This window comes from Marmota flaviventris, chromosome 17, assembly GCF_047511675.1.
Source record: "Marmota flaviventris isolate mMarFla1 chromosome 17, mMarFla1.hap1, whole genome shotgun sequence".
NCBI lineage: Eukaryota > Metazoa > Chordata > Mammalia > Rodentia > Sciuridae > Marmota > Marmota flaviventris.
Window position 1 is genome coordinate 58976062 of NC_092514.1, and position 140228 is coordinate 59116289.

The following is a 140228-nucleotide window of genomic DNA, read 5'->3' on the forward strand; positions in this document are numbered from 1 at the left end:
AAACAGGCAGAACTTGTGCAACTTTTATAGTTTAAGAGTTTCTTCAAATGTAAAATGAGGATGTTGATTCCTAACTTTAAGCGTTGTTAGATGCTTAATAAGTAATACTTATATATCAATGAATAAAATAATCAGGTTTAGTAATTTGTTCAAGGTCACATAATTTGATAAATGGCAGATTTGAGATTGACTCCAGTTTAACTCTATAGCCAATGATCTGTTCATAACCTTTTTGTAATTAGTTAAAATCATCTTGAGCGAGTCTCCTTAAGTCCTCAGGGCCTTTGATTCCTCATATGTAAAAATGGGATAATATATATTATAGAGTCCATTCATTACATTCTTGTGTGCAAGGTGTGCAAGCAAATGGGCTGGAGCTCTTTCCTTTCTCTATTCCACTGAGGTAATTTGTTCTTAACTTCTAAAATGGTCCTTACATACACTTAAAGCATGCGGGAGAAGCTGCATAAATATGATTACTGTACTCGGATTTTCTTTTATTTTCTCTTCTTTGCTCTTCCACCTAGGCTCCCGCCCCACCCAGCACAAGACCACGCCCCGGCGTTCGACGTCATCACGTCTCGTACGTCGCGGCGCGGCGCTTACTGGGGGCCCGGCTTTCGCCCGCTGCTGCCGCCGCCGCCGCCGGCCGCGGCTGCTCTCCCAAGATGGCGGCTCCTCCGGGTGAGTACTTCAGCGTTGGGAGCCAGGTGTCGTGCCGGACGTGCCAGGAGCAGCGGCTGCAGGGCGAGGTGGTAGCCTTCGACTACCAGTCCAAAATGCTGGCTTTAAGTATCCTTCCCTGCGTGGAGCCCGAGGCCGGGCCAGCGTGTAGGTGCGGTGGGGGGGGGGGTGGGGGACGACGGTGGCGGCTAGGGCCCTCTCCGGGCCTAGGGGCGACCGGCTACCGCGGCGCCCGGGGCGCATGCGCACGGTCTTGAGCTCCCCTCCCCCTCCCGCTGGCCCTTTGGTCCGCTTGGGGTCCCTGTCTCCCATCCCTTGTGGGAGCTGGCCCCAACCGAGGGTCAGTGGGTGGAGGGGTGCTTGACACGCGGGCGGCTTTTCGGGGAAAACGCCATGAGAGGGGACACAGTGATTTGGAGAGAGGGTAGTGGTGGGAGGGGGCTGGTGGATTGGAGCCCGGATGGAATGGGGGGCGGGTAAAATCATACGGGGAGGGGGTGTGTAGGGTAAGGGACTGTTTGTAGGGCAAGGGTACGGAATTTGGGAGCTGGTGTCTGCTGATGGGATTTACTCCAAGAAAGGGCGGTGGGATGGTGACCAAATGGGCCTTGCCTGGTTGTGAGGAGAGTAACTGTAGGACAGAGTTTGTATCTGAACTGGAGGCTGGTTTTGCTGGTGCCTGTGTTTGCGTGGTGCCGTTATGGGGGGGGAGTGCTGATTTTTAGGTTTCTCAGTCATTTGGAATTTTGCTGTTTGGGGGATGTTTGCATTGGAAGCCTGGTCCAAAGGGGGCTTGCCACGTTTTTCAGGAGCTCATGTCTGGTGTTTGGGTTACAGGTGACAGTAAGGTCTCATTTTTTTCTTACTTAATCCAACACTTCCATGGAAGTGTTGGATTAAGTCTTGACTTTTCCATAGTAGTGCCCTCCTTTTTGAAAGTAGCAGTGTTAAACTGAATGGAAAAGCTTGCCTGCACCTTTGGGGTGGAAATGCTTTCTGAATTACCCTAGGAAACTCTGTCTTGGGAACAAAACACTTCCTGGTTGGAATAAATTTGCCAGGGCTTCCCCTTTTATTGGAGCTACAGGTGGGTTTCTTGGATTTTTTTTTTTTTTTTTAAGGAATAGTCCTTTATGGTGTATTTCAAAAGGAAGTTTCCTACTGAGTCTGCTGCCTTTGAGTGGCATACATTTTAATTCATTTAACTACTGGCTATAGATTTCTAGTTTAAGAAGGTGTCTTCTTAAACTAATTACAACAAGAATAGTTGCATTTTCTTTCTTTTTTTTTTTTTTTTTTTTAAATATTTATTTACTTTATTTTTCCGGCAGACACAACATCTTTGTTAGTATGTGGTGCTGAGGGTCGAACCCGGGCCGCACGCATGCCAGGCGAGCGCGCTACCGCTTGAGCTACATCCCCAGCCCCATTTTCTTTCTTTTTTAAACAAGAGGTCACACTTGGACCAAGATCTTTTACTTCATTGGTTTAGTTGGAAGGATCTTAGGAGGAGGATTTACTCTACTTTTAATTGGTATACAGCAGGCTCTTAGTAAATGGTTAAATGAATGGATGGATGAATGAATTAACTAGTTGGGTCACTTTGGGTGAGTTTCCTTTCCAGTGTTGTAGTTTTCTTCTCTGCAAAATGGGAAATCTCAAACCCGAGAAAATAAAGAGAGCATCATATTGTATTATACCAAGAATAAAAAGTACTGGCTCTTCTTTGTGGTTCATAGGTTCTAGGCAAATAGTACTAGGCTCTAAAACTGCTTTATGCCTCTCCATAAAACTCATAGAAAGTGACAGTCCCTTTGAGGCTTCCAGTTTTGGGTTGTGTATGGATTTAATTCTTTGAAATATTTTGGTTGTGGGTTTGGGCAAGAGGAAGGTTAACAAATTCCTGAGAGCGCTATGAATCTTGTGAGACCCTTTTGCTTGTGGCATGCCTATTACACAAGCCTTGTGTGAATTGTTTTCTATGTTCCTTTGGGTTGTGCCTCTGCTTGCCCTGTTTTCCTTAACTTTATTTTCTCACCAGAATGTCCCTCTTCCAGTGGAAAGCCTAATCACGCAGATATCTTGCTCATAAACTTACAGTATGTTTCAGAAGTGGAAATAATTAATGACCGAACAGAAACCCCTCCTCCCCTAGCTTCACTCAATGTTAGTAAGGTAAGGACTGAAGGGTTGGTCTGGCTCTCCAAAATGGTGGGAAAGATGAGTCTCATTGACTCTTTTATATACTGTTTTTCATTGACACGATTGCTTGTTATCTTTTTAAAAAAATGTTTACTTTTTTTCTTTATTCTTGAATATCTGCAGACCTTAAGAAATATGTTGAGCTGGGGGTGTGACTCAGTGATAGGATGCTTGCTTAGCATGTGAGAGACCTTGGTGTTTGATCCCTAGCAAGCACAACAACAACAACAACAACAAAACCCAGAAAGAAACAATACCCTGCTTTTACTCCTTTGTAAAAGAGGGCTTATTTTAAAAACTGGAGTTGCATGAACTTGTGGTGGTAGGTTTGGATGAGGGATAATGCCTGACAACCTTCTGAAATTGTGTAATATGGATATGTGCACACATGAATGTATTTCTTGCGTAAAGAACTGGACAGCATTTTTCAGATTCAGAAGTTTGAAAGCCACTGCCTTAAGAGTTTCATTTTTGTATTTATGTTTGAATTTTGAGGTCTAACATTTCTTCAGATGTTTAGGAGATATATTAATCTTCCATGTGCAGATTGATTTCTGGGAACTCAAGTCACTGTTTTGACTCTTCAATTCATTTAGCCAAAGTTCATGTTGATTAATAATAAAATGCCCCAATCCCTATCCATAGCCTGTACTGCCTCCTATAGTTGGAACACACTTTCTTCTAGAATGATTGAAGCCTTGTCCATTTTAGTAGCTATTAGACCTCAGTTAAATGGTACCTCTTCCAAGAAGTCTTCTTTGATTATCAGCCTAATGTAATTTGCCCCCATCATTCTCTTTCATCATCTCTGTCCCTCATAGTTATCATTTGTAATTAACCTGGGGCTTTTCTTTTCTTTTTTTGATGGTGGTACTTGTACTAGAGATTAAACCCAAGGGTACTTTACCACTGAGCTATGTTGTCCAATCCTTTTTTATTTTGAAATGGAGTCTCTCTAAGTTGCTTAGGGCCTTGCTGAGCCTGACCTCAAACTTTCCATCCTCCTGCCTCAGCCTCCCAGGTTGTTGGGATTATAGGTATGCATCACTGTGCCCAGCTTTGGGGCATTTTTATTTGTTTCGTACCAGGAATTGAACAGAGACACCCTACTCCTGCCTCAGCCTCTTTGAGCAGGAGGGATTACAGGTGTGTGCTACCATGCCCAGCTTGAGGGCAGTTTTAGAGTAAAAGCGGGATGCTTCTATTTTATACTGGAACAACAGTTACAGATTGGTGTGTCCTGGGAAAATTGGGATTTAAGGTTATCTTATGTATAAACTTTTTGTAATTATATACCATATACTTGTCTAATGTTTGTCTTACCAAACTATCCTGCAAGGATGGGAACCGTGCCTGTTTTTGCTGCTGAAAATATAGAGCCTTGTACTGAGTAGTTGTTTAATACTTTTGGGTGAGTAAGTTATGATTTTAGTAGCAGCTGCCTTTTTTTAATCTTGAATTATTAGTAAGGTGAAAGGTTTTTTTTTTTTTTTGCCTCTTGAGGACTCTTGTAATAATATATATTCACTTGTCTCTCTTGGCAGGAAATAGGTAGATGGAACAATATTGAGTAACTGAGGCTAGTGAGTTTTTAATTTTCTCAAATATGGAGCGCATTGTCAGATTCAGAGAAATGCTACACTTTTTTTAGTGATAGCCAAGGACAGATTTGGAAGGGTCTTGAATTTTATGTTGAAGACTGTTGCATTCAGGATGTCCCATTCTTTGAAACCTTTAGATTTTTAAAACACTGGCTTGTCACATGCCTCCTACAAGAGTAGAGTTCTTTGGATGGGCTTTTTTTTTTTTTTCTCCTGATACCAAGAATTGAACCTAAGGGTGCTTAACCACTGAGCAGCATCCCCAGCCCTTTTTTAAGATACTTTTTTAGAAACAGGGTCTCCATTGTCATTTGTAATCCCAGCGGCTTGGAAGGCTGAGGCAGAAGGAGTTCAGAGCTGGCCTCAGCAGCTTAGCGAAACTCTTTCTAAAAACACAAAATTAAAAGGGCTGGGGATGTGGCTCCGTGGTTAAGTATCCCTGGGTTCAGTCTGTAGTATCAAAAGGAATTGGAGTGTGTGGCACTGTTAAATGGGAGCAATTAAGAAGCAATTCTCATCATATATTTGTCCTCAAAGAGCAATAGCTCTTGGTTATTTATTTTGTGGATTGTGTTTGCTTTTTTTTTTTTAATATTTATTTTTTAGTTGTAGTTGGACACCATACCTTTATTCTATTTATTATTTTTATGTGGTGCTGAGGATTGAACCCAGGGCCTCGCATGTGCTAGGCAAGTAGTCTACCGCTGAGCCACAACCCCAGCCCCTTATGTTTGCTTTTAGTGTTTTTGCTTTATATTGATTAGTTTTAGTTGTTGACCAGTGTTATTATAAACTAATTGTTTATCCACTTTTTCAGGAAAGCAGCAAGATGTTAATAGCTTGGGGACTACCAGAAATCTTTTCTTACAGTACGGCTTGCTTGCCAAGTCTTGAAAAAGGTTTGCTGGAAAAAGGAGTCAGAAACTAAACACTAAAATTAGGTTGGAGGGTTATCTTTGGATTTCATTTATTCCTTCTTGCATTTGCAGAGATGTTTATGAGTAAGCTATGTCTTCTTTCCCTTGAAACCAACCTTTCAGGATGCTTTGTAATTCCTTCTTGGAGATTCACTTACAGAGTATCTGCTGGGCTGTTACTGAAAACAGCTGAACTGGGCAGCTATTTACGTATTGGTTAAATGACATTTTTCCACCTCCCTGTTTTGTTTGTTTGATTTTGATGATGGTGTTGGGGATTGAACCCAGGGACTTGTGAATGCTAGGCAAGCACTCTACCAACTAAGCTATATCCCCAGCCCCTAAATGACATTTTTAAGAGCATGGACTTGGGATTTTCTTAGTTTGGAGGATTGTTTAAGCATGTGGAAGAGAAGTAAAGTGTTCTGAGATGCCTGGAAGAAAACTGTTGTAGTGTAGTACTTCAGGCGCTTGCAGTCTGAAGGAGCACAATTCCTATACTCATAGTGTCCAGTGGAAGATGCCAGCATGTGTTAGTTATCTTGATGATATAGTGAGTGTTCTAATTAATCTGTTGATATAAACTGGATATTTGTTTACTGGATATCTATTCCAGCAGGAAATGAAAAGAAGGACTTAAAGTCTTTAATGTCTATCCCAATAATGAGATGTAAGAGAAAGCTTGGGAGAGGACTGGTCTTGAATATCTCTGTTTTTTGGCAGTGCTGGGGATTGAACTCAGGTCCTTGAGCATGCTAGGCAAGTCCTTTATTGCTGATCTACATTCCCAGCTTCTTGAATATCATCTTATCTTCTGCTTAGTAACATTGTACCCTGTTAAATTGTTCTGACTTTCCTAACTCTAAGGCAGAAGCATTCAAATAAAAGTACAAGATTATATAGTCATAAGTTGAGGTCAGTTTTTTTTACCATTTTGGCTCATTGTGAAGTCCAGGTTATATTCACCATTGTGGCTCATTCTTCTTTTTGATGGAGGAAGATTTTAATCATTGCTTGGTGAGGAAGCCACAGGAGCCTCCTGGTAGAGTGAAAAATATTTTTTTTTTTTTTTTGAAACAGGGTTTTGAACCCAGCTGTGCTATTTCCCGAGCACCCTCCACATTTTTTTTTTTTTAGAAACAGGATCTTGCTAAGGCTGTCTTTGAACTTGCATTCCTCTTGCCTCCTGAGTCACTGGGATTTCAGGTGTGCTCTGCTGTGTCTGGTGAAATAAAATTAACATTTTTTTTTTGTACTGGGCATTGAACTCAGGGGCACGTGACCCCGAGCCACATCCCCAGCCCTGTTTTTTTGAATTTTATTTAGATACAGGGTCTCACTGAGTTGTTTAAAACCCTGCTTTTGCTGAGGCAGGGTTTGAACTTTTTTTCCTCTCTCAGCTTCCCGAGCCGTTGGGATTACAGGCATGCCACTGTGCCTGGCACAAGTTTCTTTGAATTGACTCTGCATCTTAAACTCTGGGGATAAAGATTACCCATGGGTTAGTAGTGTTCTCAGGAGATTTGGGACATGCAACATTAATCAGGTATTCTTATGTGTAGCATTTATCACACATTTTTAAAAATTAGGCTGGGGCTAGATAGCTCTAGTGATAGAGTGCATGCTCAAGGGCTTGGGTTTGATTCCCCATTACTAAAAAGGAAACCACCACATTTGCTGAAAATGTATTTTGTTTTAAGTTCTTCTGGGGATCATGTCTCCCTTACCTTTTCTTAGTGCTCTACAGTTTACAAAGAGCTTTGACACAGTTCATTTCATTCTTGCAATCATCCTATGTGTTTCTTTTTCTTCCTGTGGTAGAACTCAGGGTGTTCTACTACTGAGATGTATCTTTAGCCTTGTTATTTTGAGAAAGGGTCTTGCTCCCTTGCCCAGGATGAACTTGAATTGGGGATCCTTCTGCCTCAGACTCCCAAATAGCTAGGATTACAGGCATGAGCCACTGTGCATGGCCTTATGCGATCTTTACAGTACCCTTTTTTCTTTTTCAGTTTAACAGATGAGAAAACAGGCTTATCAGTTTTAATTGATTCCTTCAAGGTTAAATAGCTAGTAGCCTGGGAATTATTATTTATTTATACTATGTTCCTCTGAACTAGCAGTAGGTAGTTTAATCCTAATATCAGTTCTTACAGAAGAGTAAGCAAAGAGAGAATGAATCATGAATTTAAGATCATGTGTCTAGTGAGTGATAGAGCTAGGATTTGAACTTGGATCTTAAATTTTTACTGCAAATTCTTGTGATTTTCCTTCCCTTTCTTCCCCTTTTTTAAATTGGTGTATTATAGTTTACATAATAATGGAATTTGTTGTTAAATATTTATTTGTGCACATAGTATAATAATATGATTTGGTTGTATAATTCCCAGTATTTTTCCTTTCCCTCCCTCCCATCTTTTTTGTTTTTGGTACCAGGGATTGAACTCAGGGCACTCAACCACTGAGTCGCATCCCCAGCTCTATTTTGTATTTTATTTAGAGACAGGATCTCACTTAGCGCCTGGCCTTTGCTGAGGCTGGCTTTGAACTCTCGATCCTCCTGTCTTGGCCTCCCGAACTACTGGGATTACAGATGTGTTCCGCTGCGCCTGGCTTCCCTTCCATCTTTTCTCCTTCTTACCTCTTCATGCTTATTCCATGTAGCTCATAGAGCAGTTTGGCAAAATGAAGTGAGTACCCAAACTAAGTAATGTTTCTAAGTAAAGAGAAATGTTTTTGTTATGTGATCATGGTCAGAGTGGTACATTGTGAAGAAGGTGAACCTAAAAATGAACCAAGTCACTTCTCTACCCTTTTTCTTCCCCACAGTTCCAGGGTCTTGCATATGCTAGGCAAGTGTTCTAACCACTGAGCTGTATCCCCACCCTTTTTATTTTTTATTTTAAAACAGAATCTCACTAACTTGCTCAGGCTGGCCTCTGCCTTGTGATCTTCTTGCCTCTACCTCTTGAGTTACTAGGATTACAGGCATGTGCTACTGTGTCTAAAGATATTTTTAAGAGACCTCTTACTGGTAACCAGAATTAACATGAATTTCTAGAGCAGTGGTATCAGGTGGCATAATTAATTGAACACTTGCCTGAATACTGGAGGTCAGAGCGAGTTGTCACAAAGCTTAGGAAACTGTGCTTTCAGCCTCTGAGACTCTTAGGAAGGAACTTACTGACTGAGCCAAGGCCAGTGTGTATGTTTTATTTATTTAGAAGCATTTATTCAGTGCATTGAATGAGATATGTCTTTTTTTGTTACTTTCCTGTGTTAGAGAATACTTTTCCTACAAGAGATGTTTTGGGTAGGGGGCATAGGGTAAAGAGACAAAGCACAGAAACTTGAAATCCACAGGTAATACAGTTTAGGTATTCACCTCCCTTACCTAACCACCGATTGGTTTGTCAGCCTCTGTGTGTGGTGTGTTGGTGTGTGTGTGTGTGTGTGAGAGAGAGAGAGAGAGAGAGAGAGTCTCGATATTGAACCTAGGGGCTTATGCAGCATACTGGGCGAGCACTTTACCCTGTCAGCCTTTTGTTTTTCTGTTTTTTGTTGTTTTTTTTACTGGAAATTGAACCCAGGGCACTTTACTACTGACTTGCCACCCTGGCTGGTTTTTTTTCTTTTTTCTTTTTTTTTTTTTTTACATTATGCTGGGAATCAAGGGCCTCACCTATGATAGGCAAGTTCTTGATCACTGAGCTACTTCCTCACACTCTCCCTAGTCCTTTTTTATTTTGAGACAGAGTCTTGCTAAGTTACTGAGGCTGGCCTTAAACTTGCAATTCTCCTGCCTCAGCCTCCTGAGTTGCTGAGATTATAGGCATAAGTACCACTAGGCCTGGCCTGTCAGCTTTTTTCTGACCTATTTTCCATTAATAACAAGCAGTAAGTGACCAAATGGAACCAGAAAGAAGAGATTCATAGAGCTTATCATCAATCCCTGGTAATGAGGAATGAGTTGGCTGCTACTGAATAAAAGTGGAATCTGGAGATAAGTCTCGTGGTGGAGGGGTCTGGTAAGGCTGAGAATATGGAAAAGTCACACAAAGTTCCTTTTTTTAGAGCCTTTTGATTTTTATCACTTAAAGAAGCTTTATTTTTCTATTTATCTTTATGATTCTTTGTGCACCTACAAAACTTTAAAACAACCTGGGCGAAGTGGTGCAGCTTGTGATCCCAGCAATCTGGGAGGCTGAGGCAGGAGGATCAGGAGTTCAAAGCCAGCCTTAGCAACTTCGCAAAGCCCTAAGTAACTCAGTGAGACCATATCTGTAAATAAAAAACACAAGAGGGTCTAGGGTTATAGGTCAGTGGTAAAGTGCTTGCCTAGCATGTGTGAAGTACTGGGTTCGATTCTCAACACCACATATAAATAAATAAAATAAAGATTCACTGATAATTTAAAAAAAAATGTTAAAAAATATCAGAAAGGGCTTGAGGGCTGTAGCTGTAGCTCAGTGGCAGAGTGTTTGCCTAGCAAGTGTGAGGCTGGGTTTCATCCTTAGCACCACATAAAAATCAATAACAAGAGAAAAACAAAACCCTGGGTGTGAGGGTGCACTCCTGTAATCCCAGTTGCTCTGGAGGCTGAGGCAGAAGGATTGAGGGTTCAAAATCAGCCTCAGCAATTTAACAAGGCCCTGAGCAACTTAGCAAGTCCTTGTCTCTAACTAAAATATAAAACAGGGCTGGGGATGTGGCTCAGCTGTTAAGTGCCCCTGGGTTCAATCCCTGGTACCAAAAAAACAAAACAGAAAGTTAAGTGGTTTTCTGCTGGGCACACACACCATGTGTAGATTTTTCTGTATTTTCCTAACTTCCTTGGTATAAAGGTAAATAATTCTATTACCGGGGGTTCAGGAAAGCCTAGTTTTGTTAGAGGCTATATTGTAGGAAAGCCTGCAATGGCATGTGAAATGCTGGACCATTCTGAGTGCCTCTAGACATTGTCCCCAGAAAAGAAAAATAATATAATCAAGTTTACAATAAAGTTTGCTTTTTTTTTTTTTTTTGGTGGTATTGGGGATTGAACCCAGGGCTTGTCCATGGTAGGCAAGTGCTCTGCTACTTATCTATACTCCTAGCCCTTTTTATTTTTGTTTTTGAGACATAGTCATTCTAAGCTATCCAAGCTAGCCTTAAACTTGAGATCCCCCTGGCTCAGCCTTCTGAGTACCTAGGATTATAGGCATGTGCTACTGTGCTTTGCCTAAACTTTACATTTATGTGTATGTATATTTGTATATATTTTGATACTGGGGATTGAATCCAGGGGTACTCTATCACTGAGCTACGTTCCCTAGTCCATTTACTTATTTATTTATTTTTGAGACAGGGTCTCACAAAATTGCTGAGTCTATCCTCCAATTTGATCCTCCTGCCTGTCTCACCCTCCCAAGTTGCTACAATTGGAGGCATGTGCCATGGTGCCCATCCCCAAAGTTTACTTTTAAAAGAAACTGACAGTAGTGCTTAACTTTACGTATGATGTTATACTGAGGGAATAATTGACTTTGTTTTTGTTTTTCGTTTTTGGTACCAAGGATGGAATCCCGGGTGCTTAACAACTGAGCTAAATCTCCAACCCTTTTATTTTTTGAAGATGGGGGTCTTACTAAGTTTCTTAGGGCATCACTAAGTTGCTGAGGCTGGCTTTGGACTTGTGATCTTCCTGTCTCAGTCTCTGGCTGGGATTATAGGTATGTACCACCATGCCCAGCCATTTTTGTTTTGAGTTCTACTAGTTTTACAATTAAAATTCAGCATAATTTTAGGACTTACTGGTGATTTGAGGGTTGAATCCTGCATATGAGTAAATTTCTGAGGTAGTTTGATAGCCCTTGTATTATGGCCTGTATTCTTGGAATTAGCCTCTTAACAGGGTCCTTGGCCATATTTTGACCCTAATGTGTTGAGGTATGGAGTTACTACTCAGTGAAGACAGACTGTGTTTAGGTATGTATGTATATATTTTTTCTTTGGTGCTAGGGATTGAAGCCAGGGTCTGGCACATGCTAGGCAAGTTCTCTACCGTGAGCCACACTCCTAGCCCTAGGTATGTATGTTTTGGTAGGAGGTATAAAGCATATAAATGCGGGGAGGGAAGTAACCACTGTGTGTGGCAAGAAATAATTTCTTTTCCTTTGGATGCTGGGTATTAAATCCCAGACCTCATACATGCTAGTAAATGTTGTACCAGTAAGGTATACAGCTAGCTGAGAAAAAAATTTTTTGTTTGAATTACTTTTGCTCCTAGAGACTGTAACCTTTGGTGAGCATATGTTTCCAAGACTATAGTTTCAGGTGCAAGCCCATCAGTAAGATTTGCTCCTAGCTCTTGGTAGATAGTGATTTCCTCATACAGGTATGAAGATGTAGGTGAAAGGTGGAGAGAAAGAATGCATCACTGCTTTGTGTTGGGGCATGTAAAAATAGTGAATGGGGTCAGATGAAGTCTGAGAGGTAGAATGAATGGCTACCATTTTATATTTTTTGGGGGGATTGAATCCAGGGGTGCTTTATCATTGAGCTACATCCATAACCCTTTTTTATCTTTTATTTTGATATAGAGTATTGCTAAGTTGCTGAGGCGGGCCTTGAACTCACAATCCCCTGCCTCAGCCTCCCAAATAGCTGGGATTACAGACTTGTGCCACCTTGCCTAATGATTAACTCCCATTTTAAAAATTACTGGCTTTGGTGGGGGTGCTGGAGATTAAAACTAGGACTACTTTACCACTGAGGTACATTCTCAGCTCTCAGCACCCCCCCCCCTTTTTTTTTCTCTTGAGACAGTGACTCATGAAGTTGCCAGGGCTGATTTCGAACCTGCCATCTTCCTTTCTCAGCTTCCAAAGGAGTTGGGGTTATAGGTGTGTGCAGCTAAGCCCAGTGTATCACTGATTTTTTTTTTTTGAAAGTCAGGTTCAGTGGCATTCAGACTTTGAGGTCAGCTTGACAGCTGTGGTGGAGGATGCAGTGCTTTAAATCAAAGCTCATGACTCAAGTCACGCTACAGTGCATGTCAGCCACCTGACTCAGTGTGACCCTCATTAGGCCTTCTTGGCATCATAGGGGATGAGAGGAAACCACTGTTCACCTGAAAATTTAGATTATTGAGTCCAGGAGGCTGGCACAGTTATACCATAGACAACCTCTGTACTCCACCTCTTTGATGAAGAGAGAGTTCAAAAATAAGGACTTTCTTATTGGGCAGTAGTGGTATCTCCTTCAGGGTAATAGAGGGATGTTCTGATTGGTTCAGTTTTCTGGCAGAAGATAGGTTTTGGGGGAAGAAATCCAAATAAGTGGTCCAGTTGAATTCTAGCACTGAAAATTTTAAATATATTTGTATATATTTTTTAGTTGTAGATGGACACAGTAACTATTTTTGTCTCACTGAGGATCGAACCCAGGGCCTCATACATGCTAGGCAAGTGCTCTACCACTGAACCACAGCCTCAGCCCCCATAGCCCTGAAATTTTAAGGTTAGCTTATGTAAATACCAGAAACTGCTCTAGAGATTGAATCAAAGTATCTGACTGGAAAATTTAAGGATTCATTAGCAGCCCAGTTGTGAAAAGAATGCAGTTCTTCAAACTCCCCACATTCTATACTTTGTCATAGTGTGTAGATTCCTCTATGGACCTGTAATAGTCATCAAGTTTTCTTCTTTCATCTGCTTTTCCTCTTGCACTCTCTTCCAGGTGCTAAGAAAGTCAGAATGATTATGATACTGCCCTCATATTTGTTGAGAGTTGTGAAGGGCAGTAGCTTTTTTATGTTTTTGGTGTGGTCGGGGATTGCTTCTGGGGATACATTTCAGGGCCTTGTACGTGATAAGCACATTCTTTACCACTGAACTGTGACCCATCCTCCAGGATGGTTAACTTAGTGATAACAATATGGTAAAGTCTGTGGTAGTAGGAGTATGAGCAAGGTGCTGTGACAGCATAGAAGAGGCACTGTGGCACATGCCTATAATCCCAGTGACTCTGGGGGCTGAGACAGTAGGATTGAAATTTTAAGGTCAGTCTCAGCAACTTTGCCAAATGCTGTCACAAAATAAAAAGGGCTGGTCATATAGTTAGTGGTACAGAAAAGAAAATCCCAGGTACTGCAAAAGAAAAGTGAGAAGCAGTCTTTTTCTATAGATAGTGCTCGGCGTGGTGGCACATGCCTGTAATCCCAGTGGCTCAGGAAGCTGTGGCAGGAGGATTGCAAGTCCAAAGCCAGCCTCAGCAATTTAACAAGGTCCTAAGCAATTCAACAAGACCGTGTCTCTAAGTAAAATCCAAAAAAAAGTAAATCATGTAGGCTTTGTAAGATTCTCTGGTCTGGTCTTCCTCAAAACTATTCAAATTTGCCTTTGTAGACAGTATATAAACAAATGAGCATGATTGTGTGCCAACTAGTAAAACTTACTAAAACAGGTGGTTGTCTGAGTGAATTTGGTTCATAGATTGTAGTGTGCCAACCCTTGGCATAGAGTAGTGAGTTTTTGGGGAAGGCTTCTGAGATATAAGCATGGAGAATAAACGACATGCTCACTTTGTCCATCTCTGCAGTTTAGAAGCTGCTTTTTCAGTGAACTAAATTGTTAGTTTCAGAATGAAGGGATTTTTCTTTAGTATTGGGGATTTAACCCAGGGACGCTTTACCGCTGAGCTACATACTAAGCCCTTTTTTATTTTAAGACAGGGTCTCCCTGAGTTGCTGATATTTGAACTTGTGATCCTTCTGCCTCAACTTCCCTGGTTGCTGGGATTACAGGCATATGCCACCACGCCTGCTGGGAAGGGACTCATTTTTTTTTTTTTTTGGTTGTCAGTGGACTTATTTATTTATCTATCTATTTATTTATTTATGTATTTATGTGGTGCCAAGAATCCAACCCAGTGCCTCACACATGCTAGGCAAATGCTGTACCACTGAGCTACAACCCAAGCTCTGTGAAGGGACTCTTTTTTTGAGTTGTCAACGAACCTTATTTTATTCATTTATTCACACGTAGTGCTGAGAATCAAACCCAGTGCTTCACACATGTAAGGCAAGTGCTCTATTACTGAGCCGCAACCCCAACTTGGGAAGGGACTCTTAATGGTCAGTTTTTATTTGCTTTCTTTTAGAGTACATGTAGCACTTTATTTGCCAAGTATAATTCATGCATTTAACGTGTATCTCATTTTTAAAAAAATTTGTTCAATTTTCACATATTTAATTAAGCCCCTGCTATGTACTGGGCTCTGTTTTGGGTTTCTTAGAGGACACATTAGTGAACAAAACAAAGGTCCTTGTCCTTGGGGAGCTTATATTCTAGCAAGGTTTGGTCTTTAGGTACAATTTCCAAAGCCAGGGCCACAAAATTGGGCCAACAAAACAGTTGCCCAGTTGGGGTTTTAAACATCAGTCCAGTGGCCTGACAGTATAGCTTGCATGCGCAAGGTCCTGGATTCAACCACCAGTACTGCAGTCAGTCAATTAGTAAGACCAATGCAGGGCTAGGTGTGCTGGCACACACTTGTACACCTTTACACCAATACTCCTGTACTTCTCAGGAGGCTGAGGCACAGGATTGCAAGTTCAAGGCCAGCATGGGGAACTTAAGGGACACCCTGTCTAAAATTTTAAAGGGCTGGAGATGTAGCTCCATGGTAAAGCACTTGGTTCAATCCTTGTGCAAGGCCCTAGGTTCAATCTTTAGTACCACAAAAATAAAGGGAAAAGAGACCCTCACACCACATGACCATTGTCACGGCCAGAAAGCCACTATGATCAGGAAGTGAATGGTGTATTACATTTTAAATATGTGTGTACATTGTGGAATGGCTAAATCAATCTAATTTCGTTACCTTGCATACTTATGTTTTTGGTGGTTTCCGTATTGACACTTGGGGCTCTACATGTATATCTTTATTAAACTCCAACAATAACCCTTCAGGATGGATTTTGTTGTACATACCATGTGTCAGGAGACATTATATATCTTGCCTCTGTTTCATGCACCTAGTAACTAGTAGGGGTTTGAGGTGGAATTTCTCTTTTGAGGGGAAGAGGTTGGCTTTTCCGTTCTACTTTATATTTTTTGCTCTCATTGGAACCTAGAAACAGCAGCACATGGCTCTGTCACTGAATAAAGTGAACTCTAGCTGGGTGCAGTGGCACACGCCTGTAGTTCCATCAATTGGGGAGGCTGAGGTGGGAGGATTACAAATTTGAGACCAGCTTAGGCAATATAGTGAAGCCTATCTCAAAAAAGTAGAAAAGAAGAATTAACCTTTTTTTTTTCCTCCTATAAGTGGAGCCTCTCAATTTGGATTATAGTTAAAGACATTTTCCAAGTAAATATTTCAATTGTGTTTTGGAAAATACTTTCTAGGATTTATAACTTCTTGTTACAGGATTTATAACTTCTTGTTCTAGGATTTATAACTTCTTAGTGTTACTATGTGAGATGATGATGTGTAATTTAACCACTACAGTAGCCACTTTACCATCTGTAGGTGTCTTGTAACATGTTGATTCCTTAAACATACATAATGTATAAGATAAAAGGGGGAAAGCAATCTAAGTTTATTGGGTAAAGGAGGGTTGGATTATATGGATTTTTCTGAAATGACCCACAAGCCCCATTCTCTATGCTAATAGTGTTATAATAAGAGCTAATATTCGCACAGTGCATCATAGCTCACCTACTGCTTTTTAAAATTCCCTCATGGAGCATTAGATGGCTAATTTGAGCCCACATTCTCAGAGATAAATTGTTGAGGTCAAATTTCAGCTTGTATCCCAGCCAGTTTTCTTTCTGGCAGAGCCACATGCAAGTTTGACAGCAGTTTGATTAAAGAATGTTAGGTCTAGGAAATTATTCTAATGTCTTGTGACATAATTACAACTGCTTTTTGTTTGTATACTGAACTCAGGAGCGCTTAACCACTGAACTACATCCCAACCCTTTTTACTTTTTAATTTTTATTTTGAGACAGGGTCTCAAAATAAATTAAGGTCACTAAGTTGCCTAGGGCCTCCCTAAGTTGCTGAAACTGGCTTTGAACTCAGAATCATTCTTTCTCAGCCTCCTGATTTGCTGAAATTTTGGGAGTGTGCCACCATCCCTAGCTTTATTTTACTTTTTTGAATTTTGAGATAGAGTCTCATCAAGTTGCTGAGGGTCTTGCTAAATTACTAGGGCTGGCCTCAAACTTGTGATACTTCTGTCTCAGCCTCCTGAGTCTCTGGGATTACAGGCATGCACCACCAGGCCTAGCTTATGACATAATTACACATAATTTAATTTAAAAAATTGATTTTTCTGACATCTAGTTTGTGTTTTAAACTAAGTTGTCTATAATGTGTATTGACTTTAACTTGAATTTGGTTCTATATCATAGTAGCAATATGGAAATGTTTATGAGTGTTCTGTACAAATCTGGAGATTGATGTGAAAATGTGGGCCCCTGGTTTTTCAGTGTTTTAATTTTTTCATCATACTAAGTAAGCACTTAATATATCTGCATTTATGTGCAGGAAACTTGCTTTGATTTACATTTCTCTAGTCAGAAAATGATGGATTTGGAGAGTATACTTAACCATATTGGCCTGAAATGTTTTGTCACACAGGATGTTTTCTTTGACACGTCCCTGTGAATTACCTTTAACAAGAGAAATAAGGGGTGTTCTTTAGGTTTAGGGTGAGACTGGGGCCCTATTTGGAAAAGAAAGGCCCTTCCCTGAAAGACAGGCAAGCCTGTTCTGTACCAGGAACTTTGTCTGGTGGAAACACCAGAGTGTATTAAGAGGTATGTATGGGACTGGGGATGTAGCTCAGCATTAGAGCCTGGCATGTGTGAGACCCTGGCTTTAATCCATGGCATTGCACAAACAACAACAAAAAGGATGGCAATTGAGTAGGCTCACAGTGTTGTTGTTGTTTTTTTCCCCCCTTTTTCTTTTTTGGTACCTGGAATTGAACCCTGGGGCACTTAACCACTGAGCTATATCCCCAGCCCCTTTTTTGTATTTTATTAGAGACAAGAGTCTCACTGAGTTGCTTAAGTCCTTGCTAAATTGCTAAGGCTGGCTTTGAACTCTTGATCCTCCTGCCTCACCCTCCTGAAGTGCCAATTGCAGGTGTGCGCCACTGCGCCTGGCTTTTTTTTTTTTCTTTGAGACAGGATCACTATGTGCTCAGGCTGACCTCAAACTCCTTGGCTAAACTGATTCTTTTGCCTTAGTCTCCCAAGAAATTGGGAATACAGGCATGTGCCACTGTGTCTGGCTATGTATCCCCCCTCTTTTTTTTTAAGTTGTAGTTGGACACAATACCTTTGGTTTTGTTTGTTTATTTTTATGTGGTGCTGAGGATCGAACCCAGTGCCTCACACTTGCTAAGCAAGTAAGTGCTCTACCACCTAGCTGCAACCCCAGCCTCTATATAATCCCCTTTTAAAAATACTTTTTTCTGCATTCAAATTTGTAACTGTTTTGAATAATAAATTAGTCTTATAGGTGAAACTTAAGTATAGTGTAGTGGTTGGGAATGAAGCTCGGTGGTTGTGCCTTGCCTAGCATGTGTAAGACCCTGGGTTCAATCTCCAGCAAGCACTGCACAAAGAATTAAAAACAAACCAAAAACCCCTGAAATTAGACTGCCTGTGTTCTTCAAATCTGAACTCTTCCACTTGTGCATGGTAAATTTGTGAACCTTTCTTAATAGTTGTGCCTTGGTTCCTCCGTTTACAGATTTTGGTCCCTGTTTCATAGAGAAAAAAAAAAGATTGAAACCAGAGGGGTTTTACCACTGAGCTATATCCCCCAGCCCTTTTTGTTTTTTATTTTGAGACAGGGTCCTACTAAACTGCTGAGGCTGGCCTTGAACTTGCTACTTCAAATCCTCTGCTTCAGCCTCTTGCCTTGCTTGGATTACAGGCATGTGCCACCACGCCTGGCTTAGGATTGTTTAAAGAGTGTTTTCTTTTTCTTCCAGAGCTGGGGATTAAACCCAGGAATTCCATATGTTAGACAAGTGCTCTACCACTGAGCTTTACCCCCAACCTTGATTCAATGTTTTGATTTATCATTATGAATTCTAGAACACCAGTTTAAGTGGTATACTGTATTTTTTGAGTTTACAGTTGTCAAAGGTTGTAAGAAACAGGATACTTTTCTTTTTTTTTTTTTTTTTAAAGATGGAATCTTATCACATTACCAAAATGATCCTCCTGCCTCACTCAGCTTCCCAAGTAGTTAGGACTACATTATAGATGCATGCCACAGTGCCTGGCTCAAAATAGTATTTTATTAGAAACTTTTATTTATTTATTTTTGTATTGGTGATTGGTTGACTTTACCATCAAGCTACACCTCCAGTCCTTATAATTTATTATTTTGAGCAGAACCTAAGTTGCTGAGGCTGGCCTTGAATTTGCGATCCTCCCACCTTAGCCTTCCTGAGTTGCTTGGATTATAGGTATACACCACTGTGACTGGCTATTAGAAAATTTTAAGCAGAAACTTTCAGCTAGAGAACAAGGAGACCTGGGCATATTGATACTTAGAAGAAATATTTTTCAGAGTCTGTTGGTAGCTAAGAATGAGGGCTTTTTCAAGTGCCTGCCTCATATCCGAAGGGGCCAGGAGCAATGTTTCTTAGGATGATAGTTCTTAACCACTCTGGTTTGCCACCCTCTGACCCTCACCTCCCCTGGCTTGAGGACAGCAACCAGTATTTCAGGGTAGCAGCTGCAGTGTCTTTTAACCCCTCTCTGAGGGCAGCTGGTTGGAAGACCCAAACACACAGAGAAGACAAGCTGAGAGTGGCTCATTAGAGTCAGTAGGTCACGCGGAGCAGGTTTGTCTTTGGACTCTGCTTCCCTTGTTATATCAGCTGTCTCAGCCTGTTAAATGCTTGCAGTAGGAATCCCTCTGGATTCCCCACAGCACCTGTGCTTTCCTGGTCTGGAAATAGCTGGTAACTAAATAACAAGATGATGTGCATATTGCCTGGATTTTGTAGTCATTGTGGCTCCTTCCTTTCTCCCTCAATGCACAAAGAGATATTTGTGTGCCCTTGGTGTTCATAAAGTCATTCGCTTAAGGGTTATACAGCAACAGGCAGAACTAGAAGCCTTGTAATATTGATTTGCTTTGGTATCAAGTTCATGCACTTTTCTCCTTTGCCCACATCAAGGTGCTATATATAAAATGGCCCCTGGAGGAAGCACTGGTTAGTAGACAAGGAATGACTTTGTTTTCACTGGGAATCATACAAAATGAAAGGAAAGGCAGGTAAGTGCAGGTTGTCATGTGCAGTCATTTCAGTTAAGCCACGTGCACAATAGTTAACACATACTTGTAGGTTTATGCTTCTTGGTTTGCCTGAACCCAGTGTATCCTAAAACTTGGTGCCTTTTATTCTTTGAGATAACTATCTGGTTAGTGTTTCTTTTTTGTGTGGTTGCAAGGCCAGCAGTTGGCATGTTGTCTTTGAAAATGGTTGTAGAATGGGTGATAGTAATGAAATTTTTTAAAAAAAGTATAATCCTGATGACCCTCTCAAGCTTAAAAGGCACACCCTATACCTTTGCTACTGAGGGCAGTTTTTATTTTTTCTCTCTGGCATTCTGACATTAATCATAACTTGGAATACAGGTATATAGTCTTTTATAAAACACAAAGTGAAAAAATTAGATTTTACAACAATTGAGTGTAAAGTGATAATCATTTGCTCTACAAAAGAAGGTTTATCCACATTCTGAATGAGTTTTTCATGCCTAAAAAATAACAAGGTAATCTTCCTCCCTCTCTTGACCCTCAGTTTTGAAGAGAGGAAACATTTCTAGAACAGTCTCTTCATTCTTAATTGGTGGGGTACTCTGTGAGAGAAATTTACTCCATTTACCTAGCTTCCTCCTGGCGAAAGAAGATTTCTGTAGCTGAACGCCAGGTTCAAGCGTTTTTTTCAGATTGCCGTGCAAAGGCAACCTGTGAACTGATAGCTGAAGGTTTCAGGGTTAGCAGTGAGTCTAGGTCCCTAAAGCCTAATTGCAGGTCTAGATAGAATAGTTGAGGACATTGGGCTGCATATACAGCCAGGGTCTACAGCTCAGTGGTAGAGCTCTTGCCTAGCTTGTGCAAGGTCCTGGGTTCAATCCCATCACTACAAAAAAAGAAAACACACACAAATATACACAGTCAGCTTGTACTCATTTCTGCTGAATTCCAGGTGCTCCCTTACATTATTTAACATTTGAGATCTGTTTGCATAGAGTTCAAAATGGAGAATCACATAGTCCGTTTTCCTTTGCTTTCAACAAGATTATGCAATTGGTATTTGGGAGAAGAGGTTTTGACAAGGGGTGTATTTTGAAACCACTGTTCTATAACTAACGTGTCATTTTACTCTGGCTATCTAAATAATCATTCTGGCTGAGATTTATATCCATTTTATTCTGCCTCTGGCAAAAATTCAAAAGTGACTCCTTTTCCAGCACCTCACTCCCAGCTTAATTTTAAACATTCTGCATAGATGCCTGGTTTCCTGAACAACTCTTCTCTTACTGAATGGGGTGATGTTATGTTTTTGAGCTACTCTGTAGGTGACAAGGACATTTTACTAGCCACCACAAGCTTTATAGAAGCAACTTTGTTTGACCCAACATTGGGAGATAATTTTGGTTTTCCAGTTAAAAAACATTTAAGGTTTGAGACTTCACAGTAAAATCCTGCTGGCTCTTGAAATGAAGCCCTGTCTGACCACTAGCTGCTTTCCAAGAGTTGCACTGCCCTCCAAGTTTTCCCTTTTTCCTTGGAGACTATTTAGGTTTTCTAAGGCATTGTTTAGAAAACAAGACTCAGTGAATCCCTTTCTTGTTACCAGGGTTTTTGGTATCTGAGTAAGTGTTGCTTAGAATACACCATCAGGACTGGGGATATAGCTCAGTGTTAGAACACTTTCCTGGTGTGCATGAGCCCCTAGGTTCAGTTCCCAGCACCATGCAAAAACAACAACAAACACCATCAACAGTTCTTTTTTCATAGAAACTGAATGCTTTCAAGCCATGGGGCTTTCTTCTTATATTTGAAACTGCCACCACTCGGAGTGCTGTCAGCCCAGTGCATTTATTTCTCTAAGCATTAGCATGATGGGGCCAGAATTGTGGCCAAGGCAGAAAGATTATTCATATGCTGCTGATGTATCTGTTCATGTCTTAGAGACCATGTTAGTTCTGGAGTCAAATCATCACAGAGTTTTGCCTTGCTTTCCTCTCTTCCCTGGGGAGGCTGAGATGACAGCATGTATGTGCTAGACTTTCTGCCCTCATATCTCCTCCTCCCCCTCAGACAATTTTTGAAACTCAAGCAGCAGTGAATCTACCCAGTTCCCAATAACCCAGTTGAAGGCTTCCTTTTCTTAATAACAAAGCCAAGCCTTAATAAAACGTGTTTCATTTTACCAACAAAGAATTAAGACACTTGGTTTGCTTTTTTCCCTCTATAGAAATGTTTGGTTGAGGTTTGAAGGGTCTCTTTTAATAAAAAGCAGAATAAAAATGTTTAAGGATTCTAAGCACCTAGGTACTATTGGAACATGTTGATGGTATACTCTGTCTTTGTGTTTAAGGAGCTGATGTTTGGGGAAAGATTGTTTTTGCATGTGTTTAGTATGCTACAGTGTCATTATATTCAGCTATTTAAGTTCATGGGGCTGGAAAATCTTCATATGTTTGCCTTTCAGATACATTGTCTGCCTTTCATTTGTTTTAACCACCTTGTCTAGCACATTTGTTTTATCTTACACAGATGTGTATTCTGAAGTCTGTAGCAGCCAGTTGTGTGGGTTGATAATGATAGATTGATAGGTTACCCATTCATGTTGGGAGAAATTTTCTAGATTTTAATAGAGTACCAGATTTTAGTAGAACTTTCTTTGATCAATTTATAATTGTTCCACCAGAGGGCAGTGAAGGAACTGAGATAGAACCCAGATCATTCCTTTTCCCCAAGAGCTGGCAGAGATGCTGTCAGCTCAAATGAAAGTAGGCAGTATCTGTTGTTAGATTTATTTGAGTCTTGACTTCTCATTTGAGTGCAGATAAGGGTGCTGGACAAGGCAGGGCTTCAGGAGCCTTGAATTCTGGTCTTCGAAGGTGTCCTACACATTAATTTCTAAGCCTGAGGCTCTAGTACAGTAGTGGATAAACATTCTTTGTTTTCTCCTTTTGATAGAAATGTATGCATTACCTTTTATCTTCAGCCATCACCGTCATACTCTATAATGTTACCCTGTTTTATTTCTTTCCTAGCCCTCATCTCTGAGATTGTCTTATTCTTTTATTTATTTGTTTATAGTCCACCTCTTCAACCCCCTCCACTTTCAGGCTCTATCTAATCTAGCATAGTGCATGTCTGGCACATGGGAGGCACTCATGAAAAATAAGAAGGAAGGAAGGGGGTGTTTTCCAGGAATAGCATTTAACTGTTCAGTAGCATTTAACCCACATTTATATTGTGAGTTATTTGTTTCACTTTGAATCCCTGATAAAACTGAATCTATCCAGACTGGTCTTTTCTGACCTCTTCTCAGCTCAGGTCCTGATTTGGGAAGAATAAAGGTGAATGCTTTTCTGAGTTTCTTTCTCTCCCCCATCCTAGCTTGCCAGCAAAGCACGGACAGAGAAGGAGGAGAAGCTGAGCCAGGCCTATGCAATCAGCGCTGGTGTCTCCCTAGAGGGCCAGCAGCTCTTCCAGACCATTCACAAGACGTGAGTTGGGGGAGCATAGGGGTCCCTTGTCCTGGGTGTGATGTTGTCTGGCTGTATTGTCTAGTGGCAGACTTTTGGGTGGTTGACTTTTAAAAGTGTACCAGGGAAGCTGGGAAGTACATTGGCAGCACTCCAGAATCCAGAGATGCAATGCTGTTGCTGCTTTCTAAACAGAGAAGTAGTGTCATCATGGACAAATCATCTTCTCTGGGCTTGAATTTCTTGTCTATAAAACTTGCTTTTAGATTAAATTATCCATAAAGGTACTTCCAAACCTAGTAGCTCATAAGTTAGAATTAGTGATTTCTTTTTCATTTATTTTTGTTGTTGTACATTTCTCTAAAAGGTGATGCAGTCTGATTATGGGAAAGTTACATCTGTATTAATTTTTCCTGTTGTACATAGGGACAAACGGGGAGTTAGGGAGAGCAAAAGGCTATCTTACCACTCCTTAAAGACATTTTGTCACAGCATAAGTCATTTGACTCTAACTGCTGAAAACTAGAACATTTGAGATCCCCCCCACCCCTGCCTTCTGTTACCCTATTTAACCTTGGATCTGGTGCACAGATGGCAGCTGGCACCAGAGCTGTGTGAGGCTGTGGTATATCTGAGCATTTACAGGTATGTGAAGGAACTCTTAGTAGCATCAGCTGCCCTGGGGTTCCCCCAAGTGTGAACTAGAATGGGTTTTCCCAGTCTGGCAAGTGCCCAGCAGCTCCCATGGTGGATAGTAGTGACAGATCTGTAAGATGGGGAGTTTTAGTTGTTTTTTTTGTTTTGTTTTGTTTCTGTTTTTGTTTTCATAACAGGAATTGAACCCAGGGGCACTTTACCACTGAACTGCATCCCTAGCCTTTTTTATTTCTTATTTTGAGACAGGATCTCACTAAGTTATCTAGGGCCTCACTAAATTGCTGAGGCTGGCCTTGAACTTGCAGTCCTCCTGCCTCAGCCTCCTACGTTGCTGGGATTACAGACATTAGTTACTGCACCCAGCTGAGTTTGTTTTTTCTAGAGGTGGTATTTCTCTCTAGGCCAAGGGTGAGCAGACTATACCAGTGGACCAAGTCTTTTCATTGGTATATATATCTCATGTGGCTGCTTTTGTACCACAGTGGCAGAGTTCCATAGTGACAGAACCCAGCTGGCTTGCAGAGCTTAAAGTACATATTATCTGACCCTGGATAGAAAATGTTTACTGTTATCTAAATTGAATCTAGTGGCCTGAGTATAGTTGTTTATTTGTAACTGAATTTGATTTGGATAAATTTTTTATGGTTCTCTAAGTCCCTGATCCTTTAGACTAACAATTCTGGATTCTCCTCAGGATAAATGTACATCAGTTTCATTGCTTTCCTAGCCAGTGATGCCCAGAGACTGTATCCTGGCTCCTCTCTGTGGGATGCCGTCATCTAGCCATTGGCTGAGCTGGGAAATTGGACTCAGCTTTCTGGAGTTAGTTCTTCTTCAGGCAGGAGGTGTGGCATGCCCCTAAGAGGTAACCTTTCACATGTTCTCTTCTAGCATTAAAGACTGTAAATGGCAAGAAAAAAACATCGTAGTCATGGAAGAAGTTGTTATTACACCCCCATATCAAGTGGAAAACTGTAAAGGCAAAGAGGGGAGTGCACTGAGCCATGTACGCAAAATAGTAAGTAAAGGAGCCGTAAGACTAGTGAAAGGTGGTTCCTTGGCCTTAACATTCCAGCATCAGAGCAGGGCATGGTGCTTTTACATCCATAATGCTTCCTCTAGCAGCCCTATCTGACATCTCTGTACGGGGGGGGGGGGGGGCTCTGCATTGGTGACTTAGACACTCCTTTGGGATTGGAACCTCTGGGCATTATGGAATACAATAAGTGGTCAGCCCCATTTCCTTTTCCACACAGCTCTATAGAGTTAGCCAGGGCATTCTGTGTTATTGGGCAGTTTCTCTCATCTCTGATTAGTTTCTGCTTAGCTACAGGTGCCCTTTTTGGAAGGGCTAGTGGTGTAAATCAATTACCGTTGGCATCTCTGACTTTACATATGTCACCTAACTTTCTTGATTGGGGTATAGCATTTGTAAAATTTAAAAATACTCTTTAAAAAATTTTTTTTTTGCTCTTGAGGAACACTGAGATGTGTTGTAGATGTAAAAGGTATGACTAATTCCCCTCACCCAGCTTTCATTCAGCATTTGTGTAAAGAAGAAAGAAGGAAATTGAGTCATAACGATCTCCCTTCGTTTTATTATATTTTGTTAATCAGTTCAAGAATTTCTGACAAGTTTTAGCTAAATTGCCAAAAATGTAGCTGAAATAAAAGGCTCCTGCCTACCTTGGGCTTCACAAGGCTGGTAGACAGCAAGGGCAAAAGTGCTGCATGCGTAGTTCATGGGCCAAACAGCTGGGCTGGGGCTGTTGAAGCCTGGACTGGGTCATTTGGGAGACTTTGCTTGCCCATCCCCTTTTCTGATTTGGCTGCTTGGTCTTTTTCAGGTTGAAAAACATTTTAGAGATGTGGAAAGCCAAAAGATACTGCAGCGTTCACAAGCCCAACAACCACAGAAGGAGGCTGCTCTGTCATCCTGAGTCCACACACATGGAGGACTCTTCCAGCATCCAGCCAAGGAGGCAGTGGTGGTGGCTTCAGCGGAGGCAGGCCGGGGGAGGGAAGGGATCCTATATTTCCTGCTGGCTCTTGTTAACAAAGGGTCAGCATTTCCAAATCTTAGACTTGAACAAACAAAACACCCAACAAAAAAGAACAAGAGAATAATTTAAAAGTTGAATCATTACTTGACTAACAGACTTTGGTCCACCATGTCCTTTTCACAGCCCCCTTCTGGAACAGTCACCTTGTTAATTTTATTTTTGAAAATTCCTTTCCTGTTCTGCCCTTTGACTTCTCTGACTTTCCTTTCCTAGTCTGTTCCTGCCGTTCTGTTTTTATAAGGCTACACTTGCCTTCTGAATGATCGAAAGAAACTTTTACACTTTTTCTTCCAAAATAAAAGTAACAAGCTGACTGTGATTCTTAAGTTGAGACCTGAGCAGCAGACAGTGGTCTCACTTTAAATTTTTCTTTTTTTTTTTCTTTAACTTTTTTTTTTTCTTTTTTGCACAGGGCATGGCTTGAATTAGTTTTATTTTTCTTAACTTTAAATATATATATGAAAATATATATTAAAATGTTCTCTAAATATTTTCTGCTTCTTGCAGGTCTCTTTTTACTAGATCATGGCCGTTCTTCCCACCTCATCCCTCTGGAAAAAAAAAATATGTTGCCCTTTCCACCACCCATAATAGCCAAGACAACTAACTTGACTTAGTTACAGCAAGAATCTTCTGCAACACTTTGTAGAGCCAGTGTATGCAGATGGGTTTTGGCTTTAAGGGTTCCTGATAGCTTTTCAGTCTTTACGTATGTACCAGTCTCACATTTGGCCCCAGCCTCGGGACTCTCCCTCTGCCTTTGTTGTACTTCATGGTACTAGAAGATCCTCCTCACCATTCTCCACATGGGAGAGTCAGTTGCCCTTCTTCCTGTGCCTCTGCAAGCAGAGAACTGCTTGTATGGCACATCTCAGCTCTTCCTCCTTGAGGGGTGATTTTCTTTTCTAAGAAACCTGGAGTCTGTCTGCCCTGACCTCTCTTTAAATCTATATTCAGAACCTCTAGCCCAGGAAAAAGCTTGGGTGACCTCTAATTTCTCTTCTCTTGCATCCTCCTGCTCTTCTGCCCTGCCTCCACCCCCTGCAATTTTACAAGCTATTGATAGTTTGTATGTGCTCAGCCAATGGGCAGAAAACCTGGAAAGAATTTCTGGACTTTAGCCCACCAGTTTGTCTGGTTTGACTAACCTGCTGAGAGCTGAAAGTGGCACTCGTCCCTGGGCCTTCAGGGTGGTCTCAAGGGGTGAGTGCTACCACCTGAATATCAGGCACTGAGTGGGATGTGGGTGATGCTCATGTGACTGGCTAGAGCTTTGGGGGTGGGGTGGGGGTTAACTACTATTTTTTTGGCCATGATCTCTTTCCCCTTCCTTTTTTTTTTTAATTAAATAAATGGATCAAAATTAAATAATTCAAGCCCTGCCTTCAAAATGAAAAAAAACTTTTTTTTAGTATTGTTTAGCAAAAACAATAAAACCCAAATTTTTTTAACCATCACTCATGTCTCAGGTTTGTGCGTACTTTAGAGGCCTCAGAGGAAGGGGTGTCTGTTTGGCGTAACCTTTCCCTCTGGATTCCCTGCTTTTTACTCTTTATCTTTCTGCATCTGAGAACTTACCCAGAAATACAGTGTAAAGTGTGTCATTTAAAAAGGGGATATCCAAGGTTTGGAGTTATGTGCAATTGGATATGGGTAAAAAATATGGGTCCATATGTTCTTCACAGGCTTCTTAAATGCACAGATGATAGAAGAGCTGAGAAGTAAATTTCAAATTCACCTGTTATCGATTTAAAAGAACTGTCTCAATTTAGTCTGCATGGGAATTTAGACTTTTGGAGAAGGTGAAACAGGGGGAGGAGACTTTACCAGATCTTAGAACCTAAGGGATTCAATTAAAGAAAACAGAGTGATTTAGGTAGTGAAAAGCCCAAGCTTGGTAGGAAGCCCTTGTTATATGCTCTGTGCCTTTATTTCCTTACGATTAGTCTCTAGGTCTGTTAATGGGAGAAAGATAGTATGTGCCAGTGGTTTTTTTTTTAAAACAGGGATTGAACTCAGGGGCACTGGATCACATCCCCAGCCCTATTTTGTATTTTATTTAGAGACAGCGTCTCACTGAGTTGCTTAGCACCTCACTTTTGTTGAGTCTGGCTTTGAACTCTCGATCCTCCTGCCTCAGCCTCCGGAGCTGCTGGGACTACAGGTGGGAGCTACCATCCCTGGTGGTGCCAGTGGTTTGGGCAGGAAAATTTAGTAGTTATATTTTCTAAAATGGTGTGGGAAGGTTAATCAGTTCAAGAGATGGAGTTATTATGGCTGGAAAGAGCAGATGGTGAGGCAGAAGAAAACAAGGACTTTGGAGACAAATAATTGGGTTCATATACTTCTATTCATTTTGTGACTGGATAAGTCATTTCACTTGCCTGAGCCTTAGTTTCCTCATCTGTAAACATGGAAATAATGCCCACCATCTAGAATTGATGTGAAGGGTTATAATCCCTAATGTGGGCTGGGATGTGCCTCATTGGTAGAGTGCTTGCTAGCATGTGTGAAGTTTTGGCTTCTATTCCCAGTACTGCAAAAAATAAGTAAAACTTCTAACTCTTAGAAGGTGCTCTGCAAATGTTAATTTAAATGAGGGATTGAATTTAAGTTCCAACTTTGCTTTCGAAACCTTACCTTAGAGGGCATTTGAAGTGAGATTAATAACAATAAAGCATTCAGGCAGGTGGGGTCTCAGATCCCTGCCTCAGTCTCTGATGCATCTCACCCCTTCCCCTTTCCTGAAGTCCCTGAGGAATGTCTGATTACAATTTCCCTTTTCAGAAAGGACAATGAGGTTCACTAAAACCAAGTGACTTGTCCAGAGTGCCACACCTGCCTGTGATGGCAGAACTACAACAAAACCCCCAAGCTTACCATTCATGGGGCTGCTAATGCACTTGACCTTCCAAACTGGTGCCATGTATACTCACTTTTGTTTGCCAAGTATAGGATGGAATATAGAAGAGATTGGTTAGAATAGCAGCAGTGACCCCCAAGATTGAAAGGACATAGAATTGAAGAGTATGCTTCTTTCTTGCCTGCTCTCTTCCATTTTCCTGTAACTTCTAGTTTTATTGAAAAATCTGAAGTGGAACTAAATTCCTTTTTGAACTGGCAGGGTAGAACAATGCTAAGGCACATTCCTAGTGACTTCTTAACTAATTTCCCCTTGTTTACCTCCATTAACCCTTGGGTGCCAACTCCAGACTGGTAGACTAGAACTTGTTATGGGTCTATAGTGGAGACACTGACAAGATGGACTGTCAAATCTGCTCTCCTTTATTCTGGCCTTTCTTAAAGTTGTTGGTTTCGCTTACTAGGGGGTGGGATATGTACCATTCTAAATAGGATACTTATGAATGGCCTCTGAGATAAGATTTAAACTGAAATCTGAACAGGAGTGTTTGGGTAGAGTGAGCAAAAGTGCTAAAGTTGAGGTTGACGAGAGCTTGGGGTGTTTAGGAATTGAAAGAAGACAAGTGGCCGAAGCCTAGTGGGCAAGGTGTTGGAGTAGGAGCTGGATTCAGATGGTACAGGGCCTTGTAGTCATTGTATAGAGATGACTCTGTTCTTGGTATGAGAGGCAGCTGGGAGAAGGTTTTCAACAATCAAGGAATTTGATGTTAAATGGTAGCTCCAGAAGCAGGGAGGCTGTAATGCAAGGAGGCTGCTACACAGGAGGTGGTGGTGGCCGAACAGTGATTTTTGGCACCGGCCAGAATTCATTGATGGACTGGATGTGAGGGCATTTGGTGAGGAGCAGAGGAACTAAGAATGACTGTAAATAGTGGAAGAGTCATAGAATTAACAGGAAAAATCAGTTCTGGTTTGTCACTTTGTGCTATCCTTGAGAGTAGATGGCAAATGAGCAGCTGGATTACAAGCCTGGGACTCAGAAAAAGAGTATGCTGGAGCCAGACTTTTAATAATCTTGACATGACTTCTGAGGAGATAAGGGGATGGAATTCATGACCATTTAGTGACTTTGCTTCTGATAGGAGGTGGCCCTGTCTCCATTATTAGAGGTAAGAAGACAACAGGACAGGGGGCGGGATTGTGGCTCAGTGGTAGAGCACTTGCCTAGTGTGAGGGAGGCACTGAGTTCGATCCTCAGCACCATGTGAAAAAATAAATGAATAAATGTATTGTGTCCATTCACAACTAGGGGAAAAAAAAAAAAAAAAGACGACACTACAGTCAGGACTGCTAAGGTTACCAAAATCTGGATGCTCAAGTCCATTATACAAAATAGTATTTGCATATAAATGTGCACATTCTCTCATTATTTCCCCCCTATTATCAGGGCCTTGTGCACTGAGCTACATCCCTACCTGTCATCGCGCCCCCTGCCGCCTGCTGCTTTTTTGTGTGTGTGTGGTACTGGGGATCCAACCCAGGGGTGCTACATGCCTGGCCCTTTTTATTTGGGGTCAGGGTCTTACTTTGCCAAGAGCAGATCTCAAACTTGAGGTCTCCTGCCTCAGCCTCCTGAGCTGCTGGAATTACAGATGTGCACCACCACACCCAGCACCCGGCTCCTTACGTTTCAAGTCATCTTTAGATTACTTATATAGGTTGAGCACCCCTAATCTGAAAATCTGAAATTCTAAATGCTCTAAAATCTGAAACATTGATGTGATGCCACAGTGGACAATTCCATACCTGACCTCATTAATAGGTTATAGTCAAAACACAGGTGCACTAAAAATATTGTATAAAATTACCTTTAGGCGTTGTGTATGAGCTGTATATGAAGCATGAAAGAATGTCTAGACTGGGGTCCCGTCCCTAATCCCTAATGATTTATGTATACACAAATATTCTAAAATTGATAAAAATTTGAAACACTTCTGGTCCCAAGCATTTTGGATAAGGGATACTCAGTCTGTAATACTTAATACATAGTGATTATACTGTTAAGGGCATAATGACGAGGGGAGAAGTTTTTATTTTCCAGTATAGACAATTTTTTTTTCCCAAATATTTTTGATCCACAGACGGGGAGCTTGCATGGTGAGACTGTAGATTGGCAAGGAGATGAGGGTAAGGGAGTTTCTGTTTGGTGACTCAGTAAACAGGCAAAGGCCATGCAGTAAAATTATTATTGAATGTCCTTAGAGGTGGTGGCTCTAGGATATAGCTAGGCATCAATATGTGACTCTGCCAGTTATTTGAAGTGACTTTCATGCAGCCACAGAAATGGATATTGGTTACAGATGGGGTGGGAAATCAAGTCTGCACAACGGGGGGAAAAGAGCTGAATTGGGGATATTTGCAAGGGAGTGATTATAGTAATGGGACCCCTCACTCCTTTAAATGGATACTCTCATTAAATACATTGCAGTTTTTGTTCAGATAAGCCTTTTCTGAAAGCGTCTGCTGTCTGTTACCCTGTCTATGGCTACAGTCAGTGTGTGGATAGTGTGCCAATACAGGATGCTTCCAGTGCCAGGGATGAAGCAGAGGTAGCATCTGGAAGCTTAGATTTCCCAGTACTTAGAAATAATAAGGATCATGGAGCTCCGTATATGCTATAGCTTAGCCTCCCAGTTTAAAGATCCCCTGTATACACATCCGTGATAAGACTTCCCTTATTTGGATACTTCCATGGAGTTCATAACTTTAGGAGGCAGCATGTAATAATAGCTAGGCTGTGCCCTTTTGTCCTCTAAGCAGCAGCTCATTAGGACTGAGGTTAGAGCCTGGGTCTCTTGAGTGCTAGTCCTTGCTATTTAGGGTTTTTCTTTTTCTTGACAGACCCAGGGTAAGAGGCAGAGGAGTTGCTAAATAGACAAATGTTACTGTAAGCTGTTTTTTCCAGTGAAATGATCCCTGAAGGACCCTTTCTTTATTCTTAAGTGTGGCCTCAGCACAGAGGACATTGGAACTATTTCCTGAAATGCCTGGGACATTATAGAGATGTAATTTCTTTTGGCAGACTCGTTATTTCATTGACACAGGTTGATATGATCAGCAAAATCTGCCCAGATTTTCTCACAGAGGTAACTATTAAGCCAAACCTTCAGTTTGCATAATGTAGCTTTTAAATCCCTAAATGCAGAATTTTACATTTATTCCTATTAAATCTATTTTATTTTTCACAGTACTGGGGATTGAACTCATATGCTAGGCATGCACTCTACCACTGAACTACACTACCAGCCCCAAATATATTTTTAAATTTATTAACGTGTTGGGGTGAAACCCAGCTCCTCTCACATTCTAGGAGAGCACTGTACCGCTGAGTTGTATCCCCAGCCCCCAGATATATGTGCTGGGGATAGAACCCAGGGCCTCATATTTTCTTTTCTGCCACTGAGCTATCTCCAGCCCTTTTTATTTTTTATTATTTTGAGACAGGGCTTTGCTAAGTTGCCCAAACTCGCATCAAACTGGTGTGATCCTCCTGTTGCAAATTCCTGAATAGCTGTTGTTACTGACATGAACCTCTGTGCTTGGCTTGATTGTAATTTTGCTGTACTTGAGGCTCTGGAACCTTTCGATAGTGTTTTCTTCAAGGTCATTGGTGGTTGAGGCTGGGGATATAGCACAGTGGTAGTGTGCTTGCATGAGTATACCAGAGACATTCGGTTTGATTCTCAGCACCACAAAGAAACAAACAAAAAAACAAGATCTTTGACAGTGAATCCTCAAGTTTTTCCAGATTACTTGAATCAGTTTAGAGGCTTTAGGTCAATCAAAGGATGGTAGTGGCCTTAGGTTGGCATAGCTCAACTGCTCTTCTGTTCTGCATAGAATCTGCATTATTCACAACCCTGAGTTTCTGTCTAGTAGACCTTGTTTGTTTTTTTTTTTTCTTTGTAGTACTGGCAGTGAAACGTGGGGACCCTCTACCACTGAGTTATAGCCCAGTCCTTTTTAGTTTTTTGGGTGCCGGGCATTGAAATCAAGGGCACTTGACCACTGAGCCACATCCCCAGCCCTATTTTATATTTTATTTAGAGAAAGGGTCTCACTGAGTTGCTTAGGGTCTTGCCATTACTGGAGGCTGGCTTTGAACTCAAAATCTTCCTGCCTCAGCCTCCTGAGCTGCTGAGGGTATAGGTATGCACCACAGTGCCCAGCCCTTTATATTTTTTGAGAGATGGTGTCACTGAGTTGCTGAAGCTGGTCTTAGATTTGTGATCCTTCTGCCTTAACCTCCCTAGTTGCTGGAATTACAGGTGTGTGTTTTGCCCTGCTAGACCTTGACTTTTTTTTTTTTTTTTGTGGTGCTGGGGATTGAACTCGGGGACACTCACAGAGCTACATTTGAGCCCTATTTTGTATTTTATTTATAGACAGAGTCTCTGAGTTGTTTCGCTTTTGCTGAGGATGGCTTTGAACTGGTGATCCTCCTGCCTCAGCCTCCAGAGCTACTGGGATTACAGGCATGCACCACTGCACCCAGCTTAGACCTTGACTTCTTACAGGGGTTTTTGATTGACATGGGAAACAGTGACCCAGTGTTTGGGGGACAGTGTGGTTAGTAGCAAGGCAAGATTGAGATCTGTCAGGTTTCATCTCTGCCACTAATTAACAATATGACTTGGAAACTTTACTAGCCTTCCAAGCATCAGTCTCCTCATCTGTGCAGTGTGAGTCCCTACTTCCAGGTGAGGATTAAATGAGCCCTTTAATGAGATACTTGGCAATTGTAACTAGCCCTTTCGTGTGTCCATTATTCTCTAAAATTTGCTAGGTTGGGTTAGTGAGCACACCAGGGATCCTAGAAAAGAAGCAACATGTTTGTCTTCTCGGGGAAGACTACTAAAGCTAGGCACAAATACCTTGTTTTAGGAGATGCTGGGCATTCCATGAAGACCAGGGTGGCCTTGTGAGACCTCTGGCCTAGTGATAATAAAGGAAAAAAGTCCCTTTGTACTCAGAGAAGACCTGAACAAAATATGGATGATTCAGTTTTCTTAGGCAGCATAGAAAGAAAAAAGAAAATTCCCAACTCCTTCCCAACCTTTTCGTTCATCCTCCCAGGAAAGACGCCCAGGGACTTCTAGCTTCAGAAGGGAGTGAGGAAAGGGGTTTTTGGGGGACATGTTCTTTGAAAGGCAACGCTGGTACAAGGTCACAAGATTTTGAGGATTTTCTCAACTTGTCTTGTATCCTGACCTTCAGGGCTAAGGCTTCCCTGAGAGAAGAACTGGTCCCCCTGTTGCCCTTGAGGTTGGGGCTTAGGCAAAGGCCAGGTAGGCAGGAAACCAGAGCTGAGATTTTCATTCCACTTCCACTCCTGGACTTGGGCTGCACTCAGCAAGTGTTGCCAAGAATATAGGTGAGTACCCTGCAATTTTGTGGCTTAAGGCCCTTACCTTAGTGGCCAGACCAGACCAGAGTCAAGGCTCTGTCCTCTTGCAGAATAGAAATTTTGCAAACATTGGCTGCCTTTGTTTAACTGAATGTTTAGGGGCAGGAGAAAAGAGTTTCTCCTGGGGCCTTATAGAAAGTGAGGTTGGGTGACAGGTGACATTAAGGAGGGGCCCTGAGGATTAAAGAACCATTTTTCCTGACTGTTTTTCATGCTGGTAGGAATAAGACAATAAGGGGTAGCTAGGGTTGGGAATCAGAATGTTCGGGTCTCAGGCTTAGATGGCTCTTGTGCTTGCGGAAGTAGGGATCCAGTAAACAATGAGACCCTGAATGGTCTCTGCTTATATATTTCTAATATCACTGAACTTCCATGACTCTAGGTGGATGAGTTGAGACATAATTGTGAAATGTTGTCAGCATCTTTTATTTTTTTGTACTGGTGATTGAACCCAGGCATGCTTTACCACTGAGCTACATCCTCAGCCCTTTTCCTTTTGAGACAGGGTCTCACTAAGTTGTTCAGGCTGGGGTTACAGCATCAGCATCCTTGTGTGCCTTATGCCATTCTTAGCCCATCCCCTCATGGGCCACTCCTTGCTCACAATGGCTGTAGCCATAATTGTGTATTGGACTTTTTCTGGAATCTAGCAACAGTGTGCCCAGCACAGTGCACCTACTCAACTGTGGGCCTTGTGGTGGACTCTTGGGCCTCCACTTGATTGGTTTCCCTTCCAGACTTCCTACAGTGTCTGGCCCCTGGAACTGAGCCAAAATAATCTCAGCCACTCCTTATATGGCTCCTTCCATATAAGGTACTGTGGATACTGTTGTTTTCTCACAATGTTCTTTGAGATTTGGCTGGTAGGACTTGGGGGGGCCTGAGTTTCCTGAAACAGCTGGATCTTAGCTGCAACTAGCTGGCCCAACCTGCCTCTGGACTTCTCAGCTGCCCCGGGCTCTAGTCCACCTGGACCTTACAACCTGCTTACCACCTTGGACCCCTACAGCTTTGGAACCTGGAGAGCCTAGAAGAGCCACAACCAGCTGGTACAAGTGGCCTTGGGTACCTCTTCAGCCTATACTAGCTCCAATGACTGGAAACTATTTGCAGCATGTTGAGAGTGCTGCCTTGACCATCATTCCAGTCCTCTCTCTGGCTGGGAACGACATCAGCAAGCTACAGGCCGAAGCCCTTGCAGCCTTGTGGGCACTAGGCCTCTTCTCTCTTGTGGACAACTTACTGCAAACCTAGAGTTCAAGGTAGTGGTTGACAATCAGACAGCAGGCACATGGCTGCTGTTGTCCAACAGTCCCTGGAAGTGCTACTGTGACCCGCAGTGGGCCTTTGGGAAGTTGGCATGTGGCCAACCTGGGCATTTTGACATGTGCTGGGCAGTGTAGAGGCCCAGCTCTGCTTGGCTGAGATGGCCATTGTGCTAGGCATCAGAGAATACCATGCTGGTTACCATGGCTGTGGTTATGGATGAGTGTAAGTGCAGGCAGGGCCCTAGAGGGTCCAGATAGCTGGGGAGCCCTCTGGAGAAGTGAGGAGGGCTACAGAAGGAGGTCAAGGTAGCTAGAGAAGGGAGGTTGGAAAGTTTCTGAAAAGTTCAATTGTCTACCCAGACAGAATTAAAGTATGGGCAGGGGCAAAGCGGCTATGTTGATTTCTCAGGGTCTAAATAGCCCACCCATCCCCTCCTCTGACCTAGTACAGTGGCGGCATCTGTCTCAACTCTAGAAACTAGGATCTGGCTATAGTCCTTTCCTTCTCAATTCTTTGGGAGAGGGTAGTGAAAGAAGAACCTAAACCAGAGAGACTGGCATGGAGTGGGCACCAAGGAAAGCTTTCTTAATCCTTATCTTTCCCCTCTGCACATATCAATAACTTCTGCTGATGGACACTTAATTGAAACACTGCTAATGTTATGGTGGGGGACAGCCTGTGGGGACAGCCCAGCTGGGGCTTCTAGGATGATTTTACGGATATTCGTAATTCCTGTTCTGGTCCTCCTCAACACCTTAGGGCTTAAATCAGGAATGGGTAAAGAGACTGGAAAAATAAAACCCATTGGAAAGTGATTCTGTACTATGTGCCTGTGTTAGGGTGAAGAAAACTTAAGTTTGTCTGGTTGTCATTGATGGGCAGAGGTAGGCAAAATGACTTTTTTTAGAGGGTGGAGAGGGTACTGGGGTTTGAACCCAGGGCCTTGTGAATGCTAGGCAAGTGCTCTACCACCAAACTATGTTCCCCAGTCCCCCCTTAAAGATATTTTGAGATAGGGTTCCACTAAATTGTCCAGTCTGGCCTCAACTCTCAATTTTCCTGCCTCAGTCTCCCAAGTAGCTGAGGTTACAGGCATGGGCCACCATGCCTAGTGAAAAATGACTTTGAATGTGGGCTTTTCCTCATTTCTTCTGCCTAGACATCTCCCCATTCCCACAAGATAGATTTACACAATTACATAATCCCATTCCCTAGTTATTTGCATGGATACATTAACTCATGTTCCTTCTGATATACCCAGATTTTAGCCTAATGACTTTTTAAAAAATATTTTTTAGTTGTAGATGGACACAATAGCTTTATTATATTTATTTATTTTTATATGATGCTGAGGATTGAACCCAGTGCCTCACATGTGCGAGGCAAGACTCTGCCACTGAGCCACAACACCAGCCTTAGCCTAGTGACTTTTAAAAATGAAATGTGAAAAAGAATTTGTTGCTGTTCAGCTGTATTTTAGTTTTTTTGTTGCTGTGACCAAAATACCTGACAAGAGCAACTTGGAAGAGGAAATTTTTATTTTGGGCCCATGGTTTCAAAGGTTCAGTCTATGGTTGGCTGACTCCATTACTCTGGATCCAGTAGAGGAAGAACATCATGGCAGAAGGGTGAGATGGAGGAAATCTGCTCAGCTCATGGCAGCTAGGAAGCAGAGAGAGAGAGAGAAAGGAAGGGACCATGGACAGATACAGTCCAAGGCCACTTCCCCAGTAATCTACCTCCTCCAATCATGGCTCACTTGCCTAGGTACCACCCAGTAGGCAAATTATTAATCCATCAAATGATTAATCCACCGATAAGGTTACAACCCTCACAATCTAATCATTTTCTAAATGCCCACCTCTGAATATTGCTGTATTGGGGACCATGCTTTCAAAACAGGAGCTTTTTCTGGGAGGGGGCATTAAAGATCCAAATCACAATAAGCTGTCATTGGCTACTTCATTTTTTTTTTTAATTGGTTAGAAACGCTGTTTGGACATGAGCCCCTTCCAGGGAATTGGAAGTAGATCTGAATCAAATGACCCACTAGGAGTGCTTGCAGGGTCTTTAGTATTGTGGGGTGAATTCAGTGTTAAAGGGTACAGGTATGGTCAGGAAGATTGGGGGCAGCTTTGTGGTGGTAACCCTAAAATGCCCAGAACTTTTGCCTCTAATAAATATTTATTGAGCATTATGAACTACATATACTGACAACACTTTTTGTTAATATATAGTACATATTTCAGAATATATTTTGTATACTGAGGCTATAAATAGTAAATAGAGGCCTGGAGTGTGGTGGCCCATACCTGTAATCCCAGTGGCTCAGGAGGCTGAGGCAGGAGGATTGCAAGTTCAAAGCCAGCCTCACCAAAAGCGAGGCACTAAGCAACTCAATGAGATCCTTTGTCTAAATAAAATACAAAAATAGGGCTGGGAATGTGGCTCAATGGCTGAGATCCCCAGAGTTCAATCCGCAGTACCCCCCCCCCCCTAAAAAAATACTGTCTTTATCCTCATGAAATTCACAATTTAGTGAGGGAAGATAGTCATAAATAGGAGTCACAAATATGTGATTGCCTTTGTGCTGTGATTCAAAGGAAGGGTAGCTGATGTTAGCATATATAATAGGGGAATTGAGAACAAACTGGAGGAGGCCAAAGGGGAAGTGGGGAAGGCCATTTGGAAGGTTGCTGCAGTTAAACTGATAAAAATGATAGTTTGGGCTAGAGTGTGAGCATTGGAACTGGAAAAATGGAGTGATTTGAGGTGTTCCAAATGGCCACATTAGATTTCCCTGTTCTCTCAGGAGACAGACAGGAGCCAGGAGTACTCCTTACTTTAAACGGAAGCTGAGGGATTTCTTCTGGGATCTCTGTGTGTATGCCTTTTATTGAATTCCTACTATGTTCTAGGACTAATTGTCACAAATTCCCGAAAAACTCTGTGATCATTATCCCCATTCCACAGTTAAGTCTCAGTTTAGGCAATGTGCCCAACATCACAGAGTTAAAGTTCTGCCTGCAAAGATTAGTTTGCTTCCATACACCAAGCTACAATACAGGACTTACAAGGTTCTGACCCCATCGTTCCTTACTGAGGTCTAGTATTCAGTTTTGTAGGTACAAAGTGGGGCCCTGAAGTCTACACCCGCAGAATAGAAGCCTGAACTCCCGTTAAGAGAACGCGTCCTTCCTTTCGGAACTGAAAGCGCGAGCGTCGTTTTCTGTCGGAAGCAATAAGCAAGGGACCGGAAGTTTCGTGGCCCATCCCAGAGCCCGCCTCCCAGACCCGGGTGAGGCTGCCGCGGACTGCCCTTTCCCAAGATGGCATCGAAGATAGGTTCGAGACGATGGATGCTGCAGCTGATCATGCAGTTGGGTTCGGTGCTGCTTACACGCTGCCCCTTTTGGGGCTGCTTTAGTCAGCTCATGCTGTACGCTGAAAGGGCCGAGGCGCGCCGGTGAGCGCGCCCACGCAGCCGCCGAACGCGGTGGGGGGCGATACGGCCTGTCCTGAGAACTGGGTTGCAGTGATGTGGGAAAGAAGTTGGGGCCCAGAAGTTGGGACTCTTGGACTGGGAGGAATTGGTGCCTTGAACTTGGGAGGGGTGCTATGGTCTGGGCATCTGGCCAGATCTGATGCGGTGGTTCTAGCCACGAGAGGGGTCTTCAATTGAGGGAGCAGTGCAGCTTGGGGGAAACTCATGGGGTCTCAAGGCTCTTCCCGGTTTTATTCTGTCCTCATTGCTTCTCGGCTCGCAGGAAGCCCGACATCCCAGTGCCCTACCTGTACTTCGACATGGGGGCAGCCGTGCTGTGTGCTAGCTTCATGTCCTTCGGAGTGAAGCGGCGCTGGTTCGCGCTGGGGGCAGCACTCCAGCTGGCTATTAGCACCTACGCCGCCTACATCGGAGGCTACGTCCACTACGGGGACTGGCTGAAGGTGAGCGTATTGGCCCCAGAAGGGGGAGCTTCAGACCAATTCCCAGGGCACTTAGTGGGCTTGCATGGTGTGCTAGTCAGATGTGAATCCTGGGAGGACGGAGTCCTTAGACTTGTGTTAAAGGGCAGAAATGGAAGATCCTTAAGCGAGCACATAAACCTTCCCTTCAGTGTGTGGAAACTGAGGTCCAGAGATGGGAAAGACTTTTTACTGAGATGACATTACATGATTCTTTGGTAGGATCAGAACCCAGGTGATGTATTCTAAGAATCCTTTAAACTATTAGTTTAGTAATCCCAGATTTATACATCAACAAGGACCTTGGTGAGTATCTGGTTCAACCATCTAATTTTATGAAATGTAATTAATCTTAGTGCAGCATTTAAACCTGTAAATGTCAGAACCTATGTTGAGCACTACAGGCTTAAAGGTAAGGTTGGAAAAGGACTGATTTCGCAGAAGGGACTGTCAGTCCAATAAGGGAGGCAGATATGTGTACAGTTACAAGAGGGTGAGTTCAGCCCTTCTTCCCTCCCTCTCTTCCTTTTTCTGACTCTGTTCTATATACTGTATAGAGGAAAGAACACCGGCTGAGTCTCCAGACCTACCGGATGGGGAAAGGGGCAATGTGTGGTGTCTGAGTTCTGTCACTTACTTTCAGTAGGACTGTGGACAATTTTCTGAACCCCTTTGGGCCTCAGTTTCCACTTCTGTAAAAAGGAAATATCTATCTCTGCTGTATCTGCCAACCACTCTTAGAAATAAGAGGGATTATCAGTTGGAATCATATGTGTAGAGATGGGCAGTTCTATCCTCTGGGCAGCCAGGAAAAATGTGGTGGCTGCAGTTCCTGACTGGAGTCTCCTTGCCCTGGCCTTAGGTTCGTATGTACTCACGTACAGTTGCCATTATCGGTGGCTTTCTGGTGCTAGCCAGTGGTGCTGGGGAGCTATACCGTCGGAAACCCCGCAGCCGCTCTCTTCAGTCTACCGGCCAGGTGTTCCTGGGCATCTACCTCATCTGCGTGGTAGGTTGGGTTTCTAATGTTTGGAGGTGCCTGACTGGGAATGAAATGTGAGCCCAGGCCTGACAGAACCCAGGAAGATAGTCAGAACAAGGGCTTGCTGATGGCGTGGCTGGCAGTGGTTGCCCTGGACAGCTTCTAGGCCTCACCAGCCCTCCAGGCTTCTTAGAACTAGCTGAGAGCCCTTCTTCCAACATTAAACCCACCAGGTAGAGAAGTTGGATTGACCATTCAGTTCCAACCCTGAAAGACAGGAGAACAAGATGGGGTGGTTTTCTCTTATGGGTTCAGCTTCTAGAGGACTGGGAAAGTGGACAGAGGAGAGGTTTGATGGGATTGTAGCTAGGACTCTGCCACCTAGAGCTGATGGAGAGTACCTTGGGTAGTCAGTCATGATTCTCCTTGGTGCTAGGGGAGGCCAGTGTGGAAGAGTACATGAACAGGCCCCAGGTACTTGGCCTCATCTTAGTTGCCAGGTATCAAACCCTTGTGCAGGACTCCATGTGGGATTCCATGGTATATTCAGAGGTGGGACCCCCCAGTGTGACTGGATATATACTTCCTTCCTTCAGAAGCCCCAGGGGGCCAGGCACAGTGCTGCACACTTGTAGTCACAGTTTCTCCGGAGACTAAGACAGGAGAATCACAAGTTTGAGGCCAGCCTTAGCAACTTAGGGAGACACTGTCTCAGAAAATTTAAAAGGGCTAGTGGTGTAGCTCAGTGGCAGACTATTTGCCTAGCATATTCCATTCCCAGCACCGCAAAAAAAAAAAAAAAGAAAGCCCTTGGGGAAGAGGAAATGCAGCTTAACCTGCTGGGGCTCTGTAGTCAGAGAAGGAAACAGGTCCTACTTTCAAAGAGTCCCCATTCTGAGAGAGGACTTAGTGGCCCATTTTGCAGGGCTGATTTGCAGGTGCCATCCCATGGGTGGCCTTCCCCAGATGGGCATTCCAGCCTGTTGGAGAGTCTTAGAGGATGGTGTGTCTCCAGGCCTACTCACTGCAGCACAGCAAGGAAGACCGACTGGCATATCTGAACCATCTCCCAGGAGGGGAGCTGATGATCCAGCTGTTCTTCGTACTGTACGGCATCCTGGCCCTGGCCTTCTTGTCAGGTTACTACGTGACTCTGGCTGCTCAGATCCTGGCTATCCTGCTGCCCCCGGTCATGCTGCTCATTGATGGCAACATTGCCTACTGGCACAACATGCGACGTGTAGAGTTCTGGAACCAGATGAAACTGCTCGGCGAGAGTGTGGGCATCTTTGGGGCTGCTGTCATTCTGGCCACTGATGGCTGAGTTTGACAGCAAGAGGCTGAGTTGGGCACAGGGAGCTACTGCTTCGCTGGCCCTGTTGCTGTTTATTTATGCTTCTTGGTCTGTTTGATTTTTTGCTCCCCCCCATTTTTTTTTTTTTTTTTTTTTTTTGCATAGTTAAGAGACAGGTCTCTTTTTCGGTTCCTGGCTTGTCCTTGGGAAGGTGGGATCCCTGAACTTAATGCCTCATGGGTTTTTTTTTTTTTTTTTTTTTTTCCCTGTTTGTTGAGAGGAGAGCTGAGGCCAGCTGCTTCCTGGGTCCCCAGGAAGGGGAGAATTTTTGAGAAGGGAGTGAGGCAGGATGCAGCTGCTGAGAGTGAGTGACAGAGGAAGGAAGATGGAGACTGGGAAGTACATGAATGGGAAAATTTTTCCTTTTGAACCTGGCAGATGCAGCTAAGCTCTGTGGTGCTTTTCAGACTGTGTTGACACATATGGCTCAGGCCCTGGAGGAGCAGAAGAGTTGGCAATACAGAAGTCACACAGTTCTTAGGGCGTACTGGGGGCAGAAACAGTACCAGCTCTTTGTCATGTACCTTGAGAACCTCTGGGATATGTAGGGGTGGAGCAGGCAGCAGCCAGCTTCCCATCCCTGCTGTCTGTTTCCAGCTGTATGGTTGGCCTGGTGGGAGTAGAGTGCCCTCCCAAACACCAGACCACACAGTCCTCCAAAAATAAACACTTTATATAGACATTTGGCTTCACTTTTCTGTTTTCCTCACGGGGCACTTTGCCATTGGCTGGGATGGATTGTGAGTTTCTTGAAACACCATATCTGGTTAAGCCCAACTTTGATCCTCCCATGGTTTCCCCTGTTCTGAAAGTTCCATAGTCCTTTGACTGTCTTCAAGAATTTCAAAATCTGAGCTGGGGTATAGCTCAGTGGTAGAACACTTCCCTAGCATGTGCAAGTCCCTGAGTTTAGTCTCCAGCTCCATAAAACAGCAAAACCTCAAAATCTTTACTGTTGTTTATACTTTTGATTTCTTTCACTCTTGTAGCTTGTCTTTCCTTCCCCACTTGGGGCCAGCTCTTTTGAAGAAAACTTTAGCAAGGGCAATTAGAGGGAGTGAACTAAGGTTGTGTCCACTTCAACAAGTATTTTACATTTTCACGTGAGGAAATGGGGGCTCAGAGAAGGTAAGCAGCTTATCCCAAGCTGCGGAGCAAGTCCAGCTACAAAGCAGGATTCTAGGTTAGGTGTCTAGTACCCAAGCCCAGTATGTCTTGAGACATGTTTCTTGAGGGAAGACAGGTTTCTTTGAGGGCCTGGGTTTTGTCACCAAGAGGGGCTTTTAATTGACCATCTCCCTATTTTTCTGTGCACTTTTGGACAGAAAATAATCCTAGTATCTAGTAGGGCACCTGACATGTGCTTCAAAAAATGGTGAATGAAATGTCTGGGCTTTGGATTCCTGCCGCTCTGAGGTATGCTGATCTTGCAGAGATGACACAAGCTCCATTGGGGCTGGGGGACATATCCAAGTCTAGACTTTCAAGCCAAACCCACCCTGTGGCTTCTCTGGGCTCTTGTAGATAAAAGATGAGCCATTGATGTTTGGTCTTGCACTAGGCCCAGCCTGGAAAGGGAGCTGGGGGTGGGGGTGGGGCTCCCACAGGGGATGGAGGCTGGGGCTGCTCTTGGCCTGAAATGTCTTCTAACCTAGGGGAAAGCTGGCATCAGGTGAGGAGATGATGGCAGCATTCATCCTTGGGGCCCTCCATCTCATTGTTCCTTTACTCTATAAGTCCCCTGGTTCTCAAGTTCTTGATCCCAGAGGGTCACTGCTAATTTCCTTTCAAGTGTGAACTGACTCACAGAAGTATTTGCATTTTAATCAAGGCCTTCTGAAAAATTGTAAGACCCAAAGGAATTAGAGTGAGTGATAGAATATCAGGTGGTGTCTGTGTGTGTGAGACAGAGATTTTGGGCAAGGGAGCCTCAAAATGACACAGAGGCCTAGAAACTGGCCTATTGTTAAGGTTAGCCCCGAGTAGGGCCCTCCAAGGCACCCATGCCCCAGTCCCCAGGCTGAAAATTGAAAGCCACCTGGTTGTGTCTTCAAAACCTTAGGCTGGCCCCCCCTCCTTGTACTTGTCCCACTTTGGTGTTCCCTCTGCGCAGAGCTGGGGCTGCTTCTTCCTCTGCAAATTACTCAGCCAACAAGCCCCAACCAGCCTGTGGCTGCCTGGGGTCACCCTCAGCAGGAATGGCTTTCCGTTTACCCTGGCTATCCCAGGGCCTACAGGACCTGTGGTAAGGGTCAGCTGCCTGGGTCAGAATCTGGCTTGCAGAAGGAGTCTGGCAGCCCCTTGGCATGGTTGACCAGTTCATAGGAGTCCCGGATATCTGCTAGGCCAAACCAGAAGAAGATCCACTGCTTGTTGGAGAAGCTGCCATCACTGTGCTTGAAATACCTGGGTAGGGGGAAGGAAAAGGGAGCAGCTTTTAGGTCAAGGCTCATGCTCACTACTCACTGCGTCTGTTTTCAGGAGTCTATTAGTTGTATATTATATGCTGGATGCCCAGCTGGGACCCATTGTGTTACTTCATTCTTCCCTCAGTAGCAGCTGAGCCTGACATTTCAGGCTGTACTGTCTTTTCACAGAAAAGCAACTAAGACTCAGGGAAGTGAGCTAACTTGCTAGGGTCACACAGCTAGGAAGGTCAGAATACGAACATCCCTTCCTCTCCCCACTGCCTTGATGGTTGGTTCTTGGTGACTTTATTTACTTATTTATTTGAGACAGGGTCTTGCTAAGTTGCCCAGGCTGGCCTCGAACTTATGATCCTCTTGCTTCAGCCTCCCAAGTAGATGAGACTTGCATATGCCAGCATATCCAACTTCTTGGTCTCTACCAACTGAGCTATATCTCCAGCCCCTTAGTCACTTCTTAGTGTCCACAGAGTAGGGTAGGGAGGGATAGGGGCATAGTTGTGAAGGAAAGAGAGGAGGGGTGTTTCATTGAAGGTACTGTGGACCTGGATTAAGGAGTTTGGCAATGGGGTCTGAAAAGAGCCTCTAGAAGGGTCAGGATTTCTTGGGAGAGACAGGCTGCTGCCTGGGGGTTAGGAGGTATCACTTGCTTCAAGGGAAGCAGAGATGTGGGCCTGAGGAATGTCACTAGGGAACCCCAGGCCAGGCCATTCTCTGTGGAAGGGAAACTAGTAAAAGAAGGAAAGCTTAGTATCTTTTTCTTATGGTGCTAGGGATTGAACCCAGGGCCTTGTGCATCTGCAGCAGGCACTCTACCAACTGAGCTATATCTCCAGCCCTGGGGCGCTCAGCATCTTGATGGTGAAACCCAGTCATGGCTGGCAGAAGCAGCAGAGGGAGAGACAGGGCCTACCAGGGATTGATGGGGTTGGTGACCCTGGAGCGCCAGAACAGCATCTGCAGGTCCCGCCGCAGGCATTCCCACAGCATCTGGCCAGAACCTTGGCCTTGGCGGCTGGAGCTCACTACAAATTTGTCCAGGTACGGGGTGCCCCCAAGTACCGGCTCTAGGGTCAGAATGGCCGCAGCGTTGTACCTGGAGCAGGGGGCGGAGAGCCAGGCTGGGACCTCTCATTGATCTGAAGTTGCCCATCAACGACCCTGGTCCCTTGCCCTCTGAGGCCCGCAGGCTCACCCCTCAGAGACATAGATGGAGTGCAGCCGCGGACGCAGAGAGTCCAAGTAGTCGTCCCGGAGCTTCTTGCCAAAGCTGGCGTTGACCAAGTTCACCAGGCGCCCCTGGTCTAGGCTGTCCAGGTTGCAAACTCGCAGCATCCTCTCGGCATTCTTGAACAGGGTCCCTGAGCCTAGGGTGAGATGAAGGAAGGGGTTAGGTTGACCCAGGGCCAGGCCCACTTCTCAGTGTATGCGGCCTGCTCGGGGCTCCAGGCAGAGAGGGGACTGGTGGCACAATTACTGTCTTCGGGACACCTCCAAAGTCAAATGATTTCTGTGGTTTGCCGATTTGTCTGTTTTTCATTCAAGGAGATGCTCTTCCCAGTTTGTACCCCAAGTTTCGCACATCACTCGTAGTCCCTCCTATTACCTTTAGACCTTCTCTCCCTAAATTTTGTCCTATCCCGCCCCCAGTCCCACCTACCTGCCCAAGTCCAGCCCACCTCTCCTACACTCGGCTATTCCCCCTCGGTCACGCCCCCTCAAAATCCCGCCCATCCGATTTCTCGCATCTTAAGTCCCGCCCATCTCCCTAGTTCTACCCAAGTTCCGTTCCAGCCTGGTCCATCTTCGCCTCCCACACCTCCACCTGGTTTCAGCAGGAGCAGGAACCCATTGGTGTGGCCTCCCGCTACGACTTCCAGGCTGCTGGAGAAGCCGGACTCCTGCACACCTACAGCCAGGCCAGACCGATGCTCAACCTCCCGCCTCAGACCCACCTGCTCACCTGCCCGCCCACCGGGGACCCTCACCCTTGTTGCTGAAGAGCTCCGTGAGCAGCGTGCTGGCGGCGGTGATGACAGCCGAGGAGTGGTGGGGCAGGCGGCTGAGCACGTCCAGAATGAGCCGTATCTGTTGCCGTTCTTTGGTGCTCACCCACTCCGCGTTGGTCACCAGGTCCAGGTCCGCAGGCAGGTTCACATTACTCAGGACCTGAGTCCCCAGCAAGGGGATGAGCCATGCGCCCTTAGCCGACCACAGATGTCTTCCTTAACCCCCAGATTGCGTCATTTCCCCAAGGACCTCTTTTCTCTGACCCCTTTATTAACTTACTTCCGCCAGGGAATGCTCAGATCTGGACGCAGGAGGCCAAACTTGTTTTTTTTTTTTTTTTTTTAATAATTATGCTTTCCTATCTACCGGGCTTGAAAGTGACTGTGGCCGGTCCAGGAGGCGAGCAGGGGCCGCAAGGGTGGGGGCTCAGCTTGTCCTAGAGTCATGGGGTGGGATGGGCGTGCAAAAGGAGGAGCGCACCTTATGACTGCTGTTGCGCAGGCCGCCTGAGTTATTGAGGAAGATGATTTTGGTGGGCTGCAGCGCCTTGGCCAGCGCCGCGGTCACCTCCAGAGAATCGAGAAGCACTGAGCGGCGTGCAGCCGTCTCCCCAATGGGGCACAGGATGGGGATGCTGCTGGATTCCAGGCACCACTGCAACAGGTCCGTCTCCACCGAGACGATGCCACCATAGCTGTGGGCCAGACGTGGTGCTCAAGAGGGCCCCTCCAGCACCATCGGACTGGGGCAGGGTGGGCCAAGTAGCCTGCTCTGACGACGCCGAGGAGGGCAGGGCCGTCACTAACCTGGCATGGGGGGCTGGCTCTGCAGCACTCAGCACTGACCCGCCGCCAAAAAAAGGCACTGCAGTGGCTGCGTTGTGCCTCAGCTCATCCACCAGCACCTTGCAGCTCTGAGCAAGCTGTGCTTTGGCCTCCCAGAATGAAAGACAGCCCGAGGGCGCTGTGGGGGCCGGCAGCCCCAGAACCACCAGTGGCTTCATGTCCATGCGCTGCAGAAAGGCCAGGGCGAAGGCCAGGCTGGATACGCCCCGCGGGCACTTGAGCACCTCCTCATCCACCTGCGGGCACAAATAGGCGGTCAATGCGAGCCACTTTGGCCCTGAACCGCCTGATCTTTACAGCGAGGACCTTAGGTCCTCTCATGACCACCTGCTCAGGAGTTGACAGGCCCCACTTCTGGTCACTGGAGCCCACCTGCTCCGCCCTTTGCCCGTTGGGTCTTGCCGCTCCCTTATCTCACACTGCAGTTCCTCCCACCGCTCCTCCCAGTAACCTTGGACTCTGGGACACCTTGGGGGGAGGGGTGATGCAAGCAACTCCACCCTCTGAACCCCTAACTGCGTCCATGGTGGGGGACCTTCTTCAGGCATCGCATCTGAGGGTTAGGTTCCCCAGGTTTCGACCTCAGGTTGCAAGGGAAGCTTCTGGAGCAGCGCGAGACCTCGCCCATTCCCGGCACCCGTCAGCACTCGCCGTGCCCTTTCTCAGTTCCGCTGTCCAGTCCACAGCTTGTCCTGCTGTGCCTGACAGTCGCTACACCACCCCTATCCCTTCTCGGTGACAAGGCTCCGCTCACCTCGATGACGGCGAAGGGCTTGTCTGTGGAGTAGTGACAGCTCTGGAACTGGGTGAGCCAGTGGCGCGCCTCCCCGGGGCTAGCCCCACACTGGTTCAGGAAGGCCTGGATGTCCCGCTGCACCAGAGAACGGCCAGCCGGGGGCGCGGGGGTTTCGGGCGGCGCCGGAGGCGGCGTCCACAACGGCTCGGTTGTAGTGGGCGACGGGACGCGGTCCTCAGCGCCCTCGGCCTCCTCCGGCTGGGATTGGGCACGTGCCCGCGCGGTGCTGAGCCGGCGTCCCGGGCTGGCACCCCCAGCGGCCCGCCGCCGTGCGCTACCACTCAGTCTCCGTGCGCCCCCAGTGCCCAGAGGGCCGTGCAACTTCCCGCCGGTAGCAGCGGTCCGCAGGGTAGCTGCCACCCGCGCTGTCGCCATGACGAGAACCAACCCCGCTCGTCCCCCACCGGTGTCGATCAGTCCTTAGCGCTCGGCACAGTGGGGAAGGGGAGCTCTTAACTTGTCGCTGGGCGGGGCTGGACCTGGCCGGGGCGGATCCGGACCTGGGCCACAGCTTGAGGAAGGTCAGTTCATGGGTTAGGGGGCGGAGCCGCCAGCATCTCCCGCCCTTAGAGGGGACGGTACTCGCTGGCGAGGTACACCAGGCCCTGATAAAAGGCGGTGGAGCTCTTTAAAGTGCGGCCAAGTTCGGTTCCAGGAAGGGCTTACGGACCCAAGGGTGGCTGTAGGAGTCAGCGGGGTCCTCGATGGTTAAAGGGGACTCTGACTAAAGCGAGAAAGGAGAGCAGGTGGTCATTAGCGCAGAAGGGACTGGAAGGAGGGGTCGGGAAGAGTCGAGGGAGGTGGAGTCAGCCTCGCTCCAGGGTGTGAATGCAATCTCCTGTGGTCTGAGCTCACGTGGGGTTACTAGGGTTTGTGACCTCCAGCCACTAGGAATCACCCTGAGGAAACTGCCCCATCCCCAGAGCACCCCTTCCTAATATTAAGGCTTTTCCTTAAACCATTTAAACTTAAAATCTGTTCATAATAGAACTGTAACTAGAAGGCCAATATTCCTTTCCAGATACAGAAGGAAGCCTTAAGAGTAAAGTCATATCGCGGTGATGCACACCTGGAATCCCAGATATTCTGCAGGTTGACGCAGGAGGATTGTAAATTTGAAGTTAGCCTCAGCAATTTAGGGAGGCCCCCAACAATTTAACAAGAGCTTGTCTTAAACAACAACAAAAACAAAACAAAAACAAAAAAGGACTGTGGGTGTGGTTCTGTAGTTAAGCACCATTGGGTTCAATCCCCATTACCAATAAATAAACAAGCAAACAAATAAATAAAACAAAGAGAGACTAAAACAATGTCATTAAATTCCAGCTGGATAGTGTAGCCTACTGTCTTGGAACATGGAAGGTTAGCAAGTGCCAGGTATTAACCACACCTGGCACCATGTGAGGACTTCACACACAGCAACGGGCACTTCCCAAATTGTAACTCATTTAATCCTCACAATGACTTCAGGACATATATGGTTATTATCCTCACTTTACAGATGAAGAAATTGAGGCATAGAAATAAGTGAGAGCTACGGTCACTCTGCTCACAAGCAGGGTTGTCTTTGAAGCAAAGTTTTTCTATTCAGATCCAGGCTCTTAAGCAAGATTTGGAATGAATTTGAAAGACTTGAACACTGTCAGGGGATATGGTTCTGTGTTACTTAACTGGGTTCATATGCTGCCTGAACACACCTCCCTGCCCTTTAAGTTGTTCGTGTCCTACACGTGTCCTACACTGGGTGGATGCCATCCAGTCTAGTCTTCTGTTACAGAGGAGGAATGAGACTGTCTTTTGTAGAGGGCAAGTTACTTGGCCAAGGTCACCCAGCTTGTCAGCATCCTGGCTAGACTCTAGATATGTTAAGTTCCCATCTCTGCTCTTGTCTTCCTTAGGGTGGTTTTGTGCTCTCTAGGCTGAGACTCAAGACTCTTGGGGCACCACCTAAATTGGGAACGGTGGCCGGGGCTGCTTCCCTCCTGAGTGTTCCGGAGGATGCAGGGCTGGGGATGTAGATCAGTAGTAGTAAAGTCTATGTTGCGCATCTGCAAAGCCCTGGTTCCATCCCCAGCACCCTGCTATCCCCGCAAAAAATAAATAAATAAGTAAAAATAAATGAAATTCAAAGGATGCAGTGTGAGGATACTGACCCTCTTCCTGGAAACTCCCCCCATTAACACAACCACACACACTGTCCCAGGCAGGAGACTAAGTGTGTGGGGGTGAACCTGACTTTCTGACCTCATCATCAACTTTTCCATTTTCCTACTCAGAAATCTGGGTTTCTAGTTAAGGAGTAAAGCAGTGGTTCGGAGGATCTGCACTTATCCCCTGGAGACCACCTTCACAGCTTTCTTTCTCTTCCATCTTTCTGCCACCACCCCCCCCACACCCCTCCCACATACATTCCCAGAGCTTCTCAGAGCAGGTGGGCCTAGCCCCTGGGGCATAATAATTTTCCTCCTCACCCTCAGAGACTCCAATCTCAAATATGCTTCCCCTTCCGTGTTCTCCATCTAAGCTGTTAATCAGAACACCCCTCTCCCTTCAGAATTCTTCCTCCTGTGTCCCTCTGTCTTTTTTGTCATAGATTGAGCTCCCTGGGGTCAGGGGTGCTGTCTGCCTTCTTAGATTGGGGGCTTCCTGTTGAAGCACCCAACTCTAAACAACTCAGAAGTTTCTGGCTGCATTAGCCCCATTTCCCCTGAGTCTGTAGGGCACACATGAGCTAAGAAGCTGCTTTCGGCTCCTTTGGGCTTCATCCCAAAGGGCTGTGTCCCCAGGCAGCCAATGGGACCCAGGTGTACCCCTAGTGAATGATTAACTCCAAGCCCATCGACCCTGGGGCCACTGTGTCCCCATAGCCTCTTCCTGAGGATAGGCCAGCTCTGCCTGGGGGACTGGCCCTGCTTTCTGGAGACAGGTGTGATGCATGGGGTCTGAGCCCACCCCTCCAACCTGAAGACCTAGGGACCATTACTGCTCTGGGGCTCCAGGTTAATATTCTTTTTGCCTTTTTATTTTTATTTTTTTGTGGTGTTGGGGATTGAACCCAGGGCCTTCTGCATGTGAGGCAAACACTTGACCAGCCCCCCGCTTTTTTGCCCTTTTATGACTGGTGGTGTTTCACTTCATAGAGTGGAGCCTGTTGTCAACATGCCCAAATCAGACTCCTAGTTTCTCCTAAGGTCTTGGGTCTTGAGGATTCTGGGAGCAGGGACCCAACCTTGCAACTCTCCAAACACCTCCCCAACAAGCTCTTCTGCCCTGAACACAGGGACTGATTTGAAGGCCCAAGGTCACAATTTGGCATAGGTGGGCATGGAGGTGACAGGAATCTGGGCAGGATGAGGAGCCAGGGCTGACATTGGACAGTTCCACATCACAGCACCCAAAGGAGACACACTGCGGACACGTGGAGACCAGGAATACAGAGCCTCACTCACACCATCTATAGTCACACAGGCACACATTTATATACACTTAGATGCACCTGTAGACACACAGAGATAGTTGAAGACACAGCCTTGTCACCTGGTTGAACTTGAAATGTACCACCACAAACCCTTGATTCTGCCAGGTGAAGCTGCTCATTCTCTTTTCCTTCCTTCTCTCTAACACCTGGCGCCTCCCTCAGCTCTCTGCTTCACTGGGGAAAAAACGGGAAGCTCTTAGAAAAAAACTTGCCCAGTCACCAATGCCTGCACCCACGTCTCTGCACTCCACCTGTGAGTATAGCAGAACAGCCCACCTGACCAGAAAGCCAGCTTCTTGCTGGGCATGGTGGTGCACGCCAGTATCCCAGAGGCTTAGGAGGCTGAAGCAGGAGGATGGTGAGTTCAAAGCCAGCCTCAGCAACTTGGTGAGGACCTAAGCAACTTAGCAAGACCCTGTCTCAAAGTAAAAAATAAAAATGGCTGGGGATATGGCTCAGTGGTTAAGCACCCCTGGGTTCATTCCCCATACAAAAAACCCTGACTTCCTACTCTACTCCCTGGCCAAGTAACTACTCCCTATTTCCTTGTGCCTTTTAGCATTAAAACTCCTGGAAATAGTGAACAAACTTGCCACCTCTAGTTCTTTCTTAGATCTGATCCCCTCAGGATGTCACCTTCTCCCTCTTCTGTTCTCCTCAAGGTCACTGGTGACCACCTTGCCCTTCTCAGCACCTTTGGCTCCCTCCCACCTTCGCTACACTCTTCTCACCTGGCCTCCCTGACCCCTGGCCTCCTACCTGGCAGCTGGGCTGCTTCTCCCCCTGTTCCTTTCCTTACTGATCTCACACTGGCTCGGGGCCTCTCTACTTTTTGTCTCCCAGATCCTACTTAGTCTCCAGACTTAAAGGCCACCTCTGAGTCGATGACTCCTGCCTTTTACATTTCAGCCCACACCTTTTTTTCTGAACTCCATATTTGTGTCTCTAACTACCTATGGATCTGGAACAGACCTGTGATAGACACCTCATGTTCCGTGTCTCTAAAGCAGCTCTCTATCCCCCATCCTGTGGCTGGCTAGGTCTGCTTTACTCATATCTTCCCTGTCTCCCTGTTTGCTCTTAACTCAGGCCCCAGAACGTGTGGTCCTCCATGATTCTTCTCTGTCTTTCCTACCCCACACTCAAATTTGAATATATTTTACCCATAAAATACATCCAGTGCCCAGCTGCTGCCTACCTCCTCCAGGCTGCCACCCTGGAGGAGGAAGCAATGGTCTGCCTGCTCCCATTCCCATTCTTTTTTTTGTTGTTGTTGTTGTTTTTTGTTTTTGGGTACTGGAGATTGAACTCAGGGTGCTTAATCATTGAGCCACAACCCCAGTCCTCGGCCACATTTGTTTCTTTTTAATATTTATTTTTTAGTTATAAGTAGACACAATATTTTTATTTTTATGTGGTGCTAAGGATGGAACCCAGTTCCTCACGCATGCTAGGCGAGTGCTCTACCTCTGAGTCACAACCCCAGCCCCCTTGGCCACATTTCTTGATGGGAGATGCAAGGTCTCCTTGGAGAAGGGCATGTGAGGTGGGAGGTATTGTTACAGCTATCTGTGGAAAGCACAGTTTACCTAGCACGATTGTTTATAGTCTGTCTGTCCTCTCCCTGGATCCCACTAGAATACAGGAGGAATTCATAAGGGCAGACATCTCTGTCCTGCCCATTGGTCTATCCCAAACTTCTAACATTAGTGTCTGGCATGTAAGAGCTGCTCAACAAATATTTATTGAGTGAATTAATAAATGAAGAGAAACAGAAATGAGTGTAACCCGACTACACTTTTCGATCCTCCTGCCTCAGCCTCTCAAGTAGCTGGGATTATAGGTGTGTCCCACTGTGCCCAGCTTGAAATATTTTTATTTATTTTATTTTTGGGGGATATTTTAAAACATAACACAAAGGAAAGAAAGTCTGGCTCTGTGGTTTGTGGGGTGGGTGGAATCTGCACTGGTGGGGTTGACCCTAGGACTTCCCTCTCCATCTGTAATCCCAGCAGTTCAGGAGGGGTCTGGATGTCAGACAGTGGGGACTGTTACACTATCTTTCTACTTTTTTTTTTTTAGATGAATACAATAACTAACTTTGTTTTATTTATTTATTTTTACGTGGTGCTGAGGATCAAACCCAGTGCCTCACATATGGTAGGCAAGTGCTCTACCACTGAGCTACAACTTTAGCCCTATCTTTCTACTTTTACGTATGTTTGAACATTTTCAAAATAAAAAAGATTTAATGAGTTCCTATATGCGCAATAAGTGTTAGTTTTTTTCTTTCAGGTATAACTTTACTCCATGAAATAAGTATGTGAAGTACTAAATACTTCGTAAATACATAGTGCAAAGTCCAGGAAGAAGCTCCTGGGTTTATGGATTTAAAAATTTTAGCCAGGCGCTCTGGCACTCACCTGTAATCCCAGAGGCTCAGGAGGCTGAGATAGAAGGATCGCAAGTTCAAAGCCAGCCTCAGCAACTTAGGCCTTAAGCAACTTAGTGAGACCCTGTCTCTAAATAAAATATTTTAAAAGGGCTGCGGACATGCTCAGTGGTTAAGCACCCTTGGGCTCAATCAATCCCCAGTACCAAAAAAAGAAAAAAGAATTTCAGTTCCAAGTGTCCATGAGCCCCTTGTCCAGCAGGGGGCTCCCTACTCTGCCTTTTCCTCTGGCTGCTGCTCTTGGGTTTGCTGGGAAGAGATTATCAACTGTGTAAGAGAGACCCTTCAGACAGTAGCATCTGAGACAGACCTTCTGTTTGAGATGATTGTGGGGGAGGGGGAGAAGAAGGAAGGGAGAAATAAAAAGATGAAAGGGTAGAGGGGAAGGAGGAGACAATTTGCCCATAACCCAATAATCTGAAAAGTTTCACCTCAGTTTCCAGTCTCTGGGGATTTGGAGTACTTAGGAATATCTGCTATCTAAAACATAATAATTATAAACTCACCCCAGGCACTGTTTTAAGCATGCATTAACTTATTTAATTCCATGAAGTTGGTTTTACTATTATTACAGAGTTTTAGAAGGCTTTTAGAAATATGGAGGTGAGGCTCTTTCAGGGCACAGATGGAGTTTGCAGGCAGACTCCTGGGAAAGGGGCTTGGAGGTCAGGGTAGCTTTGGTAGCTGGAGAGGTCCTGCAGAGGGGATGGACAAAGGTTCCAAGTATACACCCCTAGTGTGTCCTGGCTGTGGTCATGGGGTTCCAGGAGGGGCTATAGAAATAGGAGCCTACAGTGGAAGAGAGGCAGGAGGGAGTCAAAAGAAGGAGGTCTCTTGGGAATCACCCAGAATCTATATGGGTGGGAACATTTTAAGAAGGAAGTGGCAGCCCATAGTATAAATGCCTCTGGGACTGAGAAGAGGCCATTGGCTTCACTCATCTGTGACCTTTTTTTTTTTTTTTTGGTACCAACAATTGAACCCAGGGCGGTTAAATACTGAGCCACATCCCCAGCTTATTTTTATATTTTATTTAGAGACAGGGTCTCACTGAGTTGCTTAGGGCCTTGCTAAATTGCTGAGGCTGGCTTTGAACTAATGATCCTTCCTGCCTCAGCCTCCCACGCTGCTGGGATTACAGGTGTGCACTGCCATGCCCAGCTCATCTGTGACTTTTGATGGAGTGTAGGAGGTAGCATGGGGAAGCTCAATGGCAGGGGGTGTGGTAAGGGCCTGGGATGAGATCACAGAAACTGTAGCTTGAGAAGGAAGCAAAAATCTTGATACTGGGGTCAGGGAGGGGCCATGGCATGGTGTGGGGGCTGATTAGAAATGCAGAATCCAGGGCCCACCTTGGCCTACTGAAGCAGAGATAAGAGCTGATTCCTAGATTCCCGGAGATCTAGGGGATCTAAGCAGAGGTGGCAGGACAGAGGAAGATGAAGATTCTGGGGTGCAGCTGGTGAATGAGTGGCGCTGTGTAAATGCTCATGGCTGTGTGGGGCTGGGGGGATGTGTGGGACTCCTGGTTAAAGTGGTGTAGTGCCCAGGTGTTATATCCATGTCCCATGGCTGAAATCTCCCTGAGAGGTGTCTGGCTCTGTTTTCCAAGGAGAGAAGAGTGTGCAGAGGTGTCTCTTGTCTCTCTCTCTCTCTCTCTCTGTGTGTGTGTGTGTGTGTGTGTGTGTATGTGTATTACTGTCAACTAATGGAAATTTCATAAAATTCATTATAATATGAATGTCCCAAGGTGAAAATAATATGTGAGGAGGGGACTGTAGGGTATCAAGATTCAGGAACATGTCCTTAGGATGAATATTCAGCCTCCTGGACTAGGTTTTTGGCTCAGGTCCACACCGGCAAACTCTCACGCCCTATTGACACGGACTCCAGTTTGCTCCGCAGGTTGTAATTACACATAGTTTCCACGAGGGGCGATGCCGGACGCTATAAATCCCAGACTGGCCGCCTCGCCTCTGGGATCTTCGAAGTAAAGCGACCATGGGGGGACGGGGACAAGTGGGAACCCGGTCCAGGAGGGGGATCTACTGGGGTCGACTCCTGGTTCCCTCGTAGCTTACAACCACTTCACCGGGTCCTGGCTACCCCCGCCCCAGCAAATATCCTCCCCAGGCCACCCGCTCTCGCTGGCCCCAGCCCCCCCAGCCCCTGGTCCTGTCTCTGATCCCCATAGCCCAACCCTCATCCATGAAAACAGCCCAAGGGGGAGTCGGCGGCAAAGGCCTTGGGAGGAGTGGAAAGTTTTATTCGGGGCCAGAAGTCCTCCCCAGGCTCTGAGCCAGCGAGGAGGGGGACAGGCATCCTCTGCTGGGACACGTGGGTGGAAGCCCGCTGTGTGCCATGCAGCGTGCTGGGCGAGTGGGCCCCGGGCCACGGTACGGTCCTTGCCTGGATCTTGGGTTTGAATCCACCTCATTTCCTGGCTCGCACTGTAGGCTCCCGCGGTAGGGATCCCCATTCCCTTCCTCTTAGGAAGAGGGAAGCTTCCCTCTGCATCTTGCCGGGTGCTGCGGGGGTGGGCCAGGGGAAGGAGGAGGGGAACCGCAAAACCCAAGGAGGCCAGTGGTGGGACGGAGGTTAAGGAGACCTTGGGAGCCAAAAGCAAGCATTTGCAGAAGGTGCTGTCTGATTCCATCTGGGTGCTTGAGAGATAAGAACAGATCTTGGGCAGAGAAACCAGGCGCCAGTAGTCGCGGTGGCCCACGCCTGTGGGGAGGCTGGGGATGTGGCTCAGGTGTAGGGCACACGTGGGTTCAATCCCCAATACTGGAAAATTTTTTTTATTTTAATACAATTAAAAACAATACTACAAATAAAGGTCTATTAACAACTAAAAAAAAACCAAAAAACAAAACAATGCTACATAGCCTGGGAGTGTAGCTCTGTGCTCAGTGCTAAAGTTCATGCTTAGCGTGCACAAGGCTCTGCCTTCTGTGTCCAGCACTGAAAAAAAAATGTATATTTATTTATTCATATATATATATTCTTCTAAAAATAGCAATCTTTGTCTTTTCCCACATTTTTATTTGCGCATTATAGTGGTTTATACTGTTGGGATTTGTTGTATATTCGTACATGTGCACAATACACAATATAACAATATAATTTGGCCAATATCACTCCCCAGAGTTTCTCCCCTCCCTCTCCATCTCTCATCCCTTTCCTCTACTGATCTTCCTTTGAGATCCGAGATCCGCCCCCACCTTTCTTTTCCTTTTTCCTCTATAGCTTCTGCATATGAGAGAAAACATGTGATTCTTAACCTTCTGATTTTGACTTATTTTGCTTAACATAATGGTCTCTAGTTTCATCCATTTTCCTACAAATGACATAATTTCATTTTTCTTTATTTCTGAACAAAACTCCATTGTGTATAAAGTTTTGGTTTTTCAATAAATAAAAATACCAGTTTAACCAAAAAAGACAACAGATAGTCACTAAAAAGCAAAAAAAAAAAAAAAAAAAAAAAAGAGCCGGATTCAATCCTAGCTGTAATCCTAGCTGCTCAGGAGGCTGAGACAGGAGGATCTCTACTTCAAAGCCAGCCTCAGCAATGGGGAGGCACTACGCAACTCAGTAAGACTCTGTCTCTAAATAAAATACAAAATAGAGCTGGGGATGTGGCTCAGTGGTTGAGTGTCCCTGAATTCAACCCCCTGGGACCAAAAATAAAATGTTATTGGGTTCTACTTGGTGTAAATATTCTATTGGTTAAATATTTTGTGTGCTGGACATGGAGAGTATAAGAACAATAAAATGTGAGGTTTCCCATGGTCCATGGGGATTGAACTGTTAAACCAACAAACACAGCACAGTTTAATCTCTGCTTTCAAAAGGGACTAAGCAGCTGGTATGCTTGGGAGCACTCAGGGGACAGCCAACCCAGAGTGGATGGCGGAAGGCCGGGTGGTCAGGTGGTCCTTGGGTAGCTAAATCGAGGACTAATTAGGAGAGAGGTGGTCCCATCTGTAACTTCCGCTTCGTTTTTATGATGTGCACGCCCTCTGAACGCTTCTATGGACAAGGTTGTTGACTTCCTCTGTGATTTCTTCCAGGGCTTTTACACTCATAAAGAGCTCTTCCTGCAAGAGGACTAGTAATTCTATTTCTTCCTGCCTTGCCATGGTTCAATTTATTTCCACATTTAACTGTTTGGTTTACCTGGAAACACAGAAACATGGGTTGATTGGTGGGAGGACAAGGGACACCATGGGAGGATGAAGAGGCAGGGACAGGAGGTTGGGCAGCTGGAGGCACTCTGTCCATCTTCATTCTGCAGCCCTCCTTCCTGACAAGTGGCTGTGGGGTTCCCACTGCTCACTCTTTCCCCTGTGATTGTTTTAGGTGGTGGGTGTGTGGGGGGGGTTGAAGTTCTGAGTGATTGGAGGGGATGATCCAGTTAGACCAGGTTGGTGTTAGATAAAGTATGAGGGATGCAGAGCAGACTGCTGTAAGAACTTCCACCATGGGATTTAAATGGGATGGGATGAGGGAAAATGTGCCATGTCCCCGCACCCATTCCCTGCAACCCTAGCTGTTGCTCTATCCCAGATCCCACTTTCTCCCTCTTTATAAATACTTTACTTTATCTGTTCACTTGCTTGCACAGGGCTTTGTCCCAACTAGACTCTAAGCTCTTGGGGGGCACATGTCTGAGCTGTGACTGGCACAGAAGTAAAGGGAAGGAATGGCCTCTTCATGCCAGCTCCCAGGAGTGCCAGCGTATGGGAGTCCATTAGAGGCTGCCATTTTGAGCTGTCTGCCCCAATCCCGCAGGCAGATGACTGGATGGGGGACTGAGGATCTAGAACATCCAATGTGGGCCAAGCCCTTGTGGTCTGTTCTCTGTGCCTACATTCCCTTGGCGACAAGGAAGCTAAGGGATGGTAGTCTCTAAGACACAGATACCCTGTGTAGCTGGAGCCTGGGCCTGGGACTGGGATGGGGACAGGCACAGGGGTTGGGTCTATTGTCTGGGCCTGAGAAACCAGGCCAGGGGAGGTAGGGCCTGAGTCTTGGCGGTGGCTGTTCTGATGAAGTTCCTGTCTCAGGGGCTCAGCAACGTTCATTACAGCCAGGAGGAGAGGTAATTAAGGCAGAAAGGGAGGCAGGGAAGGAGGTGAGCTTTTCTCAAGAGGCCCTGAGTGCAATTAGTCAGGGCAAGGAGGAGACAGCCCTGCCCAGTCTGAGAATAATGGTTATAGAGACATGGCTTCAGGGCATGGTCCCCCACACCTGTGCTGACTTCCAGAGAAGGGGTGGACACAGGGGCTGAGGGATATGCTGGAATCTGGCTTCATTGGGTAGCCCCCCAGCAGCCTGGCTTCATAAGGCCAGGCCTGGACTGGCTTGGGCTTGGGTTCTGGAGCTGCTCTTTATTGTGGGGCCCTCTGAGTCACATTCCTTATCAGAGAAATGGGGCTAATGACAGCAATGTGCCTGGCATGCAGCATACAGGTGTAGAGCTGGGATCCAAAAGATAGTTTGTGGCAGTGGGGCCTGAGAATCCACATGCAAGCAGGTGAATGGGCAGAGAGCAAGGACATGCAGGCCATCCTAACTGTGGCCCCGTTCTGAGTCCTGGAGCAGACATTGCAGCCTCGGGTAAGGGTTAAATAAACTTTTTTTTTTCCCCCTCTATTATCTATGGTCCTTCCAAAGACCTTGCAAGTTTTCCCATTTACAGATGAGGAAACTGAGGCCCAGAGAGGTAACTTGGCCTGCTGAATATCAGTGTGTGGGGGAGCTGGGACTCTGGTTCAGGCCTGTCTGGTGCATGGCAGGCAAATAATTCTTTCCTGTATGCTGTAAGGTCACACAACTTCAGGTGCACAGGGCACAGGAAACTATGGGACCCAGGCCTGGGGTGAACCATGGAGAGGAATGGACACCAGACCCTTCTCTTTGGGTCAAGGGGGTGCCCCTACTCTGTGGCTAACCCTGGAAACTCCTGGATGTCCGCTCTTCCCCTGCCTCCTAGGCTTTGGGCCTGGCTTCTGCACTCTGTCCTTCCTCACCCCTTCATTCATGGCCTGAGAACAGAGGTGGTTAGGAGAGGGCACTGAATGGGCTTTGGCATTGGGATGGGGCCAGGGTGGTGAGAGATACTGAGCGTAGTCCTGATGCCTTACAACAAAGTGCCAAGGGAGGGGGCAGGGCATGGTGGACAGAAGAGAGCCCAGAAGAGAAGGAAGGTGGGAGAGCAGGGGTGGCAGAAGTCTGGACCCCCACAGAGAGCAGGTGGAGTCCCCTACTCTTAAACAAATTTCAAGAACAAGATATTTCTGGGCCTGGGCTTAAGTGCCAATAAGAGAGAGGAAACCATATCTATGGATTACACATTTTGGGTTCTCATTTCTTTTGTTTAATTTTACCTTTTGCATTAAAAATTTTTAATTTATTATTATTATTATTTTCTTACAGTACCAGATATTGAACCCAGAGCCTTGCCCAGACTAGTCAAGTGCTCTAGTACTGAGCTGCACCCACCTGCTGGGAGCCATTAGCCAAGTAGGTATGACAATTTCCTTGCCAGCGTACCCCATGTTGCTTAGTGGAAGGACTCGTGGAAATAGGACATTTTGCAGTGACATTGCAGTTAGGTGACCTTGCTCAAGGACCAGGGCGGATCCGGGATTAGGGTGTTCCCGGTTTAGGGCGTTCCAGGTTTAAGATTATTCCTGCTGGGAATAGGGCGTATCCTGCTGCCTGAGTTCCCCTTGAGTTCTCACGGGATTCAGACAGTATTTTTTGAGAGATAGAAGCCCAGTGGAGGTGGATTTGGGCAGAGAACGTGGATTTCCCCAGAATGTGTTTGTAGACGGCTGGTGTGAGTTCGGGAATAAAGAATTGCTGTTTGAATCTACAAGCTGTGTGGTGGCTCGTGATTTTGTGCCCAGCCAGAGTGCGGCATTTGTGCCCAGCCAGACTGCAGCACCCACCGGCCTGAGAAACAGTTTGGATCATAAAAGTAATAAATGTTCATTGTGAAATGTATAAAAACTAAAGAAAATATAAGGGAAAAAATCTGTAATCTCACACCAAAAGATCATCACTCCTAACATTTCTCTATATAAAATACTTCCTACAGAGTTTCCTATGTGTAGTCATGTAGTTCCTCTATATACACATATAGCTTTTACAAAGTAGAATTTATTCTATACTGTTTTTGTACTCTGCTTTCTCCTCATGTAAACATAGTTTAAATATTTCCATGTCATTTAACATTTTTTAAAATTTTTTAGTTGTTGATGGATCTTTACTTTATTTGTATGTGGTGCTGAGAATCAACCCAGTGCCTCATGCATGCTAGGCAAGCACGCTACCACTGAGCCACAACCCCAGCCCCTCATTTAACATTTTTCTAAAACTTAATTTTTCATGACTCCATTAAAATATTATATTCTTTATATGCATTCTAATTTATTTGTTGAATCTTTTGGAAATTTGTGTTGTTTTCCTGTGTGTGTGTGTGTGTGTGTGTGTGTGTGTGTGAGAGAGAGAGAGAGAGAGGGAGAATTGTTGTAATAGAGGGCTGGGGATATAGCTCAGTTGGTAGAGTGCTTGCCTCACATTCACCAGGCCCAGTAACACACACACACACACACACACACACACACAGAGTTGTGGGGCTGGGGATATGGCTCAGTTGGTAGGGTGCTTGCCTTGCATGAACAAGTCCCTGGGTTCAATCCCCAGCACCACACACACACACACACACACACACACACACACACAAAGTTGTAATTAAAAAATAGTTACTCTTTGTTTTAATTTCTATTTCTTCTCCTTCTGACCGCCCCTCCTCTTCCTCCTCCTTCTTCCTATAGTGCTAAAGATTAAACTCAGAGGTGCTCTGCCACTGAGCTATATCCCCACCTCTCTCTCTCTCTCTCTCTCTCTCTCTCTCTCTCTTTTTGGTACCCAGGGCACTTAACCACTGAACCACATCTCCAGCCCTTTTTATTTTTTTAATTTTGAGATAGGGCCTCACTAGGTTGCTTACAGCCTCACTAAGTTGCTGAGGCTGGCTTGGCTTCAAACCTGTGGTCCTCCTACTTCAGCCTCCTGAGCCACTGGGATTGCAGATGGGTGCCACAGTGCCCAGCTCCCAGCACTTTTTATTTTTTTTATTTTGAGATAGAGTCTTGCTAAGTTGCTGGGGCTGGCCTGGAATTTTTCATCCTCCTGCCTCAGCCTTCTGGGTAGCTGGGATTACAAATGTGCACCACCCGGCTTAGCTTTAATTGGTATTTCTTTGATTAATAGTGATATTGAATAAATACTTTTTACACTAATCATTTGTGTATTGTCCTTGCTCTTTTTTTTTTTAATGGTGGTCTCAAACATTTTCTTTTCTTCTTCTTCTCCTTTTTTTTTTTTTTTTTAATTTTGTGTGTGTGTCTAGTGGGGTCCTGGGTATTGAACCCAGAGACTCACACAGGCTAGGTAAGTACTCCGCCACTGAGCTTCATCTCCCGTCCTTTTAATTTTGAGACACAGTTTCATTAAGTAGTCAGGATGGCCTTGGAACTTTCGATCATCCTTTGGCTTGAATAGCTGAGATTACAGGAAAGCACCAGTTTTTCTATTGGTTTGTTGATACCCTTTATATGTTCAGATTGTAATGTTTCTTTTGGTTTGTTTGCTTGTTTTTCTGGTGCTGGCTGGGGATTGAACCCAGAGCTTTGGGCATGCTAGGCAAGCTCTCTACCAACTGAGCCTCACCCTCATCCTCAACCCTGTTTCTTTAGTTTTCTATGATGTGAAATGTTTATTTGTATTTTTGATTTTGAGACCTGCCTTTTAATTTACTTTTTTATTATACAGAGAAATGTTAGATTTTTAAAAATATTTTATTTTCTATTTTTTCCATATCTTCATTTATTTATTTTTTATGTGGTGCTGAGGGTCAAACCCAGTGCCTCAATGTGCAAGGCAAGCGCTGTACCACTGAGCTATAGCCCCAGCTGCAAAATGTTAGATTTTAATGTAGACAAATTTATAAACATTTTATTTTTTTTGTCTATGTTTAGAAGGGCCTTTTCTTTTTCATTATAAAAGTTATAACCACCTTTCTACAAGTTTGTAAAAGAACAGCCATGGCCCCCACCTCATGCAACCAGATGGGATTTAATTAAGACTAAAATTGAGATTTAATGAGCCGAAGGCCCTGGTCTAGACTTAATCAATTTCAGTAACCTCAGAGCTGGCTGAGTGCCTGATGCCCAGATGCAGTGGGTCGTCAGAGGGCACAGAAATGGCAGGGTGGGGGACGCCCAGGATGGGTATCAGGGACTGCCCCTCCGTATCTCCATCTGTAAAGGGAGGAGGTTGGACCACCAAGCTGGCTCTTGGGACAAGGCGGGGGCAGGCTCCAGGTTCAGACAGCAGCCAGGTTTAAATCCCCACCTGCCTCCCATCAGTCCTCGGGTTTCCAACCTTTAAACAGGCAGTTTCCTCCTGTGTGAAATGGGGCTGGCAGGGCCGCTCGCAGACTCACGGGGGAGATGGAATGGGATGGCGTGGTGCTGCTCACCGGGCCTGTGCCCAGGCAGCCTCAGCCAAGGGGGACCCTGTTACTCTTAGCGGTGGTGGCGCTGGGGTGTGATGGAGGTTAGGAATCCCTGACGGGCCTCTGGCTGCCACCCCTTGAGAATCCACTGCTGTCAGCCTCGAGGGGGAGTGAGGCTGCGGACAGGTGCAAGGCTGCTGGCGGGAGCGGTGCCACCCATGGGCGCAGCAGGGAAGGTGCTGGAAAGCTCCCGCTTGGCTCGACACAGTTGGGGTCACCAGACAGCGACCTCAGCACTTCTCTGCTCCGAGGGTGGCTGGAGCGCGGGGTGCTGGGAAGTGACCTCCTCTCGGCCCCTCGGGTCCTTATCAGCGACAGGCAATGGGATGGGCCGATAAGCGGGAACCGGAGGCTCCGGCGCTAATGGAGGCGGCGAGGCCTCGGTTCCGGCGGATCCCGCGGTGTTTGCGGGAGATAAGCTGTGGCCGCGGCGCCCCGCTAGGTACACAGAGGCCACTTAGCTGCGCAAACAGCCTCCGGCCGCCGCGCCCCGGGCCGCTCTGGGAGGCTGGCACCCGACCCGCGGCGCGCTGCGCGGCTGGGGTGCAGGACGCCCGCGCAGGGGGCATGTGCGGGAGGGCGTCTGGTGTGACGGCCTGTGTGACGGCCAGTCATCCGCCACCCGCCGGGCCCATCGGCCTGTTGGAGTGCGCTCCTGTGCGTCTAAGGCCTTGCGGGTGAGAGTTGGTGGCTGCCTGGCGGGAAGGTGGGCATGAGGGCACCAGGGGGATCCGAGGGACTGTCCCTATGATGTATGCACCTTGGGCTCTCATTCCCGCAGCGTCCCCTCCAGCCAGGATGTTCCCTACCCACAGCTCCATCCCCCAAACTCTCCTTGAGCCCCTGTCCCTTCTAGTGTTAGAACCCCAACTTGTTGCTGGGGCCAACAGACTCAGGGTCACACCCTCCTCTTCTCCTTAGGACAGGACAACCTTTAAAGAAGGTCAGAAGGTCTTTTTATTTTTTTAGTACCAGGGATTGAACTCAGGGGCACTGGACCACTGAGCCACACCTCAGCCCTATTTTGTATTGTATTTAGAGACAGGGTCTCACTGAGTCGCTTAGAACCTTGCCATTGCAGAGGCTGGCTTTGAACCTAACCCTAACCCTATCCTCCTGCCTCAGAAGGTCTTTTGAGGTAAGGACAAAATAAACACCTGTCCCCCAACCCTTCTCACTGAAGCCTGTTCCCAGGCATCAGGTTTAGACACTCAACTAACTGAAGACAGAATCTAGCTTGGCCCAGCAGCAGATATTAACCTTCCTGATATCTCATTAGCTTAGAATTTTTGCTAGTCCCTTCTAGTCCAGTGCAGTCATGCCTATTCCTGCCACAGGTCCAAATCTGCTTTCTTTCTCTGCTACTACCCCTGCTTCCACTGCAACCGTGGCTAAACTTTTTCTCTGATTTTGGCTTGACTCCTGCCTGAAAGGTAGCCTGCCAGGAACAGGTATTTGGGCTGTGTACTGCACAAGTGCATCATATCTCAGGGGCATGTTTCTAGTGTCCATAAATGTGTACCGTTCCTCTGGTCAAATTCTGAATCAGCAGGAGAGCCCCTCTTAAAAAACTCACACAGGTGCTCAGGGTCATGCTTGGGAAAACAGATTCTCTGATTCACAAGGGCAAGGGTCTCACCCCACCTAAGCTGTGCTGCAATCTTCTTAAGTGGCTTCTCGTGCTGGCCTGACACTCTTGGAGATGGGATTCCACTCTGAAGTGGCGGTGCTTGCCCATTCGTTATTGACTTGGTGTCCAGAGTTAAGGGCTGAAGGCTGGGGCTGAGACTTGGTAGAGTACTTGCTTAGCATGCCCAAGGCCTTGGGTTCACTTCCCAGCACCACAAAAAACCGAAAATACACAGTTTAGGGGGGTGATGGGTATGGGTGACAGTATGGCTCCCTGTGTTCAGGGCTCTAGGGAGTTCCCCTGGAAGGGGATGGACAGAGCTTGGAAAGCATTCATGAAGTGGTAATTTCATCTAATTTTTCACACCCTCTGTTTTTGGTGTTAGGAATCAAACCCAGGGCCTCACACCTGCTTAAGTTCATGCTCTGCCACTGAGCCACACCCCCAACCCCCTTTTTTTTCCTTCATAATTTCTAAAAGGATACATACGTGCTGACTGCTGGTTAAAATGGTTTTGGAAATTGATGGATTCAACTGCATTGGGCATGCCATTAGAAGAATAGAAAGGCAAACCACAGAGTGGGAGAAGATATTCATTCGTAAGGGATGCATATCCAAAATGTGTAAAGAACTTCAAAAAAATGCAAATCAGTAAGAAAAAGAAAATTCAGCCAGGTCTGGTGTACACACCTATAATCCCAGCAGCTCAGGAGGCTGAGGCAGGAGGATCTGGGGTTCAAACCCGGCCTCAGACACTTAGGGAGGCCCTAAGCAACTCAGCAAGACCCTGTCTCTAAGAAAATATATAAAAGGGATGGTGATGTGGCTCAGTAGTTAAGCACCCTTGGATTCAATCCTTGGCACTAAAAAAAAAGAAAAGAAAAAAAGAAAGAATGAAAGAAAGAAAATTCAATAGAAAAAAATGGGCAAAACACAAAAGAAGATATTTAAATGGCCATTAAGCATATAAAAGATGTTGAACTTCATCAGTCACCACACAAATGCCAATTAAAACCAGAATGAGATACTGCTGCACACCCACCAATGGCTACAATAAAAAGACAGATCATACCAAGTGTTGGCAAGGATGTGGGAGTGGAAATGTGTACAAACACTCTGGGAAACTGGCCATCGCTACTGAAAACTTAAATGTCTCTTAAACACATCCTATAGCCCATCAGCCCCTAGGTATATATCTAGGTATATATACCCAGCAGAAATGTGTACACGTGGTCACTGGAAGACTCCTCCAGGAATATCCTAGGCACAGTCATCAGAATATCTTTAAACCTGAAATACCCAAGTGCCCATAACAGTAGAATGGGTAAATAAACTGTGATATGTTTATGCAACAGAATATTACATAGTGATGATAATGAACAAATTATAACTATATACAATAGCATGGGTGAATTTCACAAACGTAATGTTAAGTCAAAGAAGCTGGATCTAAAAGAATACTGCCTTTGTTACTCCATTTGTATGTCAGAAATCAGGACTATGGTTCCCAGAGGCAGAGGAGAACTGGGCAGTGGGCCCTGGGGGGGGGGGGGGGGCGGGATTCTAAGGGGTTGTGATGTGATCTGTTTCCTAAGCTGGGTGCTGGTTACACTGGTGTGTTTGGTTTGTGAAAATCCATTGAGCTGAACTCTGTGCACTTTAATGTATGCATACTAGACTACTATAAAAAGTTGAAAATGTGTGTGTGTGAGTATGTATGTGTATTTTTTAACATTTATGGAGCTACCATTTGGATGGATTTAAGCTGTTTGCCACTGATTAAACTCTCTGGGCCCTACCATTTCTCCCTCTTCCACTTCTGTTGCTGGGCCTCATTCCGGTGCCTCCATTCCCATTTCCCTTAGTCTGGCCTGCTTCTGATGCTCAGGTTGTACAAATTATACTCTAACATTTATTAAAAAAAAAAAAATTTTAAAAAAACACTTTTTTTTTTTTTTTTTAAGAGTAAGAAGTACTTTGAATTCTTTTCCCTTACAAAGATGTGTATCAGGGCTGGGGTTGTGGCTCAGTGGAAGATCACTTGCCTAGCATGTGTGAGGCCCTGGGTTCGATTCTCAGCACCATATATAAGTAAATGAATAAAATAAAGGTCCATCAACATCTAAAAAAAATATTTAAAAAAAGATGTGTATCGGAGCCAGGTTTGGTGACCCATGCCTGTAATCCCAGTTCACAAGTTTGAGGCCAGCCGCAGCCATTTAGTAAGAGTATATCTCAAAATAAAATGGAAAAAAAGTGGAGGAGGGACTGGGGATGTAGCTCAGTGGTAGAGCACTTGCTCAGAATGTGCAAGGCCCTGAGTTCCATTCCTAGGACTGAAGGGGATACAATGACTGTATCTGCAGTGCAGCCCTTGTCTGGAGATTGTTCCCCCACTGTTTATTAGTCAGGATTATATTCAGCCTTGAGTAATGAAAAATGCAAATGAACAATGCTCTAAAACCAAGATTCTCACACTTGAGCTTGCATTGGAATCACTCAGCAGGCTTGTGAAAATACAGTTGCTGGGCTCCACCTCCAGAAATTCTGATTCAGCAGGTCCAGGATGGGGTCTGAGAACGTGTGGCTAGTTGCCGGGTATTGTTATTGATCTTGAAACCATACTTTGAGAACAGCTGCTGTAATCACACCAGTGTTTATTGTCTCATGTAAAAATCTTCCAGGTTGATGGGCTCAAGGCTGGTGTGACAGTGAATTGTCAGGGACCCAGTGTTTTTCCAGCTTTCACTCTGGGGTATGGCCTTGGCCTCATGGTCCAAAAGCTCTAGTCATTGGGAACTCATTCCAGCAGATGGGAAGGAAGAAGGGGTGCTTTAATGTACCTATAAGGACCATTCATAGAAATTATAAATACTATTTCCACTTGCCACTTACACAATATGAATGTGTGCGAGCAGACACACAGACACAGATATGCACAATTCATCACAAGGAGGCTGGGAAGTGTGATATATATATATATGTGTGTGTGTGTGTGTGTATATATATATATATATATATATATATATATATATATTTTTTTTTTTTTTTTTTTAATTCAGGATGGCCAGGCGTCAGCTCAGTCAAGGGAAGAAGACATTTTGGGGACAACCAGGAGGAGCTAGAGAGCACATTCACCTACACTGTCTGCCCAGGATCAGGAAGCGAGGACTGTGCTGGGGCCCAGCAAATTAAGATTAGGTAGACGGGTGTGGTGGCTCAGGAGGCTGAGGCAGGAGGCTCCTGAGTTCAAAACCAGACTTAGCAATGGCGAGGCACTAAGCAACTCAGTGAGACCTTGTCTCTAAATAAAATACAAAATAGGGCTGGGGATGTGGCTCAGTGGTTGAGTGCTCTTGAGTTCAATCCCCGTTACCAAATAAATAAATAAATAAATAAAAAATAAATTAGATGACCTCAGGTCAGGTGGGTCCCTTCCTGTCTGTGAAATGAGGACCATTCATATCTTCATCGAACATGTGCTCACCGAGTCCCTTCCCTGCCAGGCATTGAAGCCAGATTTAAAGTTAGGTAGTCAGTGTAGTTAGGTAAATCGGGTCTAATACCGAGTGAAATCTAAAATGGAGGCCATGCTGGCAATGATTCCGGGAAATGCAGGACAACTCATGGAATGTTAATGAAGTCCTGAAAAGGCCCTAGGCCAAAGTCCACCTCAAAGAAATGTCAATGAACAGCCCCCAGCAAAAAGGTGCTGACTCAGAAGTCCTTCCTGACCAGATTACTTCTTTGGCCCACCTGTGTCCCACCCCTCGGGCCTTCCCACCTACATTCCATCACTGAAAGAACTATAAAAAGGGGAGACAACATCCCTTCCACGGATTCCACCTCTTGGGTCCCCTTCTTCCTCCGGGAGAAGTCTTTTCTGCTGTCCTTTAATAAACTTCTAATTTCTACTCTGACCTTGCCTCGGCGTGCTTCTTTGGTGTTATTCTTCAACATTGGGGAAGCAAGAACTCGTCACCGGTCAACAGCGGTATCATATTGGAGGTCCCAGACCGAGATTCTACACCGAGGTAAGTGCACGCACCCCATGTCTGTTTGAGGTGCATCTTTCTCTCTCTTTCTTTCTGGAGGGTAAGGTGGGCACCCGACGGCTACTTAAACGCAATTAGTGCAGCCGCCACTCTTCAAGACTCGGGTGAGAGGTTTCCCGGCCTAGGTAGCTCTCAATCACCTGTTCAATACAGAGCAGGCATGTTGGGTTCTGCCAAAGCTGCTTCCAACTTTTCTGTCTGGGCCCGGAGAGCAATTGGCGTGAGTACACAGTGTCCCGAATCCCGATCTGCCTCGGATGCGTGGAGGTGGAGGAAAGAGTTTGGAACAACTGCGGAATTCCGGTCTGGGCTACACTCAGACGATTCCTAAGGTTCCTTTCTCTTGAGCCCCCTCCCGACAGCCCTCAGGGGTATCTAGGGTGATCGGTAGATGAATGGCACTGAGGGAAAGCCCCAATCACATTTGCCTCTGTATGGGCCATGCAACACTCCCAACCCCGCATCCATTCCTCCTGGATGCTCCCCTTCCTTCGCAGGTCAGAAATGTTAGCAATTCAGGTTGTAGGACTGAGAAAGGCATGAGATAATTAGCAAAATCTGCCCAGGTTCTCTAAGATGCATAGGTAAATTTTCACTAGCCTGTTTTACCGCCCCAATGTTTAAAATGTGTTGTGTTCCCTAAGCTGCTAGAGAGGCATTTTTAGAATCAACTCCTCTGGTAATCTGCTACCTTACAACCAGTAGATATCCCTTAACACTTAGGCGGCTCCTTCAGTCTACAGAGCAAAGGCAACAAAAGAGCACGTTTCTCTTTTGCAATGGGTTTTTAGTGGCAGGGAGGATAAGCAGTAATGCCCTTAAGTCTGAATCCTCCCAGGGTCTCTGGCACAGGGCAAACTGAGACCCTAGCACTTTGCTAAAGGGGACCAGAAACCCCTTGGCAAAGCAAGGTGAGAGACGGTTTTTCTGGACCGTTTAGGAAGCTCAAACTTAGGGAGACGTCCCTAATGAGAACAGTTTTCTCTGGCGCGGCGTGGGCGCCTGAGTCCTGTTCTTCTCACTCAGACGGGAGCTTCTCTCTCTCCAATACGCCAGGTGGACCACTAGCCTGCATATTGAAAAATTGGGATAAATTTGAACCTCAGACGCTCAAGAAAAAGCGCCTCATTTTCTTGGCCTGGCCTCAATACAAACTCTCTGATGGAGAAACCTGGCCACCAGAGGGAAATATCAATTTTAACACAATTTTACAGTTTGATAAAATTTACAAAAAGGAAATGGTGTGAGGTGCTGTATGTTCAGATTTTCTTTGCTCTAAGGGAAAATCCTAAATTATGCCAACAGTGTAAAGTAGACTTAGCTATGATATCTGCCATGAAGAGAAAAAATCTTGGACTCACTGAGGAAAAAGAATCGGGAGAAAAATTTGGGCCGATCAAAGTACATAACCTCAAAGTACATAACCCCTTCCCCCTTCAAGACCTAAGGCAGATAAAAACTGACTCTACTGGAAAGTTAAGAGATATGCCAGATTGCCTGGGATTGGATCTATCCAAAGGAGCTAATCCTGTAAGTAAAAGGGAAACTGAGGGACTCCCAGCAGCTGCCAGAGCCATTTTCGCTTTGGGGAATTTCTTCATTTTTCCCTGCACTGTAAGGATTGCTCCATCTCTGTCCACTTAAAAAGAAGGGACACTGAATGCAGTAAAGTCAGTCACACTGAGACCCTTGATTTTACACCTCTGTGAAAACATCTGGTCCACTCATGAGGAAATCTATGGTGCCACTGATAAGAGTCATAATTAAATGGAAGTTCAAAACCTGGAGAGATTTTTTTCTTATCTGGTCTGTTTTAAAGGTTATTATAGATTGTTTCTTGGGGATGAACTTGGCTGAATGTGTATCTAAAAGATTTTTTTATTGTAACATCTGGTATCTAAATGAGTTTGAAGCATTGCATAATCTTGCAGTTAAAAGTTGGGGTTAGGTAATTGTTTAGTTTGTGATTCCAGATAATTCATGCCGGAGAACTTAAATACTTAGGATAGAAAATTAAAAGAACTCTACTTCCAAGTTGGCAAGTAACTCCCAATCATTTAGTTTTATTTTGAACTGGGTAGCCTGAGAAGATTTCACTAGGTGTACCAGTGCATTAACTTGGGCAAGGATAGTAAATTATGATATGGTATCTGTTCCCCCTCCAGTGTGTAAGATTTAGGAAAAAAATGTTAAATTGGAACGTTGGTCTGGCTTATTGAAATAACATTGAATAGCAACAGTCTTAAATTTTTAAAGCTTAATTTTGGATATACATGGTAGTGTGGTTCTCTTTTAAGATTTTTTCAGGTGATTTAATGTAACTTAATACTACTTTAGGAACTTCAGAACAAAGGAAGTGACTTAATGATCCTAAAGAAATTTCTTCTGATGGTAGAGATCCTATTTTCAGTTTTGTGTGAGCAAGTTTTTCTAGTGTAGGAAAATGTAAAGGTATGAAATTTTGTAAATTGTATCTTAAACTTGTATCATAATTTTCAACATCCAAACCTGAAAATTGTAATTGTGACTTATGGTTAAAATGCCTTAGGCATGAGGTTTCTGCTCAGAATTCCAGTTTTCCCAGTTCCTTCCAGACCTCAGCCAGGACTTAAGTTGATATGCAAATAGAAGAAGCCTAGAGCACTCAGTATGAGACAGATCTGAGGCCCAAGAAAAAAAAAGAGTAAAGTGTCTTTTTATGGGAACTCAAACTAGATTAAACCAAAGAGTAAATTGTATGGCATTTACTAATTACTGGCCGGTCAATTTTTTCTAGGACTTTTGCTTTTTTCTTAGATTCTGTATTTTTTTTGAGCTCGTGATTTTGATCCTACAGAGAAGTTAATGTTTTTCTGATAAGTTCTATTTTTGATCAACTGGAGTTTTGTTTTAAACATTGCAATGAGATTTCACCTGAAAAAGCTACAAGGCCTTTACTATTGTGTTGTGTTACACTTGTGTTAAGTGTTGTATGTCGGTATGTCTGTGTGTATGTCCATATATCGTGCAGTGATATGACAATTGACAGATGAGGAGCGCTCATAAAAAATTAAAAAATGGATCCAAATATCTTTGATTCACGTGATTCAAATGGTTCAATTTAAATTGGGTAAACAGATGAAAGTAAAGATGTCTTTAAAATTAAGCTTATAAGTTTTTCTAGATGTTCAAAAAGGCCCTAATAAAGTGGTAAATCTGCTTAAATTCAAAAATTTACAAGTATTGTTTCAAAATGTGAACAGGAGGAGGTTAACAGATGAAAAAGAAAAATTAGAAGTTTCTAGGTATGGATTTAATAGAGGGAAAATGAGTTTCTGGATAATAGTCTATATGATTAAGTAATTAAGAGGATTTAAGTAAATGATATAAAAGGTCTGTGTAAGTTGCTTATAAGTGTAAGTTTTTGAGCAAGTACTCTTAAAGAAATTAAACAGCTGGTTAAACAAGTACTGTTTTTAGAGAATTGTGCCATATTTCTTTAAAAAGCTAAACTTGATTAATATAAAAACATCAATGTAATTGTGGTGTTAATGTGTCCATATCTTCCAGGTATACAAGTCTGTAAGGTAGAAGCTTTAGAAAGAGCATTATATCAAGCTGGTGTTCTAAAGTTGTATGGTAATTTTAGGCTTAAAAAGAAAAACATGTTGGAGATTTATTTATATCATTTGTGTTCTATAACTTGACTTGCTATCAATAAGATAGAACTTTACACTGAGATACAATTTAAATGTATTTTTAAGTTAATGAGAGCCTAATCTGTGTGAAGGTTTTATTACAAAACACAAAAGTACATTACTACTTTTCTACAAAAGGTTAAAAGCTTTCAGCTTTTCTTTAATTCATGTTTTAGGTGTGATATTATATTGTGTTAGCTAATATTCATGTGAACTTGAGCAACAATTTATGTAGGCTTTGTAAAATGATGTTTGAAAAGCAAAGATCAGTGATCAGTTTCAGTCCATCTCACTACATGTGAAAGTGACTATGAAAGAAGTAGGCCAGATTTCAGTACAGTTAAAGTTGTGTCCAAAAGTTGGTTTTTGTCATGATTACCAGGATCTCAAACAAGGGATTATAACGTATAACCCTGCCAGAATTCAAGGTAGCTATTATATGAGCTAAATATGTTTTTACTCTTGATAATTTTATTTTGTAGTTTGCTTATAGATGGTTTAAGGATTGCCTGTTAATGTTTTAAGGAGGTACTGCTTTAAGAACACACAACCTGAGTCAACATAAGATAAGGAGTTATCACCTACAGGAGAGAGAGATAGACATTAAAGCCCAGTGCTCTTAATATAAGGCTGTTAACTTATTTGCTGGATGTTTAAGATTAAGTTTTAAAATTAAAAATTTGGCTCTTGCCCTCTGAGTCAGTCTGAATCAGGAAATAGGGGACTTCTCCAAAGAGCTTTGCAACTCTAGGCCACATAACCTCCCGATCAGGGAGATTAATGAGACCAGTGGAGGACAGAAAGCCAATCAGTGCATTTGCTGTGAAGAGGAGGGTCATCAGAAAAGGGAGACATCCCTGATGCTTCCAAGGGAAGCCACATGGTCAAGCAAGGCCTGGACCCATCCTAGCGCAATGGCACTAGCAGAACTGAGAAGCTGCTGTGAAGTTCCCCGAGGACTCCCAGGGAAACTCAGCTGACTGTTAACAATAGATAGAAACAAAAGTCAATTTGACTTGCTTCATCTTAAACACTTAGCAAAGACAGTCAAAGCCAAAACACAGCTATCCCTGGGCATTTTAAATAATAATAATAGTTAAATGTAACTTCCAAAAATAAGTAAACTGGAGGCTACAAAAGAGATTCTCAGACAGGAATGCCTGATAACTATCAAAAGGAACTGCCAGAGTAGTTTTTAGTTTAAGGCCTTTATTTCTAACCTACACAGGTAGGCTTAGTGTTTGCAAGTATGGTTATCCAGCCCTAAGTAACAGAATTAAAGATGTCTCTATTAGACACAGAGGTCATACTAGTAAAAGGATTTTACAAGACCAGATGACATTAAATTATTAAACTATATCTTAAAAGAAAAAAACATCTGTAACCCTAAAAGTTAAATGTTGTGTTTACATCCCTGACATTTCTGGCAATGTGACAAATGTCCTTAAAGATTTACATGCTCAGATAGAAGCCATGTCCTCAGCAACTTTGTCATGGAAACAATATCTTAGCTCCTGGTTCTTGGCACTTCCTGGTGGAAAACATTGTTAGTCTTTGTCTTTGCCATCATACTCATTGGCATATTCCTGTGGTATGGCATTTATTGCTGCATCAATATGGTTCCAGTACTAATGAATTCTTGTTTCTCTTATAGACCACCCATCACTCAAATGGCCCTCCAGCCTATTACTTCTCAATCAGACTTCTATCATGGACCACTCGATAGACCTGATTTTTAAAGGGGGACTCCAAACTGCTTGCCCCACATCGTCCCTTTTCAGCCTGAAGAAGCCAGAGAGATTCTCTTCGCCCCCCTTCCTTACAGCAGTAAGGAGTTCCCAACTTAGAGGGGGGAATGAAGCCAGATTTAAAGTTAGGTAGTCAGTGTAGTTAGGTAAATCGGGTCTAATACCGAGTGAAATCTAAAATGGAGGCCATGCTGGCAATGATTCCGGGAAATGCAGGACAACTCATGGAATGTTAATGAAGTCCTGAAAAGGCCCTAGGCCAAAGTCCACCTCAAAGAAATGTCAATGAACAGCCCCCAGCAAAAAGGTGCTGACTCAGAAGTCCTTCCTGACCAGATTACTTCTTTGGCCCACCTGTGTCCCACCCCTCGGGCCTTCCCACCTACATTCCATCACTGAAAGAACTCTAAAAAGGGGAGACAACATCCCTTCCACGGATTCCACCTCTTGGGTCCCCTTCTTCCTCCGGGAGAAGTCTTTTCTGCTGTCCTTTAATAAACTTCTAATTTCTACTCTGACCTTGCCTCGGCGTGCTTCTTTGGTGTTATTCTTCAACATTGGGGAAGCAAGAACTCGTCACCGGTCAACAGCGGTATCAGCATTGTGCTGAGAATTGGGAATGGAGAAGAGTAAGGTGAGGGCACAGGACATCGTGTGGCCACAGGCAGGGCGCATGGACCGTCCCCAGCCCTTGGACAGGTTGTGGAGGGCCATGCCTTAGGGGGGTGCAGACAGGGCCCCTAACCCACAGGGTGGGGGCCAGGTAGGAGGTGACTCCTACAAATAGCAATTCCCACCTGCCCTTGAGTGTCGTGAAGGTGAAGTTAAATTTTGGCTGCGCACGTGATTTACCAGTGGCAAGTCCTCTAGAGAAGATCATTGCTTTTCCCTGTGTGGCACAGATCCAAGTTGGGGTGGGTGTGTGATTCCAATGTCACTGAGCCCTACCTGAAGCAGAAGCGATCTGGCAGGGGGCCGCTGTAGGGCTTTAGATATTGATGGGGGCCGTGGCCACTGCTCCCAGAGGGTGCTTTCTCCCTCCCGGTCCCCCGCTGCAGTGCTGGGGATCAAACCCAGGGCGTCACACACGCTTGGCAAGTGCTCTACCATGGAGCTCCCAAGCCCAGGAAGGTGGACCTTCATGGAAGTTTGGCCCCAAGGGGTTCACGCAGCCCTGGCACCTGCTGAGCTAGAGGTAATCTCCATGTTGGCTGATGGTGGCTTTAAGGAGCCCAGAGCTTTTCCTGAATAGCCACAACCCTGTGGCAGAGACTAAGGAGGAACACCCCTGAGGTGGTGGCAGAGATGGTCCTGAGGCTGGCCCATGTGTTTCAGGGACCCAGAGCTGCCCTGAAGAGACAGAGGACAGCAGGATGAGGGAGTGGGGAAAGAGGTCACCTCCCGCAGATGTGACATGCCAAGGGTCAGTGGTGCTGTGGTTGCTGGGACGGGCTGCAGTGTCCCCGAATGCTAGTTTGCACGTAGCTGGCTCAGCCTCATTGTCCCTGGGAGGCAGCAAGAGGAGGAGAGCTGCGTCATTTTCTTGTTTTCTCTTCTCTCTGCTGTCACCCTCCCCCGCCTCTCTGATGAATGGCACAGAATGAGTCACAGCTAATGGCTTTCCACAGAGGCCTCGCAGCTAATGAAGCTGCTAATGAGGGACCCAGTAAAGGAGTAAATGAGTCGTGGCTTCTTCAGCACCCTCCCTCCCCCTCCCCGCCAGCGAGGGCCGCGGAGCTGGCCGTGATGCAGGATGCAGGGCAGCTGGTGGACACTGGGGACCCAGAATGGGGAGGAAGAGGGATATATGGGGTAGAGTGGAATGAGGGTCCCCTTTGGGACACAAAGATAGGAAGCCTTGTCCTTGCAGAGACTGGAGTTGGAAGGGAAGGGAGATGTGTAGAGATGTAGCTACTGTTTTCATTGTCAAGAGAGGCCTGTGATCCAGGCTTTATTATTCCCTTTTCACAAAGAGGCTCAGCGAGGTCAGGCAACTTTTCCAAAGTCACACAGCTGACACACACATATGGGATTCAAACTCAGAATGGTCTGACTCCAGAATCTATACCCTTTCCACTACCTTTAGGTTTATAAGTATGTGGAAAGAGAAGACATGATCAGAGACAACTAAAGACAAATTACTCTGGGTTGATCTGATTTTCTGAGTTGATGGAATTATCTGGTCTGAGGTGGGTATGCTGTAAGCTCCTGTGTCTGGACTTCAGCAAGGCACTCAGCAAAATCCCTTCTGACACCCTGTGGACACTGAGGGGCGGGGGATGCGTGGGCGAAGTAGCCCCAGGGCTGGAGGAATTTCTAATTGGATAAGGTTCTAAAAACAGTCAATGCCTGGGTTAAGTAGAAGATAGTAGTAACATCAAAGAGCTCTGTCCTTGGCCCTGTGCTGTTTAAATTTTTTCCTTTTCTCCCCTCCCCTTTTTATTTTTAATTCTTCAACTATGTCTGCTGTATAAAAATATAAACTATAGATAAACAAAAATAAATTAAAAATCAGCCAGGTGTAGTGGCGCATGTCTGTTATCCCAGAGGCTCCCAGAGGCTGAGCAGGAGGATGGTAAGTTCGAGGCCATCCTCCGCAATTTAGCAAGACCCTGTGTCAAAAAACAAACAAAACAAATTAAAAAGCTGGAGATACAGCTCAGTGTTAAAGTGCCTCTGAGTTCAATCCCAGAAATAAAAAAAAAAAAAAAAAAAAGAAAGAAAAGAAAAAGAAATAATAAAAAAATCAACCCTCTTGAATCTCAGCAACACCCTTTTTGAACGATCTTTTCAATTTTTTTAACTTTGAAATTTTTCATAATGAAATGCTGGGGCTAAAAATCCCACCCAATGAAAGGCTCACTCACTGGTCACATTTAGGCACATCCTGCCAATGTCTTTATTGCAAACAATAAAATGAGGCGTGTTACCTGGCACTCGCAGTGCATTGGCGACAGTGCTCAGTGCTAACAGGCACTGTCCTCTAGTTGCTGGCTCCCAGCCATGTTCAAGCGCTTTTGCCCTCTACTTTTCACAGACGATAAAATCGAGGCTCAAGATGCGCTAATCTTGCTTAGGACACGGAGCCCTCTGAAGAGCTGCGACAGGGTTTGGATCAGGTTTTCTGGGCTCTGGAAAGGGGCTCTGAGCCCAGATGTGTCACATTCCTTAGGTGCCCAGGCGCCACAGGCTGTTGGCACAGGGTGATGGCGAAACTCGACTTTGCTATCATTTCATTCTGCTTGCATAGGAGCATTGAGGGACACCATCTAGAATATGACCTCAGGGCCTGCCCAGACCCCAGTAAACTTAGAGATCTTAAAGTAGTCAGCACCTGCATTTATCAGGTGTTTTTTGTTCAGATGGCGAATCAAGAGGCCAGGAACTGATTTTATTATTATTGTTGTTGTTATTATTATTTTGTACTCGGGATTGATCCTTGTGGCACTTCACCAATGAGCCCTTTTAATTTTTTTTTTATTTTAAGACAAAGTCTCACTAAGTTGCTGAGGTTGGCCTTGAACTTTTGATGCAATTGCCTTAGCCTCCAGAGTCAGTGTATCACTATACCAGCCCAGAAATGGATCTTTAAGTAAGGAGCAGATTTTTTTTTTTGTATTGGGGATTGAACCCAGGGCCATTTAACCACTGAGCCACATCCCCAGCCTTCTTTTATTTTTTACTTTGAGACTTGTCTTGCTAAGATGCCAAGGTTGGCCTTGAACTTGTGAGCCTCTTGTCTCAGCCTCCCTAATCACTGGGATTACAGGCGTGCCCCACCACACCCAGCAACAAGCACTTTTTGAAATATTATTATTTTCCAGGAGCTATTCTAGGATTTTAGAGACAATAACCTAACATTTTAAAAGTAATAGTAAAATTGGCTTTTTTAGGTGTATTTATTAGTCTATGACTTTTAACAAAGATATACATTTTTATAACTACCACTATAATCAGGACACAGAATAATAGAATATTTCTTCCCCCTCCCCTAATTCTTTTTTCGTTTTGTTTTCTGGTGGTGCTGGGGTTTGAACCTAGGGGTACTTTATCATTCAACTGCAGCCCCAGCTTTTTTAATTTTTTAAAATTTTTATGTTTTTGGATACTAGAGATTGAACTCAGGGGCACTCAACCAATAACCAAACACATCTCCAGCCCTATTTTGTATTTTATTTAGAAAAAGAGTCTCACTGAGTCGCTTAGTGCCTTGCTAAGTTGCTGAGGCTGGCTTTGGACTTGCTATCCTCCTGCCTTAGCCTCCTGAGCTGCTGGAATTATAGGCGAGCTTCACCATGCCCTACTTAGTATTTTTTTAATTTTTAGACAGGGTCTTCCTAAGTTACTTAGGGCATCCCTAAGTTGCTGAAGCTGGCCTTGAACTTGTGAGCCTCCTACCTCAGCCTCCTGAGTGGCTGGGATCATAGGTATGTGCCAGTGTGCTCAAAAGAAAGAGAGCTTTGTCTTCTAGAGTCTGTGTGTGTCTGTGTAGATACATGTTTAAAAATGTGACCGCACGAATACCACGCAGCCATGGAAAGTGAGGCTGTGATCCCTTCATTCGACAAGTATGATTGGAACCCCACGATGTGCCATGTTGTTCTAGGCTCTGGGGATATATCGGGGAAGAAAACAGACAAAACCAACGCCCTGGTAGACTACATTCCATTAGACAATCAACAAACACCCAGATAAGTTAATCATGCGGTGTAACAGAAAGCAGGGAGGGCCAGGGGAAAAGCAGACAGGGCGGGAGGACTGGAGACTGGGCACTGTGGCAACAGCCAGGGTGGGTGTGGAGGCACAGAGGACAGAGGCTGGCAGATTGGAAGGGCATGCAGCAGAACTGGAGCTCGGAGCCAGAGGCAGAGGAGAGGTCCAAAACTGAATCCAAGACAGAGAGACAAAGTGACTGAGAGGCACTATTTTTGCTAGTCAGGCTACATGGATTTTAAGTTTAAGGTGACTGAGAGACAGTCAGACGTCCGGTGACAGTGGATTTCCTGGAGCTCAGTAGAGAAGCAAGTGACAGAGAAGGGTCAAGGTGAGGCCTCTGAGTAGCACAGATGATAGAAAAGGTTCTTGGAGGCTGGTGTTGGTGGGAGGGACATGGGAGCGGCTGCCCTGAGAACAGATCCTCCAAGATCCCGAGTGGACTTGGGGTTGGGCGAGGGCCACAGTCCTCTGGGTAACCGTGGATGAAGATGAGAGTTTCCAGAGTTGTGTGCCTGCTCTCTCTTCTTTTTAAAAATGTACTAAATTAATGTTTTATAGTTTGGGTGCTGATTCTTAGAAACCAATTCTAGTATCAGGAAGACTGACACAAAGCCATCTGCTTGGCAAACTGGGGAATATGGGTACCATCCTTGGATTTCCTACAGCTTTGCTTTCAAAAGGGTCTTGCTGAGTTGCTCAAGGCCTATGTTGCTGAGGCTGGCTTTGAATTTATGATCTTCCTGCCTCAGGCTCCCCATCTTCTGGGATTACAGTCATGTGCCACCATGACCAGGAAGTCACAGTATTGAACTCAGGGACACTGGACCACTGAGCCACATCCCTAGCCTTAATTTGTATTTTGTTTAGAGACAGGGTCTCACTGAGTGCTTAGTGCCTCACTGTTGCTGAGGCTGGCTTTGAACTCGCGATCCTCCTCTCAGCCTCCCAAGCCACTGGGATTACAGGCATGTGCCATGGTGCCTGGCTAAGCCACAGTCTTTTTAAGTAACAGAACATTTATGCTCAGGACAAAGTGAATGTGCTTGCATTGCCATAAGCACTATCACCATAGCCATTATTTCCCTGGGCTGTGGCCAATAATGAAGGTAGGTAGAGAGTTTTCCATGGACCAATAAACAAGGAATCCTCATCTCAATCAGAGAGCAGAGCCACAGCCTAGCTGCTGCTCACACTCCGGGATTTTCTGCTCTTTTCTAGCACACCCCCTCATCCAGAGGAAAGCTACATGTCAGCTCCACATGGTTACAACTGGAAGTTGTTCTTGGATTAAACACGTGTGGGACATTTGCTGCTGTGAGGCGTGTGGGCATGTGTGTGTCCACCACCATCATCTCTTGGCTAGATTATTGCAGTCAGTTTCTAATGGCTTCCCTGCTTCTGACCTTGCCCTCTACCCCCAACCTACTCTGATACAGCAGGCAGAGTGCTTCTTCCAGAATGTAGGTCACACTTTCATCCAAACCCCTCATCTCATTCTGAGAAAAAGCCATAGTCCTTACAGCAGCCTATAAAGCCCATGATCCCACCCTTTTCTGCCTCCCTAGTCTCATCTCCTAACTCTCCCCGCTGCTCACTCCACTCCAGCCATGTGGGCCTCTTGCTACTCCCCCACTGCCACTCAGGGCCTTTGCACTTACAGTTTCCCCTCCCTGCAACACCCTTCTCAAGGTAGACTCATGGTTTGCTACCTCACTTCTTTCAAATCCCACCTTACCAGGGAGCCCTTCAACAACCACCCTGCATAAAATAAGTCTCCCCCACTGGCACTCTCCAGCTCCCTCACCTTCATGTTTTTCTTTAACACTTAGCATCAGACTTACACATGCTCAGTTGTTTATTTTCTGTTTCCTGTCACTCTACAGGCCCATAAGGACAAGGATTTTGCCTGTTTATTCTCTGTTCTATCCCTGTGTCTAGAACAGTTTTAGGTACACAGTAGGAGCCTAAAAAAAAAAAGTGCTTCTTTCTTCCTTTTCTTCTTGTGTTAAGGATCAAACCCAGGTCCTCATACATGCTGGGCAAGCACTCTGCCACTGAGCCACATCCCCAGCCAGTGAGCCTCTTGAATCAGGAGCTGACTCTATTGCTGCACGGCAACCATCTGCTGTCTGAAGGGCCCTGAGCATGAAGGCGTTGCCTGAGGGTTGAATGCAGTGGAGCAGCACTGCTCAGTGCTGAGGCATCTGAGAGGCCTTGTGTGTGGAGGGGTGGCAAAGCGAGTGCAGGTGGCAGGTGGCAGATGGTGGGGTGCAGAATGCCAAGTCTAGCTGGGCATGGTGGCGCATGCCTGTAATCCTAGCCACTTGGGAGGCTGAGACAGGAGGATCGCAAGTTCAAAGACAGCTTCAGCAACTTAGCAAGGCCCTAAGCAACTCAGAGAGACTCTGTCTCTCAATAAAAAATTAAAAGGGCTGGGGATGTGGCTCAGTGGTTAAGTGTCCCTGGGTTCAATGCCTGGTACCAAAACATGTGTGCATATGCGCGTGTGCACACACACACACAAACAAAACAAAACAAAACAAAACAAAACAAAACAAAAAAAACAGAATGCTAAGCCTTTTGACATGAGTGGCATGGGCCATTTGATATTGATGAGTCGTCCTAGTGAATGGTTGTCTGGGGTCCAGGTTCATGGTGTCCCTGACCTGGGTGGACCCAGGTGCTTTGAGGATGGGGACCAAAGGAATCCCAGGGATTCTGCCTCCCTACTCTTCAAGGACAAGTTGGAAGCAGGTCTTGGTCTCAAGTCTACAATAACAATTGTTTCTAAAGTTTCTCTCCTCATAGATATCAGCCCCTCAGCCTGAGACATGTCTCATGGTGACTGAGTCATGCGTCGATGACAGTGGTGGGCATGTGGGTGGTGGGTGGCTGGGCCCATCGATCCAGGGCTGAGACATTCTTTCCATTAGTCAACAGGTTAATAAATTCTCTGATGAGGAGGTGGTGATTAATGAGCCAATCAGCGTGCCCTGTAATTGGGGAGTGGAGCTGGGGTTATGATGGATGGGAAGGGCTTGTGAGGATGTGGGAGGCAGGCTCCTGATCCACACTGAGGGACCACCTCAGGCCCCACTGGTTTTTACTTTTAAGGTACATGGGGAAGTGACTTCTTCAGAAGTTGTGCAATGAATGTGGGCCTTCTCCTGTGTCCTCTACCTTCTCACTCTTCTCCTTTCCTCCCGTTTGTCCTCAGGCCCTGCAGTCCCCAAGGCTTGAGCAGGTTCCAGGGATGTCAGATTTTCTGTGTGCTCCTTACAAGCTCCTTCACCTCTCTCCTCCAGGTTTAGCACCAAAGAAACCTCCTTCACCACCCTGGCTAGTGCTGCGAGGTCAAAGATCACCCCCACCCCCACATATCCTTGCCCCTTCAGCAGGCGGGTCCCTGTCTAGAGCCTGACCCTGGGGTCACAGCTGTCTTTGGATGTATGTGATGCTGGGGATCTGAACCCAGGACTTTGTACTTCACAGCTGTCTTAACCATTCTCCTGGCTTTGGTCATTCCATGAAGAACTAGAATTCTTTTATTTCTTCCATCTCCTCTCCAATCTGGGCACAGGCTTATCCCTGTGTTTGTGCTCTGGGAACTCCTCAGATGGGATTTCGAGGGATAGTTGAGTGCCTTCCCCACCCAGGACTAGGGGTCCACAGTGATCAAACTGTGCCCCTCACCTCAGACTGGGGGAACTCAAAGATAAACCCTTGACTCTTCTCTGACACTAGGGCTGTTGGAGGACAAGGCTGGACTCCCTAAGAATGATTTTTCTCTTCCCTCTGAAGGTAGGTTCCATATCCCCTTGTCCCAGTGTCTCCTTCCATTTCCATGCTTAGCAAGTGCCCTGGTGTTTCTTGGGTTGTACAGGGGCCCTTTGGGCTTGACTAGCTGATAAAGAGCCATTTCCGGAGAGTGCAGGTGACTGAACCCATAAAAAGGCAATTGAGGGATCCCTGGACACTTCCTCTCAGGAGAACTCTAAAAATAGCACCCACAGCCATCTGTCCTGGGGAGTGGAGGGGCTGGCCCAGAATGAGGGGCCTGGACAAAATGACTCCTCTTGCCTCAATGGACTGATGAGAATGGAGTATCTAGAAACAGAAGGCTCTGGCCAGGCCTTGTAGAGGAAGCTGGAAAGAGCTTTATGGGGAGACTCCCTAAGAGACCTTTCTCTTCCTGGGGGTAAGGTGGGTCTGATCGATTGGCAGTCTGGGTGCTTCCCCGACCCAGACCTCTCAAAGTGGGTGGTGGCCCAGACAGCTTCCTATCTCCTGCTCTCATGCCTGACTCCAGAGCTCAAGGTGCAGAACCTGTTTGCCCTCAGGATTGAGGGGACTTCTTCTTGGGGTCTTCCCCACCCTCTTCCTCTATGACCATCACCTCTCAGAGTTTCAGTTTTCTCACCTGGAAAATGCAGATGAACTCAGTTCATGGGTTCATGGTGCTGTTGTACCAGAAATGATGACCTCCCTAGCACACAGGAGGTGCACAGTTAATGGTAGTCCTTTCTTATTTCCTTCAAAGGCTCTGAGTGAGAATATTGACCCCAAACCCCAGTGAAAGCTATAATGGGCTGGGGACAGTGGCATATGCTTGGCAGCTTGACATCACTCAGCCAAAGAAAACACCAGGTATCCTGAATGACATGGAGATGGGGTTGGGGGCTCTGCCTTGGGAGGGGGCTCTATGGAGGGCCCAGCTGGACCAGATTCTGTATGTGCCAAGCTGGATGTAGAGGTGGCTCATTCAGCTGTTTCTGCCTCCTACCTCTGTCCCCAACTCTTAATACAGAATGGATATAATGGAATATCCAGAGAGGCCTCTCCCCAAAAACATCATAAGCAGCAGGTCAGGAGCCAAGGTCATAAGCTCCTACCCTGACTCCAGAAAAGAGACTTTCCCCCCACAGGGTCCTGTCACTCCTGGACCCTTATCAAAGGCATTAGCAAGCAGAAGCTGAAGACAAAGGCCTCCTGGAAGGAGCAGCCACCGGTTCCACAGGCTGGAGGAGGCCTGTCCTCCCTCAGGTTCCCCATTCCCACCTAAGGACAGGCTAGGGAAGATGGACTCACATCCCTGGTCCTAGGGGCTACCCCAGGAGTCTAGATCCGAAGGCCTCACATCTTTAGGGGGCTAGACCTGCCACTGCGGGGCTGTGGGGTAAAAATAGGGTTTAGAAGAGGCAACCAGTCCATTGGGACCCTGAGTCTGAGCACGGCAGCTGCCTCCTTAGCTCCTGCGAGGTGGAGACATCACGTCCTGGCTGGCTGTAAACTCTGCGAGTGGCAGGGGTGGAGGAAAGAAGGAGGAAGGGCCCTCCCCTGCCTGCTCCCCCTCCCCTCGGACTCCCCCTCCCTTTCCAGGCCGGGATATAAGCCCCGCGGGAAAAGCGCTGAGCAGAGGCCGCATCTCCACCTACAGCAGTCGTGTCCTTGGGACTGCCTGTACCTTCCACCTCCTGCTCATCTCGCCTTGGGAGCTATCGCTGTGAGTGGCTGGGGATCAGGAATGGTCTGGTAGTGAGTTATTTTGTGGGGAAACTGAGGCCTGGCTGGTGGCAGCTGGGGCTGAGTGGTTGGAAGGGGGCCAACAGAGGTGGGAAGGAGAGTCTGGGAATCGGGCTGCCAGCAGAGATCTCTTCCTTCCTCTACCACTTGGGCAGCAGCAGAAGTGGGGAGGCAGACAGGACTTATTATGACTCTGGCACAGGAGGAAACTGAGGCCAGAGACAGTGCGGTGCCCGAGAACACAGAGAGGGTGGCTGAGCCCTAGCCCAGTACGAGTCCCAGACAGGCCACCGGAGCGTGGGCCCGACGGCAACCACTGCCGTAGCCTCCCACGGTCGAAGCTCAGGATGCCCCACGCTCCAATGCTCCCTTTCCAGATGGTGACCGTGTGCAGGCCGTCGCCCGCTACGGTCACAGTGCTGCTGGCCCTCCTCGCCTGCTTGGGAGCGCTGGTCGACGCCTACCCCGCCAAACCCGAGGCCCCAGGCGAAGATGCCTCCCCGGAGGAGCTGAGCCGCTACTACGCCTCCCTGCGACACTACCTCAACCTGGTCACCCGGCAGCGGTGAGCGCTCGCGCCGGGCGTGGCCGTGGGCGTGGGGGCAGCGCCTCTGGGACTCCGCCCTTCGCCCCGCCCCACCCGGGACCTAACCACGCCCCTTGTGACCCCGCCCCCAGGTACGGGAAACGCGACAGCCCGGACGCCCTTTTCTCCAAGCTGCTGTTCCCCGACGGCGATGACCGCCCCGTCAGGTCGCGGTAAAAGCGTTCCTCTCACCACACACGGGCCCCTGGAGCATGGCCCGGCCCACGGGACCTCGCCCTGGCACCCTCACTTAAGACTTGCCCCGGCCTCGGCCTCGGCGCTCCAGACGCAATTCCGTCCCATTCCCTCCTGTGGGCCAGAGACGCCTACCCGTGCGGAAGACCCCAAGGCCTCCGGGGAGCTATGCTAACTACACCCACATCAAGTGCATATTTAGTTCTGGGTAGGGCCCTCCGGCCACTTCTCTGTGCCCCCTGGTATCAGGGCCCGAGGGCTATGTGTGGTCCATCCCTTGTCCCCAAATAAAGAGCAGATTTCACAGAAACTGAATGTGTGCGTCTGTTTCCTTTCCCTTCTCCTTCAAGAGGGTGGCCTCGGTAGGAGAAGAGAGTGGAGGTGCAAGATCAGGGAGAAGACTCGGCGCCCCCCCAAAAAAGGCGCCCCAAACTAGGCTGGGGTCGGGTGGGGCTCCCTGTGCTAGTAGCTGAACATAGATAGACACTGCTGCTATTCTGGGGCTGGACAGCGCCCAGACAAGTGACCTCTGTGAAAGGAACTCCAGGCAAGGGGGGTATGGGAGAGGGGTGGATAGGAGCTCCAGAGAAAGGAACAAGAAGAAGAGTCTCTGGAGACGGAGAGGTGGAGAGGAACATGCTAGGCAGCCTAGGAGGGTAACCCGGGACATAGAAACCTCGTAGGGCAAAGATGAAGACTGGTATAGGGCCGGGCAAGATACCAACACTCTAGGATTGTCCCCCTGCTCCCCCCAAAAGCTGTACTACTAGTCTCCGGGGCTGCAAAGTCTGGAGGTTAAGATGGGATCAAGGATGGGGCTGGGGAGGAAAAACCATTTATGGGGTGAGGTGGGTGTGTCGGCTATAGAGGTAGATCAAGAGCTCAAGAGCACGCCTTTAATTCTAGCGGTTCGGGAGGCTGAGGCAGGAGGGTTGTACTTCATGCCAGCCTCAGCAATTTAGCGAGGCCTTAAACAACTTGGAGAAACCCAGTCTCAAAATAAAATTAAAAGGGCTGGGGGTGCTGGGGTTGTGGCTCAGTGGGAGAGTGCTTGCCTAGCATGTGTGAGGCACAGGATTCGATTCTCAGCACAACATATAAATAAATAAATAATACAGGTCCATTGACAACTAAAAAAATATTTTTAAAAAGGCCGGGGTGGGGCAGGGGCTGGGGTTATGGCTCAGCGGTAAAGCACTCTTCTTGCATGTGCAAGGCCCTGGGTTTGATCCTCAGCACCACATAAAAATAAATAAATAAAATAAAGTTATTAAAAAAAAGGCATGGGGGGGCTGCTGAGGATGTAGCTCAGTGGTAAAACACCCCTGAGTTCAATCCCCTGTACTCCCTCCCCCCCAAAAAAAAATCACTTCTAAGGAAACTGTCACCTGAGTAGAAGGAACAATGAGAGTGTGGAGGTCACTTTTTCTCTCAAAACCCTCCTCCCCACTTTGTTGAATGTACATACAGTGCATGAGTCATTAACTGTGCCTTCCTGGTGACAAGACTATAGGGATACCTTCCAGTCCCCTCCACCCCATGGGTGTTTCAACTGGATAACCTGATCTCAGACACCCTTCCTTCTCGTTCATTCTCCCAGGAAGCCTGCCTTGGTTGGCCCTGACCTATACTCTTTCTCTCCTCTCTGGCCACTGAACTTTCATGGCTACTGCTCTGTTCACTAAGAGACCTACCCATGTCTCTGTGTCCTCCCCACACCCTGCCTCTATGGTCTGAGGGCCCCCTAAAGGAAAGGCCTGACTGTGGACTTCCTCCAGTTCAGCAGGACCTGCCTAAGTCCGAGGCAGGTGGCTGGGGGATGAGAGGGAGAATCAGGCTGAAGCTGTGTCCAGACCCAGACAGGGTAAGAAAGGCAGGAAGGCTGGGCGGCATTACGGGGGCGTAAGGGCCATGCAGGCCTGTTTGCAGACAGGTGACCCTGGGAGGTGAGAAGACTCTAGGCCTGGCTCTGCTCTGACACAACCTGCACTAGGGGGCCACCCTCCCTGATGCTGTCCCCCAGCCTTTCTTGAGGTAGGGCCAGCAGTGTGGGACAGAGGACACTGGTCCAGGGGCTGGAATAGGCCCTGGACTGTATGGATTCTGATGCTCTGGGCCTTTGCCCAGGCCACTTGCCCTGCGGGGAAAGCCCTTTTCTTCTCTTTAGCCTAAAATACACCTTTGGGTAGACGTTGCCTCCCAGAAGCCATTCTTGTTTCTCAGGATGGAGTCTGTCTCTCTGGCTTCTCCATTTTGCCATTTCCTGAGGTCCATTCCCATCCTACTTCGTTTCCTGTCTTCTCTCCTCTGTACCAGCTGGGGGAGATGGGCACATGCAGTGGCGCTTGATCATGTGTAGTTGAAGAGCCAGGGGAGTGGGAGGACGTATCTGTGTGTAGGTGTCCATGATCCTCTGTCTGTTGGTCTGTCTGGGAGAGCTGTGGTAAGTTTGAGGCTAATGGAAGAGAACTGATATGAATTATATTCATAGCTGCAGACAGTTTCTGCTCAGATAAGTCGGTTGACCACAGTACCTACACGTGGCCTCTCTAGCATGAGGCTCTCAGAGTAGTCGAACCCGTGTGAGTGCTCCATGATTGCCTTTTCATACAATAGTCCCCTCTGTCTGCAGGGATAGGTATCAAAACTTCCAGTGGATGTCTGAAACCACTGATAGTACTGACCCTATAGTGTGTACACTGTTATTTCCAGTACATACATGCCTATGATAAAGTTTAATTTATAAATTACGCACAACAAGAGATTAAAAACACTAAGATAGAATAATCAAATAGTATTCTATAATAAAAGTTATGTAAATGTGGGTCTCTGTCTCTGAAAATAGCTAATTGGACTGTACTCATTCTGCTTGTGACCATGTGAGATGGTAAGATGCCCATGTAATCAGGTGAAGTGGGTGGATGATGTAGGCACTGTGTGGCAGCTTTAGGCTACTATATAAGGGTTACTTGGACAAAAGTGCTGTGATGCCTCTATAGCCTCTCTGATAACCCAGAGAGCTACTGAGTAACTAACAGGCAGTGTACACTACTTGGATATGCTGCACAATGGGATGATTCACATCCTGGGCAAGATGGAGGTGCACAGTATAAGATTTTGTCAGGCTACTCAGAATGGCATGAAATCTAAGATGGATGAATTGCTTATTTCTGGAAATTTCCTTTTAATATTTTTGGAACTTGATTGACTGCAGATCACAGAAAAAAAAATAAGTAGGGGGTCTACTGTATTAGTTTTATAGAACTGACATAAAAAAACCAAACGTGAGGGTGAGGGAGGTAGTTCAGTAGTAGAGCCCTGGCCTGGCATATGCAAGGTCCTCATTCCATCCCCAGCAAATAAGTCAAACAAAACAAGAGAACTGGGGTGTTTAAAGGACTAGGGGCTAAATGTCTGAAATCAAGCTGTTATGCTAGCAGGATTTATTCCTTTGGTGAAGAAGGGGGCAAGGATCTGTTCCAGGCATCTCTTCTGGGCTAGAAGTTCCTCTATGCATACCTGTTTCTGTGTCCGAATTTCACCCTTTTTAAAAGGACACCAGACATATTGGATTAGGGGCAGATGGAGACTCTAGACTCAGATGGAGGGAAGTGTTGACAGGGTCTAGACTTCAAATTAGTGTCCTGAGCCCCAAATCAGGATAAAGTAGCTCCTGAGGGAGTAGGATGAGAGGTTTAAGGTGTTTGTGTGAATTTCTCAGCTATCCTTAGCCCAAGGGCTTCTCCCGGGGTTAGGGGATCCCATGGGTACTGGAATCTGAGGGCAGTCACACCCCAACCTAAACCCTGCTGCTGCCACACAATTTGGAAATAAGACATTGGCCTAAGAGTTGGACCAGGCTCTGGTCAGCAGAAGTGTCCTGGTAATTGGGATAGAGTGTAGCCCCTGGAACCACGTGGACCTGGGTTTAGTCCTGATCCCTCCTGTGGTCTTAGGCAACCTCAACTGCTTCTCCCAGCCTTGGTTTCCTGCCTCCTTCACCAGGTAATAAAGGAGCCTATTAAGATGACCTGTAAGAAAGGTCTTGGGGGATGGTGCTGGCTCACTGGCACCATTGACATTTCTGACAATGTCCTCATCTTTTAAACAAAACAAAACAAAACAATAGCAACCCAACCCCCACCTACTTTCTTGCCTCTGAGCTCCTTGCAGAAACCTCTCTCCTTCCCTTCCTCCTGCTCTGGACCCAGGAATAGATATACCATAAATGACTGATACTTGGCTGGGTAACTGAGAGCAGCAGAGACTGAGGTTAGAGAGCCCCAAAAAGGGGTGATAGAGGACATGGCCAAATTCCTGCCCTGGGAGCCACAACTATGAGGCCTCTTCCCTTTGTTCCTTCACCTGCCTTCATTCGCCCTGAGATCCCTGAGGTGTTCCTCTCCTGGTCTCATCATCACAGCACTCCCTCCGTCCCCCACACTGCTCCTGGGTTATTCTCCCTGCCCAGAGGACATGGGGTTGGGCAGTGGGAAAGGGGGCCACTGGCGCCTTCATCCTGTCTTTGCAGGGGAGTGTTGGGTGGCTTCCCAAGAGGCTCCATGCAAGCTCTGTGGGAACACACACGAAGACAAGCTTTCTCTGTTCTGGACATGACCATGCTATTACAGCCACTGTCCCTTCCTCCTGGATTGTCACAACATCCCTTAGGGGACCTTGTAATTTTTGTTTGCAAAGGAGAAAAATGAAAGCTTGGTTGACATTTGTGGAGAGCTATTATTTCTAACAAAGCTGGTTACATCTGTGACAGGACAGAATTATGAATGGCCCAGTCACCAGAGTCAATCCCCAGATCCACTGGCTTCTGACATGGTGAGTGGCCAGAACAGGTCCCACCAGACTACTGGCCTGAGGGAGCCCAGACCCTTTCAACCAGGGCTGGGGCCCAGCACCCCCTGGTGGTATTCAGCAGTCTCTACCCTTCAAAGGCAATGTCTGGGACCAGCTACCCATTGACTATCCTTGTTTTGTGAAGTGGAAAACCCAGGCCAGAGGAGGGTCCAGGCTTGCTAAGGTGGAAGGACCTCCATATTTGCCTTGTGAAATGTAGGCTATCTGGTTAGGCATCATTGTTCTTCAGGAATCAGAATTGAGAGGAGCCAGTCAGGACACTGATGGTTACTGAGCTTCTTTTTTCCTTCCTATCTTGAGATGATGGATATGATAAGGCACATTTTACCTAGATGAAAATAGAAGCTCAGAGAGGCTAAAGGAATTTTGCAGCCAGGCTCACCCAGCTAGCCAATGGCATGAGGCAGGATTGTGGTCCAGCTGTTCACCTCTAAGTCTATGATGCCAGATCCCTGGGTTTCACCTCCAGTTTTCCCTGGACCTGAACAACTTCTCCCCTCCCCACTCCACCCTGACATTTTTTGGTGTCCTGATCTGGGACAGCAGAATCTCAGAATCTCCTTCTCAGCCCTCAATGTGGACTCAGCCAGTACTTGTCCTTGGCTTGAGCTGGGGAGGGGTCCAAAGTTGGGAAAAGGACACTGAGCAGGAGAAAGACCCAGTGGGGGGATAGGCATCAAAGGCAGAAACTGAGACCTAGGCAGCAAGGAGATCTTGAGAAAGTGCCTTCACCTCTGTGGGTCCCTCCATTTCTCAGACAAAGCAGGACATGATAGCAATACTCTGACAGTTCCAGTTAGAAAACAGGTCAAATTTTGGAGATGGATTTTTTTTTTTTTCAAACCTTGCTTCTCCTCAGACTTTCTGTGTGGTTTGGGGCCAATTACTTAATATCTCAGAGCAGATTTCAGTTTCTGAGTCTGTAATATAGATTGTTGTAGGGATTCAGTTTGGTGACTGAACTGGGAGCACTTTGGACATTTTGAGACTTTCTAAGTGAGGCTGATTTTTAGCACTGCCCTGGGGTGAAACTCTGAGATGGGAGAGGAGATGGGGCTCCAGAAACTGACACCCCACCCCTCATTTCACATCAGTTCTCATTCTGCGGACTATTTGGAGAAACCAAATGGGTTTCTCCACATCTGGGTCCCCACTCCTGTCCACATTGCCTGAGGAGCCCAGGTTCCTTCCCTGTTCTCACTTCATTCTGGCGGCACACTGGAAAGGAGGCCTGAGTTTCCCTCCTTCTTCCCTGCAATTTGGAGCCGTGGCCTCAACCTTGCACCCTGAGGGAAGCTGTTTGATCACTTGGGTTCACTTTGGGGAGGCTGCAGGCAGTGTTCCAAGACCTGGGACATAATCTTTCAGTTGCGCAAGACCCCAAACCTTGTCTTGCCTGAGTCAAGCCTCCTGTGATACCCAAAAGGAAGGGGACATCGGGAATGGGGGCCCACAGGAGACATCCATCATGACCCAGTTTCATCTGTTATGCTGCTAGTCTGGCTCGCAGAATGTTGCCCTGGCCCCCTCCTGTCCCTGGCTCCCTGCTGGCGTTGCAGGTACCAGGGAGACAGTGAGAGGAGGGGGTGAGGGCTGGGGAGTGAGACTGAAAAGAGGCGGGGACTCTGGGGGGCTGAGGACTATAAAGGGGCACAGCTGAGAGCAGGGGGACCCATCCAGCTTGAGGCAGGTGACTGCTTCCATCCAAGGCCCCTTGCTCAGGACTCAGGGTAAGTGGGCTCAGTCTGGCCTGGGCTCTGGGAGGCTCCTTGGGTCTCTGGTCTTGGAAGGAGTTGGTGTTTTCTAGGTGAGGGGGCCTTGAGAGACCTAAGGTACTCCTTGGGTGTGCTCTACATCTGGATAAACCAGCAGAGGAAGTTTAGACCCTGATTTCTGTCCTTTGCCTCACAAATTCATTTCATGTCCCCTTGACTTGTGTGTAAGTTGGAGTCTACTTTCTATAAGCAACCCCCCTTGAGTTCCTATCCCATTTATGCATCCTAAGAGCCACCAGGCTCTGTATATCATGTGTGTCCTCTCTACCCCATTTACCCTCATATCCCCGGGACCTTGTCTGCTAAATTATTTTGCTTTGTTAAGGCCTCTGAGCTCTAGCTACCAAGTTAATCACAGCTGGGGGGAGCAAGTGTCTTTGCTCTCCAGGGCAGTGTCTAGAAAGAGGTCAGTGGTAGGTGCTGGTGACCCATTGTTCTGTCCCTTGTCTCCAAGATTCGCTTTAAGTAATGGGTGATGGCTGGGCAGGCAGGCCCTTCTTCCCATGCATAGCCAGGTCTGCACACTGGCTTCCATTCTGCCTCCATCTCCCTGACCCTTGCTCTGCAGATGGCTGCTGTACACCGCTGCCTCTCCCTGCTGCTCCTGTCCACCTGTGTGGCTCTGTTGCTGCGGCCGCTGCTGGGTGCCTGGGGAGCGCCACTGGAGCCAGTGTACCCCGGGGACAATGCTACGCCAGAGCAGATGGCCCAGTATGCAGCTGAGCTCCGCAGATATATCAACATGCTGACCAGGCCTAGGTGTGTACTAGAGAAAGGGAGAGAGATCCTGGATCTCAGGGCGCTGGCCATAGCCCTATCCCCATTCCCACCCCTGTCCCCAGCCCCCTCCATGCCTGCTCTTGGGAAACAGCATCTCTGTAGAACAGGTTTGAGCCATGTCCAGGGTAGGGTGGTGCCTGAGGGGACGTCTGAGGCGGGTGAGCTGGCACCTGGCATGGTGCTTGCCCCAGCTGCCCCTTCCCTCCCAGGTATGGGAAAAGAGATAAGGAGGACACTCTGGACTTCTTGGAATGGGACTCCCCCCACGCAGCAGCCTCCAGGTAGGATTTGATCCCCTGCCCATCTACTCAGCTCTCTGGGGTAAGTGGAAGTGGGGTGAAAAGGGGCAGGTGAGGGTGATGGTGGGGAAGACGGGGCCCAGAGCAGTCCTCCTAAGGGCACAAGAACTGGCCCCACACCACCAGTTCTGCCCTCTCTTCACAGGGAGCTGAGCCCGATGGACTTGTAATGCCACCTCCTGCCTTCTACAGTTCCAGGGCAGTGCCGACCCAGCTCTCCTCTGCACCCATGGCTCTGGCCACAGATTGCTCCCTGCTCCTACATAGGCTCAATAAAGCAAGTCAATGTCATAGCTTCTTTCTGTGTCTCTGTGGGCCCCTGATGGGGGCAGGGGACAGGTGGAGAGCGGGGAGAAGGGGGAAAGGGGCTGTTGTAATGTCCAGGCCCACTCAGCTCTCTGCTTCACTTCATAGAGGGACAAATTGTGGCCCAGGGCAGGCAGGGACTCCCCTAAGGTCAGTGGCCGTCTTTTTTATTTTTATTTTTTGTACCAGGGATTGAACTCAGGCGCATTTAACCATGGAACCACACCCCCAGCCCCTTTTCCTTTTTTTTTTTTTAATTATAGGTGGACACAATGTCTTTATTTTAATTTATGTGGTGCTGAGGATGGAACCCAGTGCCTCACGCATACTAGGTGAGCTCTCTGCCACTGAGCCACAACTCCAGCAGCCCCCTTTTCATTTTTTAATATATATTTTTATTTAGAGACATGACCTCACTGAGTTGCTTAGGGCCTCACTGAGTTGCTGAGGCTGGCTTTGAACTCGCGATCCCCCTGCCTTAGGCTCCCAAGCTGCTGGGATTATAGGCATGTGACATTGCACCCAGCTGAAGTGGTGTTCTTGAGTGAATCTTCCCATTGCCACAACTCTAGATCTTCCTGATCATCAGCCTGATTGGGAGTAACCCTACTCCCCAAAATGTCCCCCCACAGTATTTTCCTATGATTGTGATGTAGGTGAAGCATTCATACTAAAGAGTCCTGGGGCCAGGGGCAACAGCCCAGAGAAATGGTGCAGTGTTATGACAATCGCCAATTGTGTTGAGTGGTCTCACATCTGCTCTCTGGAAATATGAGGGAAATGGGCTGTCCTGAAAGGTTGTGAACTCCCAGGCACCCAGAGGTATTTAAGCTGTCGCAGGAAGGGAGACTGCAGGAGGGATGTGGCCTCCCAGGGGGGAGGCTGCATTAGTCAAGAATGCTAGTACCTCCATGAGTCCAATCTGGATTCTAAACTCCAGGCCTGGGGCAGAGATGGGGTGGGGACCTGGCTCCTATGGCAGGAGTTTCAGTAGTCCCTAGTGGCCTGTCCCTTGCCCTTCTCAAGTGCCTTGAATAGGTGGGGATGGGCAAGGTGTGTGTGTGTGTGTGTGTGTGTGTGTGTTTGTATGTAAAAATGGGAGTGAACAAGCTTGTCCCTTTCCTGGGAGCTCCTGTGGATAAGGGACAGTCATGGAGACTGGGGAAGAGTGAGAGGCAGAACTTTTCTGGTTCCCAGAATAGCTTCTCCTGCTTCCTCCACATGCTCAGTCTGAAGGGTGGGAGCCTATGGGTTTGGTGGATGAGTGGTGCACTTTCCTGGGCTTAGCACCTTGCACTGATCCTGTGGCCATGACATAATTGTGTTTCTGTCTAGTTGCATAAGTGACCTAGATGTGGAACTGAGCCCTAAAAGGCAAAGAGCTTTTACAGGATGCAGCTGCTGGGCAAAGGCTTGGCCCAGGCTGATTCTTACATCCAAGGGGTGTTTGGATGGAGGACTGCTGTAGGAGAAGACCCCAGCGCAGGGTCTTGCCCCCTCTCTGAAGCCACCTACCTTCCACCAACCTGCCCACAATGCACCCCTGCCAGGAGGGATGTGACCTCCCAGGGAGGAGGATGAAGAAGGCTGAAGTTCCAGTATTTTCTCTCTTAGCTAAGGTTCTGAGTGGGGAGATGTGTACACATTTCCTAGAGGCATACCTGGGTGTGACAGGTGGATTGGTGGGAGGGGCCTCTGCCCTTGCCCAGGCCTTTCTGATGGACACAGCCCACAGACCCAAGACAACTGGGCCATTCTGACATCCAGGTCTCAGGGACAGGCCCTGGCCAGGCTCCTTTCCTTCCCTGCCCTTCTCACTGCTGGGGCTGAGGGTCCAGGAGGCTCTGCTCTGCTCCCTGAGGGTCAAAGGCATCTATGCTTGTTCTTGTGCCAACACTGTCACCCCAGGTTGCCATTCTAAGCTGTCCAGTTCTGGGCAAAAACAGTGTTGGGTCTTGCTGAAGCCCCTGCTTCCTTCCAGGGCTCTCCCTGGGTTTCACCCTGGCAGTGGTGCATTGTGGGCAGGTTGGTGGAAGGTAGGTGGCTTCAGAGAGGGGGCGAGACCCTGCACTGAGGTCTTCTCCCACAGCAGGAACCCCAGTGACCTGGTTTCCCTTTGAAGGTCTTCCCTGCCAGTGCCCAGAGAAGTCACTGAGGAAATACAGATTGTATTTTTTTATTGCTCTCGCTGAGGAGTTGAGGCCCCTCTCACAATGTAAAGTGGTCGGGTGGGCGGTGACATCTGAGCCAGGTGCCTGGAGGTCAAGGCCCATCCTGGAGAAGGAAGTCCCCTGGGCCCTGCTATCTCCCTCCACCCCTGCCCCCAGGAGCTTCCTCTTGCTCTCACCCAAGCTGCCCTTGGTTCCCAGGTCCCCGACGAAGTGCCAGCAGTGCCCCAGCTCCCCTACCTGGGGCCTGGGGACGTGATCGGTGGTCCTACTACCAGGGTGCTCCGCGGCTGGGACTTCGTAGGGCTAGCCGTAAGGAGTTTCGTGGCGTTCGAAGGGGGAGGTTTCGTGGCTTCTGTGAGCTTCTTCAGGTTTTTAAACTTCCCCAAGCTAGGGAACAAATCTTTGCAGAGATCATGGGGCCGCGATGTGCGTGGGGTGCCAGGTGTCTCCCTCCCACGCCGCTTACCTCCCTCCCGCCTCTTCCTCCCGCGGCTTCCTCTGCCCGCCTACCTGTCGTTGAAGATCTTCCCAACGTACTTGTTGAAATTCGCCAACCAGTTGAACGACCTGGGCTCCGGGAGCTCCTGCGGTGCCTGCTCCTTGCCTAGAGCGCCCTCGGGACGTAGCAGCAGCGACAGTAGGCACACCAGCACTACTGCGCACGCCCAACGCTGAGCCTGCAGACCCGGCGAACAGCACCCGGCAGTCACGTGATGGCCCGGAGGGGTTTTGCCCAAGCGCAAGGACCCGAAATTACAGATGCCAGGCGGGATGGGAAAATAGGGGTGCGGGGGCACCCAGACCAAGGGGTGTGTCTGCCTCTGGGACATACACAGGTGTATGTGCGCTTTAAGGGACATCCGGTTGCCCATGGTGAAAGGTGCACATCTGGACGTGAACAATGATGCACACGAAACACCGAGATCAAAATGGACAGGGAGACCCGACCTGAGATGGACACGTGGCGTAGAGCCATCGGTCCCTCCCTCACCTCATTGAGCTTTCTAGCAAACTCCTTGTTCACCCCCTCTCCAGCCTCTCCTGCTTCCTTGCTGTTCCTCAAAAACACGGGACAGACTGCTGCCTGCCTGATGCCTCTTTAACCAGACATCGGTAGGGCCAATTCGGTTGCCTCCTTCAAGCATCAGCTCAAAATTCACCTTCTGAATGGGTTCCACGCTGACACCCCTATTTATAATTGCAACCCAGCTCCTCTTCTCGCTCTGCTTTTCCCTACTTACTATACTCTGTTTGTTATATTTATTGACTGAGTTCCTTCCCAGCCACACCTTCTGCCTCAATGTTAAATGACTTTATAGCTGGCCTTTTACCTGTTTTATCTTATTGATGTAGCTCAGACACATAGAACAGGGCCTGACACTTAGTAGATGCTCAGTATTGCATGTTAAATGATTATCAGTCCCATACAGCAATGCCAACCTGGGAATTCTGCTCCCTACAACCCCACCATGCCTAGAAAATTCTGCATCTATAACACACAAGCGCATATAAAAATTCAGACTGTGATGCCCATAAATATGATACACACCTACAGAGTCCCTGAGCCTTTCAATGCTCAACCAGGAACTCTTCTCATCCCCACCACCCCAAGCAGGGACAGGAAGCCCTAGCAGCTGTCTTAGTAGCCAGAATGTCTTTCCTCCATCATGCCCTTAGGGGGTCTGGGGAGGGGCCTTTGGTTTTAGCTTCCAGCCCCAATCTCCTGGAGGATACAGTTGACAGGGACCCAGACTTGGCCACCAGACATTACCATGATGCTGGGAAGGTGCAGCGACACAGCAAAGGGTCTCTGGCCAGGACCTATGAGGCCCTTTATAGTCCTTTGGATCCATGACCCCATCCTTCTCAGGCTCCACCTCTGGTTTCGCTTCCTGCTCCAGTGTCATGACCTGGGAATTGGGAACAGAGAGAGGGTGGGGGTGGAAGCACATGGGCTGCCAGCTGTCCTGACCAGGGCATAGTCCCTGCCAGGGACCCAAAAGGGTGGGTGGCAGAGGCGAGGAGGCACTAAGGAGTAGGGTAGCTTTTTGTTCCAAGATCACAGATCCTAGGGAGGAACTGTCTCTGGGTTGCGGGTGGGGTGATTGTCATTTTCCCAGAGGCTATTGGGGTTGGAAGGGAGCTGTGCTGTGAAATGAGATGCCCTTCCCATCCCAAAGGACTCCTTTCCCTGCAGGCCCCCATGTGGGACCCCAGAACCCCCTTGCTCCTTCTGGCATGGCCAGTACTGGGGGCAGGGAGTTGCAGTTTCCACCTGGGAGGTGGCAGCCCCACTGCCCAGTCTGGAGATTTCCTCAGCCTGCTCAGCCACATTGGAACCTCTGCTAATGACCTGCTGAGGCTTCTGGAGGGTGGGGGAATCTTGGCTGCTTCAATGATGAACCAAGGCTTTAGGGTACTCAAGCCACAGAGCCCTAGCTCTGTGGCCTGGAATGCTCCCTGCCTTTTTTTTTTTCTTTTGAGAGAGAGAGAGAATTTTTAAATATTTATTTATTTATTTTTTAGTTTTCGGTGAACACAACATCTTTATTTTTATGTGGTGCTGAGGATCGAACCCAGCACCCCATGCATGCCAGGCGAGCACGCTACCGCCTGAGCCACATCCCCAGCCCTGCTCCCTGCCTTTTTAAAAACATTTTTTTAGTTGTCAATGGACTTTAAAATTTTATTTATTTATTTATATGTGGTGCTGAGAATCGAACCCAAAGCCTCAAATATGCTAGTAAGCCCTCTACCACTGAGCCACAACCCCAGCCCTGGAATATCCCTTTTATCTGCATAATATCGTGGCTTTTCTGAGGCAAGTTTGTGAAACATGGGTTGGTTTGTGTGTGTGTGATGCTGGATTGAACCCAGGGGTCTGTGCATGCGAGGCAAGTACTCTACCAACTGAGTTATATCCCCAGCCCATGGGTTGACTTTTGGGGGCATAGTAGGAAGATCAGGGTCTTCTGGGTGGGAATCCCAACTTCATCATTTCCTGACAGGGGATATTATCTCCCCTGAACCTACATGTTCTCATCAGTGGAATGCAGCCAATTATACCTATAGCATGTGACTGATTTAAAGACCAGCTCTGATGATGTAACTCAGTCCCTGGACAGCTCCTGACATGAAATAGGTTTTTTGTTTGTTTGTTTTAGTACTGGAGATTGAACCCAGCAGCACTTACCCACTGAACCAAATCCCCAGCCATTTTATTTTTTATTTAGAGACAGGGTCTTACTAAATTGCTTAGGACCTTGCTAAGTTGCTGAGGCTGGCTTTGAATTGGTGATCCTCCTGCCTCAGCCTTCCAAACTGCTGGGATTACAAGTGTGTGCCACTGTACCTGGCTTAATAGGTGATTAACATGTGTGAGCCCCTTTATTCCTGGATTCAAACTTCCCCCTCCCCATTCACACTTCTCGCGCCTTCATCCTCTTATTAAAATCTGTTCTCAGGGATTTATGGGATCTCTCAGTAACCCACTGAGACCAGAACTGCATTTTTCTAAGGAGTCAAGAATCTCCAGAAAAAGAAATGAGATCCTCATAATGAAATTCCACAGTTCAGGGTGGAGGAGATATCTGGGAGTCAGTGTACCCTACATACAACAAATAGTCAATTAGTCACAATCCAGTGTGGAAATCTGCACCCAGTCCCCACTACCACTCATTTCAGAACTGTCAAATTCTGGGTGGGTTGGCCCCCACAAAAGAGAAAATGCTCAATGGGCTGAGCAGGTTGGGGGAAGAGGCTCAAGGGACAGACACTCAATATCATGAATAACAATAGCTATATGAGCCAGGTGTGGTGGTGCATGTCCGTAATCCCAGGAAGCTGCAGCAAGAGGATTACAAGTTTGAGGCTGGTCTCAGCAACTTAGTGAGACACTGTCTCAAAATAAAAAAAATAAAAAAGGCTGGGGATGTAGTTCAGTGGTAGAGTGCTCCTCTACCACGGTTCAATCCCCAATACCAGGGGTGTGATGGGGTGTGGACTATGAATACACAGCTATTTGCTAGTAACTGATACTCATTGTAGTTGCTCAGTGCCAGGCCTGGCATTCTGGCAAAACATTCTGTTGCATTATCTCTAGTGTCATTTAAATGACACTTATAGGCATTATTATCATTTTTTCCATTGAAAGATATTATTTTTTCCATTGAAAGGTTTAGAGAAGCTATGATACTTATCCAAGGTCAGTGGATTCCAACTTTGCATGCTTATACATCCCTAGACAAGTCACTTTCCTTTTCTGAGTACAGTGTTCTTAACTGTGGGAGAACCTACAGCTAGATGAGAAGTTACTGGGAGAAGCTCAAGGGATGTCCCTCAAGACATGGGAAATCATGGAGCCCCTAAGTCTCCCTTGCAAAATGCCCCAGGACCTTCAGGAAAATTCCCTCATTTACCTCAGCTGGTTTGAGGTGGATTTTACTCTCTACCCAACCAAACCAAGATGTATAAACAAGTGTCCACTAGTAACCCTCCCAAGATTTCCAGGATGAGGTTCAAACATCTTAGTATGTCATTTAAGGTCCTTCACAATTTGACCTCAGCCTACTTTTAAAAATCAACTTTTCTAAGAGAATAATCTACACACAACAATGCCCCCCATTTTAGCATACAGTTGGATGAGTTTTGACAAATACATAACCATCCATGCAATGAAGACCCAGAACATGTCGGTCACCCCAAGAGGCTGCCTTATGCCCCAGGCAACCACTGATCTGATCTTTCTAAGACCAGTTTTATCTGTTCTAGAACTTCATATAAACCAAGCCAAAGGGTGTATTCTTTTTTTTAACTTGGCATAATATTTTTGAGATTTGCCCCCTATTATTAGGCATAGCAGCCATCTGATCCCTTTTACTGCTGAGGAGAGCCCTTCCCCTGTGAGGAGGCTCCACAAGTTGTCATTCTCTGTTTTGCACATTGCACTTCAACCTGGTCTCTTTAGTCATGTCTCCTGCTGTTCTTCCTTCATCTTATATGTCTGACCCTTAACTTTTTTTGTACTAGGAATTGCACCCCGGGAGCACTCAACCCCTGAGCCACATCCCCAGCCCTTTTTACTTTTTATGTTTATTTTTTAATAGTTGGACCCAATACCTTTATTTCATTTATTTATTTTTATATGGTGCTGAGGATCGAACCCAGGGCCCCACACATGCTAGGCAAGGGCTCTACTGCTGAGCCCCAACCCCAGCCCCCTTTTTATATTTTATTTAGAGACAGGTCTCACTAGATTGCTTAGGGCCTTGCTAAATTGCTGAGGCTGGTTTTGAACTCTTGATCCTCCTGCCTCAGCTTTCCTATCTGCTGGGATTACAGATGTGCACCACTGTGCCTGGCTCTTAACCCTTCACTCTTTAGACCCAGCGGCTTCCTGAACAGCCCTGCACCTTTGCATCCCTTTGCCTTCCTTTCTACTTGGAACGACCCTCTATTCCTCTGCCTGGCAAAATCTCACTGGGGGACCAGTTCTGGAAACTGTCTTTTGTAAAGATTCCCCAGCACCTTCTTGTCCTCCTCTTGACATCCCAGAGCTCTTGTTCTACTCAGGTGTCTGAAATGACACTTCTCAGGGATTCCAATAGTTTATATACATGTTTGGCTTCTGTGCCAAACTGAACTACTGGAGAGGAGTGAACAGCATCATATTTATGGTGTCCCACAGACACTGCCCATGCCGGGAATAAAATAACATTTCTAGTGTTTATTGAGTGATCAAGTCTTGCCTGGAAGTCAAAATAGATACTTCCCTCAGTCTGAGGCCCATCCCAAAGGAGACAGGCCTGGGTTCCATTTCCCATCCCTGGGGTTTCTGTGCGATAGACTCAACCCTTTTGTCCCAAGGAGCCCCTTTGATAATTTGGAATAGCCCTAGGGAGGCTGGAGGGACTGTTTGGAAGCTGGGCTACAGTGAATTAGTCTCTTGGTGTCCCCACCTGACCCACTTTGTCCCACTCTCACTCTAAGGGCAAAGACTAAACTTTTGGCTGAATTCTTCCCAAAGTAGGGTGGATGTGCGGGTATTCTAAAAACAGCTTTCATCTTTGCCAAAGGAAGTAGCCTGGAAATTTTAGACTGGGAGCCCTCAATCCAAATTCAGGAATCATTTGGTATATCTCTATTCCATGGTATTCAGGGAGCATCTGTCCTCCTGGAGGGGATGGACCCTGCTCCAGGCACTGGGGACACGTTAGTAAATATCACAAAGTCCTTTTCTGGGAGCTTCAATTTCATATGCCCTCATTTTTGGTAAAAATTTTATTGAGCTATATTTCACATATTATACAATTCACCCAGCTAGGTGAACAATGCACCGGTTTCTAGTACATTCTGAGAGCTGTGCAACCATAATCACAATCAACTGTAGAATATTCTTGTCACTCAAAAGGAAGCCTCATACCCTTTATCAGTCTCATTTCCCCTAGTCCTGGGCAACCAGCAATCTACTTTCTGTCTCTGGATTTGTGTATTCTGAACCAGCCATATAAATGAAATATACAATATGTGGTGTTCATGACTTTCTTTTTTTCACTTCACACAATGTTTTCAAGGTCCACCCATGTTGCAGTGATGTTATTATGTAATGTTCATCCATGGGAACATAGAGCATATGTTACTATGTGACATTCGAAGGGCCGTTCAGCTGGGCACCATGGGGCATGCCTATAATTCCAGTGACTCCAGAGGCTGAGACCATAGGATTGCAAGTTCAAGTCCAGCCTCAGCAACTTAGTGAGACCCTGTCTCAAAATTAAAAAAAGTGAAAAGGGTTGGGTATGTAGCTCAGTGGTAAAGCACCTCTGGGTTCAATCCCCAGCACCAAAAGTGTGTGTACGGGGGGTGCAGTTCAGAAGATCACCCCTCACCTCTGTCTGATACCAACTGCAAGTTCCAGGAGTCCCCAAGATTACCCTTGATTTTTATAACTTGCTAGAAGGATTCAAAGAACACACAGCAAACTCTTGTACTAATGGTGATGGTTCCTTACAGCTAAAGGATAAAGCTTAAAATCAGCCAAAGGAAAAGGCAGGTGTGTCAGACTCCAGGAAATTTGCAAACGTGGAGATTCCAGTTGTCTTCAAGCCATGGAGTTTTGCACAATATGACTTTCTCAGGAGAGGGAGGGCAACCTGTTTCTGGTGCATTGCATTATATCATGGACTAACACAGGGGGCTCTTTTCCCAGCTCTCTTCCTCCTTCCAGATGGAGGTTCCACAGAAAGGGATATCAACCTCACACCAGACCCCAGAGAAGCAGGAGAGAGTTTGACATTGATAATAAAGATGCCTGATGAAAACCCTTTTTGGTGTGTATGAACATAAACATCTTTCATTATGTGGAAGTTAATCAGCTGTTTTTGATGTCCCTTTGTTAGGGCAGGACAGTCTCTCTCCACTGACTTCTGTTAATGGCATCAGCCTTGCTCCTGCTTTCAGATGCCAGGCCAGGAACAAGGAGGAGCAGAGACCCTTGGCTCCATATGGCTGGGGCCAATCATCCATCTCAGAGCTTCAGTGATCTTAGTACCAAACAGAAGGCTGCTCTGCAGGGTGGCCCTTTTCTTTTCCCTCGGGTCTGAGGGGCTGGTTTACTTCCCTCACTTCTGAAGGGCAGGCCCTCCAGATCCACAGCTGTCTTCTCAGGAAAGAGGCCTGTGGGTCCCCTCTGCAGTGAGCAGCCTGGCAGTCCTCACCTTGCTGTATGCTGCCATCACCTGGCACGTTAGTCAGTTTTCCATTACTCTAATGAAAAAGGTTTATTTTGGCTTATAGTTCTAGAGGTTCCAGGCCAAAACTGTGCAAGCCCAATTGCTTTGTGCATCTGGCAAGAACAGCACAGCATGGCAGGAACTCAAGGTGGAACAAACCCACTTACATCATGAGCCAGGAAGCAAAGATTGAGAGAGAAGCTGAGAATAGGGTCCCACAATGCCTTATGAGGTCCTGCTTCCAATGCCCTAAGGACCTACCACTGTCCCTACTGTCTGAAGGTTCTACCATCTCCTCATAGTGCTACCTGGGGACTAAGCCTTTTTAATACATGAAACTTTAGGGGACACCCACTTAAACTCTAATGCCTAGGGGACTTTACAAACCACTCGTGTATGGCCCTGTCCCCAGAGATTCTGCACCATATTATTATTAATTGAGCACTTACTTGATTGCAGGCACTGCTTTGGGTATTAGAGTGACAGTGCTCAATAATATTTAGTTGCTCTCCTCTTAGAACCTCACTGTCTAGTGGGGATAGGTATTTATTGAATGGAATTGTTAATATTTCAAGAAATGTCTCCCAAGAGGCCACTGTGGGAAATCCCCGTTGGAAAGAAGATTTTTATTTTTTTTATGAGCAGAGTGGAAAGTTGTTGCTTCAGATACACAGATTGATGGAGATGAAGGAGAATTTAGGGAACTAGTCCTTATATCCATATGGCAGATAAGAAAACCAAGCCCAAATGACCAATTTCTGTGCTGGAGGAGGTAAATGCTCTCCAAAAGCCAGAAAGATCTTGCCTTTGGGCATCTCTGCTAAGAGCTGCTAAGTTGTCTTTGAGTCCAGCATCTGATGCCAAGTTAATAAAGGATCCAGGGAAAATTAGTAAAAGTATTTCAATCAAATCTAGATAAATTTAAGTTTGATTAAGTTGTGATGGATACCAAGTAAGCACTAGGAAGAAATTGTTTCTAGGGATTCATTTACTTAAACACTTATATAGTCTTAAATTAAGTCAAATTCAAATATTATTTAAGTTCAGCTGTTTCTATAAGTTATTACATTTTTGTACATTGAAGAATAACTGATGGAAGACTTACTCAACTTCCTAAGCCCTTTTCCACCACTTGCTTACTGTGTGATCCTGGGTAAGTCACTTAATGCTTCTGACTCTCAGCTTCTTCATCTATAATATGAAACTAAGAGGCCGGAAGTAGTGGTGCATGCCTGTAATCTAAGTGGCTTGGGAGGTGGATGCAGGAAGATTGAGAGTTCAAAGCCAGCTTCAGCAAAGGCCAGGCACTAAGCAACTCAGTGAGACCCTGTCTTTTAAGTAAAATACAAAATAGGGCTGGGGATGGCACTCAGTCATTGAGTGCCCCTGAGTTCAATCCCTGGTACCCTCCCCCCCCCCAAAAAAAAATGAAGCAAAGAACCGAACCTGTAAAGATGCTGAGGCCCAGCATCTACAGTGGAGCCCGAGGCAGGCCACCTGGGGTCAAACCCCAGCTCTACCTACCTGCATGATGCCTCTGGACAAATGACTTGATGTCTCTGTACTCTGGTTTCTTTGGCTGAGTCCTGCTGTGCAGTCCTCCTGCACATTGCTGGTCTCCTTCAGGTGATGGCCAACACTCCTCTGTCCTGCCTCCTCCCCAAATGCTCTGGCTCATTTCCTCCTAGACCCCGCTTGTTCCCCACACCAGCACTTCAGGGCAGACAGCTGGAAGAGAAGGTGCCGGGGGCCTCAGAGTCCCTGTAGCATGGCAGGTGGCACAAGAGGCCCCCATTCTGCCCCCAGGCCCATTGGAGAGGAGTGTTGTGCAGGGTTGGCCCAGGTGGTTAACCCCCAATGTAGGGAGTGACAGAAGAGCTTGGTGGGGGGAGGCTAGCACGAAGCAGTTGGTGCCAAGCAGAGCTGGGGCAAAGAGATGTCATGTGGTGAGGCAGGCCAGGGACAGAGAACCCGCTCTGGGACTGGGGCCTCCCTGCTTTCCTGGGAAGGGATACAGCTAGGGCATGACTCATGGCTCACAAAACTCTTTCAGGTGACCATCCCATGCAGTCTTCCCAGAGCCTTTGAGGCAGATATCATCCTGCCCACATGACAGCAGGAAGAGCCCAGGTCAGGTGCAAGTGGCAAACCCAAGGTCGCCCAGGACCTCCTTGGCCCCTGGCCTTCTCCCTCAGTCTCAGCTATGACCCACTCTGGAAGTGCTGCCAGGGCAATCAGGGAGAAAAGCAGCACTTGGGGTGTATGTGTGTGTGTGTGTGTGTGTGTGTGAAGCCTTTCTCTAGTCACCAGTTCAAGTGGTAACATGCCTTTGTCTTTTTTTTTTTTTTTGTCTCTAAATAGCAACTCCAGTACCTCCACGGTCCGGAGGTGTCTAACCTAGGTTGGTTTGCTGCTTCAGTCCCCTCCCTGCTCCTGCTGTCCAGAGGCTCCCTCCGCCTCCTCACCCTGCACCCCTGCCTGTTCAGGGTCTACAGGGCACTCCAAGGCAAAGATGCATTTGTTGGGGGGTTTCTAGCAGTGAACATTGGGTTATTGGGGTGGGTAACAGGACTCCCCTGTAGTGCCAGGGTCTGTGCTGACACTTATAAGCTCTTCCCCACTTTGGTGGTTGAGTAGCTATTTCCTCCCCTCCCCCAGAGTGCCCACATCAAAGCCCTACATACCTCTGTGGAAGCACTGGAGGGAGAAGAGGATAAGAGAAGCTGGTGCCATAGATGGGGCTGGGCGGAGTGCCAGTAAAGGGTATGTGGGCAGCAGGAAAACGACATGCTATCTGTATCAGATACCTGGGGCTCCACAAGCCCTGGGGTGGACTCCCCCTTCCCCAAGAGGACCTGAGATCAGTCAGAGCACATAGATGATCAGAGACAGGGATTATCCGCCTACTACCCAGCTGGCACCTAGCTTGAGGCTGCCCAGACTTACTCCCAGAAAGGAACTGCATTTATGGAGCAACTTCTGTGTGTCTGGTGCTGCATCTGGCGGGTACACTGCATCTGTCTTTCCCCAAGGTGGAAGCTGTTATCCTCATTGTGCAGATGAGGAAACTGAGGCTCAGCAAAGTTATGTAACTAGTCTAAGATACACACAGTTTGAGCCTGGATTTCAACTTCCTGCCCTGAAAGGTGGCAGGGAGGGTAAACCTAGGAGGCAGGGTGAAGTGCAGCAAGTCCTGGGCCAGGGGGTAGGGCAGGGCAAGGAGGGCAGGAGGCTGCTGTAGAGTGAAGTTTGGGGTCTTTGCCCTCTGATAGGCAATCTGATGTGAGTGCAGGGTACCAGATGTGGGTGGTGATGGAGGAGGCTTTAGGCTCTGTCTTGCATACTTGGTCTTCCACGGAGGCCTCTGGTTGGTTCTCCTGGAGAGGAGGCAAAGCTACCTGCATGGATGCTGTGTGGAGACTAGGTTTGGGGAGGGGGACACAGTGTTTCCTTTAGGACAGTCATTTCCAAAGTGGGGTGCACCTGGGAATATGCAAGATAATTCTTCAGGGTATGGGAAGAAAATATTGCAATTTCTACTTACAGTATAAAAGTAATCTTTTAAAGTTTTTGTGTGTCTGGGAATAGTTTCTACATACATAATAGTTCAATAGCTTGGATACAATGATTTTAAGCAAATATTTATATTTATATAGTGTGTATATAGTATCTTATCTATCTTGGCACTGAGGGATTCAAAAAAATTCTTGTAAGTTTTTCTGTAGTTGTATATGGACAGCATGCCTTAATTTATTTATTTATTTTTATGCGCTCTGCCACTGAGCTATAGCCCCAACACCTCCCTTCCATTTTTTTTTTTAAAAACTTAGTTGTATAACCAATAGAAAAGGTTTCCAGAACAAGACTCCAGCAAGTTGTAGGGGTAGGTGCAAGGAAACCCTGAGGTGGGTGTAGACAAACTAGGGTAGCCATTGGCGGCCCCTTCTGGTCCTTGATGGAAGTGCAACATCACTCCACGCAAGGCCAGCTTTGTTAGAAATTCACAATCCCCCTTGAATTTTATTTCTCTCTGTGCCTGGATTCCCAAAGCTCTGGGCTGAACACTCACCAGAGGAAAAAATCTTTTTTTTTTAAAGAGAGAGAGAGAGAATTTTAATATTTATTTTTTAGTTTTCGGTGGACACAACATCTTTGTTTGTATGTGGTGCTGAGGTTATTTATTTTTTAGTTTTCAGTGGACACAACATCTTTGTTTGTGTGTGGTGCTGAGGATGGAACCCGGGCCGCACGCATGCCAGGTGAGCGCGCTACCGCTTGAGCCACATCCCCAGCCCGGAAAAAATCTTAATTTCAGGGGAATCAGAGACACTGCCTGCACGCTATGACCTCTGAAGTTGGGGAAGAGAAGAAGACAGAGCTAATAGAGGGGGAGGATAAACTCTTCCCTAGGGTGGGAAACCCCTAATACCCTGGGTTATATTGTAGACCCCTCAAACCTGCTTCCCTTCCCAGCTATTCCATTTCTCATCAGTAGCACCCCCACTGCTTAGAACTGAACCTTTGGACACCTCTGTTAGAACATTTAACTATACCTCCAGAGGTTTCTTTTGCATCCAGATGAGACCCTTCTCTCCTACCTCCACCCCGAGGAGGTCAGGCCCCTGATCTATCTCAATACCACAGAAACTGGCATCTTGTTTGTGACAAACAGGAACATCCTATTCTGCATCAAGAAATGTTTCTGCCCACTCTGCAACCTCACCAGGCTGTTATGAGAATCAAACAATTGATCAATTTTAAGGTTTGAACAGACAGGAGAGGTTGGTGTTTTGCGGGGCCTTTATTATAATAAGAGATACTTGTGCACTAAGTGGGGAAGGCAACCTGTATAGATAATGAGTAGGGTTCCACCTCCCCAGGTAGACTAGAATCTGGAATCTAGCCCTTCCTGGGGATCCTGAATGGACAGGAGGTTTGCAGTGGATTGCTGTGGGGGTAATAGTTGCCTAATTGAGAAGTAATTATTTTGGAGGGATTCAAGATTTTTCCCTCCCAACCAAATGTAAATAGCTAAGTGATTCCCAACTATGGGTGGACAGGCAAGAGTGTAATGTTGTATTTGTAATGGGAAAAGACCTCTTTTCCTGAATCCAATCAGGAGGATTTTCTGGCTCAAGAGTAGCAACATTGTCCAGAAAGCCTCTTTGGGCTGACAGAAGCTGGCAATTCCAGTTACTGCCATCTGGGGTTGCTTTCTTCTCCTTCCCCAGTAAATGAGGAAGTGGCTTTCTGTGGTCTTTCCCTATATACCCACACCTAAACCTTTATCCTGGGGGCTGAAGGGTCATCTGAGTTTCCTGGATACACATGATCAGTTCCCTGTTTTCAGGATGGATTTTCAAATTTAATCCACCTCTGAGATTTCCAGAATGTAATCCATTTCTGATTTTAGACATCCACTTAGCAAGTGTGGAGGGATAACCCACCACATATTGCAAAGGGCCGTTGGAGGGAGTGAAAAAGAGACAAAGGCTGGAGAAGTACTGCGTCTGGCCCCAAATGCAGGGACACTGAAGAAGGTTGGTCCTAGGACTGGACTTCACCTCTGGTATTCTGAGGCTGTACATTATCTTTTACTAACAGATCTGAGTAGAGCCAGAGGCTGAGCTATGGTAATGGTGAAGGCCAGCTAATGGGTTTAACTTTTTCTTTTCTGTTTGATGCTGAAAAGTTGAAATCCCCATCTCACCCATGCTAAGCAATGTGTGCTCTATCACAGAGCTACACTCTGTTTTTGATGCTGGGAATCAAACCCAGGGCCTCATGTATACCAGGCAAGCAGTCTATCATTAAGCAACATTCCCAGTGGCTCCACCCTCTTTTTTTTTTTTTTAATTTTGAGACAAGGTCTCACTAAGTTGGCTAGGCTGAGGTTGTTCTTGAACTTGCAATTCTCCTGCCTCAGCCTTACAGTCGCTGGGACTACAGGAGTGTGCCACTTGCAGTCTCTCTTTAGTCTTTGAGATGGGACTCAGGAAAGACAGCGGGTTACCTCTTCCTTTATTCCGTGGACAGAAGCTTGGACCAACTGGCCCATCCAGGACTAAAATGGGGTCTTGAACCCCTTCACGAAGACATTTCCTATGCTCATCACCGGTACTGGGGATTGAACCCAGTGACACTCTACCACTGAATACTACATCTCAAGCCTATTTATTTATTTTAGACAGGGTCTCGCTAGCCTCAACTTGCGAGCCTCCTGTCTCGGAGCACCTGGAAATGTTTACTGGCGAATGCCACCGCGGCCGGACTCTTAAGGCGTGTGTTCTCTCTCTCTCTCTCTCTCCAAACTTTCTTTAAAGTCTGAGATCCAGTATCCTTAAAAACTGCTCCTGAGCCCGAAGCAGCTTTTAACTTCCTCCCATTCCTTTTCCAAATTGTGAAGCAGGATAACAAGCAAAGGTGAGTCGTACCTGGAACTGGAATGGATCTAAGCGGTCCCACTGGGTTGTTTTCACCATCGCCCCTTTAAGGGGTTCCCGGGAGCCAAGGGACACTAGTGGGTATAGGCACAATGGGAGTGGGTCCAAAGTCGTAGGTCTGAGCGGTAGCTCCTAACCATCACGTCCCCTCCCACCCACCAGCTGCTGGGAGACTACTTTCCTTGGAGTCATCCCGCCGCATCCTAATCTCCCTCCCTTCTCCTTCCCTTTTTTGTCTCCGCCCCCTCGCGCAGAGGAGGACTTGCCGCTTTAAGAGCTCGGCTAGCGATTGACAAGCAATAAACGCTGAGCGCCCGGCTGCGCTGGAGTCGCCCGGAGCTAGGGGCTCCCCGGGGCGCAGGTAGGTGTCCCCAGGCCCCTGGGCCTGCACCCACCCTTGGACCCCTGTCTCCTTTTAGTTCTGGCTCGGCACTTGAGGCCCTATTTTCTGGGTCCAAACTCCCCGGCCCCTTCCCACAGGCCAGTGCCCTCCCTCTGCAGCCCCTGCCCCCAGGCCCTTTCTGGGACGCCGGCAGGGAGAGCCAAACCCCGCTGTCCAATGACGCTGGCCCTTGTCCCTACGGTAGGGGCTCCGCAGAGACATCTGGCACAGAGGTGGCGAGCTGCGTGGAGCTCAGGTATCCGCGATTCTTCTCCCGGGGCGGTGCGGATTGGGGGGACTTTGAATCCCCGCATTACGTAAGAACCGCGCTGGAAACGCTTCCGGCAGTGGGGGAGCTAGACTGAGGTTGTGCAGAGTCCCCTTGCTACCCCGCCCCCCCAGGAGACCAACATCTCAACCCTCTCTGGGAGGGGGTCCCGGGAAGGGGGCGCACTGCTTTCCCCGCCTCCCAGGCTGTAAAGGGGAGGGAGGTTCGGTGTGTGGGGGGCGGCTAGGGTTAAGGCCTGGGGACTTGCAAGAGAATTAGTGCCAGAAGAGAGGATCCAGGGTCAGAAAGTTAGGTCTATCTAGGGGGGTGGCGGGGAATGAAGACGGGGGTGGGGGGGCAGTCATTCAGTGACCTCATCCCCTGGTCTCCAGCGGGCGCGCAAGCAAAGAGCCTTCTTTGATGGCTCGCAACACGCCCCCCTTTCCCCAGGTCCTAGCGCCCAGCGGGTTAGGACTGGGTTCATGGGGCAGGGGCGCTCTGATTGTAAATGTGGGCACGTCGGCCCGATCTCTCGACCCCATCAACTGGCCCTCAGTTTTGTCCAGCCCTGCCCACGACCTTTCGGTCTCCAAAACGCCTTTGTTAGTCCTTTCTCCTCCACACCTCTTTGTACGCGCGTGGATGGAGGGTGGGCGGGGGGTTGAAGGAAACCTCCCCCTTTCACTGCCCGCCTGCCTCTCCTACGGACACTCTGGGGGAATGTGAATCGCTCAGAGGCAGGGGTGAGAGGGCATCCGGGCCCAGGTTTTTGGAAGCCGAGGTGCGGGTTCCCCGATGTCTGGGCCGCGGATCTTGGCACGGACCCAGGCTGTCTTGCCTGGCACTGCCGTTCTCCTGTGGGCACAGCCGGGCCCCGCCCTCTCCGGGGCTTGGGTGGGGGTGGGGCAGAGAGAGCTGACGCCGTGGGAACCGACTCCCCAGGGAGAAAACCCAGGCAGTCTGGGCCAGACTCCTGGGCTAGAGATTCCATACAGGATCCTTCCTGCCTCTTCCCACCTCCTCATTCTCCCCTCTGATCCTGCATGTACCTCTATCAGGGAGAGAAGTACCAACCAGGAGAGACCTCCCCTTGCTCTCTAGGAATAGGGACAGTGGGCATTGGTACCAGAGGCACTGCTGGCACAGTGGATCCTGAGCTTTTCTCCTAGCCTGAGAAACGGTTTCCTTCCTTTCCCTGAAAGCTTCTCCTACGTCCTCAAGAGCAGGTTCAGGAGGAGGGGGAGCCATCCATTCTCTGTACCTATGCAATTTCTGCCACCTGAGCGCAGGTAACTGTCTCAGGCCTGGGAGAGGAATGGAGCACAGAGGGGTTTTTGAAATCAGGTAGTAGTTCCTCTGAGAAGAATCTTTTTTTTGGGGGGGGAGGGAGGAGGTAAAGTTGTGGCTCCCCAACCCCCAGGCCCCAGTAGGCACTCAGTCCTAAAGTGGGCACTGCCAGCTGCTTCCCCCCACTCCCCCACCCCTGCTGTGAGCCACTGCCTTCTGTTGTCATGGCAACTGGGGAATTAGGGTTTTATCCAGCAGCACATACCCAGGAAAGCAAAGGGAGGAAGGGGAGCTGACCTAGCTTGGGGAGGCCCTGGGATGGGCACTGGGGCTGCAGAGTCCATGCCTAATTCTGCCCTGAGCCCCTGTTCTCTGTGTCTCAGCTCTGGGCTAAGAAAGCGAGAGGAGAGAGAAAGGAAGCCAAACAGGCCTTGGGGAGTAGGATATTCTTCCTGTCAGCCAGATACAAATGTTTATGGAACATCTACATCATGTTAGGCCTGGGTACTAGAGGCAAATAAAATGGATGTGGTTCTTACTCTCATGGAGCATACAGTCTGGGAACACTTGCTGCCCTGCTTTTGACTCAAATTCTGGACTATACCTACATATCTCCCACTTAAAAAAAAAAAAAAGACAGATGGTAGGCAGAAACACTATTTTTTGCTCTCTGTGTGTGTGTGTGTGTGTGTGTGTGAGTGTGTTATTGAACCCAAGGGTGCTACATCCCTAGCCTTTAAAAATAATTTTTTTTTGAGAGGGGGTCTAGCCAAGTTATACAGGCTGGTCTTATATTTGGTCCTCCTATCTCAGTCTCCTGAATTGCTGGGATTACACAATGTGCACCACCAGAAACACTATTTTTTAAGAGTCATAAAACCCGGATTTTCATTGTTGCTTTCTATTAGCTTTGTGACCCTGAGCAAATCATTTAACTTCTCTGATCCTCCCCAGTCTCCTCTTCCTCATAAATGGGCATGTAATCCACTCTTCTTGCCTCCCAGGATGCTTGGGATATCTGTTGTTAACCAATTCCCAGTCTCTGAGCAGTGTCCTCTCCCTACTTTGGGGCTGTTCCTGAAGGGGGTCCCTTTCCTACTCCCTGTACCTTCTCATCCTCCTCTCTCCCCCTCCAGGAGAAACATTTCAGAGCCCTTGCTGATCTCACCATGCCAGTTGCTGCCACCAACTCTGAGTCTGGTAAGAAGTGGGTGAGGCTGTCAGCTAATTTCAGTGGTTCAGAGGTTGCCAGGCAAAGATTTGGGGGTGGTAACAGCAGTCAGACACTTCCACAGCTACTCCCCCAAACACTCACCCATTCATTCTGGTCATCTCCTCTCTGTGATAGGATAGAAGAAAGGAGGAATAAAACCTTCCCCTGCCCAAGGGAGGGCTGGAGACCGTACAACTCATCTGTGGGGAGGCCAGGAGCGCATGTTCCAGATACAATCTGCATATTATTGCTAGAGGGCAATGGCAGGAGGCAAAGCTGGTTAGAGAAGTGCCCCCAAGAAGTGGCCTAGGAACTAAGGCTTAGAAATGGCTTGGGGATAAAGGGACTGTAGTGGCACAGTGGTGCCATGACCTCTAGACCAGCATGTGCTGAAGGTGGAGAAGATAGGGGTATAGGAAACTGTAAATGAAGGGGCAAGAATACCAGGTCAGGATGTCTGGACATGGTTCTGTAGGAGGTTTCAGGGCAAGGGAGTGGGGTGCTCAAACTGGGAGAGGCCAGGAGCCAGCTGCTGAACCTCAAGGAGCCTGATTTTCCTCTTTTGCAAACAGTTGATGTGAAACAGAGGAGAGCATGTTCCTGTGAGCAACATTCACAATTATGCTGCTGCTGCTGAATTGTTTGTTATGACATTGATCTTGTGCCTTGAGTCAGTCACCTTTCTTTGGGGACCTGTTTTTCCTATGATGAGGTGATAGGACAAGATCTTAACTTTTATTGGTCCTAGATCTCTCAGAATCTGATGACAGCAATGGGCCCTCTCCATAGACATGTTCTTTCATGTCCCAAATTTGCATTTTACTCCAGGGGCTTGTGGATCCCCTTGAGTGCATTCAGGGACCCACCAGATTGTGTTCCCTGTGCTAGAGGCTGTCTAAGGGGCCTAGCAACTGCCTGCAAGCTCTGGTTTTGCTCTGAGTTATCTGAATCTCCCCCTGCTTGGATGCCTCCAGTGTAGCTCCTTCCTTGCCCTGTGTCCTTCTGTTCACTCTGCAAGATGTTTTGGGGTTCCCATTTTGCTTAGAATAACTTCCAGTGTGAAGGTAGTTTTGGTAGCAAGCCAGAACCTACCCTGTGATACCCTTGTCGCCTAGGAAAGGCTTCTTCTCCATGCAGTGGAGGGACTGTAGGAATGTCTCAGTTTCTACAGCCTTGGAGGGCTCAGCGCCTCTATCTCCTGTCCAGCCTGCTGGCTCCCTGAGCTCTCTCCCTGCTTCAGTCTGCCTGAGCCCTACTTGTAAGCAGCTTAGGGGTTAATTAAACTTATCCCTGAGCCTGTGATTAAAGGCCTTTCAATCTGGGGCTGCCCAGTAAACCCATTAATAGTGCCCAGCAGGGAAATAGAGGGAGGAGCAGTCCCAACAACTCAGCTTCCCTGCTTCTGGTCACTTGATGGAGGCATGGTGGGGACAAAGTGTAGGACTCAGGGGTATGGGTATGGGACCTGCTTTCTCAAAGGACTCCTGAGGTCTCTGATCTCCTGGATGTGGTGCCATGGGCTGCTTCTGGCTTCTTATATCCAAGGCAAGAAGTACAAACTGCTTCTCTTCTCAGAACCAGCCCTCTGCCACCACTCCAGTCTCTGTTAGCCCCTGACCTCAAAAATCTAATGTTGGATTTTGCACCTTATCATCTGGTGGTCATTATATTTCCCATGGAACTGACAGAGAGACAGCTGTGCCCCACCTCAGAGGTCAAGCTTCCTTCCCCTTCTGCCTTCCTTCCCTGGGACATCCCTGCTTGTGTTCTGCAGAGGGTGAAACTAGCAAGGTCCTTCTCCCACCCTTTCCTGCAGCCCCTTATGGTCCTTGGCATTTTGGAGGGAACAGAATGGTGTTGAGTGTATTCTTCTTGCAGAGAGACCCCACCTCTATTTTGAGTTAAGGCGAGGAGCCCTTTTCCTGAGGGTTGGGGTGAGTTGGGAAATGTGTGGGCAATGACACAGGCTGAGAGTTTAGAGATCTTGCCCCTGACCTGCAGCCTTGCTTTCTTTCCCCTTCACCAGACTCCCTCCTTTCTTTGAATCAAGGCAAGGATCCAGGACTGCTTTCAGGTTGAGCTGTCCCTTTAAATCTCTCTCAACCTGGGTTACTGTCCTGTGTGTAATCCTGCCTGCTGCCATGGCAACCAGGGGTGCAAGGCGACCTGGTGCCACTCCTCAGGGAATGGCTGACTGGTGGCTGCAGCACCTCCCTGGTGGTGGTCTCAGGGGTACAGAACCTTAGAGGAATGGGGCAGTGGACTGCAGTAACTTCCAAGTCCCTCCCTCCTGTCCACCCTTATTTCTGCTGCATGAACATGCATTCACCTTTTCCTTCCCTTCGTTCCAAGATGCCTGACTGGCCTCCTGGGCAGCACCCCTCATCCCGAGGCCCAGCTAATGGGAGATGGGGAGGGAGGGAAGCTACATGTGAGGCAGGCTCAGGAGGGCTTGAGGCTTCCTTGCCCTGGCGGTGACCCCTCTCCAGAGCGGACAGCAGGAATGGTCGACTGCAAATGAGGGACTTTTGAATTGAGGTATCTGCCTCATGTCACTACCTCCAGGAAGAGGACCCGTTCTTCCCGGGGGCTTCCTTTGACTAAAGGGGTCATAGGGTCTGGAGAAACGGCATAGGAAATAGGGCCTGGAGAAGAGACAGAGCAGCGGTCAGAAGGCTCAGGGAGGAGGAGGCACAGGGCGTGTTCGAAGGACTTCCAGAAAAGAAGGATGTAGGAACAGCATGGGGCCAAGACCCCTCTGCCCACAGGCTGTGAGGCGAGGGTCTCTGGGCACTGCACCAGTCCCAATGGGCATCATACTGATCCCGTCGTCCCCCAAACCTTCTCTTAGCTGCCGCCTCCCCACTTCCAGTGGTACTTAATGTTAGGGATCAGGCCAGCCAAAGGGTGACTCTCTCTTGCCATCTCCCTCCTCCCACCAGTCACCGCCCCTTCCCACTCGGCAGCGCCCGGGGTTTTGGCCAATGAGCTAGCCGGTCGGGGCGGCAAAGCCTTGCTATTGGCTGATTCTTCAGCGCTCCTCGAGTCCCGCCTTCACCAGTGCAGCCCGGGTCTGGCCTGGAAGGCTGCTGGGGAGGCAGCGGCGTGAGAGGCTACTCTGGGATCCTGGAGCGGGGTCGCCATGGCTGGCAGCCCAGGCAGCGGGGCCTCTTTGGAGGGGATATCCCTGAGCTCCTCTGAGGAAGCGGAACTCCAAAGGGAAGGTAGGGAGAGATGGAGCAGGGAGACCTGGGGAGAAGCTGGCCCCTTAACTCATCCTCCCCTTCGCGGGTTTTGGGGCATCTAAAGGGGGGTGCCCTAGGAACGGGCTCCTGGGAGCCTGAAAGGTCTGGGGGCTCGGCCCTCAGGAGAACTGGCCTAGGCAAGGGACACCATCTCCCCTGACTCAGTCCCCAGCCTTAGCTGGCATGACTAGTGTTGGTGGATCGCTGGCTTCTGAGCCCGTGGAGAACCTTACTGGTCGCTCATGGATGCCAAGCCCAGGCCTGGACAGGATCTGGAGAGCAGGCTCCCAAGTTGTTTCTGGAGAAGATGGAAAAGAGGAGCAAGAAGGGGATGCTAGCCCAGGAGTCCCTGAGCCATCTTGCTCGGTTCAGCGCACCCTCCTGCCACCCCCAGTACTTCCTGAAGGAGGAGAGGACTGACAAGAGTGTTGAGGGATCTACCCCTCTCCTCCAGGGCTTGGGTGCTGCTATGCAGATGTAGGCGTGGGTGGCAGGGTGGCAGAGTAATGATACCCTGTGCCCATCTCTGCTCCCAGCTGGGCACACTCCAAGTCTTTTTTCCTTCTCCTGGAACTTGCTACAGCCTGTAGCTACTACCTCTAGAAGTGGGTGAAGGCAGCCCTCACTTCAGATATTGGTGGCCATTGCTGTGGTCCAGCTTCAGGTGTTCTCCTGCCCATCCCATGCTGAGTGCTCATTCTTAGGATGACTTGGTCTGACCTCTTCCCTTGGGTATATATTGCCATCCCAGGTCTTGGGGTGCCTGTTTCCCCAGCTCCTGACAATATTCTAGGCCTTTGCTTTGACTTATCCATGTTAATTTCTCTGTGATTACAAATCATTGTCTATCAGACCCAAAGGGAAAGACTGAGGCCAATGAGGGTCAGTGATTTGTGCAATGCCATACTGAATTAGTGGTGCCCCACATTGGCCTGGCCTCCTGAATGGTTGCCTGCTTGATTTTAGGCCTGTACTCAGGGACAGGCTGTCTCTCTTGTTCCTGAGCCTGCCCGTGGCAGGTGACTGAGTCCTGAGGTTTCAACCCATCCAGAGGTTGAATGAGGAGCCTGTGGTTCTCTGTTGCAGGGCAGAATCTGGAACCTTATTCCTTTTCTCTCCCCCACCTCAGAGTCCACTTTCTGCTGCCTGGAACCTTCTGCCTGCCAGGATGGTCTTACCTAGGGTGGAAAGAATAGGCCAAGAGAACTGCCTCCTGCCCCTAGTTCCTCTTTTTTCAGGCATTCAAGGCTTAGGGTGCCAATGCAGCAGGAAGGGAAGGGCTGGCTTCTGTAGGAGTGGAGGTGGGAGGAGGTATCATGGTATGTTGGGATCTTTTGTGCCCAGTCTGTACCTGAGTGTCTCACTGCCTGCCTCCTCCCCACAGCCATGCAGCAAGTCTTGGACAACCTAGGATCTCTCCCCAATGCCACGGGGGCTGCGGAGCTGGACTTGATCTTCCTTCGAGGCATTATGGAAAGTCCCATAGTCAGATCCCTGGCCAAGGTACAGTGCTCCAGGGAGGTGGGCATAAGGGCACTGGGAATGGGACATGTGGCACAAGAGGCCCCAAAGGGGTGTGTGGAAAACATCACACCCCAGTGATGACCCTGAGGCTGCAGGTAAAGAAGATGCCCCCACACCTGGCCAGTGAATGTGTAGATAAATGTTGGTAACTGTCATCTTGTGGGGGGCCTGATTTGAGGGGGAGGTGAGCATGCCGGTGGCTTGTAATCTCCACAGTTCTCCTTGCCCATCTCTCTGCCTTTGGGTGTTTGTGTAGGTGTATCAGATGGGAGAGTCATTAGAAGGGAAAATTATAATACAGTTTGTTAATGGCCATGCTAGAGACAGATGCACAGCATTCTGGGTGGGAGGGAGTATAGAAAATAGGCGCCTAACGGACGGAGTCTGGGAGGCAAGGGCTGCAGACGATTCTTGGAAGAAGGGCCCCCTTGGCCAAGTGTGGAATGAGAGGAGGGGTGGGCATCCTGGGCCCCCCGGGAAGAGCTTAAGCAGAAACACAGGGGTGAGAGGGAGTTGGAAGTGTATGGGGGACTGAGTGCTGGTGTGCTGCTGGAGCCCCAGGCAGAGACAAAGGAAGTGAGCTGTGGAGATGGTGGCAGGTTGTGCAGGGCACTGGAGACCATGCCAGGGACACAGCATCAAGGAGGCTTTGTGTGCTTTAAGCAGGGGGGTGATGGCGGCATAGGGGTGTGTAGGAGCATCCCTTTGACAGCCATGTGGAGGACGGTTGGAGGGTCACATCTGGAGTGGCAGAGACCAGCTAGGGTCCTTGTGGTAGTTCAAGTTGGAGATATTGAGAGACATGTGGAGTTGAGGTGACAGAGCTCCATGGAAACCAGTGGAACTTGGTGTTTGTAGGTGGGGTGGGGTGGCAGAGCACTGGCTGTGCCCCAGGGAGGAGGACCAGCGTGCCTTCAGCTGAGGGAGCAGGCATGGGCAGGAGGAGAGATACTTCCTGTCCCAGGCAGAGGTGAGGTACAGAGGATGCCTGTGGTCAGCTTAGAGGCGAAGGTAGGTGTTGTAGGAAATCAGGCTCCCTACCTAGATTTCTCCATGATTTCTTCCCATAGTGTGGGAAGACTGAGGCAGTCCCCTTCAGTGAATGGTGGCACGGGTGACAGGAAGTCAGTGAAGACAGTGATGAGGGGAGAAGGCAGTATAGCTAGGTGGGCAGAGGTAGGGCTTCTGTCACAGGCTGGCTGTGGCTGGCCTCAGTGTGGGGTGTGGAAGAAGACCACGTCCTGCTGGAGGGAGCGAGCTGTTGCATGGGACGCTGTGTCCCTGGGACACAGCCTGGACATATTATTGTCTGTGAAGGTCCCTGGAGGTTGTTAAGAGCAGGTGAAGAGAAGCCAGAAAACTGGTCTAATTGGAGGAAACAGGAGAAAGACAGGTTGCTTTTCATTCAGTGACCCAGGAATTATATGCACTTCTCAAAAATAAAAGCAAAGAATTACGCACATTTCAAACATTGAGAATGTAAGCTCCACAAGGGCAGGGGTATTTGTTTGGTTCACTGCTGTGTCCTCAGAGCCTGAAACGGTGCTTGGTGCACAGTGGGTGCTCACTGAATGTGTTCAGTGAGCCCTGAAAAGAATATAGCAACCTTCTAGGCACCCATCTCCAAGAGGGTAATGTCAGCCATAGAGGCTTTGGAGTTCTCTCTCTCTGTTTGTCTCTCTCCCTTTCTCTCTCTTTCTTTCTTCTGGGGATTGAACCCAGAGGCACTCTATCCTGAGCTATATTCCCAGCCCCCCCTCCTTTTTTTGTTTTGTAATAGAGTGTCTCTAAATTGCCAAGGCTGGACTCAAACTTTCGATCCTCTTGCCTCAACCTCGCAGATCACTGGGATTACAGGTGTGTGCCACCACACCTGGCTGCTCTTTTTTTTTTTTTTTTTAAGAAATAAAAAGTATGATACTGTCAACACCTCCTTTTCTTTTGTTTCCATTGCTTCCCTTTCCTAAGGGTAAACACTAGCTAGAGATTGATGATGTAATTTCTGACTGTTTGCTATTCTTGTCTACATTTGTGTTTAGCCACAAACAATATATACCCTTGTTATTTGCATATTTAAACTTTATGTAAATGGGATAACAATATAAACTGCCTGTTTTTGAGATTTCTCATTCATACAGTTGTATAATTATTGCCATAATTATAGATAGATTAATTTTCACTGTCAGGTGTTATTCTAATTTATTAATAGAGCCCAATTTATTTATTGGTTCCCCTTCCAAGAAGTAGCTACATCATTACTGATTTTCCTCTAATAAGGACAGCGCAGCAGTGAACAACCTCCTGTCCATCTGTTTCTGCACCTGTGTGAGTTTCTCTAGGGTGGACCCCTGGCATTTGACTTGCTGAATATGTGGATATTTGAACCTTAACGTCTATAACCCAGGGGACAGACCCAGAAAGTTGAGGGTTCTGAAAGAAAGTCAAGTCTGGCAGGAAGATCATAAATCCAGTGGGTTGGCTGTAGACAGCAGGTGGAATCCCTGGCAGGTGGCTGGCATCTGGGAGGACTGACATGGATCTAGCAGCAGGTTTCCCAATAGCAGGCAAGGCCAAGGTGAGGAATCCAAAGCAGGTGACATTCAGAAATCTAGAAAAAATTATTATCTGTGGAGACTCCTGCCAGTGGAGAGTCATGGGAAGGCAATATATGAACTAATCCACGTGAGATAATGAGGAAAGAGCATGGAGTTTGGAATCCAAAGACTCACTGATTGGCTGTGTAACTTTAGTATGTCTGTCAACCTCTCTGAACCTTGGTTATTTCCTTTGAGAAGCAGAGAGAATTATGCTTAGCTCTCAGAGTCATGGTGGAGCTGGTGGAGGTCATAGATTTGATAGTGCTTTTTAAACCATCAAGAGTTGTTCTCCTGTATCCTGGTGCAGTGGCACATTCTTGTAATCCCAGGACTTGGGAGGCTGTGTTATGCTTGAATTCGGGACCCCCAAAGACCACCAGAGACCCAAGATCGATGCAAGCAGCAAAGAGGTGTTTATTGCGAGCTAGCTCGGTCCTCCGCACGCACACACAGCAACTGGTGACGCTGAGAGGCCCCGAGCCCAGGGTTTGCAGCATTTTTATACATTTTTTGGAGAGGGCAGGGACTTCACATACATCATAGCATCCCTTAGCAAATCATCACACACCGCGGGAAAATCAAATAACAACTCTAAAACATGATTAGCACATTCACTGGCGGGAACAAGTTGGGTAGGGGTGATTGGTCAGTGCAAAAGGGGTATTCGTTTGAACTGATTGGTTTAAGCCAAGAGGGGTGTATGTGCTGAACTACATGGTTTCCCAATATGTTATCAACCACCATAAACTACTGGGAGGGTTATCTGGCATCCCAGGTATTTCCCTGTCTCATGCTGATTGGTGGCTGCTAGGGGGCTGCTATGGATCCCCACCTAGCCTGACTGAGTCAGGGACACCTGGCGCAGCAGATCTCTCCTGTTATTTGTAGATAAACAACTTAGCAGGGTGGGAATGTGCCTAGGAGTGCTCTGTGGGATTTTCCAAGGACAAAGGTCATGTCCCTTTCTTGGACAGGCTTTGCTCTGAGATAGAGGCTGGTTTTTCAGCTGAGGCAGGAGGACTGCAAATTTGTGGCCAGGCTCAGCTAGGCCCTAAGCAACTTAAAGAGATCCTGTCTCAAAATAAAAAATAAAAAAAGGGCTGAGGATGTAGCTCAGTGGTAAAGTTTCTGGGGTTAATCCCCAGTACCAAAAAAAAAAAAAAAGTTATGCTATGTTCTTAGCCATGGACCTGAATTCCTCATGAGGGCTCCAGGGCTGAGGTGAGGCTGGGGTAGAAGAACTGGCAGAGCAAGCCAAGGCCCTTGGAGAGTGCATCTTGGAAGGTAGAGACTAACAGAGGGACATGACCATGATTTAGTTCTCATGTTTTGGGGGGCTGGTCATGTGGCTTTTCTACTCTGGGTCTGCTCAGCAAGTGCTGGGTGGCCGAGGGTGGCCTCACCCACATGTCCCGTGTCTCAGCAGAGAAGACTGCAGCATCTGGACAGGCCTTGCTCCTTAGGAGGGTAGCCTCTGCTTCTTCATGTGGTGGTCTCCCTAGCAAGGGAAGATAATTCCTGCCTCACAAGCACCTGCCCAACCTCTGCTTGCATCACATTTGCTAAGGTCTCTTGGGTCACCTTTGTCAAACCCAGACGGGAGAGTTCCTTCACTTTCTGGCACACCTTCTGTCTCCTCAGCTTGCATCATATGGAACTTCATTCAGTTTTTGAATCATTTAATTAGGAGCCACTGTTTCAAATAAGAATTCCCTGTCTTCTGCCAAGATCAGAGGGGTTGGAGCAGGAGGGTGGAGGGGAAAGCTTTGCACCTTCCTCCATTGCAGCCTGCTGAGGGCTCTGGATTGGGAGGCAGCAGAGCTGGGTGCAGGTGCTGCCTCTACCCCTAACTACCTGCTCTGCTGCAGGGGATTTTCAGAGAATGAACTGCCGCAGTCTGGCTGGGCACAAAATCCCGAGCCACTCACAGCCTTGTAGATTCAAACAGCAATTCTTTATTCCCGAACTCACACCGGCACTCTACAGGCATGTTCTGGGGGAAATCCACACTCTCCACTGGGCTCTGAATCCCAAATACTCTCTGAATCCCGCGAGAACTCAACGGGAACTCAAGGCCCTATTCCCAGCAGGAATCACCTTAAACCTGGAACCGCCCTAAACCCTGATCCACCCTAAACCCGGATCTGCCCTGGTCCTTGAGCAAGGTCACTTTCATGCAAAGTCACTGCAAATGACCTGGGTCCACAATGGAAAGTCCTTCCTCTAAGCAACATGGGATAGGCTGACAAGGAAATTGCCATGTGTCGTACCTACTTAGCTATGGCTCTCAGCAATGAACCACTTGGTGACCACAGGAATTCAAACCACCCTCCTGTTCTGGTGCTTCTAATAATTGCAGTGTGTGCATAAATCACTTAAGTGAATATTAAGGACATCTTAGCAAAATACTACTGAGTAAAAAAAGTAGTAGGTGAAATAATTGCTCACTTAATAATAAGTGAAAAAAATCAGGCCTTCCAGGATTTTATGTATATAGCACGATTTCCTTTTTTTTAAAGGTTAAAAATAACTAAAAACTGGGCAGGGGTTATGGCTCAGTGGTAGAGCGCTTGCCTAGCATGCGTGAGGCACTGGGTTTGATTCCCGGAACCACATAAAAATAAACAAATAAAAGAAAGTTATTGTGTCCATCTACAACTAAAAAATATATTTAAAAAAATAGCTAAAAACTATATTCATTTCAGGAATACATAGAATACATACAGATACAATAAAATTTACACAGGAAGCCTGAGAACAATGAACACAGGGAATGGAGATGGTGGTTTCTGTGAGCTGGGAATGGTGGTGGTGGTTAGGTATAGGATATTGCCAAGAGCCTTGTTTTTGATTTTGGGAAGTGGATTCTTAGATCCTTGTTATGTTTTTAAAAATAATCTAATTCAATTCCAACTACCTACCAAGGAATCATATACAAGCCAATGATGAGAACATATCATGAACCCAGTATTGTAATTAATCCAATTCTGAGTTTTCAAATTCCCTGAAATTGTGATACCTGCTGGGTGTTTTCAGTTCTGGTCAGCCAGCTGTTTAGATCAGCCTGCTGAAGGGTTTGCTTTGTGTTTGAATGATTCAATGTTTTTGCTTTTTGGCACTGGGGATTGATCCCAGGGATGCTTTACCACTAAGCAACATTCCCAGTCCCCTTCCCCCTTTTTAAATTTTGAGACAGGTCTCATTAAGTTGCTTAGGGCCTCTCTAAATTGCTGAGGCTGGCCTTGAACCTGTGATCCTCCTGCCTCAGCATCCCAAGTCTCTGGGATTACAGGCATGTGCCACGACTCCCACTACTCCCAGTATGATCCAATGTTAAAATTTCCTCTGGGCTGTGAAGGTTGATCTTGGAGAGCTGTATTTTTGTGTCTGTGGGTAAGACGTTCAGGAGTAGCCAAAGGAGGAGTAATGAATGGAGCACCCTTTGTTGGGCTGGGGGAAGGTGGGGGGGGGGCAGTCATTAAGTCAAAGATTGAGGATATACAATTTAGGAGGCACCTGGCTTCCCTTTTGGTCAAGTGAGTCTTCTCTGGAAACTTGTCCTCCCTCCATCCATGGAACAGAAGGTGCTAAAGCCAAAATAGGCAACCTCTCTAATGTTTACCTCAGGATCCCTGGGCCTGAGCTGTCTTCCGTTAACCCCAAAGAGCCCTGCTAGGGTTGCCATGGTGAGATCATTAGTACCCGAGTGCTGTCTTTGTTCATTCTCTAAACTTGGTTCTTGGGGCCTCCTATTTCCAGCACTGGCCTGGGCACAGTGGTGATGAAGAACCCTGGAAGCCTCCATCTTTCACTCAGGGGCTCCTTGGGCCATGCTGTGCTCAATGACTGTAGATTATATAAGGGCTCTGGGGAAGAGCAATGCTTTGATGCTTGTTCTTGTCTCAGGCACTAGTCCTTCGTCCCTTCATTTATTTGTTTCTCCCCAGCAGGAACACTCTGCTCAGCTAGGCAGAAGATGGTTTAGGTTGCTGCTGAGCCACCAAGGCTGTGTTCTCCTGGCTCATTTTGGGGAAGAGAAGGTAGAAAGGATCTAGCCTTTGTTGAGCACCTGTTGTGTGCCGACCACTGTGTCTATCTCACTGAATCCTCCTGGATTACTATGAGGCGTTATTAAACTGTCCCTATCTTGAGATGAGCCTGATGATGCACTCCTGTAGTCCAGCTATTGGGGAAGCTGAGGCAAGAAGATCTCTGGCGCCCAGGAGTTCTAGGCCAGACTGGGCAACATGGCAAGACCCCATCTCCAAAAAACAAAACAAAAAACAACAAACAAACCCCAGAAAACTCTCTATCTCGTGGGCTTAAAAAACATTATGATAAATTTCAAAAATGTATCCTGAACCCCCATCATTCATTACCCCACTTTAGCATTTAACAACTCACAGACAATCTCATTTCATTCAAGCCCTCCCTCTCAAATATAATATGATTTTATCTATAAATATTTTAGTATCTGAATCAAAAATAAGAATTCTTTTTAAAAAGTCACACTACCATTATTACATCTAAAACACTCAACAGTAATTTTCTTCTGGATTTTTAACAAATGGTTTTGGCACATGTGGATAGTCATTTTGAAAGATACCAAAGTGGATCCATACCTCACACCATTCATCAGAATAAACTCCAAGTGGATCAGGGATCTAAATGGGAAAATATGTGTCCTAGAAGAAAATATAATTCTGTATATAAGGAAAACACCCCCCACCTTTAAAAACTATGTGTAGAAATTCAGAAGCTTTAAAGGTTAATAAATTCAACCACGTAAAGCAATTTTTTAAAGAAAAAAATTTTTTTTTTAGCATGGCAAAAACACCATAAGCAGAGTCAAAAGACAAACGAGAAGCTGGGGGAAATGATGTGCACAAATAAAGGGCTAATCTTCTCAATATAGAGAGAACATTTTAAAATGAGAAGAAGAAAAAACCAAATAGAAAAATTGGCAAAAGACACAAACAGACAGTTCACAGAAAAAGATGTACAGATGGTCCTTAAACATATGAAGAGATGCTCGGCTTCCCTCGTAACAAGCAAAATGCAAATTGAACCCCACTGAGAGATCATTTCTCATCCATGTGACTGGCAGGCATTCAAAGGTTTGATCAGCACTGATGGTGAGCTGCAGGAAAATCTCCCAAACAATGCTGGTGTGGGGGAAAATCAGAGGGGAATTTGTCAGTATCTAAGAAAACTGCACATATATTTACTGCTTGACCCAGGGAGACTTCTAGTAATTTACGTGGAAGATCTTCTCCACAGGTACAGAGCACCATGTCACTGTTACACACCACAGCATGATTTGCAATAGAAAAATATTAGGAGCAGGCTGGGGTTGTGGCTCAGTGGTAGATCACTTGCCTAGCATGTGTGAGTCCCTGGGTTCAATTCTCAGCACCACATGTCCACTACAACTAAAAATATTTTTTAAAAGATTGGGAGCAACCTAAATACTCATAGAGACTGGTTGAATATATTGTAGGACTCCAGTCATACAACAGAGTCAAATGCAGTAATTAATAAAAATAAGCTGGGCGTGGTAGCACACGCCTGTAATCCCAACAACTTGGGAGGTTGAGGCAGGAGCATTGCAAGTTCAAGACTAGCCTCAGCAACTTATAGAGGCCCTAAGCAACTCAGTGAGACTTTGTGTCAAAAAGTAAAAAATGGGACATGGCTCAGTGGCAAGTCCCCAGGATCAAAATAATAGTAATATTAGAGGAATCTGCCCTCACCCCACCCCATGTAGTGCTGTGGCATGATTTCTAGCTCACATTATTAAATAAAAAACCAGACAACAATCTAAATAAATTAAACAACCAACCAACCAAAGCCGCATGATATTAACGAGTGTATACAGTGTTCTACCTTTTATGTAAAAAAAAAGAAAAAAGAAACAGAATAAATAAATAATAAAGAAATGAGAATGATTACCTTGCTGGGCATGGTGACCCACTTCTGTAATCCCAGCAGCTCAGGAGGCTGGAGGAGGATTGAGAGTTCAAAGCCAGTCTCGGCAAAAGTGGGGTGCTAAGCAACTCAGTGACACCCTGTCTCTAAATAAAATACAAAATAGGGCTGGGGATGTGGCTCAGTGGTCAAGTGCCCCTGAGTTCAATCCCAGGTACCCACCCCCAAAACAAAAAAAAAAAACCAAAAAGATTACCTCTAGAGTTTGAGGGTGAATGGGGAAAAGGGGCCAAGGATGGAATTGCTACTTCTTTGAGTTTACTTTTAATATGGATTTGAAATTTGAACCCTGTATATGCTATACATGTTTAGAAAATAAAATTATATATTAAAAATGATAAAAGCAAACTCTAAAATTAAGTTCAGATAAGTATACATATCTGTATATTACATTGTGCTAATCAAACAGAAAAAGGAAAAGGAGTCATGTATGTCTAGAAAGAACAAATAAATTTTAAAAAAGAAAAGAAAAAGGAATTAATTTAAGTAACCTTGTCCACAGTGTTCTGACGTACACGATGAGTGGGATGTATTCTAAGGCCGTAGTGGTATTTAATAGAGTAGCCAGTAGCTATGTGTGACTATTCAAATACTTTAAATGCTTGCTAAGATTTTAATGTTTGTGTCCCCTCCAAAATTCATGTTGAAATTTTATCCTCAATGCAATGGTATCAGGAGGTGAGGTCATTAGGAGGTGGTTGAGTCACAACCACCTAATATCATTCATGAGTGATATTAGCTGCCTTGTAAAAGGGCTGGAGGGAATTAACTAGGTCCTTTTGCCCTTCCACCTTCTGCCATGTGAGTATATGTGAGAATTCCCTCACCAGACACCAAATTCCAGCACTTTGACCTTGACTTGGACTTCCCAGTCTCCAGAACCGTAAGAAATAAATTTCTATCATTCATAAATTACTAAGCCTTAGGCGTTTTTTTTTTTTTTTTGTTATAGAAGCAAAAATTAACTAAGATAATACTTAAATAAACTAACATGCCTAAATAAAACTTTTAGTACCTCAGTTATAGCAGCCACATTTCAAATGTTCCCTAGCCACAAGTGGACAGCAGAGATCTAGAACATTTCTCTTAGTGTAACTTAGTGGTATTCTGAGATCAAAGAAAACTGCAGGTAAATCTTGATTTTTACTGAGTAGATTTGTGATAGTCAATTCTAAAACTTTCTTGAATTTTGAAGGACAGAACAATTAAGTAAATGGATGGGTATTATTGAAATACGTTGTCACTGAAGGAGAAAGGAGATGCAAATGGATTGGGGGAAAATGAGAGAAATCCTGTAGAGTTTGATTTTAATCGAAGCTATCAGTATCAGCTAATGTCTGCCAAAGAAACAGTGTCCCAGAAGCAGCGAGTACCTCTTTCTGAATTCCATTTCCTGTCAATCCACCTTGGAGAAACTAATGATTCCAGACCTGGGAAAGGGAAAGTATAAAGTGAGCTGTGCCCAGAAGGGAAGAAGGGGCTCAAGGACTGATGGGTACCTGTCCATGGGATGCAGGAATGAATGAGGCTCCCCCTCCTGGACAAATTTGGGATGAATTAAGCCAGTGAAGATGTGGAGGTAATGGGCTAGAACACTGAGAAAAAGAATGTACAATAACTCAGAGGGATGGAGAAAGAGGTGGGGACGGGGGAGAAGGAAGAGCACTTTCTTATAGTAGAATACCAATTAATAAATGTGGATGGGTGATGGAGTTACACAATTTTGGATCACAATTTTGCAACTCGTAGTAGGATAATTGAGTCAGGAAAGGATCTTAAATGGAGGCTTAATTCGCTAGTGAGGGATTGTTGGTTTCCAAGTATGGGAGAGACAAGGTCACCTCTATAGAACTCTTACTAAAATGATTACCTTAACGTGAATCATGAGGAAAAAATCAGAAGAACTTCAGTTGTGGAACAGTCTACAAACTACTGGCCCAGACTTTTAAAAAATGTCCTGAAAATCTAACAGTTATTGGAATTTGTTCTAGATTCAAGGAGAGCTGACTATAGTGGCACATGTCTGTAATACCAGTGACTCGGGAGGCTAAGGCAGGAGGATTGCAAGTTCAAGACCAACTTCAGCAACTTAGTGAGGCCCTAAGGACATAGTGAGACCCTGTCTCAAAATAAAACATAAAAAAAAAAGAACTGGGGATGTAGCTCAGTGGTTAAGAGAACCTGGGTTCAATCCTTGGTACCACAGTCAATCAATCAATCAATTGATAAATTAAAGAAGAATAAAAAGATATTCAACACATGATCCTTGATTGGATCCTGGATCAGAAAAAATAAAATCATAAGGGGACAACAGTGAACACTGAATATGGACTGTCCATTAGATAATGTTTTGTCAATGTATCAATGATAGAATGTCTTGTGTGTGGAAATGCCATCGTGGTTTATGGAGCAGAATGTTTTGGTTTTGAGAAGTGCATGAGGAAGTGCTTTGAGATGAAGTGACTTCAACTAGTGTTCAAATGAATCAGAATAGAAAAATGGCCTTCATATGTATGTCACAAATGGACCTACTTTGTCCCCAACCCACTCAACACAACTCTCCTCACTGGCTGGTCACTGGGGAAGGCTTCCTATTCTCTTTTCAGAGCACCTTGTCGTGGAGCCCAGAGTCCGTAGAGCGGCAAGCAGGTGCAAGGCCCTCACCTGGCACCGTGGACTGATTTCTTGTCTCCTCCCTCATTAGGAACATTGGAAACCCAAGTTCAAGTCCCGGGGATCTTGGGGATGTTAATCTACATCCTTATCTTGCTAATCTGGGCTCCAGGGTCTTCAAAATCTCACCCAAGAAGTTATCTTTGAACTCAAACACCTGTAGGGTCTTGGGAGATGGGGACAATTTTATGATTTTTTATGACACTTTGTGTCAAGGGAACGGAATAAAAGTTTGTCCTGCAGATTCTCCGTCCCCTAAATTGAGCCCTCAACATCTGGGGGAGGAAGAAGAAAGCAGGAGATGCACGTGTGCCAAGTGTGCTGTGTGGAGGAGCTGGAGTTGATCTCTCAGACTAAGCCAGGATTTGGAGCTAGTAGCTGGGAAGGGACTGGAGCCTGGAACCTAGGGTTGAGGGGTACTGCTTGGCACCCCAAGGCTTCTGGGGAAATGGTCAGTCTCACGTGTTTTTGTCCCCACCCCTAGGCCCATGAGAGGTTGGAGGAGACAAAGCTGGAAGCCGTGAGGGACAACAACCTGGAACTGGTTCAGGAGATCCTGCGGGACCTGGCGCAGCTGGCAGAGCAGAGCAGCACAGCCGCAGAGCTGGCGCGCATCCTTCAGGAGCCCCACTTCCAGGTTTCTGGCTGCTGGGGCTAGTGGTGGACCAGGAGGGTGTGTCAAATGGGACATGCCCCTGGGAAGGGGACCGGCAGGAAGTTGGAACTGGGATGGGAAGGGACCACAGGGCTTTGCCCCATTGTCCTTCCTGTTCCCATCACATCTCCAGTCCCTCCTGGAGACGCATGACTCAGTAGCCTCAAAGACCTATGAGACACCACCTCCTAGCCCTGGCTTGGACCCTACGTTCAGCAACCAGCCGGTCCCTCCTGATGCCGTGCGTATGGTGGGCATCCGCAAGACTGCAGGAGAGCATCTGGTAAGGGTGACAGGGTGGGCCCCAGGCGGGTCTGGTGGGGCAGGGATTCAGAATAACCAATGGGGGAAAAGAAAGGGCAGGTGAGGGCTGAAGAGGAAGATGGGCTCAGCTTTGCCCAGGAAAGGACCTTGTAGACCCAGGAGCCACAGACCCTGTGCGTAGGCCCTTCGCGGACTGTGTCAGTGCCTTTGATAAGTGAGCAGAAGGATAGGAGAGGACTGTGAAGGCAGGTGGGCCGGTGGAGCCTGCAGTGGAAGGCCCATCAGGAGACCCATTTGAATATTCTGACTCAGGGGAGCCTTATCATACACACCCTCTGTCCCACAGGGCGTGACATTCCGTGTGGAAGGTGGCGAGTTGGTGATCGCTCGCATTCTGCACGGGGGCATGGTGGCCCAACAAGGCCTGCTGCATGTGGGTGACATAATCAAGGAGGTGAATGGGCAGCCAGTGGGCAGTGACCCCCGCGCACTGCAGGAGCTTCTCCGCAGCGCCAGCGGCAGCGTCATCCTCAAGATTCTGCCCAGTTACCAGGAGCCCCATCTACCCCGCCAGGTGGGCCCGTCTGCCTAACACCCCAATCCACAAAACATCCACGGGATGGCTGGGTCTTTTCCAAGCGATCCCCGCCCCCCAGCTTTCAGGGATGCAGTTTCTCCTCTCCAACCTGTTTTGAGGCAAAACAGACAGTGGGACCTGCATGCCAGCCACGTGGAGCCTCTGTGTGTTGTGCATGTGCATGAGCTCGTGGGTTTACAGACATTATGCTTAGGCACTCCGTGCATGTGTAGCAGACTGTGCATCTACAGTTCGGATACCTGAGTGTACAAGTGAGTGCCTGCGTCTGGTGCACAATATTGTGCAAGGCTCGGGTCCTGGACAACTGCTTCCTGATTGGCAGATTGTGGAGATCTGTCTGCTCTGCCCAGGTCCCCTGTCGGTCCTCTACCTCTGTCAACCAGAGCCCTCTCCTCCAAGGAGGAGGGGGTGGATGCAGGGTTAGGAGCCTGGGTCTTCTGTTCTGGTGATCCTGCCTCCTCAGTCTGAAGGTCTGCCCTAGGCCCGAGCAGTTTCCGCATTCCTCAATCTGAGTCTTAGTTCTAGATGTGAGGAGAGGTGTGGACCAGGAGAACAGCCAGGCAGGCCTGGAGGCAGGGCTCCTCTGGGAGGCAATGCCAGCCTCTCGGGTTTTTGTGAAGGGAGGGGGTGGACCATGTCCTATACCCATGCCAACAGAGCCTTCTCTGGCTCCTTCCTTTGACCCTTCACCCATTCCCGGGCCCAGGTATTTGTGAAATGCCACTTTGACTATGACCCGGCCCGAGACAGCCTCATCCCCTGCAAGGAGGCAGGCCTTCGTTTCAACGCCGGGGATTTGCTTCAGATCGTAAACCAGGACGACGCCAACTGGTGGCAGGTGAGCCGCGGGCGCTCCTGCAGTGTCTCCAGGTATGGTGTGTGGGGGGGGAGGTGAGGGCACAGAGAGGGTCCCTCTGGCTCAGACGGGTCGTTGGCTCACGTCCATTTCAGGCATGCCACGTGGAAGGGGGCAGTGCCGGCCTCATCCCCAGTCAGCTGCTGGAGGAGAAGCGGAAAGCATTTGTCAAGCGGGACCTGGAGCTGACACCCACCTCAGGTAGGAGCTCCCCCGTCCTCCTAGAGCCCCATTATGGTCCTGCCTGCCTTACTCACCCATCTCCCTTGGCCAGGGACCCTGTGCGGCAGCCTTTCAGGAAAGAAAAAGAAGCGAATGATGTATTTGACCACCAAGAATGCAGGTGGGTATTAGTGTCCCCCTCCTTGTCCTCCTCAAACATGAGAAATCCCCCAGGGACTTGTAAATATGTTCTGGCTCAGAGGCTGCCCACCTGTCCCTGGGCCCTGCCTGGTTCACCCTTTCTTCCCTGGTCCGGAGCTCTTTTATCCTCGACCTCCGAGAGCCCTGTCCCTGCCTGCCTGCCCCATGATGCAATCTGTTGAGCAGTGCCCATCTCCTTCTGTCCAGAGTTTGACCGCCATGAGCTGCTCATTTATGAGGAGGTGGCCCGCATGCCCCCGTTCCGCCGGAAAACCCTGGTGCTGATTGGGGCTCAGGGTGTGGGCCGGCGCAGCCTGAAGAACAAGCTCATCATGTGGGATCCAGATCGCTATGGCACCACAGTGCCCTGTGAGTAGGAGCTGGGCCCTGCTGGGTGAGGGTCAGGGAGCAGGAGCTGTGTTGGGGGCCCCGTCTGGGACCAAAGTTCATCAGCACCAGGACAGGTGGTACCTCTGGGTGTGAGCTGTAGGGTGTGCGCCCTCTGTGGGTGGATAAGGGGAACTACAATTCAGGAGAGCTGAGAAAGGTGTCCTACCAACTCTTTCCCTTGCTAAGAATTGTGGGGAAAAAAGTGAGTGTCCAGCCCCGTGAAACAGGGATCTGAGCTGTGTGTGGCCTGTGGCAGGAGGGTTTCCTAATACATAACCGGTGTGGTGGGGGTTGTTGAAAGCTGCAGGCTTCCAGAGGCAAGGACAGTACTGACTACAGGTCTGTTTGGCCCTTGCGGTGTGTCTTTGTGTTGCACATTGCCCTTTCTGGGCTCCAACTGTGAGCACTAGGTTGGACTAGGTGCTCTCTGAAGGTCCTGTGTGTATGTGTTTTTGTGGGAAGTTGTAGTGAGGGCTCTACCGTGTGCACTGTGTGTCTGAGGTGGTGTGGCCTGCCTGTGCCCATTCAGCCCTTCTTCCCCACCCAGACACATCCCGAAGGCCAAAGGACTCAGAGCGGGAAGGCCAGGGCTACAGCTTTGTGTCCCGCGGGGAAATGGAAGCCGACATCCGTGCAGGGCGTTACCTGGAACATGGAGAGTATGAGGGCAACCTGTATGGCACACGAATCGACTCCATCCAGGGGGTGGTCGCCACCGGCAAGGTGTGCGTGCTGGATGTCAACCCCCAGGTACCGCCCGGCCTGCTCCTTCCCAGCCTGCTGACAGAACCCCATGACCTCCTTTCTTGCCCATCCTCAGGTGCCCACCCCTAGTCACCCTGGATACCCTTCCTGTTACCAGGACGCATGTGGGGATATCCTCCCCACCTTCTTCTTCTTCTGCAGGCAGTGAAGGTGCTGAGGACAGCTGAGTTTGTCCCTTACGTAGTATTCATTGAGGCTCCTGACTTTGAGACCCTGCGGGCCATGAACCGGGCCGCGTTGGAGAGTGGAGTGTCCACCAAGCAGCTCACGGTGAGGGGCTCTGAGGTGTGGTGGGAGGGGTCTGAAAGCTTCCTGGGAGGTGGGGATGGGCTCAACTGGTGCAGAGAAGGAGATGGCATTGGGAAAAGAGAGAGATGGCCACCTATGTTGTCAGGGAGGTGGGACTTTTGATGCTTGGTTGGTAGATATGGAGCAGGAGGTCTGAGAGAAAATGAAGTGCCGTCTCAGAGTGGGCCAGGGACACAGCTAGCCTGGGGCAGAGGAGCTTCTGATTCTAGGCCCACTGCTTCGTCCACTTTTCAGGAACAGAGTGGGGCCCAAAGGAAGTTCTAGAGGGCCAGTGGAAGAACTGTGGGGCAGAGGTGAGCTTAGTGAGTCTGGTGGTGCTTAGAGATGGGGAAGGTGAAAGAGAGGGAGGAAGCCAGAGGTGGACAGTGGCTGGAGGGATGAGTTAGCAGAAGGAGCAGGAGGGCCTGGAGAAGAGGCTCACCTGCCTGGTGTGGCCGACTCCAGGGCACTCCACCTTCCAGGAGGGGTAGAGTTGCAGAACTCTGAGCTCAGGCGTCCCTCTGCTGGCTACACTTGGTACTGCAGCTCTCTGGCCTGAAGTCAGCACTGCTGGTCTCAGGAGAGGTTGCCTCCAGTAGGGCTCCATCCTGCTGATGGTCCCTGGGGGAGCTCTGGGCCTTCCCTTGGCGCTTGCTCTGGGCCTTCCCTTGGCGCTTGCTCTGGGAACCTCTTGCTTGTAACAAATGTGGCCACGTGGAGCTGCTGGGATACTGTTGGCTTCTTCTTAATTTAAGTCAGTTGTTCAGTTCCCTCCCCCATCCCTGCCCTGCTCCCAGAATCTAGGGTTGGGGTTGCCCTGGTACCAGTTGTGCCCAGGTGTACCCTGGTACCATTTCTCGTGCCACATGGGTAAGGGGGCCTGATCAGACTGGGGAGAGCATTGACATGGGAGGCAGGCAGACCCTGCTGGGCCGTGTACCTCAGTTTTCTCCATTTTAAACAGGAGATTATTAATCTTTGCTACCTTGTAGCAAAGATGATGTGGGTGGTAAAGTGCTCAGTGCTGTGCTTGGCACTTACTAAAAATTATTTCCTTCCTTCCTTCCACTTACCCATCTGACCATGGTCTCACGAGAGCTTCTTGGGGTGTTCAGGGAGGGGCTCCTGCTTCCTTGGCCACGGAATCCATTCCACTGTGATGGGTTTTGGGGAGGGAGCAGGCTGGAGACCCCCTTGATGATGGGGATGAGTTGTGGCAACTGATCAGCTCTCATTTCCCTCCCCCTTCTGCCTGGCAGGAGGCAGACTTGAGACGGACGGTGGAGGAGAGCAGCCGCATCCAGAGGGGATATGGCCACTACTTTGACCTCAGCTTGGTCAACAGTAACCTGGAAAGGACCTTCCGGGAGCTCCAGGCTGCCATGGAGAAGCTGCGCACGGAGCCCCAGTGGGTGCCTGTCAGCTGGGTGTACTGAGCCTCCACCTGGACCTTGTTCCCCCTGAGCTGTGACCCAGAACCTAAAACCACCCCTTCCCCACCTATGACCCCCAGCCACGATCCTCAGCTCCCGTCCTTGGTCTCTGGCTTTCCCCAGATAACAGCTCCCAGCGGGCCCTGAGCCTGGCTTCAGCACAGAGGCGAGCACTGCCAGGGAGGTGGGTGTTCATGGGGCACCTCTGTGCCCAGGTGCTGCCCACTCCCAATGTCCATTGGCCACCAGATATCTCTCTCTAGGGACCAAGCTGTGCCCAGGAGTGTGTTAGAGCAACCTCCATATTGCTTAGTCTAGAGAATAGAAAAGTCGTTTGGAACCAGTTGGCCGTAGGTACATTGCCCCCTGTCACCCCTGGGCACCTTTGCTCCTCTGGTCTAGTCACACCTCTCCTATTCTTGGGCTTCTCCCACTTCTCACCCCTAGTCCTCGGAGCAGGCCTTGGGCTGTTCCCAAGTGGCCAGGGGAGCCACCGACAGCCAGGCAGGCCTGGGCAGTGGTGCCAGTCGGGGCCATCGTGGAGGCTGGAGGAGCCAAAATGTGAGCCAGTGGCTGCAGCTGGGCCACACAACTCTCAGCTCCCTTAGAAAAGGGCAGGGTCCCAGGAGGGGATGCTGCCCTGTCCCTCCCTCATCCACAGCTTCTCACTGCCGAGGTCTCTCCACAGACTTCTCCAACGTCCTCCTGGCAGGTCAGCCCTGCTCCCCAAAGTGCAAGGCTGGCAGGGGCCGCAGGCTCAGCCCAGATTGCAGGGGAGGGGTTGGTGAAGGACTGAACCCCATGACAAGGAGCCTGCTCTACTCCCCGTGGCCCATGGCAGGGACACATTGTGATCACTGTCCACAACCTCTTCCCATTTTGGTCTCTTTCTGGCTGGGCCCAGATGGCCCATCGCATCAGGCTTTCCTGGGTTGTGGGGCTGAGGAGGGGCTGTGAGCACAGGCTTGGCCAAGGACGGGTGGCTCTAGCAGCTCCCCAGGAGTGCCATTCCCACTCTGGTCTGTGCAGCCTGTCATTCCACATGCTGCGGTGGGTGCCTGCTCTGTATCTCTGGCCCTGGTGTGTATGAGTGTGAGGCTTGGTTTGGGGGGAGGGGAGGCAAAGGGTTCTTTTTTTTTTTTTTTTGGAGGTTACTCTTTGGGGTCTCTTAATGGGGGGTTTCCCATAAGCTCTCATTTCTTATGAGGCCCTTGTTCTAGACTCCAGAGCCTTGGCCCTTCCCAGATGTCTTCCTCCACTTTCCTATTGTCCCCCTATCCTAAATGCCACCCTCTAGTCCTTAGGGAGGGCAGTTTTGTAAAATAGAATTCCTTTTATGGAAAGACTCCTGTCCTAGATGTCCACAGGCATCTCATCCCTCATTCTTCCCTTCATTCCTCCCTGAGGTGAGCCTGTCCTCACAGGGGACACCCCAGGACCCCCCTGCACCAGCCTCCCGATTCTTCTGAGTGTCTAGTCAGTCTTTGCTGCAGTGTCAGCCAAAGCTGGCCCTGAACCACTGTGTGCCCATTTCCTAGGGAAGGGGAGGGAGAATAAACAGAATATTTATTACAAATGTTAGAAATATATTTATTATATTAGGAATCTCATTTGCATTTGCATAGATACACAAATGAGATGTCAAGGCTCTTGAATCTCATTTGCATAGCTCTGCACACACTATGCAGTCATCTTTGTACTTTTTCCCCCTTTAGTCGTGTCCTTTTCATCCTTGACTCAGCCTCCCTTGCAACACCCTCACCCTCAGCTTAAGGTGACTGGGAGTGGGAGGACAATGGGGTATTTTTCCTGAGGACTTGAGGCCCTGGAGTTATTTGCCAGTTCCCACCTCCCCTGGGGGGTCTGGAGGTGGAGGCAGGGAAGGATGTGCTTGGCAGCTGCCCTCTCACTGAAAGACCATGCCAGAGAGCTGGCCCCTGGCCCCTTCCTGTGTATCTCCTGTGCATGCCCAAGAGGCAGGGCTGGGTCCCTCCTCTGAAGCCTCCTACCTCCCTTGCTGAGCGCCCTGCTCCATGACTCTTCAGGACACCCAGCAGGTGGGAGCAGAGGCTGGGAGCATCCTTGGTTCACCTGGCACAAGGCCAGGGTTGGGTTGGAACAGGTGTACATGTCCACCAATTTAGCTCTGTGACTCTGTCCTGCCTCCTCCCATGTGGACTCTTGTATTTGGGAAACCTGAAGAGAATATAGACCCTGCCCCCCATGGTCCACACATCATCCCAGCCCAGTTACCCTTCCTCTGTCCCCTCCTTCAACCATCCAATTCTCGAATTTTTCTCTCTGTTTTTCTTTCTTTTTTTCTTTGATTAAATGTGAAAGCAAATGCTTCTGGGCTCATCAGTCTTTGGCTGGGGTTGGGTGGATGGCAGAAGGCGAGGGCTGGGAGCACAGCACAGAGGATTCCTGCCTCTGTCCATTCCCCAGAAGATGCTCCTTCTAAATGCTTGTGCCTGGGAGTCTGTGAGCATTCAGGGGGCCAAATGACTGAGGGACTCCATGGCTGGTCCATGTGGCTCTACTCAGAAGCTGTGTGCCCTTCAGCAGGCCCCTCTACCTCTCTGGTTCATCTTTTGTGAAGGTGCCATGGACTCCCAGTGGTAACACTAGAATTTGTCCCAGGTGCTGAACACAGGGACGATAGGTGACTGAAATGTCAACCAGTGTGGCAGATCCATCAGGGCTGGGGGGGGGGGGGTCAGCATTCTTTCTGGGATGCTTCTCTTCTAATCATCATGGAGGATTCTCCAAGGAGGCTTTGGTTGCTTGTCTGTAATGGCAAAATGTGGATCCAGCCTCTCCTTGGATTTCTCCAAAGTACCACTCACACTGGGACAAGGGTAGGGCCAACTTAGCTGGTGATTTGGGGGTAGCCATGGGGCCTTAGAACACCCACACCCACCTCAGCTCTGGTGAGAATTTAGCATTGTTTATTAAACACCCCAATTCTGAAGTGCCCTGGCCCTTCCCAGCACGAAGGACGTTTTCCTGGCCAAGCTTTCTCTTTGCGTCCCTTGCCTCCCGCCATGTTGCTGGGCCTTCCCCCTTTCTTCTCTGGTTCCTGGGTACCTTGTCTCCTAAGCTGCCCCTGGAAACTCCCTCTCTTTCCCTCCCCCTCTCTCTCTCTCCCTCTTTCTCCACTTTCCCCGCCCCAAACCCTATGGCACTGGGGTTTGAACCCAAGGACACTTTACCACTGACCTACATTCCCAGTCCTTTGAAATTTTATTTTGAGACGGTTTTGCTAAGTTGCCAAGCTGGCCTCAGACCCGAGAACCTGGATTACAGGTGTGTGCCACTGTGCCCAGCTCAATATTTGCTCAGCAACTCTACTGAGGACAGTTGCATTTCTGTCCCAGTCCAATATTTATCAACTCTGGCTGCACATTAGAATCACCTGGGAGGTGGGTGGAAAAATATAAACCATTACAAGGGCCTCACCCCAGAAAAATTAAATCAGAAGTTCAGGAATGGTTAACCATTGAAGAACCACATCACATCATGACTCACAGCACCTCTCACTGTGCTAACAGTGACCGGGGGACCTAACCTCTTTCCATCTTGTGACACTGTCATCTTTAATGAGTGACTTCATAGTTCACAGGTGTCATAGAAGAGGAAGAGATTACAGAAGGCCACTTATAAATATTATGGGTTATCCCTGTTTGTCCACACTCCATTGGCCAAGGGAGGCTGGGAAATATAGTCTTTCCTTGTGCTCAGGAAATGGAAATAGGATCTTGCCAATCTCTGCAGGGGCTGAGAGTGGAGACTGGGAAATGTTTTAAAAGGTCCGCAAGTGGTTCAAATACGTAACAAGTTTGCTGAGCACTGTTAGTCCATTTGTGCCGACCCCTCGGGGTAGGGGGAAATTTGTTTGTATCTTCCAGTTGGCACGAAAGCCAACTGTTTTTTGAAAAATCCTTTCCCTATTTTGGTCCAGTAGCATGTGGTCAGTATGGCAGAATGGATTCTTATCATGTTGTAGTTGGGAATCTATAGAGAGGTGAAGAATTTTGTCCATTGTCATGTGGAAAGTTCTTAGCAGAGCTGAAGCAGACCCTAGTCCTCCTGACTCTCAGTCAGGAGTGCTGGCCCCTATGCTGCCTCCCAGAGATGGATCCAGATTGACCAGCTTTTGGGGGAGGGATGCTTGGTAAAGAAGGCACTTTTGGAGGCAAGAACATGGAGTAAAAGGGGAGTCATAAGGGAGGACATGAGATACTTTGTCATCCCCAAAGTTAGCTCTTCCAAGAGATCCAAGCTCTCTAAGAGGCCGACGGCACCAGTAATCTACAGTTCACCCTGGAGTCCCAGACCCCATTCCACCTCCCTCAGGGTTGGGTCTGGTGGTGACTACAGACCTCTGGAAGAGACAGGTGCAGACTGTGCAAGGTGCACAATCAAGCTTATTCCAATGGTTTATTTATCTTGTTCTAATTGCCAATATCACAGTTTTAATTACTTAGAGGTTTCTATGTGTGTGTGTGTGTGTGTGTGTGTGTGTGTGTGTGTGTGTTTTGTACTGGGAATTGAACTCAGGGGCACTCAACTACTGAGCCACATCCTCATTCTAGTTTGTATTTTATTTGGAGACAGGGTCTCACTGAGTTGCTTAACACCTTGTCATTGCTGAGGCTGCCTTTGAACTTGTGATCCTCCTGCCTCAGCCTCCCAAGCCACTGGGATTACAGGTGTTCACCACCACGCCCAGCAAGATTTCTTTTTCTTTTCTTTTTCTTCTTCTTCTTTTTTTTTTTTGGTGGTGCTGGGTATTGAACCTAAAGCCTTGTGAATGTTAGACAAGCACTCTACCAACTGAGTTATATCCCCAGCCCCATTTCTATGTTTTAAAACTACCTGATTTCAGGGCATATTACAAGTAACCAAGATATTGCAGTCTATTACAGTAACCAAGACAGTGGAGTATTGGCATGAAGAGAGAGAGATAGCAGAGCAGAGGAGAAGAGTCCAGAAATAGACGCACACAAATGTGTCTGATGATTTCAAGGAGATGGAATGGCAATTGAGTAGATGAAGGCTGGGACACCTTTTCAACAAATGGTGCTGGAACAGTTGGATGTGTGCAAACAAAAGGGAAATGGGGTGGTGGGAGGTGCTCACTCATGCTTGGCATGTGTGAGTCCCAGATTTTGACTGCCAGCACCAGAAGGAAGAGGAAGAAGAGGAGGAGGAAGAAGAGGAGGAGAAGAACTTTGCATGTATATGAAAATTAGCTCAAGGTCAATCATAGGCCTAACGTAAACCCCCAAACTATTAAACTTGTAGAAAAAATAGGAGAAAATCATGTGCCTTTGGGTTAGGCCAAAATTTCTTCAGTTCAATATCAGAAACATGATCCATAGATCATGACAAATTGAACACCATCAAAATTTAAAACTTTGGCCCCATGAAAGACATTAGCAAAGGAGTGAAAAGGTAAACTACACACCTGGAGATTTTCATAAATCACATATTTGATAAAGGACTTGCTTCCAGACTATTTAAAGAACTCTCAATAAAAACAGGTAAAAG

General features: G+C 47.2%; 6 protein-coding genes across 8 annotated transcripts; 5 read left to right on the forward strand and 1 right to left on the reverse strand.

Moving 5' to 3' along the window:
• Positions 1-596: 596 nt before the first annotated feature.
• Positions 597-27335, forward strand: Lsm12 (LSM12 homolog). Its single transcript, XM_027947158.2, has 5 exons — positions 597-792; positions 2726-2859; positions 23070-23179; positions 24707-24833; positions 25663-27335. Exons 1-5 carry the CDS (start codon positions 669-671, stop codon positions 25753-25755), a joined length of 588 nt encoding a protein of 195 aa, XP_027802959.1. The 5' UTR covers positions 597-668; the 3' UTR covers positions 25756-27335.
• A 10660-nt stretch (positions 27336-37995) lies between these two features.
• On the forward strand, positions 37996-42460 carry Tmem101 (transmembrane protein 101). 3 transcript variants are annotated; one of them, XM_027947149.3, is made up of 4 exons: positions 37996-38942; positions 39244-39424; positions 40305-40451; positions 41440-42460. In XM_027947149.3, exons 1-4 carry the CDS (start codon positions 38806-38808, stop codon positions 41746-41748), a joined length of 774 nt encoding a protein of 257 aa, XP_027802950.1. In that variant the 5' UTR covers positions 37996-38805; the 3' UTR covers positions 41749-42460. The 3 variants fall into 3 exon arrangements, with proteins under 3 accessions (XP_027802950.1, XP_027802951.1, XP_027802952.1); XM_027947150.3 differs by having other exon boundaries at positions 37996-38855; XM_027947151.3 differs by having other exon boundaries at positions 38002-38821.
• On the reverse strand, positions 42434-48317 carry Nags (N-acetylglutamate synthase). Its single transcript, XM_027947118.2, has 7 exons — positions 47814-48317; positions 47021-47295; positions 46695-46908; positions 46193-46373; positions 45400-45571; positions 45118-45300; positions 42434-44184 (listed from the first exon to the last, which is right to left on the reverse strand). The coding sequence occupies exons 1-7, from the start codon at positions 48228-48230 to the stop codon at positions 44031-44033; spliced, it is 1596 nt and encodes a 531-aa protein (XP_027802919.1). The 5' UTR covers positions 48231-48317; the 3' UTR covers positions 42434-44030.
• A 35465-nt stretch (positions 48318-83782) lies between these two features.
• On the forward strand, positions 83783-85680 carry Pyy (peptide YY). The gene is made up of 4 exons (XM_027947167.2): positions 83783-83853; positions 84586-84709; positions 85107-85294; positions 85408-85680. The coding sequence occupies exons 3-4, from the start codon at positions 85107-85109 to the stop codon at positions 85490-85492; spliced, it is 273 nt and encodes a 90-aa protein (XP_027802968.1). The 5' UTR covers positions 83783-83853; positions 84586-84709; the 3' UTR covers positions 85493-85680.
• A 7045-nt stretch (positions 85681-92725) lies between these two features.
• Ppy (pancreatic polypeptide) lies at positions 92726-93406 on the forward strand. Its single transcript, XM_027947166.2, has 3 exons — positions 92726-92916; positions 93147-93218; positions 93382-93406. The coding sequence occupies exons 1-3, from the start codon at positions 92726-92728 to the stop codon at positions 93404-93406; spliced, it is 288 nt and encodes a 95-aa protein (XP_027802967.1).
• Positions 93407-110235: 16829 nt separating this feature from the next.
• Positions 110236-137019, forward strand: Mpp2 (MAGUK p55 scaffold protein 2). Its single transcript, XM_027947117.2, has 14 exons — positions 110236-110247; positions 110474-110524; positions 112960-113023; positions 117666-117784; positions 129548-129700; positions 129852-130001; positions 130329-130556; positions 131287-131418; positions 131532-131637; positions 131711-131779; positions 132007-132168; positions 132737-132939; positions 133096-133224; positions 134502-137019. The coding sequence occupies exons 3-14, from the start codon at positions 112993-112995 to the stop codon at positions 134676-134678; spliced, it is 1659 nt and encodes a 552-aa protein (XP_027802918.1). The 5' UTR covers positions 110236-110247; positions 110474-110524; positions 112960-112992; the 3' UTR covers positions 134679-137019.
• Positions 137020-140228: the final 3209 nt, after the last annotated feature.

Excerpts from the sequence above, each read along its gene's own strand:
- Lsm12 (XM_027947158.2), top strand. The coding sequence starts at position 669 with ATGGCGGCTCCTCCGGGTGAGTACTTCAGCGTTGGGAGCCAGGTGTCG. Across the intron at positions 793-2,725 it reads GTCCAAAATGCTGGCTTTAA|AATGTCCCTCTTCCAGTGGA; the intron begins GTATCCTTCCCT and ends TTTTCTCACCAG. Across the intron at positions 2,860-23,069 it reads CTTCACTCAATGTTAGTAAG|CTTGCCAGCAAAGCACGGAC; the intron begins GTAAGGACTGAA and ends CCCCCATCCTAG.
- Tmem101 (XM_027947149.3), top strand. The coding sequence starts at position 38,806 with ATGGCATCGAAGATAGGTTCGAGACGATGGATGCTGCAGCTGATCATG. Across the intron at positions 39,425-40,304 it reads ACTACGGGGACTGGCTGAAG|GTTCGTATGTACTCACGTAC; the intron begins GTGAGCGTATTG and ends CCCTGGCCTTAG. Across the intron at positions 40,452-41,439 it reads GCATCTACCTCATCTGCGTG|GCCTACTCACTGCAGCACAG; the intron begins GTAGGTTGGGTT and ends GTGTGTCTCCAG.
- Nags (XM_027947118.2), bottom strand. The coding sequence starts at position 48,230 with ATGGCGACAGCGCGGGTGGCAGCTACCCTGCGGACCGCTGCTACCGGC. Across the intron at positions 47,296-47,813 it reads AGCCCTTCGCCGTCATCGAG|GTGGATGAGGAGGTGCTCAA; the intron begins GTGAGCGGAGCC and ends TTGTGCCCGCAG. Across the intron at positions 46,909-47,020 it reads GAGCCAGCCCCCCATGCCAG|CTATGGTGGCATCGTCTCGG; the intron begins GTTAGTGACGGC and ends TCTGGCCCACAG.
- Pyy (XM_027947167.2), top strand. The coding sequence starts at position 85,107 with ATGGTGACCGTGTGCAGGCCGTCGCCCGCTACGGTCACAGTGCTGCTG. Across the intron at positions 85,295-85,407 it reads AACCTGGTCACCCGGCAGCG|GTACGGGAAACGCGACAGCC; the intron begins GTGAGCGCTCGC and ends CCCCGCCCCCAG.
- Ppy (XM_027947166.2), top strand. The coding sequence starts at position 92,726 with ATGGCTGCTGTACACCGCTGCCTCTCCCTGCTGCTCCTGTCCACCTGT. Across the intron at positions 92,917-93,146 it reads AACATGCTGACCAGGCCTAG|GTATGGGAAAAGAGATAAGG; the intron begins GTGTGTACTAGA and ends CTTCCCTCCCAG. Across the intron at positions 93,219-93,381 it reads CCCCACGCAGCAGCCTCCAG|GGAGCTGAGCCCGATGGACT; the intron begins GTAGGATTTGAT and ends CTCTCTTCACAG.
- Mpp2 (XM_027947117.2), top strand. The coding sequence starts at position 112,993 with ATGCCAGTTGCTGCCACCAACTCTGAGTCTG. Across the intron at positions 130,002-130,328 it reads AGACTGCAGGAGAGCATCTG|GGCGTGACATTCCGTGTGGA; the intron begins GTAAGGGTGACA and ends TCTGTCCCACAG. Across the intron at positions 131,638-131,710 it reads GGAGCTGACACCCACCTCAG|GGACCCTGTGCGGCAGCCTT; the intron begins GTAGGAGCTCCC and ends TCCCTTGGCCAG.